The sequence below is a fragment of the Schistocerca gregaria genome, chromosome 5 (genome assembly GCF_023897955.1).
Source record: "Schistocerca gregaria isolate iqSchGreg1 chromosome 5, iqSchGreg1.2, whole genome shotgun sequence".
Lineage (NCBI taxonomy): Eukaryota > Metazoa > Arthropoda > Insecta > Orthoptera > Acrididae > Schistocerca > Schistocerca gregaria.
Window position 1 is genome coordinate 636,470,448 of NC_064924.1, and position 144,179 is coordinate 636,614,626.

The window sequence follows — 144,179 nt, forward strand, 5'->3', positions numbered from 1 at the left end:
CTGCAGACCATCGAAACAACTGAAAAACTATCAAATATCGAAAGTGACATAAGAAAGAGACGAATGAAATTTTATGGACACCTACACAGATTACCTGGAACCAGGTTAACTAAACGTCTATTGGACTATGTGACATCACTTAAAGCAACAATACCCTGGGTAACTGAAGTTAAGAAGGATTTGACAAAAGCAAAAATTGACATAACAGACACATCAGACAGGGATACATTCAGAAGAAAAATTGACAAGTGGAAGTTTACTTCAGAGACGGCACCAAAACCATACCGACCAAAGTGGACTGAAGAAAGAAAGAAGGCCTTTGGGGAGAAAACGAAGAAATATTGGCAAAACAAGAAGAACCTAAAGAAATATTCATAAATCACCTGCTTATCGTTCTCCTATGGGGACATTCGCTAATAATAATAAATAATAATTTTTCATAAATCCACAATAAACTGTCATTTTGTTGCTGTAAGGATAGATGTTCTTGCATATCTTTAGGGTTTTTGTCTGAACTACAATGGAAGGTCTGGCTGTTAACAAAGTCAGAAAAATGAAATCAGCTTCATTGCTGACTCTGAGAACCAATTCATCGGTCATCTCTCCAAGCATTTGTTCTGAAAAATGTTATGCATCTTGCATCATCTTCAGCCTTTGGTTGCAGAACGATGGCTATCTAGCAAGGGTGAAAACGTATATTATAATGGATCGTGCACATACCTGTGATCAGAGAGTAGCATAGCAGAAGGATGTTTATGAGCTGGCCGATAAGGATCAGTCTACACAGCTTGTATTATTCTCTCAATTTTTCTTGGTAATCTGGCAGGCAATTCAAAATTTATTGATTTTGGTTCATCCATAAAAAAAATTGTGTTATAGGATGAAAGCACATTCTCTGTGACACAAACTGAAAGGGTAGAGCAAGGGTTTCCACAAACTGGCATCGTTTCACAAAAATAATAATTTGGTTTATTTACATTCTGAGTAAAGGAATAATGTGTGTAGTATTAGTGATGTCCACTGGACAGGCAAGTAAGTATTTCTACTATAGCAGCATGATAGATGATAGGTGAATCGTACAATATTTTTAATATTAGTTTTGTCAAATGTAGACTATTTTTGTTTGTTTGTCTTCTATGATTTGTATTTATCCATTAGAATTGACAAATTTTTAAATTAAACTAGAAAATGGGATATTTCAAATGTTTTATGCTGTTCTAAAGACTTGTGTCTTAGAAGAAAGCACAGGAAGTGTTATGACAAGTTATTTGAATTTCGTATTACTGGAAATGAAGAATGATCAGTACGTCATTTGTTTCAAAGTCCTAGCTACTTTCACTAAGGCTACAAAGTCTCTCCTTTCACCTTACAAAGATGCCTGCCAAGTAAACCTCACACCATAGAGGAAGAAATTTTACCAGCTGCTCTAGGTGTGGTATCTACTATGATAGGTGAGTGAGTTGCCAAGCAACTGGCAAGTGTGCCTTGGTCACATATCACTATTAATTGTCAAATACTTGATATGTCAGATAACATTAATGATCAGTTGGTTGAAAAACTTGGAGATAATGACGATTTCACTATTAAGTAGGATGAAGCTTCAGAAAACCACAATGGTGCGGATCTAATTTGTTATGTATAGTTTATACAGATCAACAAATTTCATCTTTTCTGCACTAAAATGGCTCTCGAAACAAAAGCAACAGTTCTCTTTGAAATACTATACCCTTTTACGAAAGAAACCAATATGAATTGCAGAAATAATATAGGCATGTGTACAGACTGGGATCACAGTATCGCTGGCAGTTACACAGAATTCATAGCTCTGATCCATAAAGAGGTCCCTGATGCTCTTTGAACATACTGTTTTATTCACACTGAGCTCTGGCATAAAAAAATATGAGCTCTTTCCTTCATGAGGTTCTTCAATCAGTGGCCAAAGTGGTAAACTCCATTAAAAATCTGCCACTTAAGTTGAGATGTTTTCAATAAATATGCACCGATTGTTGTGGTTGGCAGGAGAGCCAACACCATGTTACTAGAGGAGGCCGAAAGGCATGCAATTTAGCTCACGCAGGCTGGCGTGAGGTCTGGAACAGGACAAGGAAATTAGAATTTAGAAACACGGACGTAGCTGGTGGAATACTTAACTTTAATCCATTAATGGTGAACGTCGCTCTTGACATATGATTCACAGTATCAATAGTAACTGATAATGGCGCCTTGCTACGTTGTAGCAAATGTCGTAGCTGAAGGCTATGCTAAACTATCATCTCGGCAAATGAGAGTGTATTTTGTCAGTGAACCATCATTAGCAAAGTCGGTTCTACAACTGGGGAGCGAGTGCTTGGAAGTCTCTCTAGACCTGCCGTGTGGCGGCGCTCGGTCCGCAGTCACTGATAGTGGCAACACGCGGGTCCGACATATACTACTGGACCGTGGCCGATTTAAAGGCTACCACCGAGTAAATGTGGTGTCTGGCGGTGACACCACACTGATTATGGCAGATTAGCACACTTCTCTGATTTATTATGGTAACTCTCACTGGTTTTCATAAGGGAATGTCTTGAAAAGAGTGTATGACTTCAGGAGTTAAACTTACTCTTATCTTGTTCACGAGAAACATTTGATTTCCACTAAGTTCGTAGACAGCGACTTTGCTTTGAAGCTGACATCTCCTTGTGACGTTTCTGAAAAATATTTGGAAAAATAAGTTCAACAGTAACAATATACATTATGTTTTCCCTGCTCTTCAAAGGGTTTTAGAAGACAATGACTTCGGCTAAGTGAAGAACTGAAGTTTTCATTTCTGGATCATTTAACTGAATTCAGTGATAACTTTCTGAAGTACTTTCCACAAGAAATTGACCAACACAACTGCATCAAAGAGCCTTTCAGTGCAAAACTTCCATCAATACTGACCACTGAAATACAACATCAATTTATTGGTATTTCTCCACATCCCACACTGAAATCCATGTTCATTTCCTCACCACTGTGACTTTTGGAGCTTGGCGAAGCAGGATTATCCACAAGCAGGTAACAAGACCCTGTGAGTTTTGATACCATTTGCAACATCCAACTTATGCAAAGTAGGCTTTTCAGCATTGGCAGCAATCAATACAGAATATAGGTTGCAAGTCAATGTGAAAAAAGAGATGTGAGTTGCAATTTACAGTCTTGTGCCGGTATTTGAAGGGCTGATGATGTAGAAAAAAAGTGCATCCTTCCCACTGATTCTGTTGCAAGATGTAATAACATTAAAAGTTAATTAAAATGTGGTTATGTCAACAGTTAATAAAGAAATAACTATTCTTATTCATTTTTCAAACTTAAGTTTATTAACCCCACACTTTGAGTTGAATGTTGCACAAAAGTTTGTAATCCACTGGGCTAGAGAAACTAAAACAGTGTTGCAATGCAAGAATAACCACTTCAAAATAATATTTTCATCAGAAATGCACGGTGCTTGTGCGAGCACAGCTCCATATATACTAAATTTGCAACACACAGAAAATGTAAAAATAGAAAGGCAAAATGTACTTTTCAAGTCAAATATCATAGCATCCAGACTGAATTATAGATACAAATGCTTTCTAGCACACAATGATTAACAAACTAAGAAAATTTTGTGTGTGTCTATTCCAGCCAATAGAAGCAGTTTAACGCAATGCCAAATGTTAAAGAAATGAAAAGAAACTTCAAAAAGTGATGAGGCAACAGGAGAACAACTCCCCCCTTCCCCTGGACTGTAGAGAGGTTATGTGTAGACACTTTGGCTTGCTGATCTTGTTCAAGTCTGACTATTAATTAACCAAGCAGTTTAACCTCTGCAGATATCTCCAGCAATTGGAAACGAAATGTTAAGCTCAGAAATATGTCTAATTCCCGTCTAACAAAAATCACCAAGAATATAAAAAGATTGGAGTTTGTGAATTTTCTAAGGCTAAGCTGTTCATATATGTTATTTAGTTCTACTTTTTGAGACAACTTGTATAACTGACACAAGTGGAGTAAAATAAATGAAAACACTAGAGAAGATCAAGAAGAAAGTTGGCTAGTCACTGGGAAAGTTTGTAAAATAACTGAATCAAATAAGGGCTTCAAACAATGGAAAATCCAGGATGGAATAACAACATTATGAAAATAGATTGCTACTCATCACATAGAGAAGGCATTGAGTAACACACAGATATAAAGAAAAAAGGCCACTAGATATTATTAGCTATACAATTAAGTCTTCCATCAGATATAGGCCAAACAACACACAGTCTCTCTCTCTCTCTCTCTCTCTCTCTCTCTCTCTCTCTCTCTCTCTCTCTCTCTCTCTCTCTCCTCTCTCTCTGTCTTTATATGCTGAGTAGCATCTATCCTTTTCATACCATTGTTTATCAAATAAGCACATGATATACAACAGGTTTATTGTTATTGACCATAATAAATACTTGAATCACAATTAGAAATCATCTTTACACTGTTTTAACAGTAACATGTATTACATTTCTTCTGCGAGACGGTTTTCTTCTTTTTCACCAGCAAAATAAATTTGAAAAATATTGTGTCGTACTGTCAAACCAATGAGCAATGTTGAGGTGTTACTGATAAGCAAGGCTCCTCACATGATTTTCATCTGGGTGTTTTGACAGTCTGACTTCCAATAAAGAAGATGATACTTCAGAACAAACAGTCAGCTCACACTGTGTCTGGAAATGAATAGAAAAAAGACTAACACTATACATTAAAACAGTGTCATTGCAAATGAAACACATGAAAAACAAAGCAATAAATGTAAATATAACACATTTAGCAATTTGTTAAATGTAAAATACTACTAACTGTCACTGACTCAATACTTTAAATTCCCTAAAAACATTCCTCAGAACTCTGTGTATCATTTCATTACTTTTTGAGAGAATTAATTAAAACTGACAAATACTTCCAAAAATATTTACTCGGGTACTTATATCTGAATGGAAACATTATTATAACTTTATTTACTTTTAATTCTATAATATTCTTCTAATCAAACAAAAATTTAAAAGCCTTGACACAGTTCTACCATTTCATTATAGCTACTACTACATCCAGTGAACAGTATTAGTAGATTACAGATTTAGTAGGATAACACATAGTCACCACATAAAATCAAAGTTATACTGCCTTGAGTTCAGTGTGCAATGCCATCTGAAATGGAGAAATTGGATGTTCTATGAAATGTGAGAAATATCAGAATTAAGAGCAGCAAGAGTTTCAGAATCAGCAGTAATGAACTGTTTAGTTTTGGCTAACAAATTGAGGTCACACAAAACTTCAAGTTGTAAGTGGCACTCACTATTTTGTCACTACTTTCTTTTGCATCACTATATGCAATGTACGTTCTTCTTTCTCTTCTTTCCTGTGTTTCTCATGTCACCTTACAAACCGCATTGCACCCTCTACTTATGAGCCACACTGTATCAACCATCTCGGCCACGTGCAACAGATAGCTACAAGACCACGCTGATTGTTGATGCAGTATCTTATGTCCCACATTACTCCCACCGATATAATTAATCCTTTACTTTCAAACTGATCACTCTCCATGCGTCATTTCCCTTATTTTTGCATGTTAACTCCTGCACCTTTCTGATGCCGCACAATCTTGTATCTCATCCTACAAACCCCTAACCAAACCACCACACTTTCTCCATTCTATCCCAGTCCGCACTCACTAATTCCAGTATTCAGTCACATCTGCCATCCCCTTTATTCACACTTATTCATCCTCAGACCTGACACCCACTATAATATATACAATTTTACTAGTTATTCTTTACTTTGATCCTTGTGACTTCTTGCCACTTTTAGTGAGTTTTTGCCTTTGGCTATCATCGGCTCCCTCAGATTTCAACTTGTTTCCCCCTTTTGCATCCACTTAACCCTTTTTGTGAATTTTCACATGTATTTGGGTGTATTTTTGCAAAATTTTTTGGACATAATTCTACATTATTTTTGCAATTTTTCGCATCTTTCCACCACCAATGTACGTTCTTCCATCTGCATTAATACAGAAAAGTTTCCTTATCCCTGGCCAGATCCCAGTCCCACATACTGTGACTGTGTTGTTGCTTGGCCCATGGAATCTTCCCCAATGGCCTTACCATCATGTTACCCAACTCTGGCTGTCACCCTCCTTCCACAATCATCTCCACCTGTTCAGACTCTGCCAATCCTTAGCCCTCACCAACATAGTCCTGCAAAACCACATCAACCAAGCCAAAACCTCCTTGCAGTACCTTTTCTCCATCCCCAGAATTCTCCTGCTATGCCATCCCAAATTCCTGGAACCCATAACACACATTGAAACTCTTGCCCTGCAGGAACTTGAGCAACATGCACAATGCCACCTCAAAAAGCTCTCCATCCTGCTCACTTTCTAATCCCGCCTTGGAGTATCACTGTCCACCACCTCAACAACAACCTCCAAACCTCCCCCACGTCCTCTCATAGCCAACAAACCCTGTCTTACAGACCTACTACACTTACCCCATCATCAAAAACTCCCTCCCACCACCACACAGAATCCAGAACCTAAACAGACCTACAAAACAGTCATGAACCTTTCCTCCAGAAGCCTTAGCCCCATAGAAATATCAGTCCTTTCCAAAGGTCTCACTTTTTGCTGCACTCCCAAATTCAATCATGCAGGACTTGTGGAAGACCTCTCCTTCTCCCGGTCCGTTCAGTGTAAACGCTTTTTCACCACCAACCCTACCAATGAGACTCAACCAAAGACCAATACTGAACCTTGATTAACCCAGTTCACTGCTCCATCCAACCGTGACCCACACCCACTGCCCTCAAACCACACCATGTTAACTTTTCAGAATTTCTTAACCCCAAACCTTGCCTCACCATCATTCCCCAAAACCCTCAACATGCAAACTAACCTTAGATCCGCAGAAAGAACTGCAGTCCACCATCTAAAAACTGATTCTGACCTTATAATCCTACCTGCGGACAAAGGCTCCACCACTGTTGTTTTGAATCACAAAGATTACCTGGCAGAAGGACTCCACCAGCCATCAGATATTTCCACCTACAAAACTGGCCACAGTGACTCCTTTCAAGTAATCCAGCAGGATCTCCAGTCACTACTCAAATCCTTATGCCCATCCCAGAACCTCTCCCAGCAGTCCATCTCTCTGCTCACCCCTACCACTCCCCGCACTCCTACTGTCTACATGCTTCCTAAAGTCCATAAACCTAATGATCCAGGACTCCTCATGGTGGCCAGTTACTGTGCCCCCACTGATAGAACCTCTGCTCTCATAGACCAACACCTTCAACCTATTGCCTGGAACCTATCCTCCTATATAAAAAGATACCAATCATTTCCTCCACCAGCTTTCCACAGTTCCTGCCCCTTTAGCACACTGTGCCCTGCTCATCACTATTAATGCCACCACCCTATACACTAACATCCATAATGCCCAAGGATTTACCACTATTGAACACTACCTTCCCCAATGCCTGACAGATTCCAAACCAACAACCTCCTTCCTAGTCGCCATGATCAACTATATCCTAACCCACAATTACTTCTCCTTTGAAGGCATTACCTACCTAGTCGCCATGATCAACTATATCCTAACCCACAATTACTTCTCCTTTGAAGGCATTACCTACAAACAAATCCAGGGTACAGCTATGGGCACCTGCATTGTACCATCCTATGCCAACCAATTCATGGGGCACCTAGAGGAATCCTTCCTAAACCCATCACCTGGTTCAGATTCATTGATGAAATCTTTGTTATGTGGATCAAAGGTGAGGACACCCTACCCACATTCCTCCAGAACCTCAACAACTTCTCCCCCATTTGCTTCACCTGGTCCCACTCAACCCAAAAAGCCATCTTCCTAGATGCTGACCTCCATCTCAAAGATGGCAACATGAGTACCTCTGTCCATATCAAACCTACTAACCATCAGCAATACCTCACTTCAACACCTGCCACCTGTTCCATACCAAGATATCCCTTCCATACAGCCTAGCCACCCATGGTCGTCACATCTGCAGTGATGAGCAGTCCCTATATAAATATACCAAGGGTCTCACTGAAATCTACACTGGCCATAATTATCCTCCCAACTATGTACAAAAACAAATCTACCATGCCTTATGTTTGCAGTCTCCCAAAGTCCCATCATCTGGCCACAGAGGAGCATTCCCCCGTAAGTCAGTACCACCCATGACTGGAGCAACTGAATTACGTTCTCTGCCAGGGTTTCGATTACCTCTCGACATGCCCTGAAATGAGAAATGTCCTGTCCACTATATTTCCCACCTCTCCCACAGTGGTATCCCGGCGTCCAACGAACCTACACAATATACTCACCCATCCTTATACAACCCCTGCTGCAAATCCCTTACCTCATGGCTCATACCACTGTAACAGACCTAGATGCTAGACCTGTCCCATACATTTTCCCACCACCACCTACTACAGTCCAGTCACTAACATCACCTATCTTATCAAAGACAGAGCTGCCTGTGAAACCAGTCATATGGTCTAAAAGCGCACGCGCACGTTTGTGTGTGTGTGTGTGTGTGTGTGTGTGTGTGTGTGTGTGTGTGTGTGTGTGCGTGTGTGTGTGTGTGTGTGTCCAGACAAAGGCCTTAACAGCTGAAAGCTATAATTGTGAGAGTCTTTTTGTTGTGCCTATCTGTGATTCAGCATCTCCGCTATATGGTGAGTAGCAACTTTCCTTCTCATAATATTGTTACATTCCATCCTGGATTTTCCATTGTTTAGTTTTTCCCCAAGCACAATGAAGTTATCCTCTAGATATTTTGTCACTACATTTCATACAAAACAATTTCTTTTTATCTTATTCAAAGTAATTCATTTCTTATGAACACACCATCACCATCTTCAGAGCTGTATAATAACTTTCAATCACTTTCTTTATCCGTGTCACTGTTTGGTGTCCCCAGTTTTTATTTTATCTCTTCTGATTTTCTGAAGCAAAGAATGCACGAGCTTCATTTCATTTGTCTGAAGATGCCCCAATTAATCTTGCTGTTCTTAATCAATACATCAATATTGCCACAAAGTATTCCAAAATGAGAAAACATAGCCACCCACCTGCAGACAAATGAAGGTCACACAAAGCAGTCTTTGAGACTGTATTAGGTCACTAACATTTAAGTTCCTGTTCATCTTCTAATTTAAGTGCAGCAATTATCTTGTTCCACTACAAACATTGTCGAGGTGAGCATATAGGCAAATCTGTATGTAATTCTGTACACCACACTAAAAGAAGTGTGATAGCTGTAAAGTTAATCCGCTTATACATTCTTCAAGTCTGTTCATCTGGAACCCACTGTTCATTTGGAAGTCCTTGGTTGCCTACCCTAATTATTGCATAATGTACCCAACCTGGAATTTCACTTGTCATAATACTGGAATGAAGTATGTTCTGTACAGCGTGAGCTAGGAGGGCAAGGCAAATCATTTTTACCAGTGAATATGAATCTGATAATAGTGTAACAGATTCTGAAAGCCACTTCTATTATATGTATTCCATTTATGGTATGCACCAAATAAACAGAGCTTTCTAAATGAAGAATGAAGCTTTGTAAGGGAGGACAACAATAATGACATTACATCAGATGAAGTCAATGAAATAAATATGTGAAATGAATAAGTGAAATCTTATGAACTAACATTTTGTTGAGATATAGAATGAATTTATTTTTAAGTATTGGAATCATCTACACTTAAACTGTAGGTGGCTATAGAATTGTTTTGGCACACAAAATTGAGGTCTTTAGTGTCCATAAGGAAGGTGGATGAGATGAATGTGGTTAAAGGACTCACAGTGTTAGCATTTACAGAGATAAAACAAGAAAGTATTAAATATTACAGTAGATGCATATCACTGGTTGATTGCTACGCTAAAAATTGATGAATCTACCACTCTACAACACACTGAAACTATCAGTATAAGGGTTTGCAGTCTGGACAATTCACAAAATTTTGAAATGCATATCATACTCATCTCATCACCAGCTAAAATAGAGCACAGGTCACCACTCAAATTTTTTACTGCCCTTTCATCACAATACTAAATGCTCTCAGTTAGAAAGCTATGTATTGAAATACATACATAAAAAAAAGTTTTGCATCATCCCGGTTCCCAGAAATGCTGACTGTGGATATTGTATCACAGACACAGTTCCTCTGACTATTCAGAGATGTTACTAAACCCACCCAAAGATGTAAACAACCATGCATGAGCAGCACCTATTAGATGGAGGGGGTCCAACAGTTGATCAGTTCAATCATTCCAGCAGGAAGGACGGCTAGTGTTGTCTGTAGTGCGACCATGCCTAGACGATCAATACCACAGCTAACCACATCCGCATTGTTACTTTGTGCCAGTAAGGGTTCTCAACAAGGGCAGTATCCAGGCATCTTGGAGGGCACCAAAGTGATGTTGTTGGAAATGTAGGAGATACAGAGAGACAGAAACTGTCGATGACATGCCTCGCTCAGGCCGCCCAAGGGTCACTACTGCAGTGGATGACAACTACCTACAGATTATGGCAAAGAGGAACCCCAATAACAACACCACCATGCTGAATAATGCTTTTTATGCAGCCACAGCATTTCATGTTATGACTCAAACTTTGTGTAACAGGCTGCATGATGTGCTACTTCACTCCCGACATCCATGGTAAGGTCGATCTTTGTAACCACGACACCATGCAGCGTGGTACAGATGGTCCCAAAAACATTCCAAATGGACCGCTCAGGATTGACATAATGTTCTCTTCACCGATGAATGCCGCATATGCCTTCACAGACAATCGTCGGAGATGTGTTTGGAGGCAATCCGGTTAGGCTGAATGTCTTAGACACGCTGTCCAGCAATTGAGGATGATGGGTCAATGTCACTTTACCCTGTATTCGTGATCAGGCAGAGGAGCAACACAGCCGCACAGTAGGTTTCACAGAACACATAACACTACTGGTCATTGCCTCACAATGGCTTCTGACTTTCTGCTTCAACAGCAAGGGAAGCATGCACAGAGCTGTGGTGTTCAAAGTGTAGGTATTGCTTGAGATGGAGCACCACAGGTTCATGTGAAGGACTGCAGCCAATTGACCAAAGTGAAAGGGAGGCTTGAATTGATCAGATGAAAATCTCTGTGGTATATAGTCAGGATTGGAGGATGATGGGGCAAATTTATAATCAACTGTGAAGATACAATTGGCTTCATTGTTTAATCTACAAGTTTCAACTACAGGAATGGTTGTCCTAACTGAGGTGTGTCCACAAGAGTGGCCAATGACCTACACAGAGACTGTGACTGGCTGTCACTGTTCTGTCTGCTTCTTGAAATTCCATTACAAATCCCAAGGCTACCAGAAATACAGCAGCTAAACTGACTGTGACTTCATCAGAATAATGAGGCATCAATTCCAGATCTCTGTTGCAATGACTGGCTAGATGACTGTCTGTCTTAACTCATTCTCTTGGATGTACTATCATCCAGATTTGAGTTCTTTCCCATCTTTGACCCTTCTGCTACTACAGTGTGGTAATGTACACGGATGCTCTCTTCCTCATAGCTTTTCATACAGTAATGCAACCTTCTCCAGTTTTAGCATGAGTTTTGTTAAGTTTGTAGGCCACTGATGTCATACTAAAACTCAAGTTTTCACTGGCAATCCATGATGACAGGGACTCCCTACCACGAGCCCTTCCCATCTCCCCCATCTGTCTCCCTCCCGCCCCTCAAAGCAAAGCATGCAATTGGACTTTGAAGGCAAGTGAAGTACTATAATAGTGAAGGTTCCGAATTGTATATATACAATCAGACAAATACAGAAAATTTGCTATAGGCCTTCTGCCACATGAAACAGCCATAGTTGTTAAACAATATATGGCACCTGAGTTCTTTGTTTTATTTTTACACCTTAATGTTATCAGAACAGTTTCCTGATTAATTCTGTCTTTAAACTGCCCAAATGCAAATGTTCTTAAGAACATCTTTCTTTAACAAAAGTTTTATTGTTAGGGCTTGGATAAAATATGCAACTTGTCTGCAGAGGATTGTTTAGATATACTACCTTAAATTGTTAAATCTGTGCCTTCTTCTGCGCTTGCTGTGCAGTAATTTCCTTATTGAGAGGCCACTATGTGATGTACAAATAAATCTACCAAAACCCTATTCTGAAAATAAGTTAGTTAGTTTGGCACTTTTTCCCAGTATCTGCTTTTATTTCATTATTTGTGAAGCCCATGAAAATTTCTAAACACTCCTGTATTAGCTCTATGCAGCCCAGAAATTCTTCACTTTGTGTTGTCAATTATCCTTCACACACAGTATTGGGACAATATATTACATGAACCATCATCTCCCAAAGTTAGTTTATATTTGTATAAATAAAGGCATATGTACTTCTTAGTTTTAAAGCAGCATATCTTGCTAAACAACAGCACCTTTTACTACCAATTTCATCTTAGATACTGTGCTGGCTTATTTCATCAAATTAAAGTGCTTCTTCAGAAGCTCAGACCCTGTGTATGCTCCTGTCAGCCTGTAATTTGTCCCATAACATTCCTGAATGTTTTGAAATATTTTTTAGTTGCTGCATGGAAATTACAACACCGACTTGAAAGAATAGTTTAAGCCTGGAGTCATATACATTCATTTTCAGCATAAATTAAGTAATTTCATTAATATCTTGTCTTGATAATTCAAGTTCCACCGGAAAACATTCTTCTTGCTTTCTGACATACATGGTCTACTTGAACTAAAAACATGAACTTAATTATGAAGCCAACTGAATGAAACAAAAATCACTTCTTTCTGTGTTAGCATTTCTGCTGAGGTTTCACAACATTCTGCAATGAATGCTGCCATGACCTGGTTACATATTACATATCACAGAGAATGCCAATATATACACCCACACTGCTAAATGGTTGTTTTAAATTTAATGGTTGGTAAAACTGAAGTCAACACTCTCTCTTAGAAGTCAACTGATATTGATGAAATGGTGGTAACGATAATGTGAGCAAAAGACTCACCATAGTCCGTGCAATGTCTCATTTGGTGGTCTGTGCAATACCACTCTTCATTACAGCACTAACTAGGCACCTAGCATCTTTCTCGGAAGTACTCCTGATGATCTACCATACAATCAACAACTTAATGGAACAGTTTATAGATTCAGGAATGCCTGCATCAGTGTCTTTTTGTTCTCTTTTACTGCACAACAGCATTTTGCTCTCACAACCTGAAATGATGCAAGGTTCTTAAGTGACAGTTTTCACTTTAACCTCTATGAGGAATCACACCTATGTCTGATTTTGGAACAGCATTCTTCACTCCACCAGGAATGGACTGTCTTCTCAGTTGTCCTGAAGACTTGGGAACAGATCATGCTGGTGACACAGTCCACAGTTCCTTGCCATTCTTATTTTCAAATACAGCATCTAGTTTGCCTTGTAGCGTACCCATCTTGACAGCTGTCTTTCAGGGTATGTTCTTCTGGAAGATGTACAAAAACTCGACATTGTACACAAGCCAAATAACACATTATGCATTAAAACTGCCAAAGAAGAGAAAACTATGAGTAAACTGTGCAAGGTAATAGAAAAGACATTAACTGTGGAAGCTCTGTGACAGCACAGAGCTACAGTCAAGAGAGTACATGATGGTCCAACTATGTTAGAATGACTATTGCGTTAGCTTCTTGGCAGGAGTAGTTGTCCATGTGCTGTGAATGTGTAGGCAATCATCATGTGGTATAGGTTGCCATCCAAGGTGCCCTTCCCCAAATGACCCACAATACTGGCAAAATTTTGACAAAAAGAAACAGATGAGTCAAACTACAAAGTGAGGGCTAGACTTTAATTTGCTGAAAGGGCAAATGAAGAAAGCAAAGGGAGCAATATGATTCCGAAAGAATAGCAAGGTCTACATAACAATTTAACATTGGGTTCAACATAGTCTCGGATGAGAGTGGGCAGTGGGACACTACTCTGGGGGCTTTGAATAGGATCTTGGGTAGGATATCCCTCACCATGAGGAGAGGTAGTTGAAGTCCTGTTGAAGGATATATCTGAGCTTTTCAATGCCAGGGTGATGCTGGGAAATCAGAGGAGTGCTAGTCGGTAGATGATTAACAGTTTTGTTGATGTCAGAGGAGGAAATGGCACAAGAAATCTGTTTATGGATGGGCTGGATAAGATATTGTCTCTGAATAAAGGCTCTGGCAAACTTATCAGTATATTTTGACAATTTCTGCTTTCCATTGCAGATGTAGGATCCACAGGAGGTGAGCTTGCAAGGAAGAGACTTTTTAACATGGAACGGGTGAGAGCTGTCAAAGTGGAGATGCTGCTGGTGGCTGGTCCCCTTGATACAAACAGATACCTTTATGGAGCCATCTGAAAAGTGGAGATCAATATCTAGGAAAGTGGTTCATTGAATTGAGAAGGGCCAGATGAAGTGGATTTAGATGTAGGTGTTATCATTATGGAAGAAAGAGCAAAGATTGTTCTTGCCATGAGTCCAGATCATGAAAATGTCATCAATGAAGGGTGTCAGGGTTTAAGTGTTAACTGAACAGGAAGGCATCCTCCACATGCCATGCAAGAAGCAATGGCAAACTGTTTACAGATTTGGTCTTTGAAAATGAAGTAATTGTGGATCAGGATGTGATTGGCTAGAAATATTAGGACAGAGATGGTGGGTTTGGTGTCAAGAGGACATAGCCATGGTGACAAAGCCTTGGGCATGGGGGATGTTGGTGTGGACAGGAACATAATGACCAACAATGTGATAATGGTATAAGAACTGTGGAAAGGCATTGAATGAAATGAGAGGTGTCTTGCATGTAGAATGGGATGTTATGAACAATAGTTTGATGAACAAAGGCAAAGGTTCATTCCATGGGAGCATTGTACACAGCCACAATGGGATGATAAGTGGGGAGACTTGTGGGATGGGTTTGGGGAGTAGGTGAAAGACAGGAGTGTGGGAGGGGGATTCTGGCACGGGGAGGGAGATGGATTTAGGTGTCAGGTTTTTGGATGGACCTAACCTTGGGGAGTTGCTGGAGATCACAGACTTGTGCAAGGGATCATGGTCATAAAGTTTGGATGCAAAGGTGTCAGGAAGTTGGCAGAGACCATCAGTCACATAGTCACTATGATTTATGACCACTAGTGCGGCCTTTATCTCTGAGAAGGATGATAAGGTCTGGATTGGTTTTGAGGCTATGGATGGCTGTGTTTCATAGGAGCGATGCTGGACTCACTGGGGAGGGATTTAGGAAAGGAAGGTGAGGTCAGGTTAGAAGTATGGAATTTCTTAAGACTTCCAGGGGATGTGTGGGTGGAAAGGGAGGAGGATCGTGGTTGGAACTATTTTAAGCAAGGTTCTGTGTGTGGTTTTAGTTGGCTGTTGTCAGTTGGGTGCTCGGTAAAGAAATGTTTCCACTGTAAAGAATAAGTAAAGGAAAGAAGGTCTTTTACATATCCAGCATGACTGAACTCAGGTTTTCAGCTAAAGATGAGGCCTTTGTAAAGTACTGAGTCTTCAGCAGGGGTCAATGTTTTGACATGAAGGTTAGCAACAGTGTTATGGGATGGATGTTCAGGAGCAGTGTGTTTCATGGAGGGTGGAAGAAGTTTTGAGGTATGTGGAAGGCATAGTAAGTAAGCAGGGCACGGTCCGGGAGGTATGACGGGTTGCTCTACCCTCTGAAATCCTTTCTTTTTATTGTTCATCCACTGAGGCATCTGTTGACAGACTACCTCACACTATACCACTACACCCACCTCTCACCACCTCCATTTTCCTAAGAACTGCAATCAATAACCAGTAATCAGTTTCACCACAGCTGTGGGAGTATGTGTTTGGTGTCTTCTGTGTGAGCACCAGTACTTTTGCAAGAAAAAGACAAGAGCCTGAAAGCTAGTGTGATTACCGTTTTCTGTTACATGTGTCTATGCACTGCCCATCAGTGGTTGACTTTCCCTTGTTTGATGAGCTGTGTGCGAATTTTGTGAAGAGGCTCATTCCATAGAGCAAACTGGTGAACAGGTGGAGAATACTTGAGAATGGCATTTGCCTTTGGCCCTCTACTCACATACTCGTCCTATAATTGTAAAGAGCAGGGACATTATTAATTTAGGATGAATCTTCTGGAGACACAAACATGGCTCTCACCTATGTCTCCAAATGAATTCTTAATCCACTAATATTCCACTGGAGTATGGGAGTTATTTACTGCTGAGGTTTGTCTTCTGTCCCTCTATCTTCCTGCCAAGGCTGTAAGTGTACAGTCTACACAGTATTTAAGGTCAGACTGGTTGGTTCCCTCTGGCAGGCATAATTCACTGCTTTTGCACATGAGCCCCCCTCATATATGCCTGACAGCCATAGCAGAGTTTGTTTAGAGGGTATGGGAGTCCCCTCCTTTCTGTTTCTAGGTACTGGTTTGCCAGTATTCTTTCTGTGGTGACAGTGGTGGCACAGAACACTTTGGTACACTAACTGTTAGAAGTTTCACAAGTTTTTATTGGATTGTTTAGGGTGCTGTCAGAGCTTGCCACATCTAACCTGGTGGCCAATGGATTAGAAACAATGACAATACAGTGCAAAGGTAAGAACATGCCTCTGTGTTTGTGATACTATCTCACGTCTATGGCTGCAACAGCTTATGTTACAACCACAAAGGCACGAACTTTCACCAGAGGGATTGCAAAGCTCACAGAACATTAGGAAAATGCTCAATTGTTGATTGAAATTACAACAGTGCAAGTCTCATTGTCACTGAATAACAGATAGCCACCTCCTTCCCCCACCCCCTATATATATATATATATATATATATATAATAGAAAGAAACTTCCACATGGGAAAAATATATTAAAAACAAAGATTCCAAGACTTACCAAGCGGGAAAGCGCCGGCAGACAGGCACATGAACAAAACACACAAACACACACACAGAATTACGAGCTTTCGCAACTGGCAGTTGCTTCGTCAGGAAAGAGGGAAGGAGAGGGAAAAATGAAAGGATGTGGGTTTTAAGGGAGAGGGTAAGGAGTCATTCCAATCCCGGGAGCGGAAAGACTTCCCTTAGGGGAAAAAAAGGACAGGTGTACACTCGCACACACACACACACACACACACACACACACACATATCCATCCGCACATACACAGACACAAGCAGACATATTTAAAGGCAAAGAGTAAGGGCAGAGATGTCAGTCGAGGCAGGTCAGTTGGTAAATCACGTGGGTGCTTTCACATATGGCTCTCCCTTTGATCGTGAAGGTGTACACGATCAAAGGGAGAGCCACATGTGAAAGCACCCACGTGATTTACCAACTGACCTGCCTGCACTGTGACGCTTTCTATGTGGGAATGACCAGCAACAAACTGTCCATTCGCATGAATGGACACAGGCAGACAGTGTTTGTTGGTAATGAGGATCACCCTGTGGCTAAACATGCCTTGATGCACGGCCAGCACATCTTGGCACAGTGTTACACCGTCCGAGTTATCTGGATACTTCCCACCAACACCAACCTATCCGAACTCCGGAGATGGGAACTCGCCCTTCAGTATATCCTCTCTTCTCGATATCCGCCAGGCCTCAACGTCCGCTAATTTCAAGTTGCCGCCACTCATACCTCACCTGTCTTTCAACAACTTCTTTGCCTCTGTACTTCCGCCTCGACTGACATCTCTGCCCTTACTCTTTGCCTTTAAATATGTCTGCTTGTGTCTGTGTATGTGCGGATGGATATGTGTGTGTGTGTGTGTGTGTGTGTGTGTGTGTGTGTGTGTGTGTGTGTGTGTGTGTGTGTGTGTGCGAGTGTACACCTGTCCTTTTTTTCCCCTAAGGGAAGTCTTTCCGCTCCCGGGATTGGAATGACTCCTTACCCTCTCCCTTAAAACCCACATCCTTTCATTTTTCCCTCTCCTTCCCTCTTTCCTGACGAAGCAACTGCCAGTTGCGAAAGCTCGTAATTCTGTGTGTGTGTTTGTGTGTTTTGTTCATGTGCCTGTCTGCCGGCGCTTTCCCCCTTGGTAAGTCTTGGAATCTTTGTTTTTAATATATATATATATATATATATATATATATATATATATATATATAAATAAAACAGAAAGAAACTTCCACATGGGAAAAATATATTAAAAATAAAGATTCCAAGACTTACCAAGCGGGAAAGCGCCGGCAGACAGGCACATGAACAAAACACACAAACACACACACAGAATTACAAGCTTTCGCAACTGGCAGTTGCTTCGTCAGGAAGGAAGGAAGGAGAGGGAAAAATGAAAGGGTGTGGGTTTTAAGGGAGAGGGTAAGGAGTCATTCCAATCCCGGGAGCGGAAAGACTTCCCTTAGGGGAAAAAAAGGACAGGTGTACACTCGCACACACACACACACACACACACATATCCATCCGCACATACACAGACACCTCTGTGTATGTCTGTGTATGTGCGGATGGATATGTGTGTGTGTGTGTGTGTGTGCGAGTGTACACCTGTCCTTTTTTTCCCCTAAGGGAAGTCTTTCCGCTCCCGGGATTGGAATGACTCCTTACCCTCTCCCTTAAAACCCACACCCTTTCATTTTTCCCTCTCCTTCCTTCCTTCCTGACGAAGCAACTGCCAGTTGCGAAAGCTTGTAATTCTGTGTGTGTGTTTGTGTGTTTTGTTCATGTGCCTGTCTGCCGGCGCTTTCCCGCTTGGTAAGTCTTGGAATCTTTATTTTTAATATATATATATATATATATATATATATATATATATATATATATATTGTGCTAAGGTAGTACAAGGGCTGTTAAAAATTTACATTTTATTAGCGAATTTTTAATGGGGCTCTTAGTTCAGAAAATCCTCTTCATATTGCAACAGTTTGGAACGTTGCACCAGAAAAACTCTTCAAGGAGAACACTGCTTCTGTTCATTTTCTTGTATCTCAGAACAGCAGATGTTCCATGCATTTTACTTACGTGTTTGTCATCAGTGGTGAACCGTGTGAGACCTCTGCAGCTCTGCACCAGCTGAATGCCTGGCATGAGCCATCATGGATTCCACACGGTTGGCTGTTTCACGCAAAGCATCAGAAATTTCTGGCAGATCAGGCAGGTCAAGAGTAATGTGTGCCGATAAGCGTTTGTATACAGATGAGGGCTCTTTTTTGTTTCTGTTAAAAAGAAGTAAGACAGTGAATATAAATTCCTGTTCAATTAGAGAAAGAGAGAGAGAGAGAGAGAGAGAGAGAGAGAGAGAGAGAGAGATCAGAGTGTAGTTGCCAATGTTTTGTTAGTCAAGATTAACAAAGCAACAACAACCAAATCAGACATTTCAACAATTTCACATGGACAAACAAATGGGTTGCAGTGGCATAGAACATTAATACACTTCCACATATTTCACTTTACAAAGAATATATGTTAATATGAATGCATATTTTCAGAACACACACACACACACACACACACACACACACACACACACACACTACTATGTCCTAAGAAATACAGGCATCATTTATATCATGGTATGGCTTACTGAGAACACATTTTAAAACTGTTCACATGTTGGCACTTTTAATAACTCAATGTTATATGAGCAGTCAACTTCAATACTAACAAAGATCCTAAATGTGTCTGCAGGGCAGAGATGCAACTGGGTGGCACTTTGTCCATAGACCTCACCAGCTTACCTGACTCCTTAATAGTGGACTGCATCCAGAGAATGCCATGCTGAACCATGCAGTCCAATAATGACTCATCTCTTCTGCAGTCCAACTGTCACACAGAAGACTTCACTTTGATCTCTGCAATTATCACACATTTTTTCTAGGCAGGAAGTCTTATGTGGAGTCCACAGGAACTGGAGATATAGTTTGAGGAGAATTAATGGCTCTAGTGTTAAAATCTGATATTGACAGTTATAGCAAGGCTGGCAAAGAATGCAATGAAGCAACAGTTGGTTGACATAGTGATATCCTGTTTCTGATTGTGGAATTAGTAGCCACCGTCATCATCTTCAGTCCAAAGACTTGACTGACGCAGTTCTCCATGCTACTCTATCCTGTGCAAGCCTCTACATCTCTGAGTAACTACTGCAGGAATAGATTAGTACAAATAGTCTAATTACAATCAAATCTCCATTCTCTAAGATAGACGCTTACTATCCTGCAAATGCAGGTTTTAGCCTGTTTGTGAAAATATTTAATGAAGAATCAAAGATTGTACCACAGTCAATGCGTACCACTCCTGTATGGACTGCAAACCAAGATAGACTGATTAAAGTGCACATATAAGAGATTCAAACATTCTACCTGCACAGGAACATGAAGAAACCGTAGGACAGTGTGAGGCAGTCAAACAGGAAGATTTTAGGACTCGCTGGCAGCTACGGTAGAGGATTATGGGAGTAAGGAACTTGACCCTGGGAGTGTAGACAGTTGGAAGTTTTAGCAGGCGTGAAGCATCGGTAAAGTGTGCAACCTGTATTTGCTGTAAAGCCATATTACAAAATATCATACGTTTTTTTGGAGATAAGCATGGTTTCTGTTGAGAGTTTTGTTTACCCCCATGGACTCCCATGCAATCTTGCAATGCTACCTGTTTTTTTGTTGTGAAACTTTGAAGTCACAGGTAGTAGTACAAAAACAAGCCAGACCCAGAGAATAATAATTGTGTATACGAAGGTTTATGATGAAGTCCACAAAAATCAGCATGACAGCACAACACAGAATTTGGTCTCAGCAAGCTATCAGTGAGATGGGTTACAAAGAATGTTCTTCACTACCATCCATGAAAGATGAAGCTTGTGCAAATACTCCTATTTCAAGACTACAATAACAGCATATGTTTTTGGCAAGTAATGTAAATGTTGACAAAGAAAAGGAACAGAGAGTTCACAACTTATGGATGAGTGATGAAGCTCACTTCCACTTTAGTTGTTTTGACAACTATCAGAACTTTCAAATACTGGTCTGAGGAAAACCTGCATCATCTTCATGAAACCCGCCTCCAGTCATGAAAAGTAACAGTAAGGGACAGTTTTGCACACAACACCCTACTTTTTTTGATGTCGGACATGTTAACATGGTTACAGTGAACTCCAGCCATTATGTTGACATGCTAGTTACATTCTCTCTTCCTCAACTCAGTGCTTACGATTTAGGTGAAGTTTCTTTCAACAGGATGGTGCACCAAGCTATACCACTGCAGCGTCAGTAGATTTTCTTAGACTCACATTTACTGGTCATCTCATCAGCAGATATGATGATATTCCTTGGTCTCATCATTCACCAGATTTATAATCTCTTTGGTGTTACCCCAATTCCAAAGTTTTTCCAGTTTTTCAGGGAAAACATCCAAGAATCAAAGACGATTTGAAGGAGTAAATTCAAAATAAGCAACAGTCTGCTGGATGTGCTAGGCCAATGTCATACGTGGATTCACACTCAGGTTCCGACAGTATGTGGGAAACCAAGGACGTCATCTGAGTGATACCACATTCAAAACACAACTTTCTAGGTACACTATTAATTTCCACTCTTGTACCAGCATACTAAATAACTGTCAAACAAATAAAAGATTTAAATTACCAGCTTGAGAGACTTTTTTTTTTAAGTCTTCCCCTTTGACTGCCTCACCCTGTGTGTGATACAATTTTAAGCTCTACTGCCACCCACTTCACAGTTGTGAATGTGGATGATAGATGTAAATGAGGATAAAGTAATAGAAGCAGAAATAGTTATTGCCTAATGACATAATATTAAACATCACACAAAAATGTTGACACTGTAGTCTTTTCTTGTAAGATTCAACAACTATTTATTGCATTTGATTGAAGTAATCAAATTATGGAATCGGTAAAACTGCATCCTTTGATAAGTTCTATCCTTTATTGCCTTTATGGGATCAGGAAACTTAATGTACAACCTAATACTCAACATGTTCACAATGTTCTTGTGTGATGGTCTTATTTACTCATAGTATGTGTAAGGTATTGCCTATTCTTGTGCAGTATGGGTAGAAAATGTAAAGCAACAACTAACTATTTTACAAATTAATGACCTCTGAATGGGTTTGTGTGGTAATCGTTTTAGTACACACACATCGCTCTCTGAACACTGTGAGGTTATTTGATACTGTGGATTGCTTGTAGCTGGTTAGCACAGCTTGTTTTGGTGTGAAGCATTTTATATGTATTTGCTTAACACATTCATTTTCGAGGGTAGCAACTACATAGTTGATAGGCATCTCAAAACAGATTAAGCAGATGTTAGCTGAGTAGGATAAACAACTGTAAAGATTGAGGAGAGGAGGGGGCAGGGGAGGGGGTGGGGGAGAAAGAATGAACTACGATACAGAAGAAGAAAAGACCTATTTCCATAGATTTCAAGGCAGAAACAAGAACACATAATCCAAAAAGAAAGTGCTTTTCTGCTTTAATATAGAGGAGGAGCTGGCTAATGAAGCCAGCAGGAAGGTAAACAGTTTGAAGAAATTTTAGAACAGAAATTCAATATCTGGCATAATAAGGAGATTTGGACAGTCATTCAGTTGGCATTCACATCTCTGGAGAAAGAAAGCAAGACACACAGACTGAAGTGTTATAAATATTGCTGGTAGCACAGTTGTTACCTTTTCCACCTGAGCAACTACGGGAAAAAATTGTATTTTAAAATTTAAATGTATTTATGATAATTACAATTCAATATATCCCATTGGACATGTGAAGCAATGTGTCTTTCATTTGAGGGAAACCTCTGCAGCGCCACACAACTCCACCATTTAGCCAACAACTAGTGACCGTGAAAAGATGGCAGTTATATTATCGAGATTTTCTGTAACTATTACTGTACAAATAATATGTTTATAGTCATTAACTCTGCAATATGATATGTTGTTGTTGTGGTCTTCAGTCCTGAGACTGGTTTGATGCATCTCTCCATGCTACTCTATCCTGTGCAAGCTTCTTCATCTCCCAGTACCTACTGCAGCCTACATCCTTCTGAATCTGCTTAGTGTATTCATCTCTTGGTCTCCCTCTACGATTTTTAAACTCCATGCTGCCCTCCAACACTAAATTAGTGATCCCTTGATGCCTCAGAAAATGTCCTACCAAACGATCCCTTCTTCTAGTGAAGTTGTGCCACAAACTCCTCTTCTCCCCAATCACATTCAATACCTCTTCATTAGTTATGTGAGCTACCCATCTTATCTTCAGCATTCTTCTATAGCACCACATTTTGAAAGCTTCTATTCTCTTCTTGTCAAAACTATTTATTGTTCATGTTTCACTTCCATACATGTCTACACTCCATACAAATACGCTCCGAAACAACTTCCTGACACTTAAATCTATACTCGATGTTAACAAATTTCTCTTCATCAGAAATGCTTTCCTCGCCATTTTATATCCTCTCTACTTCAACAATCATCAGTTATTTGGCTCCCCGAATAGCAAAACTCCTTTACTACTTTAAGTGTCTCATTTCCTAATCTAATTCCCTCAGCAACACCTAACTTAATTCAACTACATTCCATTATCCTCGTTTTGCTTTTGTTGATGTTCATCTTATATCCTCCTTTTATCCTCCTTTCAAGACACTATCCATTTCGTTCAACTGCTCTTCCACATCCTTTGCTGTCTCTGACAGAATTACAATCTCATCGGCGAACCTTAAAGCTTTTATTTCCTCTCCATGGATTTTAATACCTACTCCAAATTTTTCTTTTGTCTCCTCTACTGCTTGTTCAATAAACAGATTGAATAACATCGGGGAGAGGCTACAACCCTGTCTCACTCCCTTCCCAACCACTGCTTCCCTTTCATGCCTCTTGACTATATATATGATATAAAGAAGAAAATTACTATTTGTTTGTCTGTTGAAAGATGTAAGAAGATCCCTGTGTCAGCTGTTGAAGAGCCATTTCAAATAATGCGCATGGCAGACAACCAAAAACAAGAAACCAAACTTTAAGCACAAAAATATTCCAAGTGACTTCATTAGTTGCTAGTGTGAACCCAAGCTGCAAAATTAGACCGAATAATGTAATGTGGATGCAGAATCTTGCAAGTGTCAATCATAATAAATGTGGAGGAGAAGGAGATTTGTGTTTAACGTCCTGTCGACAACTAGGTCATTAGAGATGGAACACAAGCTCGGATTGGGGAAGGAAATCGGCTGTGCCCTTTCAAAGGATCCATCCAGGCATTTGTCTGAAACGATTTAGGGAAATCACAGAAAACCTAAATCAGGATGGCCGGAGCCGGGTTTGAACTGTCATCCTCCCGAATGTGAGTCCAGTGAGCCAACCACTGGGCCACCTCATTCGGTAACCTGTTTTAGAAACTTTCTCTAACATATACACTGCCACTGAACCAAATCTAAAATGTGTGAAAATTATTATTCATATGTTTTGGTACTGTTCAAACTTTCGTTTTGGTGCCAATACATAAAATTATACAGCAGCTAATTATTTCAGTAACTCTCAGAAAATTCCCAGAAAACCAGCATTTAGTCAAACTGTAGCCTGGGATGACAGAAACCAATTAAAATATTGCAATATTTAAGACATTATCCACAATCATAGTATTATTAATCATCATTGTCATTGTCACCACCACCACCAGAATTTTCTATAGTGCATGCCAGCCAGAATATGACAATTTCAAATAGGAAACATTTTCCTGGTGTTCTGTAAATTATCGATTCGATCGTGGACCAGTTTTTCGTTTTGTAAGTCATCAGCAGGTGATAACATCACAATGATAAATGGCATGTAACTCACATAGATATTATTGATACAGGTGATGCATAAAATGAGATACAGAGCATTTAGCAAGGAAAGTATTACATTTCACGTTACACAGAAATTATTACATTTTACAAAAATGGAGAAATGAAGTTTTCTTTGGGACTCTTAGATTTAACATCAGATGACAACAAAGTTAAATTTACTGTCATAATCTGCATTTGCTAAATGAAACCAAATTTAATGGGTGGGGGTGAAAATTCTGTTAGGTTCATTTAAAGTTAAGCTGTCATTCTGTGTCAAATGTTTAACAACTTCAAGTATTTATGGTAGTGGCATCATTCTGTTTTTCTTAATAGTAGGTAAAATTTCACAACCCACATCATATGGTTCATTTTCTGTAAAAAGTGCTCCCACTGAAGTTGAATCCATTTTTTCCAAATTTCCTCTCTCTCTCATGTTTTGCTACCTTAACTGCTACAGCTCTGTCTAAATGACTCACATGTACTTTTGCAGTGTTCGCATGTGATTTTACTCTGAGCTAAAAGTATAATTTTGCCTTTACTACTGAATAATAATTTAGATATGCTGCTGCCATTATAAAATGCATGTGTGCAATAGTGGGACTAACTCTTTAGGACTGTTACCTGAAATTTTACTAACATACAGAATGGTGCACCAGGTCTTTTAACTACTGACTGGCTCCAGTATACAATACTGGTGTGCTCTTACATATTTTATTTTCCAGAATATTACCAATCACATCAGAGCTACAATTATTAGTGAAAGTGATAAACTTGATAGTCTGTAATTCTGTTTGAAAGGAAGGTTGTAATGTAACTGATATGCACCATACAATGGAAAACTGCTGCACATTTATGGTGGGAGTGGTGGGAGCTTCCAGAGATTACAGTACCTGCTTTTCTGTAAATGCTAAATAAGTGTTTCTTTGAGCTAACAACAACATGGAAAGGATAGATTTCTATTCAGCACATGGCAGAGACACACTGAAAAGAATACTCACAATATTTAAGCTTTTGGACAAAGTTCTTCCTCAGAAGTTGAATCCTCACACATTCACAAAAAAAAGAAAAAAACCCTCACATACACAAAGATACTGTCTCCAGCTGCTAGGCCCTGACTGCAACTGCTTCTAAGCTAATACCTATAGACACTGCCCCATAATTTAGAGTAAAAGGTCACAAAGTAAAATTATCATTTGCACAATATTGAGACTCTTATGAGCTGTAATTGAGACTAGGGTATCTACAAGTTTGTTACAAGACAGCAACGTCACTGAATGGACAGAAGGTGACATTTTGATTTGTATAGATCTGCTTCTCATTTTATCTACTGAGGAGCCTCCACTATAGTTGTCTTTGAATTGTCTTATGAAGAATAATGGTTTTATGTTAAGGAAGCGGTCTATTCTGGTTCAGATCAAGTAATGTGTTTGCTACACATTTCCTTGTTTGTTCAACTGATTTTCCTCCCATGATGTACCTAAGGCACATATACCTTGGTATTGTACTGCTGAATTTTATCAATCTGGTAAGTCAAGTGATACTGATGGGGGTGTGTGACCACCAGTTTCAGGCAGTTTAAGTCTCTTCACTGGGCACTGTGCAGCTCAGTACCACCTATTACAACTGGAGTCAGACCATGGAGACCACACTGCCACAGCAAAGGATGTCTCACAGGATAACCCTTGCAAGGAGTACCTACATTTCAAATATTATGAGTACATACTGCTATGAATTATGTGCAGCTGACAGCTCTGATCACTGTTTGGTTTGGGGACTAAAGATGTGGTTTGACTAAATCACTCCAAACAAATTCCGGAATGGTCCTTTTGAAAGAGCACGGCTGATTTCCTTCCCAACCTTAACACAATCCAAGCTTATGCTCCATCTCTAATGACCTCAGTGTCGACAGAACATTACACCCAGTGTTCCTTCCTTCTTCCTTTTTACTATAGATGTAAAGGTCCTTGACAACTCTCCCCTCTTCCCAAAATTGGCCAACCTCTGTGTTCAGTTTTGGACATGTGAGCATATCTCACAAACAAAGGGAATAAGGAGATATTGAGTAATTGGTGGCATGTGTGCCACAACAGGTGACCTTCCCCAAGCAGCCAACACTGCTAACAAAAAAAAATTGTAAAGTGAAAGGTCAAACCTACTAACATGAGCAGATGTGATTAGTCAAAAGTGGTTATAAGCTGAGCGCTAAGGGAGTAGAAAAGTGACAAAAATCTTAATTCTTGCATAGACCCAGTCCACATCAAAATACCCATTCTGGTATAAGAGATTGGAGATGAAAGTTATGAGAAAATTGAGGATAAGGAGGGGGCAGGGGAGAGAATTGCGGCACAAGGGAAGATAAAATTCCTCAATGACTCAGGGCCCATCCACACGCTCATGGAAGAAAAATGAGCTTTCTGGCATGTTTATTCAAAAATTGCAGGTCCACAGTTGCTTACTGAAACAAAGCCACTTTATTGTATTTCTAATACCAAAGAAGAAGAAAGGCAGTTCCTTTTACAAAAGGTATTTACTGAGTTTCTAAAAGCAAATTTCTTTTTGTTTTGCAAACATTTGTATCCATGCACAATTTACTTTCTGTCATTCAGATTTTTAAGATGCAATCACATACATAGTTTTCATATGATACATACTAAATTCAATGTAACTTGGTTGCATATAAATGAAAACCTGGCAATTTATCATGTGTCTTAATTTCAGACAACCTATGGTCAATTCAACAGATGCTCCAAATCACCTCTTCTGGCTGCTACACCCAGAAAACACCATAGTTCCTGCAATATTAGGATGCCGCAAGCATTACTAGGTCATAATCAAATACATGTACCTAGAAAACCTACTACAATCACCATTTTATTTATACAGGGTGCATTCCCTAAATCTTGCACTGCAAATATTATGGAAATGGAAAGTGCTATTGACATGCGGTTTTCACATAATGGACTGGTAGTCAGAGGTTCATACTGTTAGCCAGTCAACAGAGAGTTATAATTCTTAGAAAGTGTATTTTTTGCACAAACATACATTTTTTTAAATGGAACAATGTCTGTTGACATTAACACACTAAAATCAGGTAAATCAGAATGTCAGTGGTGTTCGTTGCAGGAGTCTAGTGTGAGTCGTTCACTAGATATTATATTTTGAGAAGTTCCCACACCGACACTTGTACACTACCTGTGGTAGTGCACACTAAAGAACAATACAAGTGTATACACTAATTATATGTTCTGACCAGTAATAAGACAACCGACCATCACAGGATGAGTTCAAAATTACCACTGGCAGTGGCAATGCATGCTTCCACTGCTGCACACATTCTAGCATTTCAGCAGCGATGTCCAAGCAGGCTGCAGTAATACATCATTGCATATCATCAGGTGTAGTTGGTATGTCCTAGTAGACACATCTTTCAGCTTTCCCCACAGAAAAAAGGCTACAGGCATCAAATCAGGGGAACAGACCAGCCACCGTATAGTTTCTCTGCATCAAATCAAATGATTTGGAAACAATTTGTGAAGATATGCAATAGTACTTTGAACACTATGGGCTGGACACGCATCATGTTAGTACCACAGGTTCCTCCCAGTCTGGAGAGGAATGTCCTCTAGCATCCGTGCAAGATGGTCTGTTAGTAGACTGCAATACTTGTGCATGTTCAGTGTTCTTTCTATGAAAAATGAGCTTATGAGTGATGGTTGACTATCTCACACCACATTTTTATATTCCATGGATGCTGACGTTCCACCTGATGAAGCGTTCAGAGACCGTCAACAGACCAACAGGGCATGTTTTGGCGGTTTACTTGGCCATGAGTGGTAAATGTGGCTTTGTCTATAAACTAAATATATGATACATCTGGAGTATCCTGTCTTAATGCCCATGTACAGAAGTTAATATGATTCTCATAATCATTTCCATGCAGCTCTTGATGGAGAGGATGTGACAGGGATGGAACCTATGTTGATTGAATAAGCTTTGGCCACTTGCCTTACTCATGCTGCTTTCTCGTTCAATTGTGTGAGAGCTAATGTGCGGATCAACTGCAACAGCAGCAAAAACACTTGTTTCCTTTTGTTACATTGTCTAAGTGTTACATTACCACTTTCACGTAACTGGTTGAAGAGGTCGATAAATAAGTGCTGAAATGGTCGATGTCTATTGGGGTATCTTGCCACAAACACCATACGAGAATGAACTGTATTCTTCCTACAGTCTCGATACATCATGTACACGTCAGCTTTTTCTGTATTGGAAAATTCCATCGTTGACTCACAACATACTGTTTGGACTGTCACAATGCACTCAAGGAACACACAAACACACTGTAAGCAAAAATAACAACACTGTACCTAGCAACTATGCAGACTGAATGGCACAAGAAAACATCCATGCAGAAATTTCTCAAAATCCAATATCTTGTAAATGACTTGCACTAGAATCCTGCAACCACCACCACTGACATTCTAATTTACCCTACTTTTTGTTTGTTGATGTGAACAGGCATTGCTTCATCAATAGATGTATTGGGAAAATTCTTAAAATCTTTTGTCCAACTGTGATATCCAGTGAAGACATCTAGAATCAAACAATAGACAAAACTATCACCATGCAAAGACAGGATGTTTGCACAAAAAATACGCTTCATGAGTATTATTACAATCTGTTTATTGGCTAACAGCCTGACTAACAATCTGTTCGGTGAAAACCACATATCAATAGTACTTTCCATTTCCACAGTATTTGTAGTGCAGGGTTAAGGTGCTTCAACCTGTATACACCACACACAGTAGTCTACAAACTCTGCATTTCACTCACAGCTCAAGGTTTTCTGACACTGATGCATTCTGCTCCTTACTCCTCTATAAATAGCAATTCATGATTGATAACATTTGAAGGTAAAATTCTGTGCATTACTACAAGCTGCTGTGGCATTGGCATCCTCAGAAGTCAAGAACATCTGCACTATTGGTATGTCTCATTAGAATCACATGCAATAATTATTCTGTGATAAGGCTGCTGTCAAATGGAAGTAAAAAATGAGCAACCTGGTTCTATATGTAACCATTCTTGTACAGATAAAGTAAATATGCTTTGAGTCATTATTGATCAATCAAAAGAACTCATCACTAGTCTTTAGATTCTCTTTGTAGACTTTGAAACGGCTTTTGACTACATTAAAGGAAGTCATATGTGGAAACATTTGAGAAAGTATGTGATATCAGAGAAACTTTTATAAGTTACCATAGAGATTTACAACTATACATACTGAGTCATTCACAAGGGTAAAGTTACAGAACCCTTTCCAGTTAAGCCTGAATTTCGCATAGAACGTGTTTTATTTCCAACTATATTTTTACCAGTTCTGGATGAAGTAAAAAGGAAAAGTGGTGGAGAAGAAGAGAGGGATACAAGCGGAACTGGCTGAGCAGTTCAAAGATCTTGATTTTGCTGGCGACATCTGCATCTTATCACAGAACCACGGTAACTAAAAGGAAAGCTGCAGGACCTTGAACACGAAGCCAGGATTGTTGGTCTGAAAGTTAATGATATCAAATGAAGATTATGAAAATCAGAACATGACATATGGGAAAGCTGAGACTGAATCAGGATGTTGGAAAGGTAATAGAGTTCCCATATCTTGTGAGCATAGTTACTGGTGGGGGCGGAGGGAGGGAGGGGGCCAGTTGCCGATGCCAGATCAAAAATCCAAAAGGCGAATGGGACTTCCATCCAGCTGTATCCACACTGGAGGGCACTAGATGTTTCCATAACAACTAAATTCCTAAAAATTAGAACAAACATGAAGAGACAAATTTATCACCATCCAAAACCAGGATGTTATGTAGAGACCAGCTCTCCGCTGGAACCTACAGGGTAAAAGGAAACAAGGAAGACCAAGGACATCATGGAAGAGGACACTGGAGGACGAGGCAAAAACAGAGAGGACAGATTTTACAGAGTCATTGAGTCAATAGGAAAATTCACTTGAGAAAATTATAAAATTAGGATACTTACCGGCTAGCTAGTACTCATCTTCAAGAAAAAATGTTTTAATTCATCTGTCAGACAATGCATATTAAAGGTCAGGGAAGCATTCTAATTTCCATAACTACTATTTCCTGCCTCTGAGAGGATAGAGGAACCCACCTGCTGTGAGGACAAGAATGGACAAACCATTGACTGTCTTAATGCCTGGCCCTTCATCTTTGTGCCCAATCCTCACAACAGATGGTATCTTCTCATCCTGGTGTTTGAGAGATGTTCCTTTCTAAACTTCCCCAATCTATCCCCCTCTTTACACTATTTATCATTAATATAAAGTGGAACAATCTTCATCATTATTACAGTACAGGGGAATGGCTTTGTTTACGATAAGTCCACAATGAAACAAACAAGTGGTCAGATCATGTTGTTGAAGATGGTATATCAATGCATGTATGCCCTACTTCTTCACACATGCTTATGTTCTTTGCACTGTCTCCAAAATCTGGATGCACTACAGCACACCACCCAAGTAGTCACGAAGCTAAGCGTGAAACAATGCAGATAAGGTCACGTGCAACACCTTATTTTTACAATACTACAAAAATATAATCCACAATCAATTGTGTACCAATTCATATCTTTGTATTTAATAAGGGTATGATAGACTGAGCAAATAATTTGAAGTGCACTTTTCTCATCCTGCAGGACAATTACACAAAATTCAAGAGTTTTATATGGTATTTTGTTCCAAATACTACTACATAAGTTAACGAATGACTATCTACATGCCAATAATTGCTATTTCTGCACACTTCAGAAATTCAGACACACTGTGCGACAACCATCACAGATCGGTGATCTAATTGCAGAATGGCCAAGGGTTCCAAGGATGTCATCTGGTTTGTGAACTGTCCACCAGATTGGACCTCTGATATCTAATTTTAACAGTTATATCTATTGTGGGATATTAACTGCACACTCTTAATTGAAGCATTCATGTGATGTTATACAATGAAGACTCCAGTAATCATAACAGACACTAAACTGTCAAAATCAACAGAATGAGTTCAGTGGGGAAAAGATTCTACTAATTAGCCTTAGGACAAACCTGCATGGAAAATGTACACATTTAGCATAGAGCTGTATAGAACGCTAATGACAAATGATACATGAAGATAACCTTAAAGGAAGAATGTTTGAACTGAAGGCTCTCATTCAGACATATATTAATTCAGGTAACAACCTCACTAAATCTGTTTCTCAAGCAGTCATTTGTAAGTTTCATTTAATTCAGCTACTCGGGGTTTTTCATAATATCACAAAAAATTAGCATATAATGTGTATCTGACATTCAGTACAAACATTTGCAAATGTCTATTATAAACTACAAAGAAAATTAATCATCAGAAAATCTGTTCAAATGATGTTCCTACACAATGTGTGCTGTTTTTTGTAAAAGCGCCAACTGTATCATTTTGATACATTCCGCAGAACAAGCAGGCAGCCTACTCATAGTTCTCAGAATGGCCACTAGGTGTCAGGAGCAGTCAGTAACAAGTGTGTTTTGGACAAGAAAGCATGGCTTCAAGAGAGAAAGGTTAGTATTTTTAATTAATCATTTATTTACTTCTAAAGCAGTACTAAAATATTGTTAACAGTTCCCTGACTAAAATTCTACCAAAGAAAGTGACGTGAAAGACAAATTTACTTCTGAAAAATCATATTTTATTAGATGTATCATGCCTGTGAGCAAACAGCGGTCAGCTGCATTTTATATTGTTCATTCATTGTTTCAAGATTATTTTATTATTTTTAGTGCGCATTTTACAACTTTAGTAATGGGATAGGCATTTCCAACGCTTTCTATACAAGTGAAACTTTGCAAATGTGATTTAAAAATGAAGATCCAAATATTATTGACAGGTCTATCTATTCAGAAATAGCTCAGCTTCTGGATGAAATCTTTGACGCTAACTGTTCTGACATTGAAATTGATGACAATGGTGATGATGCTGAAGTTCTCATTCAGGGATTGCAACTGACAGCATCTGAAGAAGATGATGAAGTTTCAGACAGTGAAAGTTCAGTAGCGCCAACACAAGCTCATGAAACTCCATCACCTAAAGATACAACACAACGCTGGTGTCACACAACAGAGTACATAATGATTTCAGTAGTTTTAATAGGTATGAATGTTAATTATTGCAAAACAATTGTTTTTAAAAAGGACTTTTTTTGTATTTTAGATTTTCGCCCAGTATCTCAACAGCCATGACATCAACATCATCAAGTTCTGATGTAGAATCTGTCAGTACAAGCATTAGGAAACCATCTGAATATTTTAATAAGTATTTAAATGAAGGTTTCTTCAGTAATATGGTAGAAAAAAACAAACATAAAGCATGTTTCATCACATGGAAAATCTCCCAACACCATCCCAAATGAGATCAAGAAACATTGGGCTGCAAGTATTGTGATTTCACTTATTGGTTTTTCTAAGCTTAGGATGAGTTGGGACAACATACTAGATATCCAATGGTTGCAGAAAATGTCAGCAGAGATTGTTTCTGCTGCCTTAGAGCATCTCTCTAGGTTGTTGATGACAATGCTGTCAGTGACAGTGAAAAAACAATTGACAGACACTGGAAAGTAAGACCAATGTTGTCAATGATTAGAAAAGCATGGATGCAACATCCTCATTCAAAAAAAATTTTTTTTTTTTTTTGGGCGAACAAATGGTGCCGTTCCATGGGCAAGTCCGCATGAAACAACATGTTAGAAGAAAACCTCAAATTGTGGGCCTGAAAAATTTTGTAATGGATTCACCTTAGATTTTTTTTATGTATGAGGGTGGACAGAGACCAATTAATTCAGAGAAGACATCTATGCCTGAAAAATTAGATGTTGGAGGGAAAGTTGTATTGAAGTTGTCTGATACATTGTCAGCAGGAACGACGGTTTTCATGGACTGATATTTCACTTCTTTGCCTCTTCTGAGTTCTCTCGTCTATCACAGAGAAATCCGAGCATGTGGAACAATGATTACCACAAGGATACCAAAAAGCATTGGCTGGAAAAAAGATGGGACTTCTCAAACGTGAGGGAAGAGAAAGTTTTGACCAAGTGGTGAGAGGTGATGATGCAATTGTAATTATAAAATGGCACGATAATCGTGCCATTCAGTTCACTTCTATCTACTGTGGGGTAAATCCTGTGGAAACCTGTTGAAGGTGGAGCAATCAGCAAGGTCAGTACATAGAGATTCCTCACCCTTTTGCTGTAAAGATGTATGACTCTCACATGGGCAGTGTGGACCTTATGGACAGGGTCATTAGCAAATATGCCATGAGAGGTAGAACGAAGAAGTTGACAATGAGGGTACTGCACCATTTTTCTGATTTTGCTATTGCTGCATCATATATTGAATATAAGAACGTTGCACTTGAAGAGAAATGGCAAAGGAAACAAATATTATCTTATTTCTCCTTCAAGATGGTTATTGCTGAAAATCAGATGTTCTGCACCACCGAAAGAAACACAAACAACCTAGATAGATATGAAAAGTAAGTTGATGAAGAGGAAAGTGAAAAAAGGGGAGAGGACAATGAAAAGAAGAGAAGATTAGTTCAGCCAAAAGATACAAATGTGCTTTGCACATGCCAGAAATGGGCACCAAAAAAAGAACAGATCAAGATGCAGAAGAACGGGTTGTTCAAAGCTAATGTATGTGAGATGTTCTGAATGTATGGTGCTTTTGTGCTTTATTTCGGAAAGAAACTGTTTCAAAAAGTTTCATACTTTATAAGAATATCCTGACACATTTTTAAAAATTTGGAAATAGTTTTTGTAATTTTTTATTTATTTTATTTTTAACAATTTATATTTCAACAAGAACAAATAATGAGACAATTGTGACAATTTTGTGCATTTTCTAGCATGAGGAGGACTGTATGTCATGCAAATAAGCAAAAATGAAGTCACATTTATTTCTTCACTGTGTGGCAATTGTCTTGTTACCAACCCAATGTATCGTATATGATACAAGGCCAGCAACAACGTGTAAATATATATAAAAAAAAGTTATTCATGAATATTTTACAATCAGTGGTGCCAACCAACACATTAAAGTTTGTTTTGTTCAGTTTAATGTATAACTCTGACTTCAGGCCGCTAAAGGTTAATGGAAGAGTACCGATACAAACAAAATTTCGTTTTGAAAAACTTTTTTTTTTTCAAAATTTTGTTAAACACTGTTCACAATGGAGTCAAAGGAAATGGCCATTGCTAAGAACTCATTACAAAATGCAATATACCAAGATGTCAGAAATCTGAGCTTGGCTACAGTTGAAAGTTATGTGCCATCTCATGACTGACCGATGGCTACCAAAACCACCAGGTTCGTGTCCCACTATTAAAAAGTAATGACACTGTTAATATAACTAATCATGATGTCACTTTTATGATGCTTGATAAGACAATTTCTCAGGTCTCACCAGGAAACATTTTTTCAAATAGTGAAACTAAAGGGCACGACAGCAAAAATTCCTTTGATTATTTGCTCACGACATCACAAACACAAGAACAGGAAAAAGTTCACAAAAGCAATGCAAATACTAGTCAGACACATACTTTGACACAGCTCATGCAACTAATAACACAGCAAAACAGGCATTTAAAGATTTCAAGAATTGTATTAGTTAACAGTTCAATGAGATGAGCAAAACTATACGCACTGAATTATCTGATGAATTATACAGTAAGTTAACAGAGCTCGGTAAACAACTAAAGCAAGAAATAATTACTGACAAGTTCCAAAATATAAATACACTAATGGAAAAAATAACATCCGTAGACTATAAACAAGAACAACTAGAAGGTGAGTTACAAAACATTAGTGAAGCATATTCTCAAATCCAGGAAACGCAATCCGAAGTGGATGTGTCGGTAAAAAATTGTGACAAACGCTGTCAGCGAGATGCAAGACATATGCAAAAACCTATCTACAGAAATATACAAGTTGAGTCTAGGAGTAGGTCAGTTAGGTTTAGGGTCAGAATTTACCAAAAACAGAGAGATAAATTATGAGCAGATGTAAAGGAAATAACTGAAAAATCTGAAGCCGGGATGCTGGATAAGGGCAGTACCCTTGCTGAAAAGGTAGTGTCAGAAGGCAAAATTTATGTAGATACTGTAGAAGCAGCTCTAAAAGAGAAAGAAAGTGAACTTCTAGCTAAAATTGATTCAGGTTTAAAGGAAGCAGAGGATAGGTTACGAGGCAGTGATGCTAAAACTACTGGCATTCCAAAACATCGTAAGGCAAAAAACAAACCTATGCTTTTAGAGAAGTTAGATACCTTCACTGGTTGCCCACAATATGGGGTTATCCCATTGAAGAAAAATAGCAATGGTTGCATAATACAACAACACTTGCCAGCAATTGCACCTGTCGAGTAAGCGCAGTTGCCATGTGCTACGCCATGAGCGAGCACTAAAATGCCTGTCACTGACAGTGCGGCAAAGCCTGTTAATATGCCGACAGCGACAGAGAGATTTTCAGCCTAACAAGTAAACAACAGATTCATAGTACAATGCGGATGGCAACATTACCCCACACAGACCTATGGTAATGGTAATTGTAATCATAATGGCAATGGAGAAAGCCCTAAATCCAAAGGTGGATATAAAAGGAATGGGCAAAGATTTAGCAAAAACAACTATAATGAGTGAGTAGTGTATGGCCAGCTTGTACAATATGTGCAGACACAATCTACCAGCATTAATTAGTCGATTGCTTGGCAAATGCAAAACAATAACAGACTTTTAAATAACACATAGACAGCATAATTAGGCCACCAAAGTAACACACATATGCCAAACAACATGCATAGGCAAAGAGAATTTCAGTCCAGTGCCTCTCCAGATACTAAATGGCGTAATCAAACACCAACAGTCCACATAGTGGAAGTTACGCCCAACCCAGAGATTGATGCCACCATGATGCCGGAAAACTTGAACCAGTCACGGTAGGCCCCCGTTCTGTGAACTTGGAGGGGAGTTGGGGCACGAGCTTGATTGTCACTTGCTTTATCAGATACGATCATGGTAATGATGTGAGAGATGATCTGTATCAAAGTAATTAGGGTACGCAGAAAAACTTGATAGAGGGCAAGGTCAAATATTGTGCTTGACACAAGTGCTATAACTGATTTGATGTCACAGGGATTCTTTCAAGAACTGAAGACACGTGGACATATACCCACACTGCCAGTGCAAAATTGCGAAGTACAAACTATCACTGGTCAGAAATCAAAAGGAGTCAAGATACAAGCCTTAATTCCCATACTATTAGGTCAGTATTCTGTATGATGCAATTTTTTGATAGTAGAGAAATTAATAGTTGATTGTTTAATTGGTATGGATATATTTAGGACATATCAAGTACAAATTGATATAGGAAAAGGCCAATGTCATTTCACAGTAAATAACAAATTATTTTTAATACACCTAATCAGAGGAAGTACTACTAGATGTAAAACTGAAGTTATTCAGACTTTGAAGTTGCATTGGTAAATCCCATAGTTATGTTTGTCAACACATACAATAATGAACAGTCATCAGTATAAGAAGTAAATGTCGATACAATAAGCACAAAGGTAAGTGAATCAAAGTGCTTGTCTCAAGAACAGCAAGCAGAACTTAGGGAAATGATACTTACTTATATACATATATTTAAAAAACAGGAATTTTTTAAGGATTCAGTGTACAAAATGGAAGTGTATCCTCACAAAACGTTTTGTTATACCTCATACCCTACACCATGGACAAAGAGGGAAGCAGTATGGAAAGAGATGAACAGGATGCTTGAATTGGACATAATACAACCATCATTTTCCCCTTATTGTAGTCCTATCTTGGCCATGAGTAAACCAGATGGCAAGGTGCACTTGGTCCTCTATGCACGTAACAGTGACGAGATTATTGTACCAGTCTGAACACGTCCAGACTATTTAGAGGAACAGCTTATGAAATTCCATAACACTAAATTTCTTACTATAATTGACCTTTGGTCTTCATATTGGCAAATAAAACTACATGAAGAAAGTCAGGAGTATACCGCCTTCGTATGTGAGGGCAGGAGCTTCAAACTTCAAGTATTACCATTTGGATTGAACGTAAGTGCAGGTGTATTTATCTCTGCACTTGACAGGGTGCTAGGGCCCGATCTTTTGAGTAAGGTAACAGTATACGTGGATGACCTTTTGGTCGCTACAACCACTTGGGTACAACACTTAAGATTAATTGAACAAGTACTGAGCCATTTTTCCGAATATGGAGTAACAGCAAATCTCAAGAAAACTAATTTCGGACGAGGGAAAGTAAAATGTTTAGGACACACAATCTCTTTGGTTGGCATACTGCCAGATCCTAAAATACTTGATGCCATCAGGAACTGCCCTGATCCTCAAAACAAGAGACAGTTAAAAGCATACTTAGGCCTAGTGTCATTTTTCAGGAAATTCATCCCTAACCAACTTATGAACAGTGATGCTTTACTCAATCTTCTCTGGAAAAACAGACCTTGGTTATGGGACAAGCAATGTCAAACCAATTTTGAAAACATCAAAATACCGATACCGGAATTATCTCTGAGTGATAAAATACAACAAACAGTAATCAACCTTGAAACCTGGGATAAATATAGGAAAGGAATTTACGACAGAAAGCTGAAACGTACAACACAGTTTTACATAAGACAAAAGGTGTTACTTAGAATACATCCCAATCCACAAAAATTGAAAAACTGAACTGTAAGTGGCAATTACTATACATAAGTGGCAATTACTATACACTGGACCATACATAATTACTAAAATCCCCTACCCGGTTGCATACAGATTGGCACACACGAACACAGGTAGAGACAAGGGGCTTTACCCACAAAAAGACTCGCGAATGTTTATATATTGAAGAAAGGGCTGTATACTCTCTAAGTTGTATATATGTATAATAAAATTACATTTAAGATGCTGGAAAATCACATTCCAGAATTTATGTTGTAAGTTGATAAGGGAAATTTTTGTTTGTATATTTTCTTATATGTCAAATGTGTAAATGGTAAGGTGAGTGGATGTAACAAGGCAGAATTTTACTTTTATGTGTCTAGATGCGATGATACTTTAAAACACAATGCTTCACCTTGCGCGTAACCCAGTTGTAAATGATAAATGAACTTGTGAAACGCATGATAGTGCACACTGCAATACACAACTCACCGCGTCATAAGTGGTAACAGAGGAACACAGCGCATGCACATTGGGGAGAAAGCTAGTCAACAAACCGCAAGTACATGCACGTCAGACAAACATAGCTTAAAGTGTTGGAGCACCCAAAACAATCAAACTCTATGAGCTACCGCCTGCACTAGCATCTTTAAAGCCTACTGCATAAATAGGGACATAGAAAATTAAGGGAGAGTCTATACTATAACTACGACTATCTACACAATACACACAAAGATAAGCTAAGGGATTATATACACAGAAAGGGATCCTAAACTACGAGATCTTTACTGAAGCTACACTGCTATGTACATTATAGCTATATATTTTTAAGTATAGAAAGTATTATAACTGAGGGACCAGAAAACTCTTGCTGCAGGTAAACAAGTGAGTACAATATAAGTGGCAAACTGAATAAGAGGTCGCACCATGCTAATAATACACTTTATCTTCCAGATTTATAAGGTAAGTAGCCACACACACGTAACATTAAATGAGTTTGTGATAGCATGACTGCACACTAAAGTAAATGAATACATGGTTGAATGTATAAAAGAGGTATTATTGACCATCAAGCCACTGTACACTTATCTATGAAGATTTAGTTTTAAGTTAGTATTAAGCTTTTTTTCTTCTGGGTAACGATGCATCGACACTTCCTAAAGTGAAGAAAGATTTGTCACGTGTTAGGTACCATACAAATATAAGAAAGGACTGCACCACAATTAAATATAGTTGTAAGTTTATGATATGTATGAATGTGATAGTGTGAAAATATGTGTAGAAGAATACAGTTGCAGTACGTCGCATATCACAATGCTGAACTAAGGTGGAGCACGTAACTATTGTGAGCATAACCTGAATTACATTGAAATTTTTATACACATTTGCTACTTATATGAACACTATTTTATGCTCATTGTACATAACACATAGTATTGATGATACAACTCTGTGTACCTCAGCATATGAAAAGGTTATCCTTTACACAATGAACATAACAAGTAAATATTGAGCTACACTTTAAACACTGAATAAGTATTCGATATGATTGGTATTGTCAGGTTTACATTGTGTCTATAACAACAAACTATTTTGTTCTTGGGATCACAATTAAGACAAGTAATGAGACATAACTGAGCACATAAATGCCTTTCCGTGAAATTTCCTCAACCCTGTAGTGTGTAGATCCAGCCTGGAGAATGCTACAGATGCGAGGCCACATGTAGTTATTTGGGCAGTGCATAGAATCTGCTGAAGCAACTATTGTTTACTCCTTTAACTCTTTGAAACTGACAAATATGCTCCAATAAGAAGTAACTGTAAATTGAAATGAAATGTATGTCAATTTATGCCATAAAAAAGAATATATTATTGTATGAACTGTTATGTAAAGAATGTGAAAACAAACAAGAGTAAAGAGTGTATTCATATAATTGGAACTGAACAATGTAATGAAATCATAATTTAACGAAATCATAATTTAACGAAATGTACTAAAACAAAATGACAATCATACCATTAACAATAACGGCATGTCAGCAGATGAACAGGATATGCTTATTTTTGTAGTTTTATTTTATTTTATTTATTTTTTGTTTGTGTGTAGTATGTGGAAAGGACACTACAGAAATTCTCTGTAATGTGCGGTATGTAAGACACTCAAAAACAAAGCTCAAAAACATACAAAACCTGCCAACAATGTGTTAAGTGTGCATGCGAGAAATGTGGGTGTACGCACGATGAACTAAAAATGACAATATTTCTTGTAACATGAATTTTCTGTGCTCAACAATGTCGTAAAAACATGAATTTTCTGTGCTCAATAATGTCATAGAAGTGGCAAGAAACTTACCTTGTTGGCAGATGTCAGATGTACAGTTGGTGTCCCCACTGAATAAGTGCGAGTGAGGAAGTGAAATACATTCCTCGGGCTGCTGATATGGAAACCAGTTGTTACCACATCGAAGATTTCACAAAGGATCACGCCGCTGAACACGAGTTTCACAAACTTGTACAGTGAAGGCTATGTGTACGCACGACACGGGCACTCTGACTTTATATTAAACATGTGAAAGTGAGCTGAGATGGTAACAGATGTCGAGCTGCACGCATGCTTCAGAAGCTAAACACTGGCCAGATACCGACTGACAATAATGGAACTATGCAGTTACAGCAAGCACTTTGTTATGAAGGAAAACTTACATATGTATGTGTTCAGGGAGCTGACATGCCTATATAAATTGACAACCATATAGAATAACTACAATGGCCGAAAAATAAAGGCTATGCCCATACTGGCCAGTTATCAACCCATAAAAACAGAAATAAGTTCAGACACTGTGCGCCTCCGTATGACGCCATTGCACAGTGGAAGGGGGGTGAGGGGGGGGGGGTGGGGGGGGGATAGGCAGTTGGTCATCTTACTTTCTCTTTTTGTTTGTTCAAGTGGTTTCACTCTGTAAATTTTGTGTGTGTGTGTGTGTGTGTTTCTTTTTTTTTATTGTGCCTATCTACCAGCGCTTTAGTCACGGAATCTTTGTTTTTAATACATTTTTCCAATGTGGAATGTATCTTTCTATTATATATATATGACGATGTAAATAAAACAGAAAGAAACTTCCACATGGGAAAAATATATTAAAAACAAAGATTCCAAGACTTACCAAGCGGGAAAGCGCCGGCAGACAGGCACATGAACAAAACACACAAACACACACACAGAATTACGAGCTTTCGCAACTGGCAGTTGCTTCGTCAGGAAAGAGGGAAGGAGAGGGAAAAATGAAAGGATGTGGGTTTTAAGGGAGAGGGTAAGGAGTCATTCCAATCCCGGGAGCGGAAAGACTTCCCTTAGGGGAAAAAAAGGACAGGTGTACACTCGCACACACACACACACATATCCATCCGCACATACACAGACACAAGCGTATGTGCGGATGGATATGTGTGTGTGTGAGCGAGTGTACACCTGTCCTTTTTTTCCCCTAAGGGAAGTCTTTCCGCTCCCGGGATTGGAATGACTCCTTACCCTCTCCCTTAAAACCCACATCCTTTCATTTTTCCCTCTCCTTCCCTCTTTCCTGACGAAGCAACTGCCAGTTGCGAAAGCTCGTAATTCTGTGTGTGTGTTTGTGTGTTTTGTTCATGTGCCTGTCTGCCGGCGCTTTCCCGCTTGGTAAGTCTATATATATATATATATATATATATATATATATATATATATATATATATATATATAAAACAGAAAGAAACTTCCACATGGGAAAAATATATTAAAAATAAAGATTCCAAGACTTACCAAGCGGGAAAGCGCCGGCAGACAGGCACATGAACAAAACACACAAACACACACACAGAATTACAAGCTTTCGCAACTGGCAGTTGCTTCGTCAGGAAGGAAGGAAGGAGAGGGAAAAATGAAAGGGTGTGGGTTTTAAGGGAGAGGGTAAGGAGTCATTCCAATCCCGGGAGCGGAAAGACTTCCCTTAGGGGAAAAAAAGGACAGGTATACACTCGCACACACACACACACATATCCATCCGCACATACACAGACACAAGCAGACATATTTAAAGGCAAAGAGTAAGGGCAGAGATGTCAGTCAAGGCGGAAGTACAGAGGCAAAGAAGTTGTTGAAAGACAGGTGAGGTATGAGCGGCGACAACTTGAAATTAGCGGAGGTTGAGGCCTGGCAGATATCGAGAAGAGAGGATATACTGAAGGGCAAGTTCCCATCTCCGGAGTTCTGACAGGTTGGTGTTAGTGGGAAGTATCCAGATAACTCAGACGGTGTAACACTGTGCCAAGATGTGCTGACCGTGCACCAAGGCATGTTAAGCCACAGGGTGATCCTCATTACCAACAAACACTGTCTGCCTGTGTCCATTCATGCGAATGGACAGTTTGTTGCTGGTCATTCCCACATAGAAAGCTTCACAGTGTAGGCAGGTCAGTTGGTAAATCACGTGGGTGCTTTCACACGTGGCTCTGCCTTTGATCGTGTACACCTTCCGGGTTACAGGACTGGAGTAGGTGGTGGTGGGAGGGTGCATAGGACAGGTTTTACACCGGGGGCGGTTAAAATGGTAGGAGCCAGAGGGTAGGGAAGGTGGTTTGGGGATTTCATAGGGATGAACCAAGAGGTTACGAAGGTTAGGTGGCCGGCAGAAAGACACTTTTGGTGGAGTGGGGAGTATTTCATGAAGGATGGATCTCATTTCAGGGCAGGATTTGAGGAAGTCATATCCCTGCTGGAGAGCCACATTCAGAGTCTGATCCAGTCCTGGGAAGTATCCTGTCACAAGTGGGGCACTTTTGGAGTTCTTCTGTGAGATGTTCTGGGTTTGAGGGGATGAAGAAGTGGCTCTGGTTATTTGCTTCTGTACCAGGTTGGGAGGGTAGTTGCAGGATGCGAAAGCTGTTTTCAGGTTTTTGGTGTAATGGTTCAGGGATTCAGGACTGGAGCAGATTTGTTTGCCATGAAGAAGACTTACCAAGCGGGAAAGCGCTGGCAGACAGGCACAATGAACAAAACACACAAACACACACACAGAATTACTAGCTTTCGCAACCGCTGACGAAGCAGCCACCGGTTGCTAAAGCTCGAAATTTTGTGTGTGTGTTTGTGTGTTATTTTATTGTGCCTGTCTACCGGCGCTTTCCCACTTGGTGAGTCTTGGAATCTTTGTTTTTAATATATATATATATATATATATATATATATATATATATATATATATATATATATATATATATGATGTGACTTACCAAACAAAAGCGCTGGCAGGTCGATAGACACACAATCATACGCACAAAATTCTAGCTTTTGCAACCAACGGTTGCTTCTTCAGGAAAGAGGGAAAGACGAAAGGATGTGGGTTTTAAGGGAGAGGGTAAGGAGTCATTCCAATCCCGGGAGCGGAAAGACTTACCTTAGGGGGAAAAAAAGGACAGGTGTACACTCGCGCACACACACACATATCCATCTGCACATACACAGACACAAGCAGACATTTGTAAAGGCAAAGAGTTCGGGCAGAGATGTCAGTCAAGGCGGAAGTACAGAGGCAAAGAAGTTGTTGAAAGACAGGTGAGGTATGAGCGGCGACAACTTGAAATTAGCGGAGGTTGAGGCCTGGCAGATATCGAGAAGAGAGGATATACTGAAGGGCAAGTTCCCATCTCCGGAGTTCTGACAGGTTGGTGTTAGTGGGAAGTATCCAGATAACTCAGACGGTGTAACACTGTGCCAAGATGTGCTGACCGTGCACCAAGGCATGTTAAGCCACAGGGTGATCCTCATTACCAACAAACACTGTCTGCCTGTGTCCATTCATGCAAATGGACAGTTTGTTGCTGGTCATTCCCACATAGAAAGCTTCACAGTGTAGGCAGGTCAGTTGGTAAATCACGTGGGTGCTTTCACACGTGGCTCTGCCTTTGATCGTTTACACCTTCCAGGTTACAGGACTGGAGTAGGTGGTGGTGGGAGGGTGCATGGGACAGGTTTTACACCGGGGGCGGTTACAATGGTAGGACCCAGAGGGTAGGGAAGGTGGTTTGGGGATTTCATAGGGATGAACTAAGAGGTTACGAAGGTTAGGTGGACGGTGGAAAGTCACTCTTGGTGGAGTGGGGAGGATTTCATGAAGGATGGATCTCATTTCGGGGCAGGATTTGAGGAAGTCATATCCCTGCTGGAGAGCCACATTCAGAGTCTGATCCAGTCCCGGAATGTATCCTGTCAAAAGTGGGGCACTTTTGTGGTTCTTCTGTGGGAGGTTATGGGTTTGGGTGTATGAGGAAGTGTCTCTGGCTATTTGCTTCTGTACCAAGTCGGGAGGGTAGTTTCGGGATGCGAAAGCTGTTTTCAGGTTGTTGGTGTAATGGTCGAGGGATTCAGGACTGGAGCAGATTCGTTTGCCACGAAGGCCTAGGCTGTAGGGAAGGGACCGTTTGATATGGAATGGGTGGCAGCTGTCACAATGGAGGTACTGTTGCTTGTTGGTGGGTTTGATGTGGACGGACGTGTGAAGCTGGCCATTGGACAGATGGAGGTCAACGTCGAGGAAAGTGGCGTGGGTTTTGGAGTAGGACCAGGTGAATCTGATGGAACCAAAGGAATTGAGGTTGGAGAGGAAATTCTGGGGTTCTTCTTCACTGTGAGTCCAGATCATGAAGATGTCATCAATAAATCTGTACCAAACTTTGGGTTGGCAGGCCTGGGTAACCAAGAAGGCTTCCTCTAAGCGACCCATGAATAGGTTGGCGTACGAGGGGGCCATCCTGGTACCCATGGCTGTTCCCTTTAATTGTTGGTAGCTTGTGTCTGTGTATGTGCGGATGGATATGTGTGTGTGTGTGTGCTAGTGTATACCTGTCCTTTTTTCCCCTTAAGGTAAGTCTTTCCACTCCCAGGATTGGAATGACTCTTTACCCTCTCCCTTAAAACCCACATCCTTTCGTCTTTCCTTCTCCTTCCCTCTTTCCTGATGAAGCAACGGTTTGTTGTGAAAGCTTGAATTTTGTGTATATGTTTGTGTTTGTTTGTGTGTCTATCGACCTGCCAGCGCTTTTGTTTGGTAAGTCACATCATCTTTGGCATAAAAACAAAACAAATGGAGATATTTTTCTTTAATTGATTAATCTTCACCTGTTTTGTGTCTATAAGTGACGAGTTTCGCCTACTTAATATTGTGAAGAAAAAAATGTGTAATCCACCCGTACATTAAAGAAGTGTTATACAAAGTTATTAGGAAAGCAAAGTTTATTCGTACATTCATATTCTGTTCATGATTTCACCCACACCGAGAATCCTACATCAAGAGGAATGGAATAAACAAGAAGAATTTGCGTGAGCAGAGGAGGTGCGATCTGGATCCAGTATTGTCATACCAATCTCTATGCACAATAGCAGTAACAGGAAATGAACGTACGTAAATTTACGAATGTTGATCTAATAATGTTTTGAATACTGAAGGTCTGTTGACCTTAATGCCAACTAAAGTTCACTCAGGATATGAGTACTTTCCAATTTCTTTCAATTACTCTTTCAAAATTTCTTTTTTAATTATTTAAGTGACAATTTTTAATGATTTTCCATTATATATTATATTTTATGCATGCCCCCTATATTCTCTCACAGACACTATTCAAGTACTGTTTAAAAAAATGAAATGCAATATAATGTCACTTGACAACATTATTTTCTTTTACACTAGATTTTGAAACTACATCGGTGTTTTTTTTTTTTTTTTTTTTTTGATGGTGCTCCAAGATGAAGTCCCAGCTTCCCCTTGTATGTTTCAAAGTGGGAAACTGTTTCTCTTCTTCCTCCTTTTTCCTTGCATTTGCTGCAAACCATGCAATCCTTCTCTAATTTTTTTTGTTTTGCATTATAAAATGCATCTTCCCATTTAGTTTTCCTCACTGTCAGATGGTGGTCTTCTCTTCTTTGAATTTGTATTTCTCAACTGGTCAACTAGCTGTCTCATTAGATTTCTTCTCTAGGAAAGGTGAGGCTGCAATAGTTCTCCACATTTGTTTTTGTCTATTGAGTAAAAAATATAACTTTTCACTAAATCAACTTCAATCAGTGAGCAGAATATTTTTTTCCACCACTTACACCACCTTGTAAAACCATAGCAACTACAGTACTGATCAGCCCGTTCTACTCCTCTCATAAAATTCTTCCTGTATTGCAAAATAACAGTGGGTTTCAGAAACTGGACAGGTTCCTTTTTCCTATAACCAATGATCAACTGGGTTTGAAGAGCAAAAATGCACTCAGTATAGTCACTATCCTCTTGTCACAACATGAAAGACATATAATTTTTATCTCACTTTGATAGGCACATAACTCATACATAGCAAGTTTTGTCTTCTTCAAATCACATGGAAAATCCCACCTAGAAGGCATGACTGTACTACCTGTTAGATGAAATTTCATTTTGTGCAATTCCCAAGCAAATTGAGAGCTTATGTAAAACCTGTTCATAAAGATACAATAGCCAGGACTGCCTGCACACGCTAGCACTTTCTGTGCAAAATGAACCACTATTCGAGTTGTACAAGGTAGATCACGATGAATTATACTTTCTGTAGTTTCTTTCTGTAATATGGATAGTGAGAAAAACATAATCATTTTCTGAATCACACAGACAGGAAAGTCATGGGCATGTTTGGATTGTAACACTTGAATTCCTCCCTTGAAACATACTGTGTTTTTCTTCTATAGCCACATTTCTTTTTGATACATAAAGTTCTTAGCATTTACTGTCAATGAGCTAACTAATATTCTCCACCTTGCTCCCTCTCATATGTTGACAACCCTGAGTGGTGACAGTTGGAACTAAATGTAGCATGCGAAATATTAGGGTGGGGTGGGGGGAGGGCGGAACCCAGAGGAAAAAAATTCCTTTAAAAATGGAGTTGTTCTAGCCAGTCTTCTGAAATGCAGTCAACTAATTCTGTCTTCAAATTCAAGGCCATGCTCAAATACACCAAGAAAAGCCTTCAATTCTTCTAATGAAACATTCCTCCATGAGTACCACATTGAGCATTTTGTAAGTGGAGTGACTTACTATACATTTTCTTTTGCATATATATGTGTAGCATTCCCAGTTTCACAAATAACATTGTCAGTGAAGAAGAGTTGGAAATATTCAAGCTCATATTTTGGTCGAACACAGTAAGGAATTGTGAAACATTGTTGCACAACAGAAAAGGAAAATTTCATGAGATGACCACTGCCATTATGATGAACTTCCAGGTATTTGCTACAGGTTGTCTCTCTTCATCACTATCTGCTGCATCAGTAGATTCTGATTCACTAGAACTTATATCACTGCACATAGCAGAAGTTTCTTCCCAATTACTTTCATCACTAAATTCATGTTCATTCTCAATGTCTTTGGGAAGCCATCTGGCAATGTCATTAACATCATCGGTATCATCTCAGCATCATCACTTACATGCTTTTTACTGGCCTTTATCATACTAGAAACATATGAATGCAACATTCTTCAAATTGTCTAGAGAATTCCAACAATGGAGCAGACAGTAAGAACAATAACGGAAACATGTTGGACATCGTCTGACTTTGGAGCTGTAGCAGAAAACTGTAATGATGGATGTAGAACGAATGTAGACTGGAAAGGTTTAAACCTGGCAATCGTAGTCCACGTGTGGTTGGACCAGAGTCTGGTAGATATGAAGGATAGTAGTGCAATTCGCACCACAAATGGTGTGGGGAATGAAGCAGGTAGTGTCAAGCTTTTGTGAGCAGTCAGTCTGTAGCTGATGAATATGGGGCAGCCAAGTCAGATTCTTATTACACAAGAGGCCCAATAAATTAGGACTGTGCAACAACATACAAGCACTGGGTACCCAAGCATAGTTCTTGGTTAAGAAGGACCACAGTAAGATGACAGAAATGCATGACCGACATTTCTGCATGAAAGAAATGGAAACCCTTGGAGGAGCTGTACCAAATGCAGAAGTCATCAACATGCAGTGCAGGAGTGACCTGTGGCCCAATAGAGGCCATTAGCCCATTAATGGTGATGAGGAACAGTGTGTAACAGCACAGAGCCCTGAGAGACACCATTCTCTTGGGCCCTTGGAGAGTTGAGTGAAGTACCAACTCCAATCTGGAACAATTGGTGGATAAAAAACTGATGAATAGCAACTGGTAGGGAGCCTTGAAAGCCCCAGTCATAGAGGGTAAGTAAAATGTGGTGACACCAGGTAGTGTTTTATGCCTTATGTGTGTCAAAAAGGACTGCAATCAGGCATTGCCATTCTGAAAAAGCCTGTCAGATTGCCATTTCCAACCTAACTCGATGGTTGGTTGTTGATCACCCCTCCTGGAAACAAGTAACTGTTGATCAATGTTGAGTGTTTGCCCATCTCATTATTGTAAAGGAAAGACAATCAAGCCAAATATGGTTGGAGATCACAAGGAGATGGAGCCAATGAGTAACATTAAACTGTTGTATCATCTGAATGTACATGGAGTCTGAGTCTGGGGCCATATTGTGAGATGAGACAAGAGCCTCAAGCAATTTCCAGTCAATGGACTGTTAATTACATAAATTGGATTCCACAAGGCAAAGCAGGAAGGATGTCTTCAATTTGTTGCTTACTTGTCCAGAAGGTAGCTGACATAAAGTGGGTCGCAAGGTGTTTCAACAAGAGACAACATGTCAGTACAGAGACCATCCTGAAGAAAGAGACCTGTTACAGTCGTGGATATTTGGTGGTCCTGAAGATTCCAGAGCTTGGTTGACACTGGAAATGATGAGGCATAGCTCCCCAGGGAGCTGATGTAACACCCCCTGCAGTTTTTCATGCTTCATTTAATTAGATAGTGCCCTTTAGCACAAAGCCACTTAAAACTGTCCCATGAGCAGCACTGAAGTGGAGTATCACCATTGTGGGAATACAGATCACAGTCAATTAGAAGACTGGTACCAGATGAACTAGTACTCCCCACAGGGTTGGTCTGCGAAGGGTATCAACTGAAATGCTGCAGGGCTCTTTGGCAATCCTGAACAGCTACTGCAATGTCTTTGGTACAGCATGGCACTGGCCAGTGGTAGAGGGGAACTGTAGAAAGGGGTACAGCAGTTCTAACAATATGGGTGCCACATCAGAATATTTTGTACAGCCTCATCCACGCAATCTGATAGAGGGGTAAAGGTACCAGTAGAGGCATACAATTGCCACTTGCACTCAACATGGTAACTGGTTTTGGCAGCAACAAGGAAGAGACAGGGTCATCAGAAAGTGGTCACTGTCACATAGGTTGTCTTGTGGTGACTAATGTAGCGAAGCCATGAGATCGGGAAATATGATCATTAGATCAATAGCCAAAAAGGTGCTATGAGCAGCAGTCTGGGGAGTAGCACCATCAGTGCAGTTGGTATGAAGTACGCCACGCCTGTGTGGTCAATTTCAGTGACAACCACCACCTCCAACTGTTCACTCTGCCATTGATGCATAAATCTTCTGTCAGATAATGACAGCATGCAAGAGGACAGCACATTAACATACAGCACCACCCCAATAAGACTCAACTGCTTTGTCAGGTATGTGATTTCCCTTTATCCCAATGTGCCCATGTACCAAGCAAAAGATCACCACCTTGTCTCAGCATTGGACCTGCTGTAAGGTGTCATGGGTGTGATGAATCGACTGGTCTACTGAATACAATTGGGGGACCACTTGTAGCACATTGAGAAAGCCACAGCAGACAAGAAATCATGTACTGTAATACCTTTAAAGCCATTCCAGGATCATCATAATGTTATATTTATTCCACAACATAAATTGTAAATTGTTCTGGAAGGTTCACTTGGAAGAATCTGTCAGAGAAAACAGCTTAACAACTGACAGCATTCCCTTGCTGGGATCCATCCATTTAACAATGATAAAACTGAGATACGAAATTAAAATTGTAGAAAGCACAATTGTAAAAACTTAATTTGGAGTACAAGTACAGGCATTAAACCACTTAGGGCCTGCGAAAGGCACCGAAGCATTAATTTGAGCGACTTAACCACAGCCTCCAACTATTTACTTTCCCATTGATGCATAAATCTTCCGTCAGATAATGACGGCATACAAGAGGACAGCACATCAACATACAGCACAGATTTCTGATATATCCAGATCCATGAGACAGTCAGCAACATGTAACCTTAATGGCTTGGTTGCATGGGGGTGATTACTGCTCAAAAGTTGGGTCGGACCACCACACTAAATGTCAATGAATAAGGCAATAACAAGATTTTCAGGACCTGAAGAGCCAGAAGGAGGTGTCACTGAATCTGGAGTGTTGGTTCACCTGCATCTGCACACAGGCTCTGAACTGAGCTGGTCTGAAAGGCTCCAGTCGATATCTGAATGCCCTCATGGTGGACAGCTTGTAACATCCTGAGGTAGGAAATATGAGGTGATTCATAAATCATGCTACCATAATCTGTGATCTGATAAATGTCCTATGAAAATTAAGGAGGTGGGACCTGTCAGCTCCCCATGCCTTCCACTGAGGCTCTTCAAAATATTAAATGATTTGACGTCCTTTAATCAGAAGGTTTTTCAGATGCAGGCACCAGGTTAATTTTGAGTCAAACAGAGGGCCCAAAAAGCACATATGGTCCTCAAAATTTAGAATACTGGCCCTGGTGTAAGCTCTGGTGGGTGTAAACTGCATCAAGCACAGTTAAAGTTGACACCTAGTCTCCTCATGCAAGAACCCAAAACCAGTTTTTTTAGCCCAAGCTTCCAGCCTTTTTATGGTCAGCTGATTATGTCTCATTGTCATGGTAAATCAGAAGAAGAGTAGAAGATTGCAAAGTCATCCACAAACAAAGAACTTTTAACAAGGATTCTGACTGCAGACGACATGCCATTCAAGCACTATGAACAGTATGCCACTGACAACACCCCATTCTCCTGAATAAAATGGTCAGACAAGGAATCACCAACACAATAGCAAAATTGCCTGGCCTCAAGGAAGGATTGCACAAGAAGCAGCAGACATCCATGTAGACCCCATTCACAAAATTGGTGAAGGATGTTATATCTGCAGATGGTATCATATGATTTTTCAAGATTAAAAAACAAAATGCATCAACTAAACGATTGTGGAGCAAGAAAGAATCCTGTCTTGCCATCTAAAGTAGAATTAAGTTGTCAAAGGCAGAACAGTAGCTCCTGAAACTACATGAGGACGCACAGCTGACTCCAGGATCTGAGGAGGCGGTGGTTGACCATGTGCTCAAGAATCTTATCCGTACAGCTCGTAAGGACTACACTCCAGTAACTATTAGGACTGACACAACATTTGTCTGATTCCCATAAGGGAATTAATATTGCTTCCTTACAAGTGACAGGGTACTATCAGTCAAAGCACGTCTGATTGAAACAAGATAGGAGCTTGTCTTTGGCTCCAGGGTACAGATGATGGAGCGTCGCATAATGGATTTCTCTGATTCCAGAGCAGTGTCTCTAGCTGTAGAGAGACCTAATTTCAATTCTCAAATGGGCAATGGAAGATTTTAGACCCCCTCATTGTATGAGAAGAAGCAGAGCCTCTTCATTTCCACAGGCCTATGGAACATCTGAAACTAAGGAGTTTGCCTGAATAATGCAGTGACAGTGAAAAAATGTTTAGCTAAAACCTAAGCCTAGTTTTTAGACCCCTCCACCCAGACTCCATTTTTCAACAAGATTGTAAGGGTATGTGTACTGCCTTTGTCTGAAATCCACCTTATTGAGTCCCAAACTCATGCAATGAATGCAGACCGATTAACAAAATCACAAACTGCATCTGTGAGTTCCTCTTCTTGCGACTTGCCTCACTTTTGCTCTCACAGACCTAAAGGTATGAAGATTTCCTGCAGTTGAATGGTTTTTGAACTGCTGAAAAGCTGCACATCTGGACATGAATGCTGAGTGACATTCTTCGTTTCACCAAGGAACAGGCTGTCATCTGAGGTGGTTACTAGATTGGGAAATGGAATTTGCGGCAGTTACTTGGATCACACAGGTGATATGGTCCACCATCTCCTGGGCACATTTATTTTGTTTGAAGATGACATGATGACTATTTTGCAACCAACTGCCCTTTGAAGCATCCCTCTTTGCGGTCTCCTGTTGACCACTGTCCAAATCAGCAAGTGGATAGACAGTGAAAAATGGTGACGAATGCAAATCTGTGGCCACTTCACACTGAACTGAGTCCACAAGTACTACGGATGAAAACTAGAAGTGCTGAAGATGATTACATAGCTATCAAAGAGCGTTTCATCTGACCTGAGTTCAAAAGAGAGATACTCTCTAAATGGATGAGCTGCTCGACAATTCGAATCCTGGGGAAAGTGGTTGCCAAAGTTGTTTAACACTTTTTCCAGCAATTTCCTCTAACACCTTGTGAAAATAGAAAGGGGAGACCTGCTCAAATGTTTCCCCTGCTCTCTCAATTACGATGAAAGTGTCATGGCAGACTACTGACATGTTACTATAACTTGGAGACATCTCCCAAGGACTGAGCAACGAGCTCTCTTTGTTGGGTGGGTGGGTGTTAGTACTACCTGACAGTACACCTGTCCTGTCAGGAGCCAATGCAAACTAAGGTCATTCCATAGGGATCTCATGAGCCACTAGGAAGACAAATGTTGAATCAGGCTGAGCCCCGTGTGCCAAAGCAAGCCCTATACAACTAGGGGACAGCATGTACCCTACAGATTGCCTGTCAGAGGCCAAAGTACAGACCCTTCCAGATGCCCTCGCAGGGCTGTTCATGCTTGTGCCAGGTAAATTATTATCTACTTCACACAATATTATTACTGGTCACTTTTTCTAAACAAATACTTTATTTGTACAAAATAAGCCAATGACCTTGTCTTTAGGACAAAGCAGTTAGACACTTTTAAAGACAAAACATTCTGAACCGAGCTTCTTGATTTGCTTAGCTGTCTTGATACCATTTTAACGTGTTATCCAGCTGGACCCCAAATAAATTTGCTTTATTCACAGAGAACCCAATACGAAAGCTAAACTGGGAGTCAGTTAACAAGCTGAGCTCAGATAAATGAGTGATTAGACTATTTTTAGGAAATGATTTATTAATGCATTAAGTTGGTACACGTGCAATGACACTCTTACCAATACATTCCATAATGGTCCACATAAAAATGGAATTTTTCCAGGGCTCACTTACCACAGATGAAAATTTTTTTTCCATTTTAAGTGACAATATACTTTCGCTTGGAGCTGTAAAAGCCATCAACACTTTGAATGGTAAAGGTTTTATACACCAGTGAAGAACTTCCCAGCACTTTACAAAACAAAACCCATAAAAACACACTTTTGGGAAGATCTTTGATGCATGGTAACATGAACACTGCATATTTTCATACTATGAAAGACTATGGAAACTCCAGGTTGGAATATCAACAACATAAAGAGAAGATAGATTGCTACTCACTGCAAAGATGACATATTGAGTTGCATACAGGTACAATGAAAAGACACAAACATATTAGCTTTCAGCCAAAGTGTTCTTCAGAAAAGCAGAATTCACACAAGCAAGCACACATCACGCACTGTTATCTTTGGCAGCTGGAACTGTCTGAGCTGCTGAAGATGGTTGTCATCTGTGCCTGAAGTGTGCTTGCTTGTGCAAATGAATATGCCTGTGTGCTTCATTTCTGAAGAACGGTTTGGCCGAAAGCTAATGTGTAGTCTTTTTGTTGTCCCAGTCTGCAACTCAATGTGGCATCTTTACAGTGAGTAGCAATCTATCTTTTCCTTATATTGTTGGACACATAAATAGGAATTCCACCAAATACAGCATGGTAGCTTCTGAAGCACTGGAATCAAGATTGCGCTATGTGATGCACTTTTGTCAATCAACATAACTCATGTCATGTGATCACACCAGCCAATGACAGCAGATATTCAGAGTATAGGACATATGATATAGTCAGCCAATAGCAAAATCAATTTTAAGCAGTGCAAACACACGAATTAGAAAAGTTAATGATTTAAATTAGTATGTTTACAGTTACAAGAAAAGCTAAGCTTTCATGTACATTATTTTGCCCTTTAAAAATTTTTTCCTGTTTTTTTTTTTTTGTTTTTTTTTTTGCCCCCCCCCCCCCCCCCCAAGGGTGTTGTTAGGCAGGATCCTAAGAACACAGCTTAAATGGCAGCATATGGATATTTCTGACAAGCACAATTATAAATTTCAATGCTGTGCACCCATTTTGTGACTTACCTAGCTGAATACCTGCTCTAGTGAGGACTCAACTTTTCCACAGAAAATACAATTGTGCATGAAATTGCATATACCAAATATAAATGTGCCAGTGAAATTTTAAATAATGGCATAAATAGCTTGCCTTCTGGGCCTGAAATTTTTCTAATTGGCTGTCCCTAAAAATGTCAAGTTTTGAATAAGAGTCAAATGCTTCATAATTTGAGAAATTCATCGCACTTTCTCACACATAGCATAATTCATCTTGCTTAAAAGGACATTTACTTTGAAAATAACACTTCTCAAATAAACATTCACAATACCTTCTCACAACTGGTACAAATGTTTCAACAGTTGTGATAGCACACTCATCATAAGGAGTTTGCTGTCACAAAGTGTTGCATAGTCTTCGACCTAAAGCCTTTGACACATTTTGCTGTCAGCAGATGCTTGTGAGTGCACTGAGTTTTGTTGAAAATGATGCTTTTTCTTTTCAACTTAAGTTTTATTCTGATGTTATTCACTTGTTTATATTTTACTGCTGATGTATTACTCTGCAGTACCAGGCTAAAGTCCTTACCACTCAAAATTACAAAAATCTAACTTAAAATTAAAACACTGAAACATTTCTGGAATTCTAAAAATTTTCCAGGTTTTTCTCCGATGAAATTCATGCATTTTTTCCCGATTACCTAATTGTCTTGAGGCATATACACTCTGTTTACTGACCCATAAAGTTCTTTTCAAAAGAGTGACATGCCATGCTCTAGCAGGGAAATGAAGGGAGTCACCTGAAAAATGCTCTTATCAGAGCACAAAAAGGGCGAACATTCTAACATACTTGCACTTTTTATGATGAGAGGGAAGAAGACAGTGGAAGTGACAAAGAGATGAAAAAATAATAAATACTGGAACATTGTTGTTTGGTTGGTTGATTTGGTGGAGGAGACCAAATAGCAAGGTCATTGGTCCCATCAGATTAGGGAAGGATGGAAGGAAGTCGGCCGTGCCCTTTCAAATGAACCATCCGACATTTGCCTACAGCGATTTAGAGAAATCGCCGAAATCCTAAATCAGGGTTTTGAACTGTCATCCTCCCGAATGCGAGTCAAGTACCATCTTTATCAATGGAACGTAACAGAGAGTGGATGCATTGTATGAAGAGCACAGGACACAAAGGCGATGTGAGATAAAGAGAGGCACACAGTGGTAGTGGAAAATAGTTGACATTGGCAGAACAGTGCTAGGAAAAGAGTGAAGGAGATGATGCCAGTGAGAGAGGAATAAAGACAAGGAGAAAGTAGATATGGTTGATAGCTGTTGATAATAAGAGACAGAGTCTATGACAATGACAATAAGGACAAGAGAGATGGTAACAGTGAAAAGAGACAGTAGCAGTGAGAAGGAATGAACGAGATAGTAGCAGCAAGAGAGAGTAAGAGAGAAACATTAACAATGAAAGAAGACTGCAGAAGTACGACAGAACAAAGGGGACTATGACACCTCCATCTATATGCTGAAAACCACTGTGAGTTACGTGGCAGAAGGTAGATGCAGTTACTAGGGTTGCTTCCTGTTCCATTCACATATGGAGCACAGGAAGAATGAATGTTTGAATGCCTCTGTGAGTGCAGTAATTATTCTAATCTTATCCTCACGATCCTTATGTAAGTGATACAAAGGGGGTTGCAGTATATTCCTAAAGTAATCATTTAAAGCCGATTCTTGAAACTTTCTTAACAGATTTTCTTCGTATAGTTTATGTCTATCTTCAAGAGTATTCCAGTCCCATTCCTTCAGTATCTCTGTGATACTCCCCCACAGAGTTGGCCAATTTCAACAGTGACTCACTGATATTATAGTCATAGGATACCACATTTTTTTCATTTTTTGAAATGTAAAATTTTACATTTCTGAACATTTAGAGCAAATTGCCAATCTCTGCACCATGTAAAATCTTATCGAGATATGACTGAGTATTTATGCAGCGTCTTTCAGGGTTGGGTTGTTTGGGGGGAAGAGACCAAACAGCGAGGTCATCGGTCTCATCAGATTAGCAGATTAGGGAATGACGGGGAAGGAAATCGGCCGTACCCTGTCAAAGGAATCATCCCGGCATTTGCCTGGATTGATAGAGGTAAATCATGGAAAACCTAAATCAGGGTGGCCGAACACAGGAATGAACCATTGTCCTCCTGAACACGAGTTCACTGTGCAAACCACTGTGCTACCTTGCTCGGTTTTCTTTCAGGTAGTACTTCATTATAGGTAACTGCATCATTTGCAAAAAGCCTGATTTTACTATTAATGTTGTCTGCAATGTCATTAATATACAATATGAACAGCAAGGGTCCCAACACACTTTCCTGAGGTACGCCTGAAGTTACTTCAACGTCTGACGATGATTCCCCATCCAAGATGACATGCTGTGTCCTCCCTACCAAAAAGTCCGCAATCCAGTCACAAATTTCACTTGATACCCCATATGATCATACTTTTGACAATAAGTGGAGGTACAGTACTGAGTCAATTGCTTTTTGAAAATCAAGAAATACGGCATCTACCTGGTTGCCTTGACCCAAAGCTTTCAGTAGGTCATGTGAAAAAAGTACAAGTTGGGTTTCACATGATCACTAGTTTTGAAATCCATGCTGGTTGGCATTGAGAAGGTCATTCTGTTCAAGATAGCTACTTATGTTTGAGCTCAGAATGTGTTCTAAGATTCTACAACAAATCACTGTCAAGGATACTGGACAGTAGTTTTGTGGATCATTTCTACTACCCTTCTTGTAGACAGGTGCGACCTGTGCCTTAACCCAAGAACTGGGCACAGGTTTTTCTTTGGAGGATCTATGATAGATTACAATTAGGAGACAGGCTACCTCAGCTGCAAATTCAGTATAGAATCTGACAAGGATCCCATCGGAGCCTGGAGCTTTGTTCAATTTTAATGATTTCAGCTTTTCTCAACACCACTGACACTAATATTTATTTCATTCATCTTGTCAATGGGATGAGGATTAAATTGTGGCAATTCTCCTGGGTTTTCCTTTGTAAAGGAACTTTTGAAAAATGTGTTAAATATTTCAGATTTTGCTTTGCTATCCTCATCCTATCTCATTCACTGTGGACTGGACACTAACTTTGGTGCCACTAACAGCCTTTACATACAGCAGAATTTCTTTGAGTTCTGTGAAATATCACTTGACAATATTCTACTACAGTAGCCATTGAAGGAATCATGTATTGCTCTCTTGACAGCCGCATTTCACTTGGCATCTCTCTATCTAGTCCTACGCATTGATTTACACCAATTATGCAGTAATCTACTGTTTTCTTTACAGTGACAGTATACCATGGAGGTTCCCTACCATTATGAACTGTTTTATTGGATACACATCTATCCAGTGTGTGGTCAAATATTCTTTTAAACTTGAGCCGGAGTTCCTCTATATGCTTCTGCCATATGATGAAGGTTTCAAGTTCATCACTGAGATATGACATTACTGATTATTTATCTAGTTTACTGAACATATATATCTTTCCACTTGTTTTAATTGTCCTTTGTACTTTGGTAATCACTGTTGCCACAACTGCGTCATGGGCACTAATACCAATTTTGATGTGGACATTCTAACGAGATTAGGTCTATTTGTTGCCATTAGATCCAATATATTTTCATCATGAATGGGGTTCCTAATTAACCAGTCTAGATTTTTTTCAGAGAAGGTATGAAGTAAAGTTTCACAGGACATCTTATCACACCCACCACAAATAAAACTGTAATTTCCTGAATTAACTGTTGGATGAGTAAAGTCTACATCGATGATTACAGTGTGATTGGGGAACTTCTGTATAAGGGAACTAAGGTTTTAAGTTTTTGGTTACATCAGGAGACAAGTCTCTTGGGGGACAGAAGGATCCCATAATCATTATGTACCAATCCCCGATACTGAGTCTTCCAAACAATCTAATATGCAGCTTCAATTTCTACCTTGGTGGATTTGAGTTTCTTGTCTACTGCGATGAACAAACCACCTCCATTTCCCATTTATCCACCCTTTAGATATAAACTCAAATTTTCCCCAAAATCTCACTGTTATCAATTTCAGGTTTCAACCAGCTTTCTGTACCTAGCATTAAGCAAACTTCACTGCTTTTCATGAGTGCTTCAAGCTCTGGCGCTATGTTGTGAATGCTTCAGTAGTTTACCATTAGGATTTTTGTACTCTGATCTGTGGGAGGCATTTCTTTTGACCTTACACTGGTATTTCTGCATTTCCTACAACTATCGTTATCTGGATTGGATGGAGGGTCGCCTAATCTAAAAAAAAACTTGTGTGCACCTCACACACAGTCAGCTACCTGCATAGCAGCCTCTTATGCATAGTGCACACCTGACCTTCTTAGGGGAACCGTACAGTTCTCAACACTATGGCACAAATCCGGGAAGTCACAACCTAGCTTGTCACAGAACCTTCGAAGTCTCTGGTTTAGTTCTTACACCGGACCAGAACCAAAGGCCACAGTCAGTTCTGGGGACAATTCTGCAAACTATGAGCTTCATTGAAACTCTATGCGCAAGGCTGGTCTTCTCAACCTTCTCTGCCAGTCACTAGAATGATCAAAGAATGACACTGGAGCTCGGACAACAGACATCATTTGTTTCAACATCTGCCACAATCTGCAGTTGGTTGCACCTTATTCCCAGCTGCGACAACAGCCTTTTCAACATGCTGAATGGGGCCCTCAGGCATACGCACTGGTGTCCTTTCCTGTCCCTTTCTGCTATTTCCCTAAGCGGTACCATCATTTACCGTACATTTGAACTGCTGACAGTTAATAGACCCCTACCCTTTTGTGTTTGCTTCCTCCTGACACCGGACAAAACAGGTTTCCCTAAAACAGGTCAAGTAAGTCCCGCTGGCTTAGTTTCAGTGCAAGACAGCACCTTGAACTCGTTGGTTTGGGGGGGGGGGGGGGGGGGGATCAGTACAACATCCCAAGTCCCCCATAATTCCAGTCTACCCTGTGCAGGGTGCCTAGATCTACAATGACACACCACTTGCAGTCACGTGAACAGGTAATGATATATCCTGTAATTTGTGCAGAGGAGACAGCTCCACAAGAGATCAGTACAACATCCCAAGTCCCCCATAATTCCAGTCTACCCTGTGCAGGGTGCCTAGATCTACAATGACACACCACTTGCAGTCACGTGAACAGGTAATGATATATCCTGTAATTTGTGCAGAGGAGACAGCTCCACAAGAGAGGATAGTACTTGAGGTACCTCTGGTATAGATGTCATGTGTACACGAGTCTTGGGAGCTCTTCCAACAAACTGATTCACAGTAGCTGCCAATTTTTTAGCAGTAGTCAGGGTGACTTCCAGTTGCTTATGAACATCAATCATTTTGGCTGGTGCAATGTATTACAAGGCAGTGAACAACTGACTGTAAATTAAGCCTGCTGATTATCTTTTAGTCTGTTGATGTAGAAAGTTGCTAATTCCCTATGATAAATGAAGCAGATACACAAAAATAAAATTTCTATTAAGGCAACTCAAAAAGCTGTGGAAAAAATTACTAGTTTCCTAAAACATTCTGCTGTTAATTATGGTTGTTAACAAACTCAAAAACTGAATTAATTTATGATAAATGCAGATAATATCTAGGAGTCTTCCTCACAAGGGAAAACTATGAAAAAGGAGACAGTGATGGAGAGACATAAACAGATAATGACAATGAGTTGGGCTGAATGAATGAATGAGTGAATGAGAATGGGCAAGTGGGAGTGAATGGGTATACACAATTTACAGTGATAGACTAATAGGTGTGAGTTGTGGCTACGGAAGCTTGTGGGGTTAGAGGCAAGTTGCATGTTAAAAAGAATGTGAATATGTTTGTATGCTGAAGTGTGTGAGAAAATTTTTAAAGGTGCCGAGGAAGATAGAATGAGGCAGCTGGTACAGCACTTTTCGGTCAGAGTCTTTTAAGCAGAAGCATATTCACCTTTTTGTGGTCCAAATAGAGCATTCCTCAGCTGGTTAATAGTAACCTCAGATCTTCGGCTGATGATATAATTATCTAAGATATTGCACTGTTCGGAAACAAAACTGTAAAGATATTTAAAAAGATCTTCTACATCAGTGGTTCCCAACCTTTTTCAACTTGCAAACTCTTCTACGATGATCTGAGTTGGATGAACCACTGACTTGGAGATTATATACACAGTACACATGCATAAAATTTAATTCCCAGCAAAAAGTTTAATAATCTTAAATTAACTTTAACCTTAGTGGTTAAAACATAGTGTTACTCTAATTATGGCTTAAAAGTTACACAACATGTAGGCCTAGTTGCAATAACAAATATAAGTTTTCATTGTGATTACCCACCTATTCCTTGGGATTCAGCGAGGAGGTTGTGCCTATTTTCCATGGCACAGAGCTTTGAAGTCAGGGACCACAGAAGTTAAATTAAGTCTCAAATCATTTTAAGCACAAAGTCTGTTTCTGCATTTACTTTTTAGATAGGCATATGAAGAAACTGACTTTTGCAAAAATATGTGGATGAAAAGGGTAATAAAACCATTATGACTTTATTTGCTAACACTGGGAACGCCTTTAAACTTAACCAAAAATAGTTGTACTGTGACTGAAAATCAGTGGAAATTTCAAGAAGGTGTTCTTTTTCATTTACGCTTAACGTGGATTCTAAAATTGTTGACTCTTCAAAAGGATTGCAAATCCAATTGTTATTATTTGAAAAAGGCGGGAAATATTCTCTGAAGGTTTTTTCAAGTCCCTTCAAGTGTTCTTTAACCATGTTCTTGACATTTTAGTCCAAAAAGAGATAATTTTCCACAAGGAAGACATGAAGGGTATCAAAGCTCTTGGTCTCATTCATATTGAAACAAGTTTCCCAAAAATTAAGTTTTGTAATGAATGATTCAATATGGTCTTGCACAGTATAAATGTTTATATTTAACGCCTGGAGGGATAAGTTAAAGGCTGCTAATTTCTGATAAACTATCTAACAAATAAGCTGAAATCTGAAGCCAGATCAAAACAAATAGCAACAATATTTAGGAAAGATATCTGAATGACGCGAAAATTGGCAGTTGATCCTAAATAATGAAAAGTGTGAGGTCATTCACATGAGCACTAAAAGGAATCTATTAAACTTTGGTTTCACACAAAACAATGAAATCTAAAGGCTGTAAATTCAACTAAATACCTAGGAATTACAATTATGAACAATTTAAATTGGAAATAACAAATACAAAATGTTGTGGGGAAGGCAAGCCAAAGACTGTGTTTTATTGGCACAAAATGTAACAGATCTACTAAAGAAACTGCCTACACAGCGCTTGTCGTCCTCTTTAGGAGTATTGCCATGTGGTCTATGATCCTTACCAGATAGGATTAATGGAGTACATTGAGAAAATTCAAAGAAGAGCAGCATGTTTTGTATTATCCCAAAATGGGGGAGAGAGCATCACAGACATAATACAGGACATCATTAGAACAAAGGCATTTCTTGTTGCAGTGTGATTTTTCTCATGAAATTTCAATCACCAAATTTCTCCCCCAAATGCAAAAATAATTTGTTTATGCTGACCTACATAGGGAGAAACAAACACCATAGTAAAATAAGGGAAATCAGAGCACGCACGGAAAGATATAGAGTTTGTTTTTCCCACGAGCTGTTCAAGATTGGAATAATAGATAATTATTGTGAAAGTTGTTTGATGAACCCTCTGCCAGGCACGTAAGTATGATTTCAGAGTATCCATGCAGATGTAGATTTAGATTTCATGTTCCATGCACTTTGATTTGTGAAAGGCACGGCTGGTGAGAAAAACATAAACTTCATCTTTAAGTTCATATAGTCTGGAAACATTCTACCTTGAGACCACCACTTAACTTCAGTGAGAGACAATAAACACATTTCCTCACAAAGCAATGCAAAAATGGGGGAATTTGTAGGGCAAGCCTTAATTAATATTAATTATTTTCACTGCAGTGTCCATCACAGATTTCAAACCATCAGACAAGCACTTAGAAACAAATGCATGTCTGTGAAAGAAACAATGAGTCTAAAAAGCGTTCGGTGCTACCAATTTCACTTTGTCAACACACACAGCACAGAACCCTGTCACAGATTTTGCACCACCTGAACAAATGCCAACACAGCAAGTCCAGTCTACTGAATTTTCATGGAAGCATGTGTCGATTAACTTAAAGATATCTCCTCCTGTAGCTCTTTCTTTTAAGGGTCTGCAGAATGGTAGCTTCTCTTCTACAAACTCCCCATTAATATAAAAGACAAAAAGTAATAAAATGGCTAAACTGGCAACATCAGTGGTGAACTGAAAAGAAGGACTGGCACATGGTACCACACTGACCTTTTTTGTGAAAGATTCTCCAAGCATGCACTGTACTAAATCATTTATACATGGCCCCACTAAATCTTCAGATTCTGAATGAGGTTTTGCAGTTTTAGCAATTCTGTAGCTGATGTGACACAACACTTCAAGAGCATTCTCATTGTCACTCTTTGCAGTGGAAACAAAATTAGATAAATCATTTTTCCAAAAGTGGTTCAAATGGCTCTGAGTACTATGGGACTTAACAACTAAGGTCATCAGTCCCCTAGAACTTAGAAATACTTAAACCTAACTAACCTTAGGACATCACACACATCCATGCCTGAGGCAGGATTCGAACCTGCGACCGTAGCAGTCACGCGGTTCCAGACTGTAGTGTCTAGAACCGCACGGCCACTCCGGAGAGCTCATTTTTCCACTCGTTAGCTTTCCATGTATAAAATCAGCAGATTTGTTTATGTGGGTGGGGTGTTAAGTTGTAAATGGCATTCAAGTAGATAAGGTATCAGACCACTGTTAGCAAGAATGTTGCCACAAACAACTCACTGTGGTCTTGACAGCCATATCATACCTTCTTTGTGTTACACACGCTTCACTTTCACTGGATTGACACACATCACTAGAAGCTAAATGACCTGTTGACACAACACTTTCCTGTAATTTTGTTAAACCCTGTTTCCCTTCCAAACTTCCACTTTTCAACTAGTTATTCATTTTAATGCGAATAGAAACGATTCTCACACACAACAGACAACTTACTGCATTTGCCACGTGGAAAGAAGTAGTAGGCTATTATTGAAAGTTAAAGGCCTGACAGCCATGTAACCACTCCTTAGAGGGGTTGGGTACTGTTGCTAGTATTGTTAGAACACAAAGAATCTGGCAGACTAAATTGCCACAGTAGCGACATCAAATGCATTTCCAGTGTTGTTACATAACTGTAAATCAAGCATTCATGATAAATATTAATTTATTTTGAAAATAATGTAGACATATTTCACAAGGGGTATTATAGGTTTATTTAATTTTAAAATAATGATAATAATAACAATAATAGTAATAACTATTATTATTATGGCACCAATCACTTTTTAGACTCATTGTAGCTTTTACAGACATGACAATGCCGCACAAACTAAGGAAACAGTAATAGGCATAACATCGAAACCCACAATCACGGAAAAGAGTTTTGGCAAAACCCCTTGAAATGTTTTGCAAACCCTATGCTCTGCAGCGACTGTGAAGTACATTGCAGAGGGTAGGTCCTATTTACCAGTTATTAGGGCTTCTTAGCATTCCATTGACATGTTGAAAGTTTGTAATTAGTCTAAATCTTGTCTTTGTGGTCCCTATGGTGATATGTAGGAGGTTGTAACACATTCCTACACTCATCACTTAAAATTGGTTCTAGAAGCTTACTAAGTAGGTTTTCGCAAAATAGTTTGTGTCTAGCTTGAGACATCTTCCAGTTCAGTTCTTTCATTACCTTCATGACAATCTCCCAGGGGTCAAACAAATCCGTGACTATTTGCATTGACCTTCGTTGTATCTATACAGTCTCCTCTGTTAGTCCGAAATGGTACAAGTCCCACATGTTGTTGTTGTTGTTGTTGTTGTTGTCTTCAGTCCTGAGACTGGTTTGATGCAGCTCTCCATGCTACTCTATCCTGTACAAGATCCTTCATCTCCCAGTACCTACTGCAACCTATATCCTTCTGAATCTGCTTAGTGTATTCATCTCTTGGTCTCCCTCTACGATTTTTACCCTCCACACTGACCTCCAATGCTAAATTTGTGATCCCTTGATGCCTCAAAACATGTCCTACCAACCGATCCCTTCTTCTTGTCAAATTGTGCCACAAACTCCTCTTCTCCCCAATTCTATTCAATACCTCCTCATTAGTTATGTGATCTATCCATCTAATCTTCAGCATTCTTCTGTAGCACCACATTTCGAAAGCTTCTATTCTCTTCTTGTCCAAACTATTTATCGTCCATGTTTCACTTCCATACATGGCTACACTCCATACAAACACTTTAAAAAATGACTTCCTGACACTTAAATCTATAATCGGTTAACAAATTTCTCTTCTTCAGAAACGCTTTCCTTGCCATTGCCAGTCTACATTTGATATCCTCTCTACTTCGACCATCATCAGTTATTTTGCTCCCCAAATAGCAAGACTCCTTTACTACTTTAAGTGTCTCTTTTCCTAATCTAATTCCCTCAGCATCACCCAACTTAATTTGACTACATTCCATTATCCTCGTTTTGCTTTTGTTGATGTTCATCTTATATCCTCCTTTCAAGACACTGTCCAATCCGTTCAACTGCTCTTCCAAGTCCTTTGCTGTCTCTGACAGAATTACAAAGTCATTGGCAAACCTCAACATTTTTATTTCTTCTCCATGGATTTTAATACCATCTCCGAATTTTTCTTTTGTTTCCTATCCCGCTTGCTCAATATACAGATTGAATAACATCGGGGATAGGCTACAACCCTGTCTCACTCCCTTCCCAACCACTGCTTCCCTTTCATGCCCCTCGACTCTTATAACTGCCATCTGGTTTCTGTACAAATTGTAAATAGCCTTTCGCTCCCTGTATTTTACCCCTGCCTTTTTAGAATTTGAAAGAGAGTATTCCAGTCAACAGTGTCGAAAGCTTTCTCTAAGTCTATAAATGCTAGAAACGTAGGTTTACCTTTCCTTAATCTATTTTCTAAGATAAGTCGTAGGGTCAGTATTACCTCACGTGTTCCAACATTTCTGCGGAATCCAAACTGATTTTCCCCGATGTCGGATTCTACCAGTTTTTCCATTCGTCTGTAAAGAATTCGTGTTAGTATTTTGCAGCTGTGACTTATTAAACTGATAGTTTGGTAATTTTCACATCTGTCAACACCTGCTTTCTTTGGGATTGGAATTATTATATTCTTCTTGAAGTCTGAGGGTATTTCACCTGTCTCATATATCTTGCTCGCCAGATGGTAGAGTTTTGTCAGGACTGGCTCTCCCAAGGCCGTCAGTAGTTCCAATGGAATATTGTCTACTCCCGGGGTCTTGTTTCGACTCTGGTCTTTCAGTGCTCTGTCAAACTCTTCACGCAGTATCGTGTCTCCCATTTCGTCTTCATCTACATCCTCTTCAATTTCCATAATACTGTCCTCAAGTACATCAACCTTGTATAGACCCTCTATATACTCCTTCCACCTTTCTGCTTTCCCTTCTTTGCTTAGAACTGGGTTTCCATCTGAGCTCTTGATATTCATACAAGTGGTTCTCTTTTCTCCAAAGGTCTCTTTAATTTTACTGTAGGCAGTATCTATCTTAACCCTAGTGAGATAAGCCTCTACATCCTTACATTTGTCCTCTAGCCATCCCTGCTTAGCCATTTCGCACTTCCTGTCGATCTCATTTTTGAGATGTTTGTATTCTTTGTTGCCTGCTTCATTTTCTGCATTTTTATATTTTCTCCTTTCATCAATTAAATTCAATATTTCTTCTGTTACCCAAGGATTTCTACTAGCCCTCGTCTTTTTACATGCAGTGTTCAAGATGGCGCCGATAGGAAAGTGTAGTGACGCTTCTCTCTCGTTAAAAAGGCAAAAAATGAACAGTTCTTCGTGTAGAGAATGTAAAAAGCGTGTGATGAAGGGTATTCTGTGTATCAAATGCAACTTCTGGTTACATGAAAAGTGCGCGAAAGTAAATCTAAAGTTCGTCAACGATGATTTTCCGTGGACATGTCATGGTTGTTTACGTGACGAAACGGCCGATCTTGTAAGTGCAGTTGATACAAAAAACGAAATTATAAAGTTACTACGAAGTGACATTGAGGCATTAAAAACCGAACTTTCGACCATCAAGAAAGAATACATTAATACAAGAAAAGAAGTCCTGTGTGTGTAAAAGCCATCAAACGGAAGAGCAAGAAGATCGCGAAAATACGAATGATCGATCATACTTTAAAAACAACATTTCGAGTGTTCCCGTTGATGTCTCGGTAAACTCAGTAAGCCAAAAACCGGAAGATAAATATAAATGGAAGGTGGTGACATACAGCAAAAGGAAATACAAGGCGACATACACGCAACAAAAGGAAAATGACTTTTTAATAATTGGCGATTCGCTGCTGAAGAATATAGCTATCCCCAATTGCAAGATCGACGTACGACCTGGTATTAGAACGCATCAACTCGGTAAACATTTTAAAAATATGGTAAATGCAAGACAAGATACTACAGAACCAGATTATGAAACCAGACATAACTATAATGGGGTGTTTATACATGTTGGAACGAATTCGTTAAGGAGCAGCAGTGAGGAAGAAATGGCAAGCGAAACAAGAAACACGAACCGTTCTGCAAGAAATATGTATGCACGATCTCGTCTGATACTTAGCGGAATCATAAACAGAGTGAAAAATATATCGACAAAATAAACTGTGCTCTTAAAGAGCAATGTGATCGTCTTGGGGCAATTTTTATAGACCCAAACAAATTCCTATGTGAAAACTCACTAGCGAAGGATGGCTTGCATTTAAATAGACTGAGGTCTGTAACATTCAGCAGAATGTTTGCAGATGTCTGCAAAATCATTAGATGCAAGGGAAACTAATATGGCCTGAAGGGGGTGAAAAATCATACACTCCAGCTGGAAAAGAAAAATATAAGCATCATACAAAAAAAGATGATACTAAAGAATTTGCCCCAGAATACAGCTCACAACATGTAAACCAACCAAAGAAAAATTACATAAAAGTACTTCATCAAAATATTCAATATTTTGGTAACAAAAAATTAGAAGCAAAAATACTCCTGAGTGGAGTAAGAGCAGATATATTATGCATAAGTGAACATGGACTAACTGAAAGTAAAATACATAATGTGGCAATAAAGGACTACAAACTAGCTAGTTACTTCTGAAGATCTAAATATAAGGGTGGTGGCGTTTGTATATATATTAAAACAGGTACTCTATCAAAGAATGTAAACAGTGAAGCTGCTACATTTCCCATAGCTAGAGAAAAGGACTTTGAAGTTACTGGTATAATGGCAGAGGATTTTAGAGTGTTTTGTGTGTACAGGTCACCATGTGGCAATATTACCATCTTTCTAAAAAAAATTGCTAGCTTATTGAGAATGAACATGAAGAGAAATCTTATTATATGTGGAGACTTCAACATTGACATGGGAAAAAGACACAAAAATAAGACAGGATTTTGAAGAATTGTTAATACAGCATAACATGAAAGTGACAATAACTGCACCAACAAGAGTGACTTCACAAAGTGAGACAATTATTGACAACATAATTACTAATATGTGTAACTATGAGTCACATGTAGTTCAGATAGAAATATCTGATCATCATGGACAACTAATCAGCTTTTGCAGAAGTATTGACTCAGTATCAGAACCAAAACAAAAAACCAAAGAAATTAGGATCATCAGTGAACAAAATATCAACATCTTTAGAACAATGTTAAGCAAGGAAACCTGGAGTGCAACCCTACAGGCCCAGAGTGTAAATGAAAAATATGATGCATTTATTTCAACAATTAAGTACCATTTTAATGTAGCATTTCCCAAAGTAAAGAGACAAGAAAGGCAGCAAGATCAAACACAGTGGATTACCAGTGAAATACTAGAACAGCGAAGGAAGCTTCATGACGTGAGACGGATGGGCGAAGCTGAAAATTATAAAATGTTAAAAAAGAAATATAGAAAAACAATAAGAGAAGCGAAAGCAAGAGCAATTGACACCACTATAGCGAACTCAAAAAACAAGGCAAAGGCAACTTGGAATGCAATCAATGCTGAAAGAAAGAAAAAAGATGGGTCAAACAAAGAAGAAGGTATTAGGTCAATTAAAATAGACAACACAGTGGTCACAGTTGGTATGGAAATAGCAAACATACTGAATAATAACTATATCAGTGTAGTTGAAAACCTAAAATTGGAAATAAATAGTCAAAAACAGAAGGATATTAAGGTACCAAAAAGATCATGCAGTACTATGTTCTTAAGACCAGTCACAGAAGATGAATTACGGAAAACTATACAGAAACTGAAGTCCAAGAAATCAGCTGGTGGTGATGAAATATCAAATCATGTAATAAAGCTGGTATGTGAGGAAATAATAACACCACTGAAGAACATAGCAAACTGTTCTTTCAGATATGCAATTTTTCCTGAAAAACTGAAGATAACAAAGGTAGTGCCAGTGTACAAGAAAGGGTGTAGGGATGATCCCAACAACTACAGACCAGTTTCACTGATATCAGGTTTCTCAAAAATCCTAGAAATGCTTATGTATACCAGATTAGTTAACTATTTGGACAAACATAACATTCTCATGCCCACACAACATGGTTTCAGAAAGGGTAAATCTACAGAATCAGCAATTGTCAGTCTAACAGAATACATTTTACAGTCCTTGGATGAGAAAAAGGTTGTCTCTGCAATGTTTCTGGATCTTTCAAAGGCATTTGACACCACTGACCATGAAATGCTGATACAAAAATTAAGCAACTATGGCATTCGGGGGCAACCAGGTGAATGGATAAAATCATACATGTGCAACCGCAAGCAGTATGTATCATTAGGAATCCATCAAATATGGAGTGCCACAGGGTTCGGTAATGGGGCCATTGTAATTTAATGTATTTGTTAATGATATAGGTGTTGAGGAGGAAGAAAAGAAAATATTGTATGCTGATGACATGACAATACTAAATAGTGACCAAAATATGGAACAGCTTGAGAGAAGAGCATACATATCTGCAAATGTCACAGCTCAATGGCTGTTGGAAAATGAACTGGTTATAAATCTAAAAAAGACTATGTATGCCCTGTTTAAAAACAAGGAAAAGGCTGTAGACATGGATTTAGAGGTTGATGGAACAAGGCTGGAAGAAGTAGAATCTGCTAGATTCTTAGGTATTCTTGTGGATAATGAACTGAAATGGAAAAAAACATTAATAATGTCTGTAAGAAACTGAGCTCTGTCATATTCTTAATGATGCAGCTATCACAGTATTCAGACTAGAACCTTCTGTGTACAGTGTATCATGGACTTTTCAAACCATACTTACAGTATGGAGTGACTGTGTGGGGAAACTCAAACAAACAAGAGACAAAACGAGTGCCCACATTAAAAAAAGCAATTAGGACCATTTTAAGAAGAAAGACCTCTGAAAAATGCAGAAACTGTTTCAAGAATTTAAATATCTTAACTTTTTCATCGTTGTATATATACAAAACAATAATGTACATCACAAAAGGTAGTGAGGGCTGGATTACAAATGCTAGTGTACACACCCACAATACAAGAAAGAAGAATGAAGTACGGAGCATACTCCACCGACTGGCAATGCTAGAAAAAGGACCCCAGTACTTTGGTATCAGACTACTAAGAAGTCTGCCCACAACCCTGAAAGATAGTGTACTTCACAATGACTTTCCAAAGAAACTTAAAGACTATCTCATTGAAAAAGAGTTTTACAGTGTTGCAGAATACTTATGCCATTAAATTTGTATATATTGTTACTCATTATCAGTAATGTAAAAATGTAAGCTAAAGGTGTAGAAAAATAAGTGATAAGAAGTGTTAACACTTTGACATGTCCTATATTATACGTACATTTACTGTACACAATGTAATCTTACAGGATCAAATAAAATTCAATTCAATCCTCTGCTGCCTTCACTACTTCATCCCTCAGAGCTCCCCATTCTTCTTCTACTGTATTTCTTTCCCCCATTCCTGTCAATTGTTCCCTTATGTTCTCCCTGAACTCTGTACAACCTCTGGTTCTTTCAGTTTATCCAGGTCCCATCTCTTTAAATTCCCACCTTTTTTGCAGTTTCTTCAGTTTTAATCTGCAGTTCATAGCCAATAGATTGTGGTGAGAGTCCACATCTGCCCCTGGAAATGTCTTACAATTTAAAACCTGGTTCCTAAATCTCTGTCTTACCATTATATTATGTATCTGATACCTTTTAGTATCTCCAGGATTCTTTCATGTATACAACCTCTTTTATGATTCTTGAACCAAGTGTTAGCTATGATTAAGTTGTGCTCTGTGCAAAATTCTATCAGGCGGCTTCCTCTTTCATTTCTTAGCTGCAATCCATATTCACCCACTATTTTTCCTTCTCTCCCTTTTCCCACTCTCGAATTCCAGTCACCCATGACTATTAAATTTTCATCTCCCTTCACTACCTGAATAATTTCTTTTATCTCATCATACATTTCATAAATTTCTTCATCATCTGCAGACCCAGTTGGCATATAAACTTGTACTACTGTAGAAGCCATGGGCTTTGTGTCTATGTTGGCCACAATAATATGTTCACTATGCTGTTTGTAGTAGCTTACCCACACTCCTATTTTTTTTTATTCATTATTAAACCTACTCCTGCATTACCCCTATTTGATTTTGTATTTATAACCCTGTATTCACCTGACCAAAAGCCTTGTTCCTCCTGCCACCAAACTTCACTAATTCCCACTATATCTAACTTCAACCTATCCATTTCCCTTTTTAAATTTTCTAACCTACCTGCCCGATTAAGGGATCTGACATTCCACGCTCCGATCCGTAGAATGCCAGTTTTCTTTCTCCTGATAACAATGTCCTCTTGAGTTGTCCCTGCCTGGAGATCCGAATGGGGGACTGTTTTACCTCCGTAATATTTTACCCAAGAGGACGCCATCATCATTTAACCATACAGTAAAGCTGCATGCCTTCGGGAAAAATTACGGCTGTAGTTTCCCCTTGCTTTCAGCCGTTCGCAGTACCAGCACAGCAAGGCCGTTTTGGTTAGTGTTACAAGGCCAGATCAGTCAATCATCCAGACTGTTGCCCCTGCAACTACTGAAAAGGCTGCTGCCCCTCTTCAGGAACCACATGTTTGTTTGGCCTCTCAACAGATAACCCTCCGTTGTGGTTGCACCTACGCTATGGTCATTGGTATCGCTGAGGCACGCAAGCCTCCCCACCAACGGTAAGTTCCATGGTTCATGGGGGTATAAATACTTCAGAAATATTGTAGGATGGGTCAGACAAGTGTTTCGTGTACAGTCTCCATGACAGACTGATCGCATTTCCCTAGTATTCTACCAATGAACCACTGTCTGCCACCTGTTTCACCAACAACTGAACCTATGTGATCATTCCATTCCAAATCCCTCGAAAGTAATTATATCCAGGTAACTGTATGAGTTGAACGATTCCTTCTGTGACTCTTTAATATTATAGTCATGGGATACTACTTTTTTTTTTTATTTTGTGAGTTGCACAGTTTTACTTTCAGAGCATTTAAAGCAAGGTGCTAATCTTTGCACCACTTTGAAATCTTATCAACATCTGATTGAATACTTGTACAGCTGCTTTCAGACAGTATTTCATTATAGATAACTGCATCATCTGCAAAGAGTCTGAGGTTACTAGTAATATAGTAATATTGTCCACAAAGTCATTAATATACAACACAAACAGCAAGACCTCGTACACACTTCCCTGGGGCACACCTGAAGTTACTTCTATGTCTGTTGATGGGTCTCCATCCAAGATAACTTGCTGCCTTCTCCCTACCAAAAAAAATTTCAATCCAGTCACAAATTTCACTTGATGCCTCTTTTGATGTTACTTTTGATAATAAGCATGGAGGTCATACTGAGTAAAACTTTTCAGAAATCAAGAAATACTGAATGTATCTGTTTGCCTTGATGAATGGCTTTCAGTATGCCAAGTCAGAAAATAATGAGATGGGTTTCACCTGACTGATTTTTTTGGAGTCCATTCTGGCTGGCTTGGAGTAGGTCATCTGTTAGAGATACCTCATTACAATTGAACTTAGAATATGTTCTAAGATTCTATGACAAGTGGCTGCCACAGATACTGAATGGTAGTTTTGTGAATCACTTCTGCCACCATTCTGGCAGATGAGTGTCACCTATTTTCTTCTCCAATTACTGGGCATAGTTTTTTTTTTTTTTTTTTTTTTTTTTTTTTTTTTTTTTTTTTTTAAGGAATCTAGTAGTTAAAAAGATATGCTTACTCAGCTGCAAATTCAGTACAGAATATGACAGGAATTCCATCCGGCCCTGGAGCTTTGCTCAATTTTAGTGATTTCATTCATTTCTCAATGCCACTGACACCAATATCTATAAGTTTCCTTTAATTTACATCTATGGTCACAAACTTTTTGTTAACAGATTACTGAGTTTGGTCTATAATGACCATCATCAGATTAGATTAGATTAATTATTCATTCCATAGACTCATAAAAGAGGGAATTCTCCTGGGTGTGGAACATGTCAGATAAACACATTACAAAAGTATAATTAGAAAAACTTGAGTTTCATTAATTTTAATGATCCTCAGTCAATAAACAGTAAAATTATGTACATGAATTAAATTTAAACTTCTAATATTTACAGGTTTAATACTTACATCTGCTTTCATTAAATCCATCATTCAGACATTTGGTAGTTTCTTGGCTATTACAACCAAATATTGTCAAAATTTAAAGTAAATTATTCGTTTCAGTGGTCCTCAGTTAAGAACAGTCAGATTATGTACAAGATTTAAAATTAAACTTCCACTATCTACAGGCTTAAGACTTACATCTGCTTTCCATACATCCATCATTCACACAGTAGGTTACTTGGCAGTTACAACAATCAGATCTGTTTTATAAAAACAAAGTCCTAATGTACGAAGGTGAGCCAAATGAAAAACTTAAATATTTTTTTTAATCTTATTTATTGTGCAGAAGTGGTACAAAGCTGTATCACTTCTCAACAAAATCTCCCCCACGCTCAATGCAACTCCTCCAGCCCCACGTTCAATGCAAGTCCTCCAGTGTTTACAATGTGCGTAACTTCCTTTAGAAAAAAATTCTTTTGATAGTCCGCGCAACCACTCATGCACCATGTGGCATACCTCTTCATCAGAACGGAACTTCTTTCCTCCCATTGCGTCTTTGAGTGGTCCACACATATGGAAATCACTTGGGGCAAGGTCTGGTGAGTATGGTGGATGAGGAAGACACTCAAAATGCAGGTCTGTGATTGTTGCAACTGTTGTACGGGCAGTGTGGGGCCTTGCATTGTCGTATTGCAAAAGGACACCTGCTGATATCAATCCATGTCACTTTGATTTGATTGCAGGATGCAGATGATTTTTTAGGAGATCTGTGCATGATGCACTGGTGACAGTGGTCCCTCTAGGCACATAATGCTCCAAAATGATGCCTTTTTTGTCCCAAAAGAGAGTCAGCATAACCTTCCCTGCTGATGGTTATGTTCGAAACTTCTTTGGTTTTGGTGATGAGGAATGGCGCCATTCCTTACTGGCTCTCTTCATTTCCGGTTGGTGGAAGTGAACCCAGGTTTCGTCCCCAGTAAAGATTCTTGCAAGGAAGCCATCACCTTCTCGTTCAAAGTACCGAAGAAGTTCTTCACAAGCATCAACAAGTCGTTCCCTCATTTCAGGAGTCAGCTACCATGGCACCCGTCTTGCAGACACTTTGTGAAACTGGAGATCATCATGCACAATGTGGTGTGCTGACCCATGAGTAATTCGTAAACATGCTGCAATGTCATTCAGCGTCACTCGGCAGTTTTCCTTCACTATGGCTTCAACTGCTGCAATGTTCTGTGGAGTCACAACTTGTTTCGCCTGACCTGGACGAGGAGCATCTTCCACTGAAGTCACACGATTTGCGAACTTCCTACTCCATTTGTAGACTTGCTGCTGTGCCAAACATGCATCACCGTACTGAACCTCCATTCATTGATGAATTTAAATAGGTTTCACACCTTCACTACACAAAAACCGAATAACAGTACGCTGTTGTTCCCTGGTGCAAGTCGCAAGTGGGGCGGCCATCTTTATACTGATACTGCGACGGTATGTGTGCATCTGCACTATGCTGCCACCTACAGGCCAGTCTGCACGCTCTTTGAAGCATGCTTACCACCTTACAGGATAACGGTGCAAAATTTTGATTTGTTGTTATAAATTTAAGGTTTTCATTTGACTCACCCTCGTACTTTGTTTTTATAAAATAGATCTGATGATGGTCATTATAGACCGAAACCGGTAATCTGTCAACAAAAAGATTGTGACCATAAACGTAAATTAAATGAAACTTATTGTATATATGGGTCACTGTTTTATTCGTGACAATGTCTCAGCTTGTGAAACCAATATCTATTTTATTCTTCTTTTCAGTGATACAAGACTTAAAACTGCAGTAGTAATCCTGGGTTTTCCTTTGAAAAGGAACATCTGAAAATAAGAGTTGAGCATTATTGGTGATATTTGTTATAATTCTCAGCCTAATGTTTCGTCTTCCAATGTGGGGATGTCATTGGAGGCTTTAATGAGTCAGAAAGCAGTTAAAGACTCAAACTAAGCAACAGTTGGTTCATAACATCATCAGGCCATTGCCGAAGATCGCAGAGTCATGCCAATGAATGTTACGGAGCTTGTAGTGGGGAAGAGTTTGTGCTGTTTGCTTTATTTAACAGTGAAGCCCACACCTTGCCTAACTTCTACCTTACTCCTTTACTATTAAATTGTTTTTGTGCTTCTGAATTTTTATGGCCTCACTGCACATCCTAAAAAAGTAATGATTACACCCTGATAAAACTACAGTATCACATAAACAAATCTGGTGGTTCCCCATTCTCAGTGCATAATCTGCTACTGCTCATTTATCCACATTTCCCAGGTGGCAATTGCTCTTGGGTTCCTTAAGGTAAGTGATAATGCTTATTTTTGTTTTTCCTATGTACACTTGACCACAAGTGCAGGGTTTTTCTACACATCTGCTGTGGTAAGTGGCTGGCGTAGGTCCTTTACATTGTTCCACTACTGCTCACCTTTCTTGTTGGTTTTGTACAGGTTGCCTACTCCAGGGCTGGAAACCCTGTTTGTCAGGCTGAAGGCTGATAATCCTGTATTAAATATCATTTCTTTTATTTCTCTGAATACATCTTGTCACTGTATCTTTGGCACAGGCCGGTGGCTTAGCAAGCTGGCAAAAAATATGCTGAATACAGCAGCTGGGTCAGGCTGGCATAATTCACTGCATCAGCTCTGTGCCCATTCCAGTGATTTCTAGTAAGTAGGCTGCCACCAGTGGTGTGGAAGGCATGTCCCATCAGAAACTCTGCACTGTGATGGTGGTGGCCATGGCCATGTCTCTCGCATGCCGTTCTGTTAATACTCTGCCCTCCTAGGTTGCTGTCCATGTTGCTTCATCAGACGGACCATGATGTCAGAGCCATGAGCTCATGCTGAATGCTGATCCTGACAACCGGTTTGGCAGGCTTTCTGTCCCAAGTGATGTGAAACGCTGGTACATTAATAACCAGCATAATTCCCATAATGTTGAATGCAAGCATGCATATGTGCATGCATTGTGTTGTACAGGTCCCGGATGTCAGTTTGTGGGATGAAGTTCCATGCCTGTTGCACTTGGTCAGTCAGTAGAGGGATGGTTAATGCTGTTTGTGGATGATGCCAGAATTTTTGTCCCACAGCTGCTCGACTGGAGACAGTTCTGGGAACTGGCAGGCCAAGGCAACATATTGACACCCTGTAGAGTTTATTGGATTATAATAGTGGTACATGGGTTAGCATTATGCTGTTGGAAAACACTCACTGGAAGGCTGTTCATGAATGGCAGCAAATGTTGAATAATCAAATTGACATACAATTTAGCAATCAGAGTGTGTGGGATAACCATGAGAGTGCTTCTACTGTCATACTAAATAGCACTCCAGACCATAAATCCAGCTGTAGATCCAGTGCGTCTAGCGTGCAAACAGGTTGTTTGCAGGCCCTCAACTCAACACGCACCATCAATGGCACCAAGGCAGAACCAGCTTTCATCAGGAAACACAACATACCTTGACCCTCCCCTCCAATAAGCTCTTGCTCAACACCACTGAAGTCGCAAATGGTGGTGGTTTGGAGTCAGTGGAATACACACAACATGTCTCATTTAGCTTGTCATGTTTGTAAACACAGAGCAACAAGCGGTTGTGTAATGACCAAGGTCAGTGATCACACAGAGTATCTCACATGTGGCTGATGGAATATTATAATTAATAATTTTTTATGGTAAGGAATAGGGAAGAGAAAGATTTTATTTAATTTCTATAATAATGGGCAAGGTCACTGACGAGTTTAATTTTTTCACAATTGTCAGCACCTTTAACCCACACTGACAAAGATTCGGATTTATTTATTTTACGATGATTCCTGGTCCTCAGAATGAACAGCATTGATGGCAGGTAATATGATTTACCCATGTCTCTACTGTAGACCTCTGCGACGTGAAATGTCCAATATGCGATGACGTCACAGCTGTTAAGACTTTCAAGCCCTGCAACTTTGTCGACTTCAGGTCTACGGACGAGGGCCAAGGTTACCCATCCATTACCTTGCTGCAGGGTAGGACTATGATTATTGGTAATGGTGAAGTTAAGAACTCCACCACAGAACAATGATGGACCATGCAGGGTGACTTGCGCACCTACGTAGTTAGAGGTATTAATAGCAATATTGTCTATTGCTTTACACACTGCCTCAATCAACAGAGTTATCCTTGAAGTAACTAATTTCTAACAGCTTGTTGTGTCACTTTAGTGTCAACTGTTGCTCAAATAGCTGCTGCTGACCCAGAACAACGCCCCAGAACCATATGCCAAACACAGCGGTCTTCCCCCTTAGCAGTGCCATGTGGCCACCTGGAGACCGGTCTTCTTGTGACAAAACATTCTAGTAACCACCGCTGCCAGTAATCATGTGCACCGGCTGCATGCCTGCCAAGTCTCTCTACAGTATCACAGATGGCACATTCACCTTTTCATATCCCTATAACATGCATCATCTCATTCAAACTCAATAAGTGTTGATAATGTCATGTTTGTCACCTTAAGGGCATTCTTGACTAACATCAGCTCACCACGTCCAGTCTCAAAGGTAACTACTGCTCAAGATGTTTATGGCATGCCTTAGAGCAAATCTGATTTGCATCCTTTTAGAGATGCTACTAACACCATGAATACACTAACACCGCGAATACCTGTTGGATTTCATTCATCATCCTTTTGTTCCATTCCTCTCTCATATGCACTTTAAATGGCTTATTTATTGAGACATTGAGAGGTTGCAATTGTGATGTAAGACCTCCCGGAATAACAGCATGTATTTCTCTGTGTCAATTTCTCTCTCAAGAATTTTTTCAAATTACTGTTAAACTGATCTATGACAAGAAGAGAACTCTTCTTCAATAAAGCATATTTCCTTCTCTTCCACAAAGAGTTAATCTATAATTTCATACCAACCTTGTCCATCCAGCCTTTGTCATGTACATGAACAACAACACCTGGTCGTATTTCAGAAGGTTCTGGCATTGTTTCACGATTGAAGATGATCACTAAATTAAGTACAGTATTGTCAGCACAATATGAAAAGACAACAGTGTAGTTGTTTTTTCATGCCCACTATTTTTTACATAATAGTTCTAGAACCTTTCACAGCAACAGTTCTGTTACTTGGCACATAAAATATCAAAAGAATTTTGTCCACATGCGCTATTTGGTTTAGTTCCACACTGTTTTTCTTTCGACACTGAAAAATAAAGTGGTGAAAAGATATTCTTTTCTCTCAATAGTCGTATGGCATTTTCTGAGATATTCTGCTTTTGGTTTGCATGCTAAGTCCATGACATTTCATAAACCTGTAACACCAACAAACTCCACCATTAAAGTCTGTTACATTCCACCATTAAAGTCTGTTAAGTTCCACTGTAGCACTAGCTTACAAGTGTGTAAATGAATCATTTTTATACTAATGCCAATGGCATTTAAGTAAGACTGTCGCATTTTATAGTTGCTCTGCAGTTTCTATCACACAATAAGTAATTCCAAATTTGTGAATTTTAATGAAATTAAGAATGAATTGTCAATGAGAAAAATGTATAAGCACTATAAAAATAAATAATTAATTAAAAAGCCACAGTACATACAAAAAACAGTAAATCATAACATGATTTTAAATTCGTCAGTTTTTTCTTTAATCTGGCTGCCTAATGCTTGAAGCTCTTCTTTCTTTTTGTGAGCCTTTTTCCTTAGTGCATCAGTTTGTGAGCAGTAAGAAACGATCCTTGTCTTTTCCACAATCTCTGAAAGTTCATCAGCTGATTTGGGCAATCAAGAAATGTTAGAATCAAGGTGCATTCTTTACTTATAGAGCTTTGTCGATTGAGAATCCACTATCTACTGTTGTCTGAGGATGTGAACGGATTAAAATAATCTCACAAACTTTTCAGATTTCTTTGGAACTTCCTGAAAACATGTTCTTAAGTCACCCAATCTTGAAATTTTAACTTCCCTACATTCTTGACATGGAATTTGCTGTATGAAATCTACAAACTCCAATAGGAGAGAATCACAATATTCTGTGGAAATATGGCACTTTCAACCAGACTTTTCAGTATTAAGTTGATAGTTTTCTTGCAACCACCTTTATTTGCAAGAATAGCTTTTGGATCAAGACAATCGGAGTTATGTACAAAGGAATACTACAATAGAGATTTTTCAAGAATGCTTTTAATCATTTTCATAATAAATGACTGTGCTTCATCTTTTCATCCTTAACCACGCTAGATAAAATTTTGTCTTCAATGAACCCTAAACCTACTTTTCTTAATTCATTGAGCTAAGGTGGCTCCACTTCAAAGTAGTAAGCTTATCTGATGAATCAATCTTCAAGACATCATCTTTCTTCAGTATATGAATCATGTCACTAGGCCTGAAGAAAATTCTGGACAATTCGAGCAATTGATTTGGTCACCCAGATCATTCAACTGGGAGGTCAGCTCATGCACAAAATCCTGCGCCGGTAACACTTGAGAAACAGACAAGCTAGAAGAAAACTGGATATAACTTGGAGAGGAATGCAATTACATCATACATACATCCCTACATACCTCAGAGAAAATCTTGACCGAACACTCACTTTCAAAGATCACTGCAAGAAAACAAAGCTCAAAGTCTGCAGCCAAAATAATATAATATGCAAGCTCACTAATAGCTCATGGGGAGGTCAACAAAAATATCCTACACACACCTCTCTAGCTTTATGTTTCTCCACAGCTGAATATGCAGCACCAGTCTGACGGAACTCTGCACACACCAAGCATGTTGATACTGCTGTCAACAAGCAGGCCGCATCATAACAGATTGCCTACGACCAATTCCAGTCGACAAAATTTACCAGCTGGCAGGCATAGCACCCCCAGAGATAAGACAAAGATCAGCAGTAGAAGACGGGAAAAAAAACAAAAAAAAAAAAAAAAAAAAAAACAGGAAAACGATCCCTGGCACCCCATGTTTGGAAGTGAAGCAACGTGTTCAAGGCTGAAGTCCAGAAAGAGTTTCCTGCAATTACATCTTCACCTTCCACTCGCCAAATTGAACTGTGGCAGGACAAAATAATTGGAAATATTAGCCAAAACCTAAAGGAAGAGCCTGCTGCTGGTTTCCAACTACCCTGTCAGATGTGGAAGACTCTGAACAGACTGCGGACTAGAGTGAGGCGACACAAAAAAAAAAAAAAAAACTTTAAACTATGTGGTTACATTTCTGGAGATGCAGCCTGCGAATGCAAAGAATCTAAAGATAATCTACACCTCTTGGTCTGCCCAATGTTTTCTGAACCCTGCACACTTGATAACCTGGTCGCAGCAAATTTTCCAGCAATCAAGACTGCCAATTTCTGGGCCTCAAAACCTATTTGACTTGTATAAAATCCTGTGTATATGTTGCAGACATGTTTGAGTTTGTAAATAATTTTATTGTACTGTCCTGGATATGAAAATCTTCCGCTGCTATGGATGGCTATAGAGGCACCGTGGTTCAATATCTCTGCAGGAGTCTTCTGGGACAGCAGGTCCAACACAATATTAGGAGGTTTTCCATATCCATTTTTACATTTACATTGCATTTCACTTCATTTAGATTTAACACATGTATATCATAAGTAATACTTCTTGTGCTTATATGAATATAGTGCACGATTCTAAACTTGGAACTGTTAATTGTGGCTTTTGTCGCTTACCCACCCCAAGCTGTGTCTTTGGTTGGTGATTATTTCACATGAGAGTGCCTATATGATCTCTCTCTTAAAAATGTTATTTCTTGCATTCATCTATGTAACTGGGTCACAACAGCCATATAATCTTATTACTGTGTGAACCAGCAGGAAGTAAGATACACTTAACACTTTGGCTGCCGGCCATGTAAACTGTGCCATTTCTAAGAATGCCAGCATTTTTTGCTAATATTGTACATTTGTTTTACAGAAAACCAGCCTACATTTTGTTGTGGTACTAACTTTTTATGAAAGCCGGCATTATCTTCTTTCAGAAAATGTATATACAGCTCCTTTATCATTTAGTTTTTTTTTCCTTATATTTTAATGATTGTAAGGTTTTACAAAATATACAAAGTTTACAAAAACAAAAAAAAACATGTTTTACTGACATTTAATTCCTCATAATCTGCAGTTTTACATCAATTAACGGAAAACTGGTATCCTAAATCCATAATTATTATAAATTGTTACATAAAAGATTCACAAAGTATAATGTTTTTTGTGTGATATATTTTGAAACATGGTTCTTTGTACATTGTGATTTTGCACTCGCTGCACCGGTATGTCATGTCTCTTCTTGTAGACTTTCCTGTTTCCTTTTTTCCTTTCACTCAGTATACTTCGCACATTCTCTGGTTTCTTTCTTTACCTGTTGGAGGTGGTATTTTTTCCAGGAAATGCTTTCCTGTAGATAGTCTGCTTAGGTGCCCACCAACAGGTTGTGGTCTGGGAGTGTCTTCACATATTGTTAGTTCTGCACATAATACCTTCACAAATTTAGACAAAGATATCTTCTTACTTTTTACCTTATTGTGAAGAATGCATGCATTCACCAAACACATAAGAAAACAATGAAATGCTTGTTTTCTCCACCATTTCACTGTTCTGTGTTCAAAAGCCCCTACGACATCCTCTGATCAGATAGATCAATCCCAATCTTTTTGTTATTGTACTCCACAACACAGGCAGATTTAATTTTTTCCTTACCCCTTCTGTCTTCATAACGTATCATTTCAGCTTGATGTCTGGTGCTTAGCATGTATAATTTCTTTTATCTTTCCAGCATACAGCTAAAACATTCCCTTTCCTACAGAAAATCTGCTCACCTCTTTGTATGTTAGGTGACTTCAGTGCCTGAAGCATTCCCCCTCCTGTTCTTCATAACAGTTCCAACAAGGCCTGTCTTCTCCTTTTCTAATTCTCTTGCAAGAATAGGGCTTGTATAAAAACGATCAGTAAATAATGTATGCCCCTTACCCACTAGGGTGCCAAGTAGATTTTTCACAATGTCAACCACAACATTGCTTTGGCCACAGAAAATCTGGAAATTCCAAATATAACCAGAGTTAGACTCTGGGAGCATATATAATTTCATGCCATATTTACTAGGGTTTTGTGGCATATACTGCTTGAAATAAATTCTGCCTCTATATTTACACATGCCTTCATCAACCGTTATCTCTTGGTCAGACAGGTACGCCTGCTGAAACGGTAAACAGATGGTTTCAACTAGAGGGCGGACCTTGTGTAATGGGTCATACCCAGGTTCACCTCTCTTGATTTCCAATGAAGTAGGAATCTGTTTCTGGTCAACAGATTTGGCCGGTAGTTACAAGACAAGATCTTCTATAAGGGGCTTTTGGCTGATGCTCATATGGAAAATTATAGCCAGGAGTTTTTTACTTCCACTAAAGTGACACCTGTCCAACCAAACATCCTGCATGCAGAGTGAGCCAACCTGCATTTGTCAGTTGCCTTAGCTTCTGTCTAGCATAAAGATTTGTCTGCTCTTTGTAATGAGCAAGAAGGTCCATGTCCACGAAATATGAAAAGAAATCCAGAACTGAAGAGTCGGCATCTAATTCACATAAATCTGTGACACCATGGTCCCCACTAAAAATGTCTATACTTGGAAAACAGTCTATATCAATCCACTCCTCTGTAGACCCAGTATGATCTTTTGCTGTGCTGCCCCTTTGTCTTGGCCTCTTTCACTGTTGTCAGGACGGATATTTTGTGGTTCTACATCCATAATAGGATCACTTTCTTAATTCTCTGAACCTAAAAAGAAGAAAATCATTTTTCAATGTTCAGAAAATGAAGAAATAATGTAACCAATTGGTTCAACAGTGGTATAATACAAAATCATAATTTGAAATACTCACTTGAAATTTGATGCAATTCTTCTTGGACAATGTCAGGATCATCATCTGAATTGTCGATGTTGTCATCCCCACTCTCATTATCAACAAATTCTTTCTCCAATTCACACAAAATTTCATCATCTGTAAGAGAGCGTGAAGCCATGTCCATTTACTTATGTACTCAACGAGCAGATGCCACTTTCCACCTGCGTGGGTTCATACAGCGAATGCGATCTATCGGCCATTTGAGGAACTAAATGTACATGATCTGTCGGCTGTTTTGGACATTACATGTAGTAAGTAGGCCAATGAAGGCCGATCGAGCCCATCAATAAACGTGATTTCGTATTTAACAGCAGGAAAAAGCAGATCACCTCAAATGATGTGATCAGCACTCTACAGAAATTCCTGCATCCCGTCAATTGAAGTGATTGACACTCAAAGTGTTAAATAATTTTTACTCTGTGTATTGGGTTTTATCTAAGTATTTATCAGAATATATATCTGTTTACTCACATCTGTACTAGACAAGCCTCTAAAAGAGAACCTAATTTTACCTAGCTATAATATCTTTATCCTTTCAAGACCTTTGTAATTGAACATTACATACAAAAGTGGGTGTCTATTCTTCTTCTCCATGTTGTATTATCCATTTATTCTGCTTGTGTTAAGTTTTATTGCAAATACTTCCACAAGAGACATGTTTAAAGTGAACTGGTTTATGTTATTTACCACATTATATTGGATACACTTCATGCTGTGCCCCCCTCAGGAGACACTGCCTTAACAAAACACTGTCCATGTGGGGAGGGGGTTTGTGTGATCCAATGGAGTGGAGGGCTATGCCGGCAGTGGTGTAACTACCAGCAGGGCCTCCTAAGCTGGGCAGGTCTCCACAGAGGGTCCAGACAAAGTGTGTCTCACAATGTCCCATTTAGTGTCCTGTCCTGTCCTGTCCTATCCTATACACTCCCTTCCTTTCCTTTTCCTCCTTGTGATTGTGTGGCAGCAGACACAGTCCCCTAATGCGGACAGCAGAAGATCCTTGGAAACCAGGACAACGTTGATGCACATAGGCCTTACTGCGAAGGGATGGATAGCGTTCTGTAGTCGTGGTGAAGACAAGGCGTAAGGCCCTGAAATGAAACCTCAGCAGGTGCCCAGGCCATGAGGTGGCAGCCCCGCCAGGACATTCGGGGGCTGTTGGCTGATAAACCGCACCACCAAAAAACACATATCACAGAAACTAAAAGGAGAAACAGCCGGATGGGTCTTAAGGATATGACCTTTGGCATGAAAAGGAAAACCCGTATTGGTTTTTGGAATGTAAGGCTGTTGAGAGAGGCAGGGAGGCTAAGACAGGTCGAAAAAGAGATGAAGAACTATCGACTAGATAAATTAGGAGTATTCCAAACACAAAATGGTAGAGTGTTGCTGTATGCGGGTCGGACAGGTGAGGACGTGATGCATAGGAATGGTGTAGAGCTCTTACTATCTAAAAGCAGCAAGAAGAGCTTACTGGAGTGGAAACCAGTCTCAGAACGGATAATAACCGCACGATTTAAAACGAATGTGCGATATGTCACTGTAATTCAATGCTATGCACCTACTGAAACAGCTAAAGGAGAATTAAAAGGTTCGTTTTATACACAGCTTAACAGAGTCCTTAGACAAACAAATTCTAGGGATATAAAAATTTTCATGGGTGACTCGAACGCAAAAGTTGGTTCAGAAAATGAAGGGCTTGAACATATCATGGGCATGCATGGCATGTGGATCAGGAATGTAAATGGTGAACTGTTGATAGACACGTGAGCTGAACAAGACCTAGTCATTGGAGGCACATTGTTTCCACACCGTAACTGCCATAAGATAACATGGGTTTCTCCAGACCACATTAGCGAAAATCAAATAGACAACATATTCGTAAGTCGCAAGTTCCGACACTCTCTGTTAGATGTCAGAAACAGAAGAGGAGCAGACGCTCGAAGTGACCACCACCTAGTTTTGGCGGAATTCTGACTGAAGATAGTGGCAAATAGAACCAAGCTCAATCACAGGTGCAAGAAAATAGATGTGGCAAGGTTAAAAGACCAACAGATCAAAGAGACATTTGCCCTCGAACTACAAAACAGATACCAGGTCCTCTCTGAAGAAAACTTTATGGAAGAGGGAATTGAAACATAAACAAGTAGGCAAAAAATCAAAGACAGTTATTTAGATGTGGGAGAAAAAATCTTAGGATTTAAGGCACATCAAAGAACAGGATGGATCTCTGATGCTACATGGAATGAAATCAGCCACAGGAAAGAACTAAAACTTAAGTTACATTTTTGTAAGACAAGAGCGCAGAAGAGCGAAGCACATAAAGAATACACGGAGGTGAACAAAAAAGTGAAAACATGGCTATGTCAAGATAAAAGGAAATGGATAGATGAGCAAGCAAAATTAGCAGAAGAGGCAGCAAGACAAGGAAATATGAAAAAGCTCTACAATATTACCAAATGGTTGTCAATGAAGAACTTCAGACACGAAGGACCAGTGAAGAACAAGGCTGGGGTGATGCTTACAACTCAACAGGCACAGCTACAGAGATGGGAGGAGCACTTCAAGAAACTGTTAAATTGTGAAGACAACCAAGAGGAACAGGTAAGAGATGTTCCAGAGGAAGTTGAAGAAGATCAAGATATAAATTTGCAGTGCCCCACAATGGACGAAATTAGGATTGCCTTGAAAACACTAAAAAATGCAAAGACTCCAGGCCTAGACAACACAGCCCCAGAGCTCTTAAAAGCCGATATTAAAAGTACTGTTAAAATGCTACATCCTTTGCTGAAGAATATTTGGCTTGAAGAGAAATCTTCAATGGCGTAGTATTACATTGTTGTCAGTGCTCAGTAAGGTCCTCACCAGAATTATTTTATTTTAAACAGAATTAAAGAATCCCTTGAAAAGCAACTGTGTAAAGAACAGGCCAGTTTTAGGGCACAACACAGTTGTGTTGATCTTATTAAAACTCTTAGGATCATTTTAGAGCAAAGCAAAGAATTCCAAGCAACCATGTACCTGGCATTCATTGATTTTCAAAAGGCCTTCGATTCCCTGAAACATAAAGTGCTCTGGCAGGTGTTGCAGAAGTATGGCATACCACAGAAGATCTTAAACATCATAAAAGATCTATATGATGGCTACAAATATTGTGTACTCCACAGAGACCATAAAAGTAACAACTAGAGTCTGGCAGAGTTGCATTATATCACCAACACTTTTTCTACTTATTCTAGATACTGTTATGAGAAGAGTCACAGCAGGCAGAAGATGAGGAATCCAGTGGGGGATCCATGAAATTCTAGATACTGTTATGAGAAGAGTCACAGCAGGCAGAAGATGAGGAATCCAGTGGGGGGATCCATGAACGTCTGGAGGATTCGGATTTTGCAGACGACATAGTTTTATTAGCTCAAAGGCTGACTGATGGGTAAGCTAAATTCAAATTGCTGAAAGTAGAAGCAGAGACTGATGGCCTCAAGATAAATACAGGCAAAGCAAAAGAAAAGAGAGTAAATTCAGGTAACATGGAGGTGCCACTGTTAATAGGTGAGCAGTGGGTGGAGACTGTCAACTCATTCCTGTATCTGGATAGTATAGTGATGGAAGATGGTGGAGCTGGAGATGACGTGAAAAACTGTATTAAAAAGGCAAAAGCTGCCATCATACAATTGTATTCAATATGGAAAAATAGAAATATCACGTACAAAACAAAAATCCATATTTTTAATACAAATGTGAAGGCTGTCCTTCTGTACGCCAGTGAAAGCAGGAAAATGGATAAAAAGATAACATCCCAGTTACAAAGCTTCATAAATAGATGTCTTCGACGCATCATGAATATCTGGTGGCCAGAAAAAATATGTAATGAGGAGCTCTGGCGAATAAAAAACCAGATACCTATAAAAGACCAGATACGAGAGAGAGAGTAGGGTTGGTTGGGGCACAACTTGAGAAAACCAGATGGAGCCATTGAGAAAAAAAAGCATTGGAATGGAATCCCCAGGGAACAAGGAAGAGAGGAAGGCCAATGGGCACATGGAAGAAGACAGTGGAAGGGGAAGCAAAAAGAGTTGGCACAACCTGGGCAGAATTGAGGCAAATGGCCAAAGACAGGGATGGATGGCGAGTTCTCCTGGATGTCCTATGCCCCCATAGGGCAGTAAGTCAAGTCACGCTGTGTCCATTTCCTTGCCTTCTACATTACCACACAGTTTATACTTGTGTTTGTGGTGCTTTACTTCTTGATAACTTACTTGTGTGATTCTCATTTGAGCATGAAGTTAACCTTTATTTGTATTTCAAGTGAATAAGTACTTACCATAGCTTCCTACTGGTAGATAAGTTTATATCCTTGTTGTCGTATTACTACAAGTTTCCGACTTTGCTACAGCTATAAAAATTTTTTGTTCACATATATGTACATGAGCTATGGCGTTATGTTATATTATGCTCCACGACCTTTTGTTCTATAATATTGTTATACGTATTGTTATATTACAATTACCCCACATATTTCCCAGTGTAAAGATTTGCTGAGACATTTATCTTAATTGATTGCATTTTTACATTTTCAATTGTTGATACTTTTGTGCTCTTAAATGATAGCATTTGTGTGTTAGTCACCTATCAAAGTTCAGATCTGTCCAAGGAAATGGTAGAATTATGCTTGTCATGTTAATTGCACTTGTTTTTAGTTTCACCAGGGTCACTATATAATATTTTCATTCTATGCCATAGGGAACAATTATATCGCAATGCTTTAATATTCTATAATGGATGGTTTATACATACTTACTTGCTTGATGGTATCTACTGAATCTACACGCTGTACATTCCAGTTTGTCTGTGTCCATGGTACCCTCCCTCCTCTGCCATCCATACTTCAATGTTGCATTATTTCTAAAACTGTATTGTGTGTAAATATTCTGTAGCTACTGTAATTTGAAGCTGCACCCTCAGCCCACCTCCCTTATCTTGCTCAATGTGTCTATACAATACATTATCTAGTTGCCTGTGCTCCTGTCATGTTTGCGCCATACCCAACTCCTTTTTTTTTTAGATGCACATCACATCTGGTGCTTTGCAAAGCATTATGTGTTAGGTATCTTGCACGGCATTTTTGCTGGTTTGGCATGCACACATCACGACAAAACAGAAATAAAGAGTAGCAGAGTAAATACAAAAACTTACCTATCATACATAAAGTAATAAGAATGTGTGAAGGGTACTGATAGAAAGCTTAATTCGGTTTTCAAATGTTCCTCTGCAAAAGAAAACCTACGAGAATTGTCCCACTTCAATCCTTATAGCACGGAAAAGATGAGTGATATTGAGAAGCAGCTGAAATCAGTATAATTCAACAAAGCTCCAGTGCCCAATGGAATCCTTATCAGACTGTATACTGAATTTGTGGCTGCGTTAGACTCTCTTCTAAATATAATCTATCATATAACAAACCGTGTTCAGCTCTTGGGTAAAAAAATACTCTGAGCTCAAACATAATGAGGTATTTGGAACAGAATGACCTCCTCCACGCCACCACGCATGGATTCAGAAAACACAATTATGTGCAACCCAACTCACACTTTTCTCACGTGACATACTGAAAGCCTTGGATCAAGGCAAACAGGTAGATGTGTTATTTCTTCATTTCTGAGAAGCATTTGACTCAGTAGCACACCTAAAAGTACAATAACATGGGGTATCAAATGAAATTTGTGACTAGACTGAGGACTTTTTGGTAGGGAGGACACAGCACATTATCTTCAACAGAGAGTCATAATCAGATGTGGAAGTAACTTTCTAGTGTGCCTCAGGAAAATGTGTAAGGACACTTGCTGTTCATGTCATATATTAATGGCATTGCAGGCAATATTAATAGTAACCTCAGACTTTTTTCAGATGACGCAATTAGCTATAATGAATGTCTGAAAGAAGCTGCATAAATATTCAGTCATATCTCAATAAGATTTCAAATTGATGAAAAGATTGGCAAGTTTTCCTATGACTAATATACCAATGAGTCGTGTAACATTTTGTGGGATTATGAAATGGAATGACAACATAAACTCAGTCATGGGTAAGGCATGCGGCAGACTTCAGTTCATTGGTAGAATACTGGGAAAGTGCCATCAGTCTACAAAAGAGATTGCTTACAAATCACTCGTGTCACCAGTTCTAGAATATTGCTCAAGTGTGTGGGACCTGTACCAAATAGGACTAACAGGGAATATTGAACAGATCTGCACAAGCGGTTGTTTGATTGTAAATGTTTTATTTCTGACAAACCTTTGCATAATGTGCTACATTTTATCCACTAATAAGACAACTTGGTATCAGGTTCCAACACAAAATGAACAAATTTTGTAACAAAAATTTTTGAAGGAATATAAATGTACAGTTTCCATTTCTTGTAAAAAAAAAAACACCCTCTGTTTTTTCTCAAATATTACAATATGAACCACGACAGCAGATATTTTCCATGTACATACACTATGTTACAGACTAGATGATCACAGAAAAGTCTGATGAAACCAGTTGTCAACAATGTAGAGGTATTTATGTTTGTTACCAGCACACAAGTATTACAGGATACTCTGGGGACTCAAACTGGAATCCCTGGAGAGAAGGTAATTTTCTTTTTGAGAAACACTACTGAGAAAATTTAGGGAACTGGCATTTGAAGCTGACTAAGAGAATGATTTACAGCCACCAATATACATTTCATGTAGGGACCACAAAGATAAAACACGAGAAATCAGGCTCATACACAGATATATGGACAGTCATTTAGTCATTTTTCTGTCACTCTATTTGTGAGTCAAAGTAGGGATGAAAAAGACTAGTATCTGTGCACAATACCCTCCACCATGCACCTATGGTGGCCTGCTGAGTACATTACATCATGTAAATATAGATGCAGTCTTGGTAACAATGTTTATGATTTGATGAGATCCTTCTTCTCAATGGGAGAAATCGAAGAAGCCTTTATTAGTTTATTTGTTGTCCTAAGAATAGAAGGCATTTGACCTCCCTCTATGCATCTTCCTGGTTCTAATAAGTCCGGTTTTTTTTTTTTTTATTTTGCATTTTTTAGTTTTCTTTCTTCATTAACACTGTAGCATTTCCTTTATCACAATTTAAATTCCTGAGAGTTCTCATCTCGCCTTTTGTTAAGTTAGTGCTCGGTGTTTTCTCCTAAGCAAGCTGACGCTATACATATTTCACGTGGAGCAGATGTAGGAAAAAACCGATTCCAGCTTCAATAGCAGCAACAATGTCTTCCACTGGTATTGTAGAAGGTGAAACTGCGTAGTTTCCTCTTTGGGAAGCATGTCACATCTACTTCCATCTTAGACAGAACCCTGTCAATGTATTAATAACAGTATGACTCGCATCTCAAGCTAGGGAAGTTACACTCTTTTCTGTAGTCTGTTGAAATTCTACTCCTAACTGACACTATAGAATCTACGTCTTTGGTTCAGTACATTAAACAATTGATCTTGTCCTGAATATCACAACATGACTTATTATAGAGGAAAGTGTGTAGCTCCATTAACTTACAGCTCACAGGTCACATTGTGTGAGATGGATGCCCTCTGGCAGCAGCGATGACTGTATGCGATCACAGATCCAATGCGCAGCTGCTGAAATGAAGTTTCTCTTTATCCTCACAAAATGTGGTGTTGTCAAGATGCACCTGCATTGCAGCAAAAAGATGATAGAACTAAGTAAATGAGATCTCTTCATCCACATGCCTTCCAAAAGTTTAACTTCTCTTAATAGCTCTTTTCCATAAAGGTGTTTGATCATGATATGCAGGCTTTTGCTTCAGTTTTGATTCCTGTCTCATCCATCAGTGACTGGACATCACTGACAGCCTTTACATGTCATTAACCTTTTGTTGGGTTATGTGAAAGATCCTTCTATAATATTCTGCTATGCTAGTCACTGAAGTCTTCACACATTGCTCTCTTGACAGTCAAACACATTTCACTCAGCGTCTATCTATAGCTCTCTGCTTTGCTTTACACTGATTATGTGATGATCTTATTTCTTTAGAAGTTTCTTACAACGACCGTTATACCATGGAGGGTTCTTCTCATCATGAACTGTTCTACAAGGTACATAAAGTGCTTGGTCAAGTATTCTTTTAAACTTGAGTCACAATTCTTCTACATGCTTCTCTCCAGAGCTAAGTGTTTCAAGTTCCATGTCCATGTATTATGTTACATAGGTTGTTGAGCATATAAACCCTTCTACTTGTTTTAGTTGCTCTTTGTATCTTAGTAACCATTCTTGATACAACTGCCTTATGGTCACTGATACTAGTTTCAATGTAGACATTCTCAAAGATGTCAGATCTATTTTTTTGCCATTACAGCATCTATATTTTCAACATCAGCAGTAGTTTGCATAGAAGGTATTTAGTAATGTTTCACAGGATGTCTTGTCACATCAACCACTAAAAAAACTGTAATTATCCCAATTTTCTGTTGTACGGCAAAAGACTACCTTGATGATTAAATAATGAAGGAAAATTATTTGCTAGCAAACTGAGGTTTTCTCTAAAATTTTTGATTACATCAGAAGGTGAATCTGGTGGTGAATAGAAGGATCCAATTGCATTCTGTAACTTCAGTTATATATGCTTGGGAGGGGAAAAAAAGGAGAAGGGGGAGGGTTGTCTGATGTAAATTCTAACCAAAAATAGATTCAGTTGTAAGTTTATGCCCACCACTGATACTGAATGTTTCCCCAAATAATCTTGCCTGCAGCTTCAATTTCTATCTCAAAGGGTTTGTGTTTCTTGTCTACTGCAACAAATACACCACCTCCATTTCCCATTATAGCCTATGCTTCCAATACATGCTTAAAAATTTCCTGAAAGTTTTACTTCTGTCAACATCAAGTTTTAATCAGTTTTCTGTACCAAGTACTATGTGAGCTTCACAGCTTTTTTATGAGTGCTCCAAGCTCTGGCACTTTGTTGTGAATGCTTTAGCAGTTAAACCCTAGGATTTTAATGCTCTCATCAGTAAGGGATACTTTTTAAAATCCTACACTGATACTTCTGGGTCTCCTACAGTTATCATTAACTGGGCAGGATGGAGAGTCATCTAACTTAAAAAAATCTTTGTGTGCACCCCAGACACAGTCAGCTACCTGGTTAGCAAGCTCTGATGTGTAGTGCACACCCGACCCATCAAGGGGTACCTTACATTCACAAACCTATGGTCCAAAGTCTAGGAAGTCACAACATAGCTTGTCACAACCAGGGACAATGCTCCTGATCGTGAGCATCGTTGAAACTCCATGAGTGAGGCTGGTATTCTCAACTTCCCTGCCAGTCACAGGAATGATCCGAATATTATCTCACATCCCAGATGGCACGCACCATTTGTCCCAACAGGTGCTACAATATGCAGTTGGTTACACCCTGTTCCCTCAATGAGTTCTTCAGAATGTTGAATGCATATAAATTGAATACATATGGTGCTCCTTCCAACCTTTGCTGCCATTTCCCTATGGTGTACCATTATTCACCTTAAGTTTGGACCACCTATGATTAACAGACTCCAACCCTTTTTTGTTTGCCTCTCCTTGACACATGACTCAGCATGTTTCCCAATACATTAAGTGGGTCTCACTGGCTCAGTTTAAGTTTCGGTGAAAGACAGCATTTCAAACTTACTAGTTATGGGGACGTTTGTAATATCTGGAATTGCCCCTAGTCCTTGCCTCACCTGTACAGGATACCTAGACCTACCACTGACATGCCACTCAGCCATTCATGTTCAAGAGGAGACGTAGTGATAAACCCTGTACAGCAGTATCCACAAGAGAGGACAGTAGTTGAGACCCCTTTGGTACCTCTTATACATGACTCTTGGGTGGGCTCCCAACACACCTATTCACAGCAGCTCTCAATAACTTGACAGTAGTCAAGGTAATTTACAGATGCTTATGAACTTAAACTAACTCATCCTGTGCCTGAGTTGGCCTGCATTATGCCTGGCACAATATTTTAGAGAACAAGAAAAAAATATATTAAAATTAAGCTTTCTGATCATCTTTTAATGAAAGGGTCCAATCTGCTGCAATTATTACCACTAGTCTTTCAGAGCAGAAGCCATTAACAGCCAAAATGAGACATCCATTACAACAGAAAAAATTGGTACAAAATTTACTATTACTTTGAAAGACTTTTACAGCAGAAACAAAAGAATGACAGAATACAAAATTTAAATCACACTTATCAGGCACATGCATTCCACCACAATGGAAAACCCTGAAGTCAGTTTACATATGTAAAAGTATGTGGAAAACTGCATGGATTTCTTAATTCGCTGATGTTGACACATATCCTACACTTTCATGCCAAAGATAAACACAGCGGTGTCACTTTACCACAGTCAAAAATTAGAAAATTGCGGAGCAACAATGACGCACATCTTCCACATGTGGCAGCTATCAAACCTTGATGAGATTTCAGAGTCATGCAAGGATTGGCAACTTGCTTTAACATTCAGAAATTTAAAACTGTGCACATCACAAATTGAAATAAAAAACATAGTATCCTATGATTCCAGTATCAATGATTCATACTGGAATCAATCAATTCACACAAGTATCTGGGTATAACCAATTGTAAGGGAGACCCATATAAGTGTAGAGCAATCTCTGTTGATCCATTGTGTACCTGGGACAGCAGCTGGTCAAATATTTATCATGTAAGATCACCAAACAGCTGTACATATTTGAGATGTTTTTTTTATTTTATTTTGACTACCAGTTTCAGCATGCCATCTTCAAGCACCATATGTATTTCATAGAGAGACATTCAGATGTATCGATATTGGCATAGTGGAGCCATCAGTGTCTGGATATTGTGAATTAACTTTTTGAGTGATTCCTTTGAAGATTTGACAACTAGAAGGGAGCACTCGAAAAACGAAGTCGTGATATCCAGACACTGATGGCTCTGGTACGCCAATATCGATACATCTGAATGGGGCTTGAAGATGGCATCCTGAAATGCTGAAACTGGTAGTCAAAATAAAATAACATCTCAAATATGTAGGCTGTTTGGTGATCTTCCTTGATAAATAGATAGAGCACATGGCAGAATTTGGTTCACTGGCTAAACATTGGTAAAATGCAATCAATCTAAAAAGGAGACTGTTTACAATACACTTGTGTGTTCGATCTTAAAATATTTCTCGAGTGTGTGGGAACCATACTGAATACAACTAACAGAAACTACTGAACACATACAAAGAAGGGCAATGTGAATGGTCAGAGGATTGTTTCACCCACAAGAGAGTGTCACTGAGATGTTGAAAAACATGAACTGGCAGGCACTTTAATATACATGCCAATTATCCCACAAAAGCCTAATTACAAAGTTTAAAGGTTCAGCATTAAGTGATGATTCCAGGAATATATTAGTACATCCTATGTATCACTATCATAAGGACCACAAAGACAAGAATAGACTAATTACAGTAAACAATGACTCATTTAACGCACCATTTTTCCCATGGCACATATGCAAATGGAACACAAAAAAGTCCTAATAAGTAATAAAATAGGAAATATCCACTGTCATGCATTCAACAAGATTTGCAGAGTGTATATGTAGCTGCAAATGCAGAAAGAGAATCATTGTAGAAGACCCAAAATTACTTCTCTACTTTGGTTATGATTGTAGGACAGTAACTTAAACCTCATGGAATTTATGAGCAATATGTGCAACTTAAGGAAAAGACAGATTACTACTTACCATAAAGATGACAAGTTAAGCTGCATATAGGCACAATTAAAAAACATTTATGCATTGATTTTTGCCACAACCTTCAAAGACACACACACACACACACACACACACACACACACACACACATTCATTCACACAAGCAAGCACACCTAACACAGAATTCTGATCAAGCTGCCTGTGATGGTGGTCATGTGTGCATAACATATGTGTTTTTGTTGGGGGTTGTTTTGGGGGAGGAGACGGACAGCGAGGATTAGGGAAGGATGGGGAATGAAGTCGGCCATGCTCTTTAAAAGGAACCATCTCGGCATTTGCCTGGAGCGATTTGGGGAAATCATGGAAAACCTAAAACAGGTTGGCCAGACGTGAGATTGAACCATCGTCCTCCCGAATGCGAGTCCAGTGTGCCAACTACTGTGTCACCCTGCTCGGTGTGTTTTTGTGGGAGAGGAAAACTGGACGGGGGGAGGGGGGGGGGGCAGCTTATGAGACGTCTTGATTACCATACGATTTTTGAAGACTACAATGAAAAATAAAGCTGTTCTGTTTAACTTTACCAATGGCTTAAATTATGGCTCAAGATTGATTCAACCCGGACATCAAAGAATGGAATGCAGTATCTAAACATTTCAGAGTGCATTTCGGTTATCAGCATTCACACAGACTATCAAAAGAATGGACCACCACCACTGAGGAATCTCGGCAAGAAAGTTGCAACACTGATGATGTACTGGGTGGTTATCTGTTAACATCAGAAGTTTCTTGCTACATTCACTTGCATTATAGTAATGGACTTTCTGCTCAGTATTATTTCATGGCTTCCTTTATTATCTGATACACTGTGAGGGTTGGATGCAGACTTATTAATGTTGAATGCATACCTTCCCTTCCCATTTACTTCAGCCATGGCCAATAATGAGTGATACATGTTTCACTGTGGGTCACAGTGTTGCAAAAAACAGTTCAGTTTGCTTGTCGAAGCCCACATTATGATATTTGTTAAATCCCATCTTGTGATTGCTGTTGTGTGACACATTTCAATAAAGTAAGCAAGTATAATGTTATGAGTACACAAAAATTGTTAAGTTACTAAGGTATAATGAAAGTGCTTGATAACTTCCATTCTGGTGTTCCTGCCCACAGCGTTATGGCAGTAGTGCTAAATTGCAATAAAACTTTGTGTTTTTTTTATTGCTAAAATAGGATGATCTACCTGGAAAACAGAGACAGATCACTACACTAAAACTGACCACCATTGAGATGGCACAATATGTGTAACAGAAAAGTGTGTGGTGAAAGCTTAAGTGCAAACATCACATTTTGTAAAGAAGACTGTTTTAGAAGAGGGAAATTTGTCATCAGACTTCTCAACTTTACTGACATTAAGCTGGATTATCAAAAGCATTGCTTTACACTAAATGAGATATGATGACAAGCAATGAAAGAATAATGTATGAGAGAGTCTCAAATACAAATATGTACTTCTTCCAAGCCATTATCAACAAATTTTGCAATGAAAATATTGGCTTGTCATCAACATCAGGTAGTAGCACCTCTCTTGCTGCTGTGGACCTTAACTTTGTAGATCAAGAATGGGTAAAATAGGTTGTATTCTACAATAAATCTCACATTTAAATTTCCAGTACAGTGCAAACTTTTATTTCGAAAAAGCGCATGAACATTTTTGTTCATTAGTGTATATATCAAGCTTTTGTTGTGTTAATCTTTGAAAATGTATTGCAACTTTAGTATGGTTAATCCCACTATTTACTACTGGCTTACTTTTAAATTACACTGTACACCATTTCACATAATATTAGAGTTTGTCTAATTTTCCTCTAATCACTACATGCACTGTATGCTAATTCCTAATCACAGCATCAAATAACTATTTTAGAAATCATTCCAACAAGAGTGACTTCCATTAATTCAGACTGGGATTTCCCAGTTAGTCACAATTACTGAGTTCATTGTTTAAATTTCATTTGAGGGAGGAGGGGAGGGGGGGGGGGGAGATTAAATGAAAAATAACTGCAGCATGTATGAAAAAGCACACTTATAGATGAAAAAGTCATTGGAATGGAAAGTGCTTCATAACTGAAAAAGTCAGCTCTTTTGAGGGGAAAAATACAACTTTAAATTAGACAGCAGTTTAAAGTAGAAAAATGTACTGTGCATGTTTGGCATTTATGGGTGCTCAATAGTGAGGTTGTCAGCATCCTTACACACACACACACACACACACACACACACACACACACACACACATACACATTTACTTTAAACGACACAATCACTCCATCTCACACACCATAAGACAACGGACAAAGGGTGAAATGTGCTATACCTGGGATTAAAACATAAAGAAAATGTCAGAGGAGCAAAATAACACCATAGGGAAATGTGATTGGCTGACCACTCACAAAAACATGTGAGAGCCTGTCACCTTGTTATACGTTACAAATATTTCCCTACAATTTTAGGAAACATGTCAGATATATCATGAAAACCTTAAAATTCTAACCAAATTTGTTTGAGTGTCACTTAAAATAAAGAGCAGATCTGTCAGTAATTCCGCATCTGCCCTCTAGTGTGAAAATGAAACACAGTCTGGTGAAATGTGTTGCAAACCACAAGCACCATACATAGGAGGGTCCTCTCACCATAGCAAGAAGCCATGCATCATAAGACCATAGTCTATTCAAAGACGAGTAAGGAAGACCTCTTTCTGTCTGTGTAACTGGAAGGAGGTAGACCACAGCTGAGTTATGGACTTTACTAGATGCAGCTTACTGTCTGTCACTTGCAGCCCATCGACACATAACTGTGCACCTCAACAGTGAGGTGATAGCATGCAGGTTGATGGAACACTAAACCAATGAGTGTAACATGCCTCCTTGGCTGCTGCATCTGCCCTTTCATTCCCCGCAATACCCACATGCCCTGGCAACCAGCTGAAAGACACCTCATTCCCAAGCCTTTGTAGCTGGAGGAGGGCATCCTGTATAATGGACCACTTTATCTGCTGGGTCAAGCATTGTAGAGAGTGAAGGGGACTCATGGAATCAGAACAGATAAGAATTTAGCATTCATCTGCATCTGCTCCAGTGCCTACATGATCACATATAATTTCACGTCAAAGAAAGTAAAGACTTGAGGCAGTCAGATCTTGATGGCACAATCAAGGAAAACAACAACAGAGCAACCAATGGCATCTCCCTGTTTAGACCTATCTATAAACACAGCTACTCAGTTGGGATACACAGTTAACATATCATAAAACAAAATATTAAAAACATATGCAGGAGTGTAACATATCCATTACTGCACTAAATCTAAAATTACTCTGGCCTCTGCAGGTGATTAAAACCCTTCATCACCAAGTGACTCCAACACATGCTGCATGCAAATACAAAGTGGCCTTGTTGCTTGTGGATGACGGGAGAAAAGGCATTCCAGAAATGGACAAGCAACAGTATATAAAAAGGTGAATTTGGAGCAATGAGGAACTTGCATCCCTGATGTACCATCAAGAGCTGCCACCGGATGATGGGTCGCAGTTCCCCAGACAGGCATACAGATTGGGTATGGGGCAAAAACTTGTACAGAATGATAAAACCCACCGTCACGTATAAAACGTAAAACTAAATTAGCCGATGAGGTGTCAGCCAAAGAAGGACATCTCACCAAGATATGGGCCACTGTCAGATGGGCGCCCCACCGACATTGAGGTGGGTCTTCACGGCACAGGAGGTAGCCATGTGTCACCTAAGCATGGATAATGCGGAGCCAGCACAGAACCACAGAGTCTCTGCGAGAGACCCGCATGGAGAACTGCCACACATTTGTAGTCTCCTTAATGGCACGCAATTTGTTGAGAATGCTGAGGTTATTCCATTTTGTCTCCCAAAGCTGCAAAACCTTGCAGTGTAGTACTGAATGCAGGTCAGTTGCAGAGAAGCTGATCTCCATAAGCAGTTTCTGTGTAGCCTGTTTAACCAGCCTGTCAGCAAGTTCGTTGCCTGGGATTCCGACGTGTCCTGGGGTCCAAACACCACTGAACAACCACACCATTCCAGGGCATAGATGGACTCCTGGATGGTCACTGCCAAAGGATGACAAGGGTGGCACTGGTTGATAGCTTGTAGGCTGCTCAAGGAGACAGTACACAGAAGAAACGACTTCCCAGGGTATGAACGTTTGTGCTCAAGAGCACGAGAGAGAGCCAGCAGCTCAGCAGTGAAAACACTGCAGCCATTGGGCAAGGAATGGTGTTCAATATGTCCTCCATGGACATACACAAAGCTGACGTGACCATCAGCCATCGAGCCATCAGTGTAAACCACTTCATGGCCTCGGTACATGTCAAGAATCGAGAGGAAGTGGCAGCAGAGAGCCGCGGGGTTAGCTGAGTCCTTAGAGCCATGTGAAAGGTCCAGGCGAAGCCACGGCCAAAGTGTGCACCATGGAGGTGTACGTGAATGGACCTCAAGTGTAGGTGATAAAGACAAGGACTCCAGTTTGGCAAGAATGGATTGGACACAAACTGCAATTGGAAGCCCTGACCTGGGTTGCCAATGTGGGAGATGAACAGCCATGAGTGGGAAAAGGAGACGGTGATTCGGATGCACAGGAGAACTACAGACTCCCTGGGAAGGGAGTGACCCAAGGGACCCCTTCCTGGCGAGATTAACTGAAGAACACTTACGCTACTCCAGCACAGAAGTGGGGACTGATATCCCCGATGGTTGGGGTGAGGCTAGAACTGTTGTAGCGGCGGTATAAGACAATGTCACTGGTACAGGACATAGGCCTCAGTGTAGCCTACATCCTCAGCCTCAGCCTCAGCCTCAGTGTAGGTCAGTCAGCCCAGGATCTTGTACTCCATCATTTTCCTTTCTTTCTGGAGAATTCAGCAGTCAGGTGAGCAAGGCAAATGGTGCTCTCCGCAGTTGACACAGATAGGAGGTGGGGCAATTGGAGTATTGGGATGTGATAGGCACCCGCAATCTTGAGATGTGATGCTGGAAGTACAGTGAGAAGACATATAGCTGAACTTCCAGCATTTAAAGCAGTGCACTGGGGGACGGACATAGGGCTTTACATCACAGTGGTAGACCACTGCCTTGACCTTCTTGGGTAATGTATCACCCTCAAAGGCCAAGATTAAGGCACTGGTGGCAACCTGATTATCCCTTGGACCCCGGTGGACACACCAAACGAAAGGTACACCTCGCCGCTCTTAACTGGCGCGCAGCTCACTGTCAGACTGAAAAAGAAGGTCCCTGTGAAATATGACACCCTGGACCATATTTAACCTCTTATGGGGTGTGACAGTTACAGAAACATCCCCCAACTTGTCAACAGGTGAGTAATCACAAAAAAACTGAGGCTTCATCATCATGAAAGATTCCTCATCAGCTCTTGAACATACAAGGCACCAGGGAGAATAAGAGCCGCTGCCATCCTTGGCCTAACGTTCCTCCTATGGTGTGGCCAGGGAGGGGAACCATTTGGGGTCTTACTGTTATTAAATTGAGCCCGTGAATGCTTAGGGACTGCTGGTGTTTGACCACCAGCAAGAGATAATGTACTACGCTTCATCACGTGTCATCCACCCTGATGCCACCCACTCTGACCAGGAGCCCTCCCCACAGACGCCATCCAGCTGCAGCAAAGACCACCTGGCAGGATAGCCATTGCCGGGGTACCGATACATCTACTCCTCGGTATATGTGGGGAGTTAACGGCAGAGGCATTAGCAGAATGATCCCTGTGTGGTCAGGGGGCTACAACCAACAGGGTACATGGCGCCCCTTCCAGAAGAGACTGGCTACCATGCTGGATTTCAGGTGCAAAAAAGGAAACAAGTCCATTATCATCATCACTGTAGAAAACGATACTGCACAGTTGGAAAATATGCACCCAGGAGGGTGACCTTGCCCAACAGTTGGAGAATGAGCAGAAGTGCAGATCCACATCGACAAAGGATGCGATAGGTCTCAGCGCATGATGGACACGATGCACCATGTAAGGCGCCCTTCCCCAATTGGCTCACCCTTTGGGAAAACTTTGAAAAATTGAGGTAAATCCCTACAGGGGACCATCACAAAAGGCCAAAACGTGTGAGACACCTTTTAGTCGCCTCTTAAGACAGGCAGGAATACCTTGGGCCTGTTCTAACCCCCGGACCCACAGGAGGCGTTGCAACACTGGAGGAGGAATAAAAAACTGCAAATCATCCACAAACAAGGAGCATTCTACAGAAAAGAGGCTAACACTTTAAACACTGTTCTGAGGGACACCAACCCCCTGCTAAAAACGATCCAACAGCACATCACGAAACTGGGATTATTTTCCTTTTTTTAAGAAAAAGGAAAGAAAGAAAGTGGTCACTTCATACTGCCTTCTAAATATTATATGTATATGTATGTATATTGTATAGTAAATGAATAATATTATGAAATATCTGAATGACACTTTTCCTTTTCATTTGCAAACTTTACCATATGAACTTGTGATGTTACCTAATGGTTAATGTTAGAGTAGTTGCTCTTCTAAACAGCATCCCATATGGTCAAACCAGCTACATCTATACCTGTGATTACTCATACTTTAGGTACTTGGATTATGCATGGCTTTATTTAAAAAAGGATAGCTCAATGTGGTAATAGGTTCGAACTGCACACGTCTGCTTTCATGCCACATAGCTAATTCATTGCAAATAAACTAACCTGTAGCTGTGATCTTGCAGTCACTGGCTAGAACTGTGAGTTAATAAGATACACAGAAATACAAAATAAAAGCTAAATGAATAATCTGATAACAAATTTTCCAATCTAATGTCTATAAGTGATGCAGATGACAGATCTATGTTGAGTAATGTTTATTCAAGAAAGGATATCTCAAATACATGGGAAGTGGTCCTACAATATTCAATTAAAATACAGACAGAAAATATCATTACCAAATGCAGTAAAGTTACGTTGGGAGCATTATGAGAATGGTAGCAAAATCCCCAAAACTTCTGTAATCAAAGATACTTGAAAACGAAGACCATTTTGTAATCACAATACACGAAATATACACCACCTCAAAACAGTTCAGGATTCAGCTAGATGATTTACAAACCATCACATGTGATACAAGGACACTATCTCATAGTGTGTCTATCCTAAGTTCCATAATACAGAGTCCTACTCTGGAGCACTTTCAGACCTCTCAAATCATGGAATCCCTTCAGAAGTTAAAGTCTGTTAGCAGCTGTTCACTACACAGAACCAAACACGTCCTTGATAGAATACCACTTGTTACCACAAGCAGGTCCACCTCTTACCAGAATTCATATAAAAGTGCCCAGAATCTCTCCTTTAAGCTCTTCACTCGAAAAGCCCCAGTCTCCACTGGACTCCCATAGTGTTCTGCTAATGTCTGCTTTTCCACTGGCTCAAGGCCATCTCCAACAAAAATACATTGTTCTTAAGTTCTACAGACATCATGTGACTCAAGCTGACCACTTCCCAGACTAAAGTATACATCACACCAGCATTCAAACAAAGAAATGTTATAAACATTTGGTCACACTCAGATCATTCACAATAAATATAAAGGTTCGTCCAGAAATAAATAATCCAGTATTCTATCACAATTGCACTCACAATAAATGACAACAGATTGTTGTTAATATTGTTTAAACAATTATTTAGGCCTGCTTGTTAGAAGCATATTTCAGCACTCTTTTATGAAGGTGGTGATAACTGACACATGCGACTGACCAGTCTTAAATTATCATGATTTTATATTATCAGTTGTAATTAAAATTTAAATAAAGTTACTGGCAAAGTAGTACACTGTTCAGAGGTACTCAAGCTGTATTCATTTGCTGTGTAATTGTGGAGGATATGATGTTCTGAGAAACATTTGCATAATGAAAAGATGTAAAAAATGTAATAAATCAAGAACTAAAATAGATACAGATACATAGCTTTCAGAGATGATTGCTATATTGCCATACTGTCATCTGAGATATTGTATGCTGAAATCGCATGAAGCATTTAAAAGTTGATGGTTCAGAAATTCATTGCGAAAATGTTTGTTTGCTGTGAAATATTAACTTCTGTAGTTTTAAAGATATTGGAATACTGGTGTGTCAGCGGATGCTACTAATTTTTCTGAGATTGCAAATGTATTCAGGTTTGTTTTAATACTTGACTGTAAATTATTGTGCATTCTCAAAGATCTGTAAGATCCATCTTTCAGCTTATCTGACACTCCGTTATTTCTAGAAGCATTATCTGTCCTCTTAAGCGATTTTTCCGTCATCTTAATTACCCATATTGGTTTTTATCCACATCCGACCCTTTGCTGATGCCCCTGCATCTGGCTTGCCTGCAGCAGCCACTGCGGCCCACCCGACCGAGATTCCCTCTCGGTCCTGAGGCCACATAGCTTCACAAACAAATTCACCTCACCACATATCAAATCTAAGTGGCTGATCAGCACGCTTACTTATGCATAACATTGCAAACTTTGTATATTCATACTTTTTGTACGACAGGTGGTCCCTCGCAACTATACTTTCCTCAATTGATACTGGGTTGTGTGATGTGTCTGTACATTACGTTGAAATTCTGACTGGTGTGCACACAGCACCACTTGATGGTGCAGACTAGTTCATCCTTTACTTGTGGCACTTTACATCACTGAAAGGCTGGAGTGTATCCATGTATGCAAGTGAAACAAGGATGACAAGCAGTTTAGATATAAAGAGAATAGAGGCTTTTGAATTATGGTTTCATAGAAGAATGCTGAAGATTAACATAACTAATGAGGAGGCACTGAACAGAATCGGGGAAATAAAAAAAGGGGTTGGTTGACAGGGCGCATTCTAAGGCATAAAGCTATCAACAGTTTAGTAATGGATGGATGTGTGGGGATAGAAATTGTAGAAGGGGAGCAGCAAGTAGATTCAGAACAATTTAGGCTGCAGTACTTATTTGGAGATGAAGTGGCTTGCACAGGATAGAGTAGAATGGACAGCAGCGTCAAACCTGTCTTTGGACTGAAGACCACAACAACAATTACATTAACTTCTGCATTAAAGGCAATGTTTCTGAATATGTGCAAACAATTGAAGGTTTAATTATTTTATTTATTCAAATACTACACTGTTCTATGCCAAACAAAACATCCAAAAGACTTCTGGTAAGCACAAGGTTATTAAAAATATTCGTCTTTCTCTAGATAATTCTGATTTTTTTTTTCAGTGACAAGGAAACACATTTTTTTTTAAAATGTGTTATCTCAAAACGGTCAATTAAGCACACAAAACATCATGCACAATTTTTTTTAAAAAATTGATAAGTTAAATAAAAACTACTTCAAACTAAACAAGTGATTTAAGTAATTAAGTGAAAGCTGCAGACTACAATAATGTTTGTAAAAATTGCAACATCTAGGATGGCTGCCTATAGCTGTGTCCTATCCTTTTCTTTAGAGACTAGAAATGTTTCTTACAGTGACACAGTTTTGTTCATATAGGACATGCTCATCAAAGAGTGTCACTTGTGTGGAACTGGTGAACATGAGTGGGTCATACTCAGTGAAAAGCACATATCATGTGACGCAATATCATTACAGAATGAGATGAAAGTCACATCATTTATGTGGAGATACCTGAGCATATCGCTTTGATCTGAGGGGCCAGCTCGGCACCATAGCATCACAACAAGTAATGACTCATCCACATCTACAGTTCAGTGCATCTGCCATGAGCCGGATTCATGGTACACCTGTCATTCCTTTGTTCATAAATCACAAATGCTTCAAACTCCAACTGGGACATGAATGCGACTGTGTGGACTGAGAGACAAAATGAAGTGTTTTAAACAAATCCTGGTTCAAACTCCCTATATTGATGGCCAAGTATTCCTTAACACTTCAAAACTGGGCAAAATATGGCAGTCCACATAACTGAACAATACCATTTACAAGCACCACAGATGACACGAGGCATAGAATACAATGTGTGTTGTCATTTACTATGTATCAAGTGCTGTCTGACAAAGTGACCTACACCGAGGATGTTTAGAGGCCAGTGTTCCTCTACACACTGAATTTCAGCAGCACTGTGCCTGTCCACATGCGATGAAAAATGTGGAAGCTGCCTACTAAGAATAGCAGGTACCACTGTCACCATTTACTACATGAATTGCTTATTAAATATGTCTGGGATACAGTTGGTCAGCAACTTTTTTAAGCATTGCTAGTGCTTTGCAGAAACATTTCCCTAGCCCTCTGATTCTCTGCTATGATATCCTGAGTTGCAGTTAAGTCACACCATTATACTGTCTTTAGTGCAGCACAATGCTCATATCAATCATGTTTATCCTCTGTGTTGCAAATTTCACAAGCATTGGTGTATACAATAATTGGACAAGTGCAATTTTAAAGACATTGGTGATTTCAGTTACACATTACATGGTGTAAAAAACAACAACACTTTTAATCACAGTGCTTAACACAAATCCCATGGCAATCATTACCTTATCATGTACAGCTGTACGTGGTTCAAGGCTGGTAAAGAGGCATTAGTGAAGTGAAGGGAGCCTACAGAAACAAAACATGCAACAAAATATCAATAATATACAGAACAATTACTAAACATGCAATATTTTATGCACTAAGGAAAAATTTTAAAGGAAAATATCACTCAGCAGTCTACTTAAACAGGACACAAACCACTATTAGCTGCAAACTTTTCAAATAAAACAAGAAGTAAAAAGTGTTTTAACTAACTTGACTTATACCAACACGACAGACTTTTGAAATGGCACACACTCACAGTCCAGATGTATACATATGATACTGTAAATTATAGTGCCATAGTCTCAAAAATAATATCTGCAGTGCTCAGACAGGTGGAATCATTGAAATGACAAGTGTGGGAATGTACAAAAAACCGGACAATTACAGACCTTTTTAGATCTGGATTACTTTTCATCATCCTGCTTGTTCACTCAATCCCCACCTGCCATTTCCTTGTTTTATTTTTTTAATATATTTTCAAAGCAAACTGAATATGTATTTTACTTTTACATAATATCTTACTAATGGTCCATAACAATCAGAAACCACACCATTTGTAGACAATCGCTGGAGTCTACTTATTCTACAAAACAGCTACTAAGGAGCATACAACACCTGTTTGAAGTAACATCCATAAAGACTAACAAACAGCAGTAACAAATTCAAATTAGTATACCTTTACCTGTCATTTTTCATTTCTTTCTTTCAAAAAAAAAAAAATGGTAAAATGTATCAGACTACTGCTACAAATATGTTCTGGTATTCCAAATACTATATGCTGCATGCTATTAATCACCATGCCCCCATCTATCATTAACGTGCTAAAAACTTTACAATTAGATTAAAAGCATTAAATGGAAAGAATATAAAAATTATAGGGAACATATTTACTACCTTCCAAGTCTGGAGATGATACATGACCACTTTATAAATTTTCCATCTGTCATCTTTGAAGTTATTACACAAGATTTGCTTAAAAGTGTGACTACAATGAAGCATAATTATGTTCATAAAGATACTTGGATCTTTGCAGTATGGGATGTCAACAACCATTCAGCATTCATTGGAGATATTATGATTTACAATAGTCATATTTTTCAATGGCAATCAGGCCATACAAGAATGTCCGATCTATACTGGAATAATATAGACTGCACATACGATTAAGATTTGTGTTACTTAAAAGCAATAAGTTAACAAAAAAAAAAAAAAAGAAAGAAAACCTTCACCATCACATCTGTGTGTCAACTAAAATGAAATCTTACCTTCTGGCTTCTTCATATTTTATTTGCTGCTTGAGGAAAACTGCATTTTTTAACAATTCCTGTATGTTGTCAAAACTTTCCTCAGCACCTTCCATAGATTTTATAGCCCTACAAATAATCAGCACACTATTAGTGCGTTAACATCTTTGAATAACAAAAACAATACATGGACCATTACAACCACAAAAAATATTCAACATTGGTTTAATGCTAATGAGTTAACACTTAATCTAAGTAAAACAAATTATATACAGTATGGCAAAGCAACTCAAGATATGGACCTCCAGTCAAAACTAACGGATAAGAAGACAGAGAGTGTACAATCCACAAAGTTTTTGGGCATGTACATTGATCAAAAATTAAGCTGGAAAGACTATCTCAAGTACTTATCCCACAGGCTCAATTCGGCATGTTTTGCATTGAGGATATTATCTAGAGTATGCAGCACAGACTGTACTAGACTAGTGCACTTTGTTTACTTTCAGTCCATCGTGTCTTACGGCATAGTGTTCTGGGGTAAAACTAAATCAAGCTTAACAGATATCTTCAAATTTCAGAAAAGAGCTATACAAATCATAACACATAACTCTCCACGAACTCATTATAGACCCCTTTTCAAAGAACTGCAAATACCCACAATACCATCACTGTATATTTTTAAAAGCATTCGGTGTACAAGAGCACATATGAAAAATCTGTGTACAAATGACGACTGCCATAATTATAATACTGGAATGTTACTTAAATCAGTCTTGATTGCAATTTTTTTTTTATTCATATGACCGGTTTCGGTTCATTCAGAACCATCTTCAGATATGATATTTCAGTTACAGGAGTAACCCGTCCAAATCCAGCAACTTTTACATGCTACATCACATAACCAACTGGAGGGGGGGAAAAAAAACAATCAAGACGGATTTTAAATAACATTATAAAATCACTGATTGCTGTTATCCCATAAGACATTATGTCTGTTTTTGCAAAATAATACTAGAACTCGTAAGAATTTGTATGTAGAAAGGGTAAGGACAACACAAACCCAAAAGCATGTAAGTTATTTTGGAATAAAACTTTACAATTATCTGCCAGTGTACATGAAGGAAATAATAGATGAAGTAAAATTTAAGACTGAGCTTAAAAATTAGCTTTTAAGCAAAACTTTCTATGGCGTAGATGAGTACTTTGATAGTGTGTAAATTTATTGCCAAAAATTTTAATTTATATGTCTAAATTTGTACTTTTTAAAAAATGCCTTGAAAGTGATATTCCATTATTATGTCTGTAGTACTTGTACTACTATGATAACTTTGTTGTGACAATTCCTACATCATGTAAATGATTTACAGGAAGATAATAAAATAAAATGAAATGAAAATATACAAAAGCTAAGACACTTATCACCTTCTGAAAAAGAGAGGGATATAGTATTGTGAAAGTACAAAGAAATGTGTTACAACTTACAAAAGAAAAATAAGTTAATATAAGCAGGAGAAATCAATGGTGTCACACAAGATTTACCATACATTCAAAAACATACAAGAGAGAGCAGTGTAACAAGACAAGCATCCAAATCCATGCTGTAACAAAACAGAATTTTTCAAAAAGGCTGCAGAGTGATTCAAATGATGGGTCTTAGAGTGATTAATGACATGAGAGTTATTCAGTCATTACTAATGTTCAAGAAGTGATAACAGTCTCCCTTTTACAATATGAAATTATCATTCCTTTACAAATGTTCCAAAATCATATATTGTTTGCAAGAAGTTTATTATTTGCTTGCTTCCTGGTAGTTTCCGTTCCATGATCTGTCATGGCAATCTTTCCTCTAACAACTTTTTCATATGCCCATATCATATGAACTGTTTTTCTTCCACAAAATCAAAACCCAAACCTGTGATACTCATTTTCTTCCTAACTACTTCACTTCTGACCATTTCCTCATCTGTATATCTTTGCAGCTGTTCTCCAAAAGCTCAACACAGTTGCTATCAATCTTTTCATCAAATGGTATCTAACTGCCCATACTTCTGAGCCGTATGCCACAATGCTTCAAACAATTGTTTTCACAATTTTTTGTTTGTTTCCTTTCAACTCTGTTGATTCCATAAAATACTGTTCAGTGTCCCAATAGTGAAATTTCCATAATTTGTTCTTGAAATAATTTCCTTATCTTGTTTAACATCTTGTGTGATATTTCTCCCAGCTACAGGGGCTGGACAAAAATACGGCAACACCATGAGAAATGCATGCTTGAATATAAATGCAGATTCTACCCACACCTGCAGGTTGCACTGTTGTGTATGACCACAAATGAGACCTGTGCAACGTCTTCAATAGTTGGTAAGTGTCAGCCATGGTCAGAACAGTGTTCTGTGTAGTCGTCAATGCATTATGTAGGAGCTAAGTGAATTCAAAGATGGGCAAACTATTGGTGCTTGTTTGGTGGTTGCTTCTGTAACCAAACTAGCCAAGGTGTTTCGTGTTTCAAAGAGACACAGTATCAAAGATTTGTACTGCATACAGGGAAAGCAGAAACAATATTATCCGTTAAGTCACAACATGGACAAAACTGTTGTTGAGTGATGGTGACAGGTGGTTATTGAAAAGGACTGTAATGAAAAATAAGAGGACAAGACTACAAAGTCATTGTAGAACTGGAGTTGTACTTGTGAACCCTGTCAACATAAAAACAACAAAAAAAAGAGAAGCCTCACAAGCAGGGACTTGTAGGGCAAGCATGAATTCCTAAACCACTCATCATTTGTTGCCTGTAACACAAAAATTTAATGCCGATGCCTTTTAACGCAGACTATGGAGCAATGGAATAACATCACTTGGTCAGATGAATCTCATTTCACATGGCTTCCATTTTCTAGCTGAGTTTACATCCCAAGTGTGAGACATGGGGAAGGGGAAGAGGGTGGTCTGGTCATGATTTGGGCAACTGTATCTTGTCATTCCATGATCCCCACGATTACTCTGAAAGGCCGTTTCACCGACACAGATTATGTGACTATTTTGGCTGACCATGTCCATCCCATGGTATAAAGTTTGTTCCTAAATGGTGATGCTGTGCTTCAAGATGAGAGGGCCTCGGTTCACACGCAGCTTTGTCCTGATCTAGTTTTGTGAGCAGAAAGATGAACTGCATCTCTCCTGGCCACCACAGTCACCAGATTTCAATATTATTAAGCCTTCAAGGTTGGAGAGAAGCTGCATTTATCCATTTTGAAATGACTGGAAGCTCTTTTGAATGCTTTCCTTCACAGCATTAAACACGGTAATTCGTTGTGTTTGTGGTGCTTCCACATTTTTGTTCACCCCTGTATTTGAACTCTTCAGTATGCATGATCAGTCCCGTCCCTTCTTCCCATGTCAAACTGTGATACGTTCCTCCCATTACCATGTGTTTTGTTTCCTTTATGTTGACCTGAAGGCCCCATTTTTTTTAAAAATATTTTTGTATTTATTTCCTGGTAATATATTCAACGTCTTCATCATCTTGTGCCGAGATGAGCTGCTCATCAGCAAATTGTCATGAATATATAGTACCACAATTTACTATGAGTCCCATGTTCTTACATGTTTACTTTTTTTTTTTCCAAACAGATCCTGAATTGCTTTAATTATGATAGGATTAATAACATACAACTCTAAAGCCTTCCACAAAATTGCAAGAAGTATAGTTTGAAAATAGTGTCACTAAAATGATGGTAATTACAGAAAAATTAATTTTAGGCATAAATGAACGTATGACCTAGGACACCAGCACCAGCAATGAAGATGGCTCAGTTCTGAAGAGTTGAATTTTATAAACATATTTGACTGGTGAAGACACAATACGTTTTAGACATACTGTATAAGTACCAATTTGAAATACTGTCTGGGGAGCAGGAACTGAAAGTGAGAGACTGCTGTCAGTCATTAACATAAAAACAGAATAGGTGGTAACCTAAGTCATTGAGCTAGAGAACACCCATTGCAAGTGATTGTATGTTCAATGTGAATTTAATTCTCCGATTCTGATTGTTAGAGTTATGTCCACCGACTGATTCCTACTATATAGTTAAGATTGTAAACAAAGATTTTTAACTATCTTTGTTACACTGTTATCTTCTGATTCTACCAATAAGGTATTGTGTCGCATTGTAACTAAGCTATGTTAATGGAAAGCGGACCTTGTGTGATTGACGAGTTTGAAACAGAAGATATCGTTAAATCAGGGGCTGGTTTACGAATGTTTCAACATCAATCAAGAAAGAAAGCACAGTCCTCGCGGACAGAGACTTTGTGGTGGTAATGGCCGGAGCAAACAACGTCAGCAGAAACGAAAGGAAGATTGCTACTTTGACACTGAAGAAGACTATTGGAATGTTAACCCACACCAACATGATGGTCGTTAATGTGCCACACCGACATGATTTGCGCCAGTGGTCATGTGTGAATAAGGAAGTGGAGCAGACAAACAAGGAGTACAAAGCTATCTGTAAGCACTTTAAGAATGTTACCTTAATTAACACCAGAGAATGGCATACCAAGCATGGTCAACATTTCAGCTATCTAGGTAAACGTGTTTTACGTGATACAATTATCGGAATAGTATTGGATAAGCTAGAGAAGGAAAAAAGTCCAGTAATGTGTTTGGATTATGTTTCAACCGAGATGACAAAAAACAGGTTGGGTGTTCCAGTAACATAAGGACACAACCTGGTCCACTTTCATGCAGTAACAGTAGGTCATGCCAACTAAGAGAATATGCAAAAAAAGAAATGCCTAAAGTAGAGTTTAAAATATGCTACCTCAATATTCAGGGCATGGCAGATAAAAACTTAATTGTCAACGAATTTTCAAATGAAAACTTGATAGATATTCTATGTTTAAGTGAACATTGGTGTAAAGAGGATGAGCTTGGGTACAAAGCATTGGATGATTACACACTATTTAGTTGCTATTGCAGAAAACAGCACTTACGTGGTGGGGTAGCAATATATGCAAAAGCACCTCTTGCACCAAACTGTGGCAGGATAGATCTCAATACCCTTTGTGATGAAATGCATTTTGAAATACCAGGTCTAGTAATTGAGAGCCTTAAGCTAATGGTAGTAGTAGTGTACAGGCCACCTAGTGGTGACCCCATATCTTTGTGGAGAAACTTGAGGAACTCTCAATGTACATATGTATACCGAAATGGAAAAAATACAATGTTGTCATTGGAGGGGATATCAATTCAAGTTTTGATGTCCTGCAGGACAGAGAAACTGTGACAAAGCTCAAAAATGTGCTTCCACAATTTAACCTGTACTATGTTAACTGCAAACCTACCAGAGGCTCATCCTGTCTAGACAATATATTTACAAATATTAAGAGAACTTGTAAGTCCACTGATGTAATTGGTTTCCCTTTCTCAGACCATGATGCAGTATATCTTAGCCTAAATAATGTAACTTCAGACTGCACCAAAGCAGAATCAAAAACTGTGATTACTAGGCCAGTGAGCAGAGAGAGAATGGATAGGTTTAGACATGCCCTCACTTATTTCGGTTGGGACACATGTTTTATTAGGCTTCAACACTGTTCAGCTGATATTGTATTCACAAAATTTTTCTCCATCTTTTTAAATGTATTTGAAAATAACATCCCTCTGAAAAAATGTACAGTGAATATTAGTAGTGATTACAAGAAAAGGAAAACGAAGGAATGGTATACTCCACAGTTAGGGCAACTGAAAAATACTGTTATGCTGTATTCTAGTCTGTACAAAACCAGTAAATCAGAACTGTATAAAGACCTGTATGCTAAAGCTAAATGCAAGTATAGGAAGGTAATAAATGAAGCAAAGAAACTGCATAACATAGTAAACATTGAAAAATCTAACAATAAATGCAAGAAGGCCTGGAGTGTAATAAACTCCATTGCACACACTAAACACAGAGAGGAAATTGCCATTACCCCAGAAGAATTTAATAAATATTGCATTCAGTCCATTGAAGAAATTAGTAGTTCAATAATCAAACCACCTGAAAATGCACTTAGTATTATGGACAGCTGCTATGAAAAGCTTCCCCCAAGCACCTTCACTTTCACAGAAGTGAGCCCAAATAATATCCTAAAAACAGTGAAAAATTTCAAACCTTCGGTTGGTGTTGATTACTATGATATGTCATGTAATTTGTTGAAAGATGTTATTGATTGTGTGATTTATCCTTTAACCTTTTGTGTTAACAAATGCCTAGTTGAAAGTAAGTTCCCCGACATACTAAAAATTTCTAGAGTTGTGCCCATATACAAAAAAGGGGAAAAGAACTGTCCTGCTCGTTACAGACCTATATCCATAACGCCAGTTTTTTCAAAAATTTTAGAAACGATTATGTATGAGCAAGTTAGTGCTTACTTGGGTAAACTAAATGTAATTAGTGATAAACAGTTTGGATTTAGGAAAGTTAAATCCACAATGGATGCAATGGACTCCCTCGTAAAATTAGTCCTAGATATGTTCGAGGCTAGGAACTATGCCCAGGCTACATTTTGTGACCTGAGCAGAGCCTTTGACTGTGTAGAACATGACACTGTGCTGAATAAGCTACTTTACTATGGTTTTGATAACAACAGTATAAATATGTTCAGGTCTTTTCTAGAGAACCGTCAACAAGTTGTGTGCATTGGTTAATGTTAGGTACGGAGTGCCTCAAGGGTCGGTGCTTGGACCTTTACTGTTTATAATAATGATTAATGACCTGCCCTTATTCATAAATTCTCATACAATATTGTATGCTGATGACACAACTTTTCTACACAAAAGCTCTGATCTAGGTACACTGAAAACACTGACCGAAAATACCCTTGCTCAGTCCTCATTATGGTTCAAAGCTAATGGCTTCTTGCTAAATGAAAACAAAACCCAGACACTTTACTTTAGCCTCAGAGAGATTCCTAACTACCAGGAATTAGAAACTGTTAAATTTTTAGGTGTTACTATTGACAATAAATTGATGTGGGAACCACACATTAAAAATATATTGGCTAGGCTTTCAAGAGTTATTTATCTAATTAGAAATTTAAAAAGACATGTTCCCAATGACTATGTGAGATCAGCATTTGCCTTCTTCCAAAGCATCAGCTCTTATGGAATTTTACTGTGGGGTAGTAGCTGTTATGTAAATGACATTTCACTTTTACAGAAGAAAGTAATAAGAATAATAACGGATCCCGATAAAACAGAACATTGTAAACCTCTGTTTATTAAATTGCAGTGTCTTACAGAAGTAAACTTATTCATCTACAATGTTTTAATGTACATTAGAAACAATGTGTCTAATTTTGTGTTCAGAAGTGATATTCATAGCCATAATACTAGAAACAGAACATCTGTAGGCGTACCATATCATAGATTATCAAAATCGCATAATTCCTACCTAGTTCTTGGACTAAGGATGTTTAATAGACTAAGTGCTGACTTTAAAGAACTGCCTGTAAATATCTTTACAGCTAAATTATACAAGCTACTAGTGAACAATCTGTTTTACACCATTGATGAATTCTTTGAAGATGAAAATATTGTATTCTAATGTGTACCTATTTTATGTAAACCAATTTACATCGATATAGTAGTTTATGTAGAAATATATGCTCTTGACTTTGTCTATTTCTGTAATCAGCTGAACGACAATTGCCTTTACAAATGTCTGCTTGTGTGTGTGTGTGTGTGTGTGTGTGTGTGTGTGTGTGGGCGCGCACGAGTGTACACCTGTCCTTTTTTCCCCATAAGGTAAGTCTTTCCGCTCCCGGGATTGGAATGACTCCTTACCCTCTCCCTTAAAACCCACATCCTTTCGTCTTTCCCTCTCCTTCCGTCTTTCCTGAAGAAGCAACCGTCAGTTGCGAAAGCTAGAAATTCTGTGTGTGTGTTTGTGTGTTTTATTTATTGTGGCTGTCTACCGGTGCTTTCCCGCTTGGTAAGTCTTGGAATCTTTGTTTTTAATATAAAATTATTATTATGACTTCATAAATCAGAATTTATCCCTCCATGAATTGAACCACGGCTATTGTCGTAATACTACTTCCAAAGAAACCGTGCTGAAGTGTAGAGAGGAGGTTTGAATTTTCCAAGACAGCCTGAGAAGGCTCTCAGTAACGATATAGTTCTATAGTTACCCACTTCTACAGTATCTCCCGTTTTGTATAGGGATTTTATTTTGGAAACCTAATTTGTTTTGGAACACTTCTACAAAAGATGATGTATTTATTATGTGTTATACACTTCTGTAAATTACACTAGCACTACACATGGAGACTGATCCTAATCCAAGAAAAATTACATTATATTTTATTACTGTTAGAACTATTAGCATGGCTGTAAACTTCATCATCACTGATCTTACTTCAAGTCAATTTGTTGACTTTTTGCATGCAATGTCTGCTTACATAATCAGCTAATTTCTGATATCTAACTAAACTTCCTTGATTTTCCCTTAAGGTTATATCACATGGCTTTCGGTATGTTTCGCTGCTAATGATATTTCACATGCCTTTAGATTTGTTTTGTGCACTTTCATTATTTTGTCATTGTGCATTTACTTAGCTTTCGGAGTTGCACTGCAACTGTTGATACATTTAATGACTTGTGGATCTCTGTTTATATTTTTGTGCTAATTTAGACATTTCAGAGTTTGGCTCAAGACTTATGCCCTGAGTTATCAACTATTTGTAGTCTACTGTTAACAAAGTAATTTTCATCAGTTATCTGTGGGGGAAACCTTTCAGAAAGACATATAAATGTCATTGAGTAAGTGATGAATGCTTTATTGGTTGTTGAGTTTGAGTATATTGGTTATTTCCAGTGTTCTTTTATATTCAGTGATAGGTAATCGGAAAGCCTTGTACTGGCACAGTCATGGTTGTTGTGCCTAACACTCTATGGCATGGAGGAGTATATTATGAGGGGAGATACAATTAAGAAAGAGAGAGACTGCAGAGAGAACAGTGTGAGTGCAGAAAGAGTGGTGGTGATGAGTGTGGGATGGGGATAGCAGAGATTAAAGCCAAGAAGGTTAGAAGACTGAAGGAAGTGTTATAAGGATAGTTATCACGAAGCAGGTGTTGGGTGGAAAGATCCAGATGGCCCAGGTTGTGAAGCACTTACTGAAGTCTAGAATGTTGTGCTTGGAAGCATATTCTGCCACTGGCTGATTCACTCTGCTCTCAGGTGGACAGCTGGCTAGTGGTCTGGCTCACGTAAAATGGTGAGCAGAAGTTATGGAAGAGTTGATATATGGTATGACTGCTTTGTCAGGTAGTCCTGCAGGACAGGATATACTTGTGGCACGACTGGAGAGGCACATGTGGGTGGGTGTATCAGTGAGTTGTCACTATTATTTCTACTGTCATTTTCTGTACGTTAATATTAAGCTTAATTACACTCTTGTAATATAGGTGAATCAGGGCAGCCTTCAGATTTTTAAGAAATGATGATCTAGTTATTGCCAGTATTATTGCATCTTCATTTCTAACATCAGTTCTTAGGTCTATCAAAATACTTTTAAACATTGAAATAATAAAGTCATTTTTGTGATTTTATAATTTACATACAAGTTACATAATTTATGAAGACTTTACAGAAACAGTAATAGGCTACATTAAAATAATTCATACATGTGTGTTTTGATTCATCACTACGGCACCAGCTTTCAATAATATATACATGAAATCTTTCTGAGAGTCCTTAATGTTACTAGTCTCCAGCACTTCCCACCTAAGGAACTGTTTGTTACTGAGAACATTTTGCCAGTCAACAATTTTTGGCTCCACTTATTTACTTTGTGTAATCATAACAACAAAAATCATTCCTGCTGACATACCAGTTTCCTTAACCCTGTTGAGGACCACTGCCTGACACTTAGAACATGGCATTCCACTGCTATTATCCCTGATTCCTCACTTGCTACTGCATGATGATTATGCAGCACTGGCTTCTCAATCCTCATAGAGCCCTATCAGACTACGACTTATGAAGTACCGACAGATAACGATGAAGGTGATGATGCTACTGCTAGTGATGTGTGGTCTTATGGTCACATAAAAGTTCTCAGCATTCTTTATGAAGAGGCTGTAGCCACTTCAGAAGGTTTTCCTCTTCGCGTGCCTTGTCTGTGTCTGCTGTATGCACTTTCTTGTCTCCTGTCTTGATGTTACAGTCTGCAACGCATTTCTTACTTTCGCTGATTTACTGTGCCGCACCTGCTAAGTGTTCTGGCGCTATCTTTTACTGTGGCTGCATTTCTATTACACATATTTCAGTCCATTGCATGGAGAAAATATGTTTGCAGCAGTATGTGATCTCTTGAATCTTTTGTTTTAGTTTCTCTATTCAAATGTGGGCTGTGTCTCGTGTAGTCACCTCTGCTTACACAAACGTGATACCCAAAACTCATGTTTATGAATGATACAAAATTGTTTTTACAGAGTTAATTAATTTTGCTAATTGATTCTCAGTTTACAAGGCCAGCACCAGACTTAACATCACTTAAATTAGGCTTGTCAGAAAGTACTATAATGCAACGAATGAAGTTTATATGGCTTACTTCTGACAGCAGCTCATCAACACTATTAGTAACACCTATAATAACAATTCATTGTTGTAACTTTTACCACCAATACTTTGTCACTTTATCCAGCTGAGCACTCAGAGCACTCACTCATAACTGTGGCATACTCAATGTTGAACAGGGTAGTCAACTTCTGAATGCATTTCTTCAAGAAAAAAAATTGTTATTTTCACTATTTCTGTTGCTCGTTCCTTGTTCTGATTTTATGATCATTTATGTTTCTTTTATGCATTAAGATATCTCCTGATTCTGTACTTTGAAACTGTTCCTAATGTCATCATTGAAGAATAATTTGTAATGCAATTGGGTCTATAGTTTATTGATCTTATAATTTATTTCTTACACTTTTGTTCATTGGATGGGTTTTCTGTAGCTATGATTTTCAACAGTTCTACCTCCAGAGTTATCCTCTATATAGCTGCATTTAGGCCAAAATACCCCAATGCATGTAATACCTAATTTACGAAACAGTATCTACAAATTGAGGCTAAAAATCCATAGACATGATAAATTTAATTATAATGTTGGATATCTTAAAGAGCTTGAAGAAGACTCAGTTAAAGCACAGTACAAAATCAGACTAAATGTCAGAGAACGCAGGCGTTGAGATCAGTCGCATTAATGTGTGCGTTAGCGTAAGGTCAACTAATATAGAAGCTTGAAATGTCAATCTATGTTTCATACGATTTTTTTCGCCACAATTTACTTCGGCTTACCAGTTCGAAAATACTCTCGCGGTCTGAGAGACTACACCTCAGAGATACGTGCTTAAATGAAATCTGAATGTGCAACAACTTACCCAACGCCATATTCGACATCGTAGCATCGGCCTTGCAGTTCATGATGAAGCTTTGTAACTTCCACTCGTTTTTCGACCATTGGTGGTAATGCTTTCCTAACATGTTCTTGGAGGCGATAAAACGCCAAGGAAGGCTCATTGGCAACAATGTGCATATTTTCTGATATTCTCTCCGTTGCTGCGTCAATAATGAAATATATTTCGCAAAATGTCAGAACTTAAAATAATTTTCTGCATTTCTTAAAATGCATATTGAAGTTTAATTATATTTATCGGTACATTAGCATACACCTATACATCAATACGCAACAATGTGCAACAATTCTACACTGTAAAAACAACAACTTTACAATTCACACCTTTTTTCACTTTAATATCCAATTCAGGATCAGAAATATTGTGAGAAGACATTATCGTCTCAGAGGATATCGAAGAATTACAGAATACAAATACTCTATTAGGTCAACGGCTGCGAGTAAACTTAAATCCCCCGAGGACACCAAAATATAAACAAAGCACCCCAAATTCCGTCTGCTTTCAATGACAGCAGACAACACATTGCTAATATCAAAGATTTTCATACTACATAGTTATCTCTACAGCGCTATTTTATAACTCTTACTTTATCTCTTTGGCCAGCATTCAACATTTCCCGAGAAATATTAACCGAGTAACAGTAAATGAATTTTAATGAGCATTATAGTTTTCACTTAAGATATGTGATTCAATTTGATTTATTTATACATCTAGGGATCATCACACAACGGTACAGGATTTGGCATCATAATAAAATGAAAATAAATAGTTAAAGATACAGTCGTACACACATATAAAATATGAAGGATGATTTTATGAAGATAAGAGGTAGATCTACTCTCAACTGCAGGCGTTTCACAAAATCTGATGGTTGATTTCTGTTTCCAAGACATATATTATGGAGCTTGCACTTTACATATGATCAAGAATATGTAAATGCTATATATTGTCATCGATTTCTTGACTCATGAACATCTACTTTTGTCATCGCTAGTCAGCACCACCGGAAGCGCCGGCCTTTGGCTGTGTCTGCTGTCACCAAGAAACTTCATTGCTCGTTTGCTTCTTCTTTTTTTTACATGGTGATAGTAAGCGAAGTTTGTATTCACTGCTCAGAGCACTGAGGTTATAAACTACGGCACTGCCGATACGAATGGTAGACTCGCCCGCAAATTAATACACGGCGTGAAATGAGAACCAAATACACTCCGTGGAATGGGCGAAAGTCGTTGTAACAAAAAAAGTAAAACATAAAAAATGCAGTGGAATAGGGTTAAAAGAAGTCGTGCAGATATAGTTTGAGAAGGAAATACAGATCAGAAGTTAGGTGAATAAAATGTGGGGCAAACTAATGACTTCATTTACATCAATATGCTGAAAACCACTGTGAAGTACATGCAGAAGATACATCCCATTGTATCAATTATTAGGATTTCTTCCCGTTGATTTGACGTATGAAGCGTGAGAGGAATGATTATTTGAATACCCATATGAGTGCTGTAATTATTCTAATCATGTCCTTACGATCAGTGCGTGAGCGATACATAGTAGGTTGCAGTATATTCCTAGAGTCATAATTGAAAGCCAGTTGTTGAAACCTTGTTTGTAGTTTACGTCTATCTGCAAGAGTTTGACGGTTCAGTTTCTTTAGCATCTCTGTAACACACTCCCACAATCAAACAAATCTCTGATGACTCGTGCTGCCCTTCTCTGTATATGTTCAACATCCCTTGTTAGTTCTGTTTAATACTAGTCCCACACACTTGAGCAACATTCGTGAATGAGTCACATACATGATTCGAAAGCAATTTCCTTTGTAGACTGATTGTGTTTCTCCAGTATTCTATCAATGAATAGAAGCCTACTACCTACTTTGCTAAAAACTGAGTGTACGTGATCATTCCATTTTATATCCCTATAAAGAGTTACACTCATTTATTTGTATGAGTTGGTGAATCCCGACTGTGACTCACTGATGTTATAGTCATAGGATACCACAGATCAGTGGAAACTTTAATAATAAATCGAACGCTTCCTACAGTATCATTAATTTGGAATGCTGTGGAAGAAGTGCCAACCATGTACTGCAACTCTCTACTCGCTTGTGGCTCATTCAGATGTTTCCTGGCCTCTGGATTGGATGTGTAGGCATATGAGTTGTCCTGTACGTTCACCTGATTTGAAGCCACTGAACGTTTTTCTCTGGGGTAGTCTCATATATGCAAACTAAGCACAAGTTCTGATGATGAATTTAAAACATGGCATTGTTGCAGCAACAATGTCGAAGTGATCTCGTCAGTCTGTCCAGAAGTTCTTGCATTTGCGACTGTACAGAGTTAGAACCAATCGTGCTTTTTGACATACATCTATGCATATCAAGTGGTACTAATCCCAGGAGTGCTGGTAGCACTTCGGTACCCTTTACCCACTAAAGTTTCTTCAATAAAGTAAGGACCCATTACATACTCTCCAGTAATCCACATTACCACTCATGTTCAATGTACCCAAGCCAGTGCAGATTCTCAGCAGCATAGTAACACTTATTTATTACATTCAAGTTTCTAAGGTCTGAAAAGGTAGCCTCATTGGTAAAGAAAATTCCATGAAGAATCGACCTATTGTCCTGAAGTCGCATCATGATTCCTTGCATATCCTCCAATCCCACTGGTTAATCACTTGGCAAAGTGGTAGGAAGGCCATATCTACAGTAACAGGGACCCTAAGGCAATTAAGTATCTAATGTGAGTCATCCACCACCTCTTCCATGCCATTCTCTGCCCCTTCTCCTATTCCTAACCCTTCCATTTTCTCAACTGAACAAAATGCTGCCCATATCTCATCTATAAGTCACACATCCTTCCGTCCCTCATACCAAACAATCTTTTAGGCTGCTCTCCTCTCATTTACGCCAGAAAACGTTTCCTACAAACAGTCTAGTTTATAACCTTAACAATACTTTCCCTGATATATCAAGAAGTGAAGCTGCTTTTCACAAACTAAGTTGTTCGAGCCACAGTGGGTGGTCAAAGGTTGATTACAAACGGTTCTCATACAGGATTCAAGGAAATAGAGTAGGAGACGTAGGAGAAGATTCACCACAAGAATCTTTCAACTTACCATTCAAATACACTCTTTGAAGAACACAAAAAGTTTCTAGAAATCTTTATTTAATTAGCACAAGTCCCTTCTTATTGCCAGGTTACATATTAAATCATTATTAATTACAGCACAGAACAATACCTCAGACAATGAAATAATATCTAACATAATATTACAAGATAAAACAGAATGAAAAGTCTATTTGGAAGAAGAGTGTAGATAATAATATCCATCATAAAATATAAACTGCTAATGAAAAAATTAATTTTGTCTTATTTAAATTATTTTTCCTCATTTTTGTCTCTTCGAAATGGTCAAGAATATTTTTAAAACATAAAATTCGTGCTCTTTCATTTTCTGTCAATAACAGGCCCTACTGCCAAACCATTAAACGCTTCCTGGCTCATTTCAGAACATAAGTAGTTTTTGCATCAGTCAAAGCTACTTCAGATGATAAGGACAACTGACTTAATGACAGGATGGCTGGAGGCCAACGAGCTATGTTTTACTAATAAAAGCTCTGCTAAGTCTAGCCCATTAGATAGTTTCAGTATTTGTATTCTGACTGAAATTCATATCGATAATATACGTTGTGCCAGAAGCAGGTGAAATGTCATCTTCAGTTATAATTGTAAAGCTAGTGCTTAATTTAAAACAAATTACTTCACAGCTGATCACTATTAACAAAGGTTGTATTATTCCGTATGTGTCCATAACTTCCTTCATTCCGTGGAACACTTATTTAGTTGAGAATAACTTATGTCAGTCACTAGGAGTGTAACAAAGCTATGATATTCTGTTTTATTGTAGTGCCTAATACACATTTCACTCATTACATTTCTTACTCATAAGAATTTTGTTTGTCAGAGCCATAAGAATATCAAAGAATATCTCTTCAGATGGCATCATATCACTAAGTCAAATGTGTTGGGTTTGAAGTGAAGCATTAAGTGAAGTGTAGTGATATGCATGTAAGTGATTATTCCACTCAGTGATAACCTTTGACACAACATTTCTATGCTTTATATTTGATCTTTGTTTTGTAATTATTCTATTGTCAGATTCCCTGTGTAAAAAACGTCTAATGAGTCAAATGATGTTTCTAAAGTTGCAATAAAATGAAATTATTAAACCTGCAACAGTTGGTGATACATGATATGCAACAGCCACTGATGCCTCATACCATGTCACATCACACTAAGTGAGGAACATCCACATAACCACTTTGTGCATCTTTCATGTTCTCGTCACCATAACACTACGATATCGGAATCGCCACCAACTGCAGTGATTCCTGTTTTGGCAAAAGAATTCTGTTCTGAAGTTCATGCAGCTATAAATCCAGTTTGCCAAACACACGTAACTGCAAATGGTATAAAACGTAGTTACATTGTCGCAGCACTCAACAAACATATCGCCACAGATGTGCAAGACATTCTGCCAAGTACTGATCGCTACACAACTATCAAAAACGTCCTGATTACTCACGTCTCACAGTCAGAGATGAAGAGCTTGGAGAAGCTACTCTGCACTGAAGAGCCCGGGGACCGAATCCATCAAGGCTACTGTGCCACTTGCATGTGTTAGCGAGCAGCACTGTTAAAGAAGACATCCAGCAGAATATTTGGTTATCATACCTGCCATCTGATGCACGAAGGAGATTAACAGTGTGTGCTGGTGATTTTGATGCAAGGATCGCATAGTGGAGATGTACGCATCCATGTGCGTCGCCACAATCTGCACACAGTCTCAGGCAGATAACACTCTCGCCACATCACAAGCGCAGATCGACGAACTCATTTCGAAATTTGCTACAGACTCACCAAATATGTCGCCACCACACACCAAGAAAAGCATAGCCGCTCACCTTCATCAGCAAGAGTGTACTGGTACCACTGATGGTTTGGCTCCAACGTGTGGAAGTGCAGTCCACCATGCAAGAAGGGAAACACAACACAAAGTCAGTGATGACAGACACTGGGTCTCCAGGTGGCATCTTTCGACTGTTCATGACAGAGTATAATATAAAGCTACAGCAGCTGTAGACACAGGTGCTGACATGTCCGTTTATCCATCTACCTGTTAGCCATGCCACAACTGTGATGACTGCCACTCTTCTGCCAACACTGGTTCCACAATCTCAACATATGGACAAGTCATGTTAATGTTGAATTTAGGCCTGTAACGTAAATTCGCGTGACAATTCGTAGTAGATATAATGCACCTTATAGTCAGACCAATCTTCCTATCATTCAGTGGACTCCCGCCTGACCTCTGTCATTGGTGCCTCCTTGATACCATTACAGCCTAGTAAGCCAAGGGTGGGTACATCATGTGGAGGACACTACGATGTGGATGGTACCCGGTGACTCTCCGTTCATAGAGCTCCACAAGCAGTTCCCAGAAATCACTTGCCAGGCACCCACACTAGCACCTGTGCAGCACTCGACATTACACTATACATTAATCATAACAGAACCATCACTTCACACTCGACCATACCACCTGATATTGGGGAAACTGAAGGTAGCAAAGCAAGAATCCTTGTTCACGTTCGAGGGAATCTGCCGCCTATTGAGCCGCAGCTAGTTATTTCATTTGCGTGTGGCCACAAAGAAGAGATGGCGCTCATACGGAGATTACAGACAGGGAAAGTATACCACGTCATCTGTGCCATCTAGAATATATCAGACAGTTCACCGACCATAGGGTCCATGTCAAGGGAAACATGAACGCATCAGCACATTGTGGCGATACCTGTAAGACACCGCTAGCCCACGCCTCTCGCGGTGTGCGTTTAACCCCATTTAAATGACGCGCCAAGCGCGCGCCCAGCGGCTGTACGATTAATTAGATAATCGGCGTGCTAATCACAGTTGAAATCTCTGGTCCAGAGGGACGTGAAGAGGCTGTGGTCCAGAGAGAGAGTAGAGTCAGTCGAGTCTTGTTCAGTCTTAAGAGTCAGTCGAGCTAGAAAGTGTCTTGTGAAACGATCATTCTGTGGATAATAATATTGTGATGATTTCTTTTATATGTGTTGTGTTGTCTTCTTCGATGAGTAAAAAAAAAAAAATAGGTAAAATAAATTTTTGTGATGTCCATCAATAAGTTCATTCCAGTAAAACTAGAACCACTTCCCTTCACCTTTATTCACCCCTTTTTCTTTCTTTCCTTTCAACAAATAAAAACAAAAAATTACCACCCTCCTTTTTTCTTTTTTAATTCCGGACATCACAACATGCTCTCTCTTGGATCACAATGATCACTGACATGGTGGTTTTGAAGTTCTCAATGCAGCACAACAATCAAACAGTGAGCTGCTAGACTTGTGATCCAACCATCAGGGCTACTGCTCCATCGTGTTACACTACCAGCATCAAATATGCACGCTGTATTGTTATTTGCAGCTACCAAACTGCGTCCATTTGTGACTGTTGACTTTTGGCAGAAGGCAGTCACCTCCAGGCATGACGTGTCGCACTCTGGATAAGGAGTATTACGAACATGATGTGAGCTTTTGTGTCGCCAAACATCACAAAGATGGCTAGAAACACATGTCCCAATGTGTAACCTTTCAACGGAACAGAGTTAGTCTTCATGTCAAGGCATCTCTTGGTATGTTAATTCCACTCAACTAAAGGTTTGAGCATATTCATGTTTACATCGTTAGGCCACTTCCATCACTTTAAGGTCATACCTGTTATCTTAAAGCCACTGATAGTTCCACACGCAGGACAGAGTCGTTCCCTATGGTCGTCATTACCGACGAAACAATCGCGATCAAATGTTTCCAGTGATGGATCGCCCATTTCCGTGTACCACTACGAATTACAGCAGACTAAAGAAGGCAATATGAGTCATACCAGTTCAAAGCACTCTCTGTCATATTGGGTATGAAACGTATTAGAACCACAACTTACCACGCAGCAGCGAATGGCTTTGTGGAGTGAATGCACTGGCAATGGAAAGTGTCTCTTCAGTGTCATAAATCGCAGAGTTGGGCAGAGAAGTTCACCATCCCTCTCCTGGATCTCTGTACATCAGTGAACGAAGATCTGTAAGCCATGGCCACGGAACTTGTATATGGCCAGCCAATACAACTGCCCAGTGAGTTCTTCAACAACATGTTAGACGACCACACTGAACCACTGGATTTCAGCATCTAAGTGATCAACTGTCTGCTGGACATATTCTGACACAATAAGACAACATGTATTCAGTGCTATGCAACAATTGGTGAAAAAGTTACAGTTATCGAGTTTGATCCTCGAAATCATGTACAACAGCAAAGACTCGCTGAGTGCTAAATAACAGCAGCATATTACATATGAAGGGCTTATTTCAATAGTGGTACAGGGTACAAGTCCATTTTTGTTCATTCTGAGATACCGAGTCCTAAAGTTAAAAGAGTGCTGGAAAATCTGCAGTTGAGATACTAAATAGATTATATATATACTTGAATATGTCTTGTATCTCAACTGCAGATTTTTCAGAGCTCTTTTAACTTTAGTACTCTGTATCTCAGAATGAACAAAAATGGACTTGTACCGCTATTGAAATAAGCCCTTCATATACGGAGAAGAACCTAGATACTACTTATGATGCCATTGGTGCTGCAGCTGCTGCTGCAACCTCTCCACCTCCAACTCATCCACAGTTTGGTGGATATATGCTGAAACAATAGGATGAAATATATTTGATATTGCTACTACGAAATTCTTACTAGAAGAAAAAGTTACAGTTGTCGATTTGAATATTAATTTACCAGGTAATTCTCATTCCTGCAACTGCCTTGGACATTTCCTGCCACTGGTATTCCTGATGCTATTGCTGATGCTACTGTGGAATGCTTCATTTTGTACAGAGAAGATGGTTACTAAGCAAACAGACTAGTAGCACACGAGACATAAATCAAATCGACCTAACCCAAATGTGAACAATAGCAATGGCTCTGAGCACTATGGGACTTAACAGCTATGGTCATCAGTCCCCTAGAGCTTAGAACTATTTAAACCTAACTAACCTAAGGACCTCACACAACACCCAGCCATCACGAGGCAGAGAAAATCCCTGACGCTGCCGGGAATGGAACCCGGGAATGGAACCCGGGAATGAACAATAGCAGAATGAGGCCAGAAGTGGAGGAGGTATGGTTAATATAGACTCCACTAACTATCAGACTAGAGTCTCTGTGGACACCATGGTAGAAAAGTTTGGGCAGGTTGATTCACGCATCCACAAACAGGGAGTAGCCACTTGAGGTGTTAGAGGACACCACTAGGAATGGAAGGGACCATGACAGCAGGGTGATCTGGCTACTAGATGCGCTCAAAAAAAGGAGCACTGTATTCTGAAGTACCATGGTCTGCCCGTTTGAACGGGTTGGGCGGTATTTCTCCAAGCAGAAGCACACCATAGGAAGTAGCCACCTGGGCGATTCTAAAAGCGTGAAACAGCCAGTTGCGATGCAGGAGCTGGCAGTGGTCATCTCCCCAAGCTTGCTTAGTGCAGTCTCTTGGCTGGCTCAGGCACCAGCATATGGTGCAGCCCAGAGATCAACATATATGTTTAGCACAACCTGTGATAGTGTAATTACTGTGGAGAGTTATGGAGATGTCAATATTGTGATGGTATTCTTTGTATGATCAGGAAAAACTGATCTTCTTTTCGATGTTTTTTACAAGACTTGCATCTTCCAAAACAGTAGAGAGCGATTAGCTTTTCATGCCAAATAGAAGAGAGATCCAACCCCTGTGAACTGAATTTTACAAATAAAAAGTATGTCCTTTGCCACGTAAAAGACATTGATTTGAATTTCATGTCATGAGATCCTTTCTCTCCAGGGCAGAGTGAGTCTTTTTCCTGCCAATTTCCCGGTGGGGAGAAGATGAGGAGTGAGGGAGTGCAGGTTTGCAGGAGGATTTCCCGGAGGAGGAGGAGATAATTAATTTCTCAATTTCATTAATTAGCCTATTAAATTTATATAAAAATGTGTTTGTATCAGCAAGGGGGAAGGGTTTTGGATTTCAGAGAGGGATGAAGTAGGTAGAGGGGGGAGGAAGTGTTGGGGGAGTTCTCAGAAGTATGGACTATCCCCAGGGACCTTAAATCAATTAATATAACAACAGGTTAAGGGAAGGGGATCATAAATCAATCAAGCTTATCCCTGAATGTATGCAATCTGCATAACGAATTGTGCCAGAACCTCCATTGCCATACTACTGACCATCGTTGCTAGGAAGTGCAACAGTGCAACAACTGGTGGTGGCATTCACGATTAGCTGTCAGTTAAACTTCCTCTCCATGGATACAATTTCTGTCGACCTGGAACGAAACAGAAAAAACGTGTAGTTTATGGTGATAAATGGGTTAATCCACCCGATGAGGTGTTAAAGGAGCATGAGATAGTGTGTGCTGCTAATCAAGCATGTCAAGCTTTAAATCAAATTTTAGCACATAAAGTGAAGCAAGTAGGTCAAAAGAGGCTTATACACATAGTACAACATACTGCAGCATTTGTCATTGGTAAAGCAATGCATACCAGACTTAAATTGGGTAGTGAAATAAATTTTGAACACATAATGAACACGACCCTTCACACACCGAAGAGGAAGGAAAGAGCTAATGGGTGTATAGAAAACTGTATCCAATCAGTAGTGGTAGTGGAAAAAGGCATTATGAAGAAACGAATAAGAAGGTTCACTACCCTGCTGGAGCAAATAGTATCTCGATGTATTGCTCACTTGGTAGAACGACAATTCACAGGCGATGCCTGAGACAAAAAAATCTTTGCCCCTGTTAAAAGAGAGCTGCAGTACAGTGGCAGGTCAGAGCAATCTCTGCCGCAGTTGCAGTTGCTTGCTGTTACGCAGTAGTTGTAGTCTGTCACTGGTACAGTGCAGTTTATAGTAAGTAGTTTTAAAGTTACACTGCAGTACAAATTGTAAAATTTAATTATATGGAACTGAATAATAATTGTGATCAGCTGCAGAGCTAAATGATAGAGAGGAATGAGATGATGATTAACAAATGAATAATTCTTAATATAATGAAAAATCAATGGTGTAATTAAGTCAACCATCTATTGTGAGGTAAATTTTATTACTTTTATTGACATGTGCTAGTTAAGTCATTTGTCTGAGATGTTAATATGAATTTGTTTTAATCTTTTCTTTTGTGGTTCATCAGCACCAGTTGACCCAGATTTGTAATATATTCAATTTTCCCATGTAATGGATTGTAGATCTTTATCAAAAATGTAAAAACTCTTTCAGAATATAATTGTTTTTACCAGTCAACTATAAAAGTATAATTTCCCCCTAAGTCATTGCCAGTCCCAATCCAGTCATTTATCTAAATCAAAATTTCCAAATTTTTTGTCAGATCTAAGTGATATGTTCTTCAGTAATCAGACGACACGGTGTGCAGCTGTGTCACTAAGTAAAGTGAGTTTCTCTAGTAATTCAGATCTCAAACAAATGTTATCCAGCGTTAGTAGATAGGGCAGCATTGCACTAAGCTGTGCCATTTACGAGCAGATATATAGATTGTGTTATCCAATGACACCATCACGAGGTAAGAATTTTTTTCAGTTTATTTCTCACAGACAGATTCAGATTGATTTCAAAGGGCATAGCATTGCTTATGTCAAAATTTATCAGTTTTTCATGAGTTAAGATTTATCACTTTTGATATGTCAGAATTTAAATATCCAGATTTAATTATTTTATTTTTATTTTCTGTTTGGGAAAGTTACACATTATTATTCTATAATTTTTTATTTATATGGGAAGGTTACAAAGATGTTGTGTCAAAATAGTAGGGTTCGGCCAATAACTAAGATATCTGCTGGAATTAAGCCGATTCTAATTACAGCATTAGCGGGGATACCGACAATTGTGTCCTTAGTGGTGGCTTTGCTGCCATAACCCAAACAGCAATCAATACAAAAACCCATCAGGTGCAGCTACAGGAATCTAAATAGCATAAAGGGATGATAGAGGCCAACACTACGATGACTGTATCTGAAATCATAAAAGAACGGTTGTTGTTGTTGTTGTTCTGTCCTGAGACTGGTTTGATGCAGCTCTCCATGCTACTCTATCATGTGCAAGCTTCATCTCCCAGTACCTACTCCAACCTACATCTTTCTGAATCTGCTTAGTGTATTCATCTCTTGGTCTCCCTCTGCGATTTATACCCTCCGCACTGCCCTCCAATACTAAATTGATGATCCCTTGATGCCTCAGAACATGTCCTACCAGTCGATCCCTTCTTCTAGTAAAGTTGTGCCACAAACTTCTCTTCTCCCCAATCCTATTCAATACCTCTGCATTAGTTATGTGATCTACCCATCTAATCTTCAGCATTCTTCTGTAGCACCACATTTCGAAAGCTTCTACTCTCTTCTTGTCCAAACTAGTTATCGTCCATGTTTCACTTCCATACATGGCTACACTTCATACAAATACTTTCAGAAACGACTTCCTGACACTTAAATCTATACTTGATGTTAACAAACTTCTCTTCTGCCATTGCCAGTCTCGATGTGACATCCTCCCTACTTTGACAATCATCAGTTATTTTGTTCCCCAAATAGCAAAACTCCTTTACTTCTTTCAGTGTCTCATTTCTTAATCTAATTCCCTCAGCATCACCCGACATAATTCGACTACATTCCATTATCCTCGTTTTGCTTTTTTTTATGTTCATCTTATATCTTCCTTTCAAGACACTATCCATTCTGTTCAACTGCTCTTCTAAGTCCTTTAATGTCTCTGACAGAATTATGTTGTCATTGGCGAACCTTAAAGTTTTTATTTCTTCTCCATGGATTTTAATACCATCTCCGAATTTTTCTTTTGTTTCCTATCCTGCTTGCTCAATATACAGATTGAATAACATCGGGGATAGGCTACAACCCTGTCTCACTCCCTTCCCAACCACTGCTTCCCTTTCATGCCCCTCGACTCTTATAACAGCCATCTGGTTTCTGTATAAATTGTAAATAGCCTTTCGCTCCCTGTATTTTACCCCGGCCACCTTCAGAATTTGAAATAGAGTATTCCAGTCAACATTGTCAAAAGCTTTCTCGAAGTCTACAAATGCTAGAAATGTAGGTTTGCCTTTCCTTAACCTTTCTTCTAAGATAAGTTGTAGAGTCAGTATTGCCTCACGTGTTCCAATATTTCTACAGAATCCAAACTGATCTTCCCCGAGGTTGGCTTCTACAGTTTTTCCATTCGCCTGTAAAGAATTCGCGTTAGTATTTTGCAGCTGTGACTTATTAAACTGATAGTTCGGTAATTTTCACATCTGTCAGCACAAGCTTTATTTAGGATTGGAATTATTATATTCTTCTTAAAGTCTGGGGGAATTTCGTCTGTCTCGTACATCTTGCTCACCAGATGGTAGAGTTTTGTCAGAACTGACTCTCCTAGGGCCGTCAGTAATTCTAATGGAATGTTGTCTACTCCCGGGGCCTTGTTTCGACTTAGGTTTTCAATGCTCTGTCAAACTCTTCACACAGTATCGTATCTCCCATTTCATCTTTCTCTACATCCCCTTCCATTTCCCTAACATTGTCCTCAAGTACATCGCCCTTGTATAGACCCCCTATATACTCCTTCCACCTTTCTGTTTTCCCTTCTTTGCTTAGAACTGGGTTTCCATCTGAGCTCTTGATATTCATACAAGTGGTTCTCTTTTCTCCAAAGATTTCTTTACTTTTCCTGTAGGCAGTATCTATCTTACCCCTAGTGATATAAGCCTCTACATTCTTACATTTGTCCTCTAGCCGTCCCTGCTTAGCCATTAGGCACTTCCTGTCAATCTCATTTTTGAGCTGTTTGTATTCCTTTTTGCCTGCTTCATTTACTGCATTTTTTACTCTCTCCTTTCATCGATTAAATTCAATATGTCTTCTGTTACCCAAGGATTTCTACTAGCCCTCGTCTTTTTTCCTACTAGATCCTCTGCTGCCTTCACTACTTCATCCCTCAAAGCTACCAATCTTCTTCTACTGTATTTCTTTCCCCCATTCCTGTGAATTATTCCCTTATGCTTTCCCTGAGACTCTGTACATCCTCTGCTTCTTTCAGTTTATCCAGGTCCCATCTCCTTAAATTCCCACCTTTTTGCTGTTTCTTCAGTTTTAATCTACAGTTCATAACCAATAGATTGTGGTCAGAGACCACATCTGCCCATGGAAATGTCTCTCAATTTAAAATCTGGTTCCTAAATTTCTGTCTTACCATTATATAATCTATCTGAAACCTGTCAGTATCTCCAGGCTTCTTCCATGTATACAACCGTCTTTTATGATTCTTGAACCAAGTGTTAGCTATGATTAAGTTGTGCTCTGTGCAAAATTCTATCAGGCGGCTTCCTCTTTCATTTCTTAGCTGTAATCCATATTCACCTACTACGTTTCCTTCTCTCCCTTTTCCTAATACTGAATTCCAGTCACCCATGACTATTAAATTTTCGTCTCCCTTCACTATCTGAATAATTTCTTTTATTTCATCATACATTTCTTTTTCATCATCTGCAGAGCTAGTTGGCATATAAACTTATACTACTGTAGTGGGTGTGGTCTTTATGTCTATCTTGGTCACAATAATGCATTCACTATGCTGTTTGTAGTAGCTTTCCCCTCACTCCTATTTTTCTATTCATTATTATACTGACTCCTGCATTACCCCCATTTCACTTTGTATTTATAACCTTGTATTCACCTGACCAAAAGTCTTGTTCCTCCTGCAACCGAACTTCACTAATTCCCACTGTATCTAACTATAACCTATCCATTTCCCTTTTTATATTTTCTAACCTACCTGCCCGATTAATGGATCTGACATTCCACACTCCGATCCATAGAACGCCAGTTTTCTTTCTCCTGATAACGATGTCCTCCTGAGTAGTCCCCCCCCCCCCCCGGAGATCTGAATGGGGGACTATTTTACCTCCGGAATATTTTACCCAAGAGGACTCCATCACCATTTTACCATACAGTAAAGCTACATGCCCTCGGGAAAAATGACGGCTGTAGTTTCCCCTTGCTTTCAGCCATTCGCAGTACCAGCACAGCAAAGCTGTTTTGGTTAGTGTTAGAAGGCCAGATCAGTCAATCATCCAGACTGTTGCCCCTGGAACTACTGAAAAGGCTGCTGCCCCTGTTCAGGAACCACACATTTGTCTGGCCTCACAACAGATACCCCTCCATTGTGGTTGCACCTACGGTACAGCCATCTGTATCGCTGAGGCATGGAAGCCTCCCCACCAACGGCAAAGTCAATGGTTTCTGGGGGGGGGGGGAAGAAAGGTATTGAGTTGTTTGTTAAAACAAAATTTCCCCTAACTATACTACCTGACAGACCACTTACCATTACTAATCAGCTACATGAATCAGAAAACTTAAAATCCCAAAATTTCATGGCATGTTTATGTAGAATATTTTTCTGATAACGATTTTGAAAGAGAAGGAATGTAAGATCGCAAATTTACACGTTGCAGGAGGAATTGGAATGCGCTGGGTTTTATATGTTAAGACAAAGCAGAATAATGTACTGACTCATACAGGGATTTACGACCGCCAGAAGAACTGCGCTACTACTTCGCCAACTGCTTATAATTTTCGATGTCATGAAGGCTTTGCTTCATACCTGTGTGGACATTTCTGTCTAATGTTTCTAAAGACGAGTGCAAAAAGACAAGCAACATGCACATCACCATGTCTGTCAAACCTCAAGTGTCAAGTCATACCGGGCGTTAATAAGCTCATTGTGCGCCCTAAAACACTAATCATCATCATGTCATACACACTAACTTTTAAAGAGCACTCTACTTTGTTTAGTACCTACTACTTCCGCCAAAAAGATCAAAGCAAGGATGTACGGAGTGTGCCACTGATTGTTGTGAAAACTTATAACAGCATTCCAACCATCACCGAGGAAGTGATAAGGTGGTGGAGATTCCTTTTGGCTCATACAAAATTGACGATCTAAACGCAATTATAAAACGATCTATAAAAGCATTTTACTGATGTGCAAAAGTTAATTCGTTTAAAACAGACACAAAAACGGCAAAACAGAAATAGGCTTTAGCCAAGAAAACTCAGTAGGATCAATACTCGGTTTTTTTAGGAGCCAAGTTTTGGCTAACAATACTGAGAAAATTTACATGTCGGATCAACCAGTGAATAGTCTCCCAGTCTGTACGATCCGCATTCAGTGTAATAGCACTATGATTCCATGATAGGTTTCGTTCCTGTTGATAGTATTGTTAGGTGGGACTTCACAATACATGGCCTGCATCTCAATAGGAAAGGGAAGAGTAAATGGTTTGGATGGTAGCAAAATCTTTGGGGGGGGGGGGGGTGGCACTAAAACTCATGGGAGTGCTTTTTTATATTATGATCAGTGTCGAATCATCCTACATTGATTGAAATTAATCTTAATGAGAAGTTCAGACAAGCAGGTACTAGAGAAGTTAAAATGTCACAAGATTCTCATAACAGTACAGTGAAAAATAATGTTAGTATGTCACACGATTCACTTAAAAGTTCAGTGAAAAATAATGTTAGAATATTGCATCAGAATATCAGGGGATTATAAAACAAAGAATATGAGCTTCTTGTCCGTTTAGAAGATTTAGAAACTGAGGGTGGATTAGATGTACTATGTCTGTCTGAACTTCATACAGTCACAGGTACAGAAATGGTAAACATAGGTGGATATAAGCTTTCATCACATGTAAGTATAGACACTTTGGAGAGAGGAGGAATTGCCATATTTAATCTGTCTAATGTGAAAAATTTGGAAACTAAAAAAACTTGTGTAGAGCAAAGTATAGAAGCATATGCCTATGAGCTTAAACTAAATAATGGCACTTTTGCAATTGTAGCTGTGTATAGGTCCCCTTTGGGAAACTTTCAACTATTTTTGAAAAACTTGGATTCATTGTTGTGCTATCTGTCAGACAGAGGAAACCAAATTATTGTTTGTGGGGATTTTGATGTAGATCTTCTGAAAGAGTCCGATAGAAAGCATAACCTTGAAGTATTACTTGGTTCTTTCAATCTGACATCAGTTATTGATTTTCCTACTTGGGTGGCACAGGAAAGCAGCCTGTGATAGATAATGTTTTCATAGATCAAGATAAATGTAAACAGATCAAAACTTTTCCTGTTAAGAATGGTCTGGCTGACCATGATGCACAGCTAGATACAGTGTATGAATAGCTCCATACTGCAATGTATTAAGAAAAGTTATTAAAGTCCAGACCTATGTGCATTATATCTAAGATTAGCACATGTGATAATAAAATTAAAAGAATTTGTAATATTATTTAAAGGGAAACTGGGCAACCAAGAGCACATAGAAACTGTATTTCTATCAAACACAATGAAAAGTTTGTTAACAAGAAGTCATCCAATGTAAGGCAGTATGTGGAAGAGGCAAGTGGCTATGCAATTTGATAAAACTGAAATTCAACCCACCTCTCCTCATGAAATCAGGAAGATAATAAATTTACTCTAAATTAAAAGCTTACAAGGAACTGAAGGCATTTCCAACAGAGTACTAAAAGCTTGTTCCCAACAAATAAGTAGCATTCTCAGCTACATATGTAGCAGGTCAGTGAAACAGGACATTTTTCCCAATTGACTGAAATATGCTGTTGTTAAACCATTGCATAGAAAAGGGAATAGATCAAATGCTAACAACTACTGCTCAACCTCACTTCTGACAACTTTATCCAAAATTCTTGAAAAGTAATGTATTCAAGATTAGCATGACATATTTGCAAAAATCGAGTACTAACAAAGTGTCAATTTGGTTTTCAGAAAGGCTTTTCAACAGAAAATAGTATATATGCTTTACCTGATCGAATATTAAATGCATTGAATAACCAAACATCACCCACTGAGATAATTTGTGATCTCTCAAAAGCTTTTGATTGTGTTAATCATGAAATTCTTCAAGATAAGCTTAAGTATTGTGGTATGAGTGGGACAGTGCACAAATGGTTTAATTCATGCTTAACTGGAAGAATGCAGAAGGTTGAAATTAACAGTACAGATAGTCTGCAAAAATCAGTAGAGTCCTCTAACTGGGGAGGTATCAAGAATGGTGTTCCACAGGGTTCAGCCTTGGGTCCGTTATTGTTCTTAATGTATATTAACGACTTGCCACTCTATATACATGAAGATGCAAAGCCTATTCTTTTTGCCGATGATATAAGTATAGGAATCACATCCAACAAGCAATAATCAACTGAGGAAATTGTAAATAATGTCTTTCAGAAAATTATTAAGTGGTTCTCTGCAAATGGACTCTCACTAAATTTTGAGAAAACAGTTTATACAATTCTGTGCAGGGAATAGCACAACTCCTTTGATAAATATAGACTATGAATAGAAGTCTGTTGCTAAGGTTGTGTGCATTTATGAGAAATTGAATTGGAAGAAACGCATTGATGATCTGCTGAAACGGTTAGGTTCAGCTACTTATGCTATTAGGGTTATTGCAAATTTTGATGATAAACATCTCAGTAAATTAGTTTACTATGCCTATTTTCATTCACTGTTTTCATATGGCATCATATTTTGGGGCAATTCGTCATTAAGAGAAAAAGTATTCATTGCACAAAATCGTGTAATCAGAATAATAGCTGAAGCCCACCCAAGATCACCTTGCAGACGTTTATTTAAAGAACTCAGAATATTCACAGTACCTTCGCAGTACATATATTCGCTTATGTAATTTGTCCTTAATAACACACCCCATTTCAAAAATAACTATGAAGTGCAGAGCTGCAACAGTAGAAGAAAGGATGATTTTCACTACCCTGGATTAAATCTCACTTTGGCACAGAAAGGGATGAATTATGCTATCACAAAAATCTTTGGTCAATTGCCAAATAGTATTAAAAGTCTGACAGATAACCAATGAACATTTAAAAAGAAATTAACAGATTTTCTGAATGACAACTCCTTCTACTCAATAGATGGATCTTAGATATGAAGCAGTAACTGTAAAAAAATAAAATAAATAAGAAAAAATTAATTAATTATATTGCATAAAGGAAACTTATCTTAAAGTGAGACATTCCACATCATTACAAAAGTCGTATTCATGATGTATGGAACAAAATTTAATGTATGTGTGTATGTATGTACATCAACAACTGCTATATACCATCTATGGATCCTTACATACAATGTGCCCAGGATACCTCTACATCCACAAGACTACACTGCAATTCACAATTAATTGCCTGGCAGAGGGTCCATCGAACCACCTTCAAACTGTTCCTCCACTGTTCCATCACAAACAGTCTGCAAGAAAAACAAAAACACTAAAATTTTTCTGTGTGAGCTCTGATTTTTCTTATTTAATTATGATGATCATTTCTCCGCATATAAATTGGTACCAACAAATTATTTTGTCTCTCTGAGGACAAATTTGATTGAAATTTCGCGAGAAGATCCTACCGTAACGAAAACAGCGTTCATGATTGCCACCTCAGTTCGCTTATCATATCTGTGGCACTCTCTTCCCTAATTCGCTATAGTTTAACATAAGCTGTCCTTCTTTGAACTTTTTTTGTGTCCTCTGTCAATCCTATCTGATGCAGATCACCTGCCACAAAGCAACAGCCTAGAAGAGGGTAGACAAGCGTAGTGTAAGCAGTTTATTTAGTAGGGCTGTCCTGCCAATAAATTGCAGTCTTTGGTTTGCTTACACCACAACATTATCTATGTGATTCTTCCAGTTTAAGTTATTTTTATTTGTAATCCCTAATTATTTAGTTGTATTTACAGCCTTCAGTTTTGTGAGTCTTATCCTGTAACCGAAATTCCTTTTAGTATTCATGTGGATGACTTCTCACTTTTCATTATTTAAACTCATATAGATCTTGTTTCCAAATCGTTTTGCATTTTGCTTTTATCATCTGACCACTTTATCCAACGGAACTGACTGTATCATCTCAAAAAATCTGAGATTACTGCTGAGATTACCTCCTAAATCGTTTATATAGATTAGGAACAGCAGAGGGCCTATAACAGATGCCTGGGGAATGCCAGATATTACTTTTTTTACTTGAAAACTTTGCGTCATTTACTATGAACTGTAACCTTTCTAACGGGAAATCAGGAGTACAGTTGCACGACTGAGACCCTACTCCATAGGCACGCAATTTGATTGGAAGGGAGATGGTAAGAACGACGTCAAAAGTCTTCTGGAAATCTAAAAATATGGAATCAATTTGACATCCCCTGTTGATAACACTCATTATTTCATGACAATAAAGTGCTAGTTGAGTTTCACAAGAATAATATTTTCTGAATCTGTGTTGTCCGTTTCTCAATAAATCGTTTTATGAGAGGTAAATCATAATGTTCGAACTCAGTATATATTCCAAATCGACGTTAGCGCTATGGGTCTGTACACCGATAAACCAAACATTATGACCGTCTACCTAATAGCCAGTGTGTCTGCCTTTGGCATGGATAACAGTGGCCACACATCGTGGTATGGAAGCAACGATGCCTTGGTAGGTCGCTGGAGGTAGTTGGCACAACATCTGCACACACAGTTCACAAAATTCCAGGAAATTCCGGGGAATGGGGCGATGAGCTTATAATCACATACCAGATGTGTTTGAGTGGGTTCACACCTGGCGAGTTGGAAGGCCAGCACATCAACTGAAAATCGACACTGTGTTCCTCAAACACTCTCTCACACTCCTGACCTTGTGCATGGCTCATCATCTTGTTGAAGAATGCACTTGCAGTTGGGAAACAAGATCATAATGATGGGGTGTACGTGGTCTGCAACCCCTTTAAAATCACAAGCTTTACTGGACTCATGGACTCCCACGTGAATGTATCCAAGAGCATAATGGAGCCGACGCCAGCTTGTCTCCATCCCGCAGTACTGGTGTCAAGGGGTTGTCCTCCTGCAAGACGATGGATTAGCGTCCTCCCATTGGGATGATGAAGAACGTATCAGGATTCATCAGACCATGCAATGCTCTACCGCTGTGCCAATATCCAGTGCTGATGGTCACATGCCCATTTCAGTCATAGTTACCGATGTCATAATGTTAACATTGGAATGTGCGTGGGTCTTCAGCAACAGAGGCCCTTCCTTTGTAGCATTTCGTGCACTGTGTGTTCACACACACTTGCACTCTGCCCAGCATTAAAGTTTGATATTAGTTCCACAACAGTTCGCTGCCTGTCACTTTTTACCAGTCTGCCCAGACTACGACGTCCGACATCTGTAATGAGGGGTGGCCACCCAGACCCACGACAGCTGGACATGGTATCACCTTTGGTTATGCCATGTCTTGAAGGCATTCAGCACTGCACTCGTCGAACACCTGACAAGTTGTGCAGTTTTCGAAACGCTGAAGCCAAACCTCCAAGCCATCACAATCTGCCCTCGATCAAACTCAGATAGATCATGAACCTTCTCCATTCTGCACACAGTCAGTTTGATAACTGATAGTACATGCACCTTGCGTGTATCTGACTAGTAGTCATTCATCGCTAGGTGACGCTGCTGTCACCTGGATTGGTTTATATCGATAGTAGGTCAGTTGACAGATGTGAAAATTACCGAACTATCAGTTTAATAAGTCACAGCTGCAAAATACTAACGCGAATTCTTTACAGACGAATGGAAAAACTGGTAGAAGTCGACTTTGGGGAAGATCAGTTTGAATTCCATAGAAATGTTGGAACATGTGAGGCAATACTGACCTTACGCCTTATCTTAGAAGAAAGATTAAGGAAAGGCAAACCTACGTTTCTAGCATTTGTAGACTTAGAGAAAGCTTTTGACAATGTTGACTGGAATATTCTCTTTCAAGTTCTAAAGGTAGCAGGGGTAAAATACAGGGAGTGAAAGGCTATTTACAATTTGTACAGAAACCAGATGGCAGTTATAAGAGTAGAGCGGCATCAAAGCGAAGCAGTGGTTGGGAAGGGAGTGAGACAGGTTTGAAGCCTCTCCCAGATTCAATCTGTATATTGAGCAAGCAGTAAAGGAAACAAAATAAAAATTCGGAGTAGGTATTAAAATCCATGGAGAAGAAATAAAAACTTCGAGGTTTTCCGATGACACTGTAATTCTGTCAGAGACAGCAAAGGACTTGGAAGAGCAGTTGAACGGAATGGACAGTGTCTTGAAAGGAGGATATAAGATGAACATCAACAAAAGCAAAACGACGATAATGGAATGTAGTCGAATTAAGTCGGATGATGCTGAGGGAATTAGATTAGGAAATGAGACACTTAAAGTAGTAAAGAAGTTTTGCTATTTGGGAAGCAAAATAGCTGATGATTGTCAAAGTAGAGAGGATATCAAATCGAGACTGGCAATGGCAAGGAAAGCGTTTCTGAAGAAGAGAAATTTGTTAACATCAAGTATAGATTTAAGTGTCAGGAAGTCGTTTCTGAAAGTATTTGTATGGAATGTAGCCATGTATGGAAGTGAAACATGGACCATAATTAGTTTGGACAAGAAGAGAATAGAAGCTTTCGAAATGTGGTGCTACAGAAGAATGCTGAAGATTAGATAGGTAGATCATGTAACTAATGAGGAGGTATTGAATAGAATAGGGGAGAAGAGACGTCTGTGGCACAACTTGACAAGAAGAAGGGATCGGTTGGTAGGGCATGTTCTGAGGCATCAAGGGATCACCAATTTAACATTGGAAGGCAGTGTGGTGGGTAAAAATGGTAGAGGGAACCAAGAGATGAATACACTAAGCAGATTTAGAAGGATGTAGGTTGCAGTAACTACTGCGATATGAAGAAGCTTGCACAGGATAGAGTAGCATGGAGAGCTGCATCAAACCAGTCTCAGGATTGAAGACCACAACAACAAACAACAACAACAGCAGGTCAGTTGCATAAAGTTCTGGCTGATCGGTGTATATGACTACTAAGTAGGGAGCTATTGTATAGCATACTCTGAAACGAACCTGAGTGGTATACAATCTGGACCAGATTCCTTCCCTTTATTACGTAATTGAAGCAGCTTTGCTACACCGAGGATATCTACTAGTAAGTTTATCATGTTGGCAGCTGTTGTTTCAGATTTGAATTCAGGAACATTTATTTAGTCCTCTATGGTGAAGGAAGATCGGAAAACTGTGTTTAGCAGCTCTGCTGTAGTGGCGCTATCGTCCGTAACATCACCATTTTTATCTCACAGTGAGGTCTTGCCACTGGTTTATTTTACATACCACCAGAATCTCTTTGTATTTTCTGACAGATTTCGAGTCAGAATTTCTTTGTGGAAGCTATTAAAAGCATCTTTCATTTAAGTTCACGCTAAGTTCCGAGTTCCTGTAAAACGTTACCACTCTCAGGTTCTTTGCTATCTTTGAAATTTGACTGCATTTTTCGTTGATTTTGCGACAGTGTTCTGATCTGTTTTGAGCATCATGGTGGATCAGCAGCATCTCTTGTTAGTTTATTTGACATATATCTCTCAACTGCCGCCTATTCTATTTTCTGAATTTAAACCATATCTGGTCTATACTCACATAGACGGATTGGAAAGAGTGGAGACTGTATGTTAGGAAGGTGTTTTTTTAAATTTATGTATTTTGCGTTTATTTCTTGCGGGTTCTGATGTTACAGTATTTAGTCTCGCAACAATGACCTGATGGTCACTAATCCCTTTATCAGCCTGATGCCGCCTGTTTTCACAGGATTATATGTTGAAAAGAGGTCAAGTATGTTTTCTCAGCAAGCTCACTGAGGTTCACAGCTGTCCAAGATATCTTTCAGTGACTGTTCAGACATTGGAGCATCTTGATTTGAGCATCGCTGACCAGTATGTGAAACTGATTGCTTTTTGAGAAGAGGATATCGCGGTTTATCTTCGTTTGAAGCAGCAACACTATGGGAATAAAGTATAAAATAAACCAAATCCCAGTCGGCACACTACTTTGCAGCAGGAGGACAAGGCGATAACACGTCAGAATCACGAGTTCCGTCAGTCGACAGGATTGAAACCTCACAATGACGTCACTCGAAATAATTCCAGTTCAATACGATGAACGAATCACTCATCGGGAATATATATCTCACAGACCTTTCGGTTTGACAAAATTCAATAATAACGTCAATATACGAATACTAATTCTGCCTCAAGATTATTTAACAATTCCGAACAACAATTTCCTATACTCGGAAGGCACATTCATGAAGATTGATGGAGGCGTTCCAGCAACAAACATCGCGAATTACCGTAACGCGTTCGCCTTCCTATTTCAAGAGTTACAATGCTATTTTTAAGGCAACAGAGGAGACTGCACAAGTAACATCTCAAAATCATCAGTACATCAAATGTGGACCTGAATGTTCTACAAAACGCAGGATGGTCCGTTGATGGATCGAAAAAAATGGTTCAAATGGCTCTGAGCACGATGGGACTTAACTTTTGTCGTCATCAGTCCCCTAGAACATAGAACTACTTAAACGTAACTAACCTAAGGACATCACACACATCCATGCCCGTGGCAGGATTCGAACCTGCGACCGTATCAGTCGCGCCTAGAACCGCTCGGTCACAGTGGTCGGCGATGGATCGAAAAGTAATCACTTAAGTACCTGCATACCTCTCAAAATGCTTATGAGGTTGTCTGAGGACAATAAGTGGGGCATCATGGACGCTAAGCAGGAACTAATTTTCGTTCGGGGTACAACAGGTAATAATGCATACATTTAAGACGTTCATACAGAAAAAATTATATATATATATATATATATATATATATATATATATATATATATATATATATATATATATATATGAAAGTGCTGCACATTTCTGTATGAGATGAGACAAGCCTGAAACTTTTATGTGTCTTAAACTCTGGAGTTAACTACCATTAAGTTTCCATTCATGGGAGCTATACAAGTATTCAGCTCTGCCGGTGACTTGAAGAGATTAAGTCGTCGATTAAGATATCTGTTCAACTAGAAATGCTTCGATTCATTATTCTGGGGTTTCAGACAGACAGGTGAGGGAATGTAACTAAATATTCCAGCATATTAGACAATTGCAACATACCGAATGGAAAAGTGTTCCTGAATTAAGCATATTACCCATGTAATAATCTACAAGTTGACTGGAACAGTGACAGTATCAGCATATTGTACCATATTTACTCGATATTTCGTTCTTACTATGAGGGCGATTAATTTAGATGCATGCTCAGTAGACGTAAGCTTAAATAATTTGCACCAGCTGCTGTGACTGATTACTGGAAGTAAAGCGGATGTATTAAGACACGCCCTACATATATCCACACTGAATTTGCATGAATGATCAGATAGTCTCTCACCACACACAGGGGTACACATCGTTGTTGCATGACTGTATGATTAGTTAGTCACCTCTCACAGGAAATGTGGAGCGAACAGTGTAAGTGTGGTGGTATTGCTTCACACCAGAGGCATTCCAAGATGGCACCTCAACGTGTGAGCATCATCACAGATGTGCAAGGCTTTTACAACGATTGTGGACAATTTGTGTTCAAAGATGTTGCATTTCTTGCATTTGAAAACTGTAGACGAGTAATTTCAATGTTCTCAACAATGTTTGCTTCACGCAAACCGTTTGAAACAGTGCGGAGTGTCAAGACTCAGCTGTCGACAATCTACTTAACGCACAATTATAACGGAAAGCAGTACGACAACGATGGACTGCAGCATGAAGAAATGATGACATCACTTGGAATCTACGATAATCAAGTCAACATTATTTACACCGAAGGTTGTGAAAAAGTTGGGAAAGTGCTACAATAAGGAACCTTGAAGATTATAAATGTCCAGCTATCCAGACAATCAGGAAAAAATATGGACACATAAATGATTATGTCTGTGCTTCAGAAAATGTAGAAATACTTTTATGATGCGTTATCAGTAACCGATAGTGTCTTCTTTTGAAACTGTGTTTTATTCACTCACATCCTCCTCCTCCTCTACTTACAACATTCTAGTAAGTATTCACTATATGTTACCTGAGCAGTCCACTGAGTACCAGAAATATAATTCTTGGAGCCTCCTCAGGACGTTTCTGGAACTGACATTTGTTCAAAACTATCTGTATCAAATAATACACACTAAGCTCTCTGTATATGGTAAGCATCCAATGGTCTAATACATTAACTGAGGTATACATCTCTTCCAGAAAATTTAATTCCTTCTAGCTATCACTGCGTCAGCTACGCCAAGTGTGATTGAATCAAAGTTGGCGAGGCTCTGGGAAGACCCAGGCTATTTACCAGGAGCAGATCTG

At 39.1% G+C, this 144,179-nt stretch overlaps 1 protein-coding gene across 1 annotated transcript; it reads right to left on the reverse strand.

Annotated features, from left to right (window-relative positions):
* Positions 1–4,404: 4,404 nt before the first annotated feature.
* Positions 4,405–119,273, reverse strand: LOC126271983 (BLOC-1-related complex subunit 8 homolog). The gene is made up of 5 exons (XM_049974448.1): positions 119,076–119,273; positions 118,717–118,894; positions 107,317–107,424; positions 19,055–19,248; positions 4,405–4,703 (listed from the first exon to the last, which is right to left on the reverse strand). Exons 1-4 carry the CDS (start codon positions 119,125–119,127, stop codon positions 19,065–19,067), a joined length of 522 nt encoding a protein of 173 aa, XP_049830405.1. The 5' UTR covers positions 119,128–119,273; the 3' UTR covers positions 4,405–4,703; positions 19,055–19,064.
* Between the last annotated feature and the right edge of the window lie 24,906 nt (positions 119,274–144,179).

Coding starts and splice junctions, on each gene's coding strand:
- LOC126271983 (XM_049974448.1), bottom strand. CDS start 119,127: ATGTCTTCTCACAATATTTCTGATCCTGAATTGGATATTAAAGTGAAA. Junction 118,895..119,075: donor GGATATTAAAGTGAAAAAAG/GTGTGAATTGTA, acceptor TTATTGACGCAG/CAACGGAGAGAATATCAGAA. Junction 107,425..118,716: donor GATGTCGAATATGGCGTTGG/GTAAGTTGTTGC, acceptor GATTATTTGTAG/GGCTATAAAATCTATGGAAG.